Below are 144179 nucleotides of genomic sequence, written 5' to 3'. Positions count from 1 at the left end.
TTTATGTTAGATCCAGGATAGAGGAGCTCTATCAGTCATTTAGCTCAGATACAATATGGGTCAAATGGAATTTTGTGGGAAGAAACTATTAGACATAACACTGCATCGTACCTTTGAGAAAACAGGTTTAGGACCCCAGCTAACATACCTATAAATAAAATTTTATAACAAAACCTGTCTACAAACTAGGAGTTGTTCACCTAACTAAAATAGATGCTGCTTTTCTTGAAGCAAGACAGGACTCTTCTAAACATTTGCCTTATATTTCTGGACTGTTTCAATATGTGTTGTGAAGCATCATAGATACCCTGAAGTATTATGAGAGAGTTATTCTCTCAGGATAATGTGGTTAGTGTGGGTTGCCATTGTGGCAAAATAAATGACACCAGAATGTACTGGAATTAAAACTGCAATAGCAAGGGTTTGCTTTGTAGCTATGATTCAGCCATACTGTACAAAATGAATGTCTATTCATTATAATTTTATTCAAAATGATATTTAAATGACAAAGGAAGACCACTTTCTAATGGTCTTTTCAGATTTAATCTGATGAATTTGAAATATGATTGCAAAGTAGAAGTATGAACTCTCTATTTTATTTGTAAGTTAATTTTGAGGCGGGAAACACTGTCCCATTTCAATCTTTGTTTTTGAGATATAGCATCTTATATTTCAGTAGTACCATGGACTATTTCATGCCATGGGTGTGTTTAAATAAATCTCAGCTCATGAATGATTGATCTTAAAGAATTAGAAAACATCTCAAGTGTGAGCAATTAGATCTCTTTTTATTGTTGAGTTCTGGTTCAACAGGCATGAAATTCTAGGGCATGGATTATGAGTTATAGTACTCCAGGGTCCTTACTCCATTGGCAAGTTCTGATGCTTTCAAAATGAAACACTAGCTTCATATTCACAATTCTCCTTTGTTCAATGATCCTTGTAATGCATTTTGATGTTTCAATCTCTCAAGTGTTGGTTGAGTCCAGGTTTAGAGAAAGCTATCAAAGTCGCCATAAATACTCCAAGAAAAAGATATCCAGTGCATTGAGCAAAGAAAGATGAAGAGGAATAGTTGATGCACAATTAGACACAATTTACATAGATAATCAACTTGCTGTTTTTAGTCAATTCTGAGTGTTATGCACACACTTTTTTTTGTCACTGAGTTTGTATATAGCCATGTGATTTTTTTAAAAAAATTATTTATTTATGAGACAGAGAGAGAAAGACAGAGCATGAGCAGGGGGGGGGGGGGGACAGAGAGAGAGGGAGACACAGAATCTGAAGCAGCCTCCAGGCTCCAAGCTGTCAGCACAGAGCCCCACGTGGGGCTCTAACTCCCAGACTGCGAGATCATGACCTGAACTGAAGTCGGACACTTAACCGACTGAGCCACCCATGCACCCCAGAATGTAATTATTTCTAACCAGTGATGTGGGAGAAGAAGAAATATGTATCACTTCTGGACCAGAGATTTCTTTTATATTTTTTTAAGTTTATTTATTTATTTTCAGAGAGAGAGCATGAGTGGGGGAAGGGCATCTAGAGAGGGAGAGAGAGAATCCAAAGCAGGCTCCACGCTGCCAGCCCAGAGCCCAATGTGGGGCTCGAAACTACAAAGCTGTGACATCATGACCTGAGAGGAAACCAAGAGTCGGGTGCTTCACCAACTGAGCCACCCAGTCGCCCCCAAGGCCAATTTTCTGGCCCTCTCTTCTCATATTACAATAATTGTGAAGCATGTGTCAGAATGAAATCTCTGAACAGCCTGGTTTTGTGGTTTACAACAATGAGCAGAGGCCTCTGCTGTCAACCCACACTAGGCATGTGGGATAATTAAGAAATAAACCTTTTTTGTTGCAGCTACTGAGCCCAGATATTAGGGTAGCAAAATTTAACCTATCCTGGCTAATTGAATGATGGGGATGGATATCTATATTATTATTAGGTAGCTATGATATAGCTATATCATATATAGTAAAATATTTCTCCCTCCAAAAATAAACGAAAAACTCTTTACTGGTTCAAATTTGTCACACCAATATTTTACACTGTCTAAAATTCACTCAACTTTTTCCTGACTGACCTGTAAGTCAGTGCAGTAGGCATTCACATCAGGTTGAGTGTTCATATCAGCTTATAGAAATACCAATAATTAGGTTAGATTCAGAAGAAAGTTTAACCCAAGCTCTTTATTTCACAAAGATTACTCAAGTTAAGTGATTGCCCCAGGTTACCCACAATAATAAAAATATGTGCTAAAAGCCCAAGTTTTCTGAAAACTTAGAAAACATTGGTCACATTACTTAGAGCACGTTTCCTTCATATCACCATCTAGCTGTATATGCGGACAGTGGTCAGGGAACCTTGTACAGGAAAGGGTATGTTGGCAGGTAAGAACTTTTAAAGAATGCATGTGAAGGTAGAAGAGAAAGAGCTATAGAAAAGGGAATGGTAGAACACCTCTATGTCACAACGCTTTGGAGCAATTCCCTGCATTTTTTATATGAAAATTACAGTTATTGTTCCAAAGAGACTCAAAATGGCTGGCTTTACAGTCCAGAAGTCATAGCTGACATGAGTCACAACTTTTTTTTTTTCAATCATTTAGATAGCTATTATAAGTATTAATCATATATCAAACTCAGCAGATAAATGTACACTTCAGAATCTTCAGGCAAAATTCTATTTTTCCCATTGATGGTTTCTGGATGTTTGACTAATCTTTATTTAATTTTTCCCATTCAACATATCTGATGTATAACAATTTTTTTTTTTACTGTGCTTCTGTTTCAGAAGAATGGATACCCTGATTCTTTCAAAACATCCTCAAAATAATGACCTGGGACTCAATTAACATTTCTAAAAGTCACTGAGATTTTTTAGATAAAATTCAATATAAATGCACCCAGTTAAATTTTATTATCACTTACCAGGATTGGATTACACATGGCATGGTATCTGTGCTTTGTTTATCTCTGTTTTAATAGGCATTTCATTGACATTTTGATAGACTCCTCCAGAGCTTGAGGTTATTAAATTCCGTGCTTCAAGTTATTAAAGTCAGAGCAATGCAATTAAAGTCACTTCTTTGATCGTGCATTATTCACTTATTTTTAGCTTTGGATATTACAGGGGAAAATTTTTAAAAGCCAAAGGTTCTAGATAAGTTTAAGGAGATATTTCTGAATAATAATAATAATAATAATAATACATAATAATAATAAAGTCTATAATTATTTCTTTAACACTGCTGTTTAGACATTTTGAAGTGCAATTATCATTGATTGTCACAAAATTATACATATACGGGGCTGCCATTGTTCGTACTTGCCTGTCTTCTTTCTGGAAAGGAGGGCAAAGTATGTGAAAAATATTGTTGAGAAATTCAGAAGTTTTATATCCTCGCAAACCTGGCAAGGATTCAACCTCAAATGAAGTTTATTTCACATTAAATTTGACTTTTATTTCATACGACAAAGATTATAGTTCATTCTGTAACAATGAAATGATGAGCTGACTCAAGTTCATAACTTGTGTTAACAGCAATGATCCTAATACCTTTCATTTATCAAGAGTCTGCTCTATATCAAATTCTGTATTGTGAATTCTCTCTCTCTCTCTCTTTCTCTCTCTCTCTCTCTCTCTCTCTCTGTGTGTGTGTGTGTGTATGTGTGTGTGTGTGTGTGTGAGATGCTTAAACCTAACAAGTTAAGATGCAAGTAAGATCATTTCCCCTCTATAAGTGAGGAGACTAATGCTTAAATTGGCTAAAATCATCCCACTAATAAAATGGCAGGGCCAGAATTCAAATCCAGCTTAAATTTCACTCCAGACATAGGTTATGATACTTTACTACCTTGTCTTATTTTTGCCTGTTTTAAAATTATATTTAAACATTAATAATGATAATAGCTAATATTTCTACAGCTATTACTTTGTGCCAGCCACTGCTTTCACTGATTCAAATGTATTAACTTATTACTTCTCACAGCATCCCTGTGTTATTTTATAGAATATGAATAATATAGAGAGGCTGTACAATTTACTAAGACAGGCAGTAATTGATGGGGCCAGGATTCGAAAACTGATTCCTGAGTACAGGCTCTTAACCATCATATTTACTCTGGTTATCATTTTCATGAATGCAGGTGAGAGGTTCCTTCAAGCATGATAATGTGCTGTATGAATATTCTATTTGTTCACCTTCTATCTTCTTGGTTTTAATCCTTCTAGACTTATTTGATCCACATTTACCCAGCCTCTATGCTTCATCTTGCCTGCTAATTCTTCTAACACAGTGTTGACCTGAGGTCCTGTTTTAAAAACAAAAATGAGGGGCGCCTGGGTGGCGCAGTCGGTTAAGCGTCCGACTTCAGCCAGGTCACGATCTCACGGTCCGTGAGTTCGAGCCCCGCGTCAGGCTCTGGGCTGATGGCTCAGAGCCTGGAGCCTGTTTCCGATTCTGTGTCTCCCTCTCTCTCTGTCCCTCCCCCGTTCATGCTCTGTCTCTCTCTGTCCCACAAATAAATAAAAAAACGTTGGAAAAAAAAAATTTAAAAACAAAAATGATTTTGAGGACATGTGACCCCTCAGTGAGTTAGTAAGAGTGTCATGAGTATGTAGCAATTTCTGCCAAGGATGCAGGAGGGTAGAGTTGTGGTTCAATTGTCACTTAATTCGTCTAACAGATATAAATCATTATCTAAATTTAAACAGAAGTGATTTAAGTAGTTCATATGTTTATCCTTGATAGTATCAGTTTAGCTCTATCTTGGCACTTCAGTTCTAAATTGTAGGCTTCTACCTAGTCTTAAATATCTAGTTGGTTCCACAGTCTTTGTCAGGGTCTGTCTAATCGTCAGCCTCAGAAACTACTGTCCACTCTGAAAACCAATTCCTGTAAGAATGGAACTTTGCCTTCTCTGGACAATTCCACTATCCTTAGCATGAAGACAATTGCCCTTCTCTATGATAACAGCTTTCCACGGTGAGGACTACTTGCTTGATCAATCCTCGATTCATTACTCTGTGTTTCACCACTCCCAAATAACATTCCTGACTTGCCAGGTTGAGTTTCCTCTGACAGCTCTGATTGTGGTCTCAATCTCATTGTTATTACAAGTGCTACTCAGATGACATAGTTTACAGACCTTTCATCAATCTTAGCATAGGTTTTCAGACATCAGTAACTTGTCAGCGTCTGTTTTAAAACTTGCTGCTCAGACAAACTAAAGATCAGTGCAGAGCCCAGTGATAATTTCTCCGTATTTCCTTGAACTTTATATTAGACTTTTATTGCTAAGACAAAAAAAAATGGGATTAGACTTTGTAGCAGCCTATATCATTTATGGCTCATAATGAGTTTGCATTTAAACAAAATACATACAAGATTTGCTGTAGAGGCAAATGTCCTCCCTTATGCATTTAGTTAATTAAGTTTAACACTAGATGCATATTAATACTTTCATAAATATTAAATATTAACAAATAATTATATTTGAATATTTTGATCTCATATAGTTTTTTTTTTTAATGTGAATGTGTGAAATCTGTCAGCCACCGTATATTTGTGTGTTTCTACATTTGTGGGTTTTGCAAACGTATTGAAATTATTTTCCATTGAAATGGACAGGGCCAATTAGAGTTCTTTGGCATGACCAAAGACCCTTCCATCCAGCCTAATATTGTACTATAAATCAGTTATCTTTAAAATTAAAAAAAAATGTTAAAGTTTATGTAGTTATTTTGAGAGAGGCAGAGTCAGCATGAGTGGGGGAGGGGCAGAGAGAAAGGGAGGGAGGGAGAATCCCAAGCAGGCTCTACACTCTCAGCATGGAGCCTAACCTGGGGCTCAAACTCACGAAACAGTGAAATCATGACCGGAGCCAAAACCAGGAGTCGGATTCAATTGATCAAACCTCCCAAATGCCCCTCAATCAGTTATCTTTAAACACTGGTTGTCCACCAGGCCACTGGTTGCTAGTGATGTCATTAATAATAGTGAACAAGTATCCATTGAGTGTTTGCAAAGGTCTCAGTCCATGATCATTCCCTCAGTTTATTTTTATTGACAAATAGGTTGATTTTCTATTCAGTTACACATAATTTTCAATCTCAAGTTTCAAAACAAGAGGTCAATAACGGCCTCTTTCCTGGTTGACATGTAGATTATTTAACCTCATTTTTAACCACAAATGGGACAAAATGTTTTGGGACTTTTCAAAAAACATAATTGTGAGATCATTGATTAATTATATCTATCCAAATATGAAGTGAAGGAGAATGATTCTCTGTGGAATAAATCTTAAATAATTTACAATTCTTACCAGCCCCCATTAAGTAAAAGACACTTGGTGTGTGAACACATGTACAACTTATATGAAATTATATATTACATTATATGAAAATTTATTTGAATATTCATTTTGGAGAATAGTAGCAATTCTTGTAAGATTTTCAAAACCAATGTGTCAAATAACATAACGAAGCTCTGTAAGACTATTCCAAAAAAGCTCTCTGAATTTAGATCTTCCGTTGTTTGCTAAATGCTAACATTCATATGTTATCCCATAGGATTTATTATCCTGACTATTTTCCTGACTGATTGTTGATATCACAGAGGGACATTATATGAAATAGCTTGATGAAATTCATTATTATAATATAGAACTTATGGTAAGACCATGTTTTTATATTTAATACATGTTATTTTTATGAGAAAGCACTAAATAAATATCTGGTAAGTCTTAAAATTTGAGTAACTGTGTTTCTCCTGGGTTAGAATGGGGTACTTGTTCGCTCTTCTTTGGGGAGTTTCCCAAATCCAACCTATTCTTGCCACTTTCTTAAATGGCTGCTAGAAATCACAATTTCTAATTTTACCAATAGAAAATGTTCAGGAAGCATGGATTTCTGTCCAATTACTTCATCTTATATTTCTTCTTATCTTTTTTACAATTACATAGTCTTTCCATCACTTAGTTCAGGTGCTTATTCATATTTTATCTGTGTTACATTAAATTATTTATGGAACAAAGCAGAGTAGAAATAAATAATTAAGTAATTAGGCTAAGAAATAAATAAATGAACAAAGTGCCTATCATAGGCGAAGTATGAATCATGACGTTTGTCTGAATCAGTAATATTCAGCAAAATTTTCAGTGATTATGGAAATGTCGTATACATGGATCCTCGAATATGGTATCCACTAGCTACATAGGACTATTTAAGTACTTGAAATGTTACTACTGCAATTGAGAAACTAAATCTTTAAGTTTTAGTACCTGAAAATTTTTATTTAAATAGCCACATGAAGTCAGAGGCTATCATTTAGGACTTCACAGGAAGTCACGGCACTATTCATTTTACAGGACTTTAAAAATCATTTTTTTGAAGCTTAAGAAAAAAATTTATTTTATTTTAGAGAGAGCATACGAAAGTGTGCATGCACGCGAGCAGGGGAGGGGCAGAGAGTGAGCCAGGGAGCGAATCCCAAGCGGGTCCCACACTCTCAGTGCAGAGCCGAATGCGGGGCTGGATCCCACGACCATTGGATCATGACCTGAGTGGAAATCAGGGGCCGGATGCTCAACCAACTGAACCACCCAGGTGCCCCTACGGAAAAATTTCTAAGTAAACCAGCTTATTATAGTTTTTCAAAATATTGGCCCCCAAAATTAAAGGATTTGGGGGAAAAGTGTGAGTAAAAAATGTGGTGTTTGTTAACTCACCTCTCTAGCAATGGATTATGTTCCTTGTCGGTCAGTTTGGCTGACTCGTTGTTTCGTGTTATTTCAGTTTGGGGTTTGTTTGTTTTAATATTGACGGGAATACCTTCCTTCTCTATTTGTCTTGTGTTTATTCCTTCCTGGGGTTTGGTAAGATTTTCCTTTATTGTGTGGAACAAGCTCTGTCCTTCCTCTTTGTGAGGAGACTGAGACCTGGGGCTTGTCAGGAGCTAAGCATGCGCAAACACTTTTTGCCACATTTTTCCGGCCAACAACACTCTAGCCTAAGCCAGTGGCTCTCAAACTAGAGCATGCATTAGAATCACCTGGAGGGCCTGCTCCACCCCCATTCCCAGAGTTCAGATGTAGTAGGTCGAGGCCTAAATATTAAAATTTCTTTTTTTTTTTAACGTTTATTTATTTTTGAGAGAGAGAGAGAGAGAGATTGTGTGTGTGTGTGTGTGTGTGTGTGTATGTGTGTGTGTGTGAGAGTGGGGCGGTGGGGAGGGCAGAGAGAGAAGAGAGGGAGACACAGAATCTGAAGCAGGCTCCGGGCTGTCAGCACAGAGCCCAACGCAGGGCTCGAACTCCCGGACTGCAAGATCATGGCCTGACCCAAAGTTGGTAGCCTCATCAACGGAGTCACCCAGGTGCCCCTAAATAGTAACGTTTCTAACAAGCTCAGGTGATGCCGATACTGTAAGCTCCACTGCGTTAGCTCCCTGCTTATAGATTTCACTTGCAGGCAGATCTGGCAGCCGGTCACTAATGCCATAAAGTTTTCGAGTACGAGCAGAAAAGCATTATAAACTGTGGGCTACCTGCAATCTGGTCCAAGTCTCTGTTCTGGAATTTGTACATTATTTCTGGGAGGTGTCCCCGTAGAGTAGTATGCTTCCTTTGACTGTGAGGTGTGCCACATGGAATATACAACCAATAGTAGTTACATTACAAAGCTGTGAGTGATTTGCTTGTATTTTTTTTTTTTTTTTTTTAGAATGTGGATTCAGTGATATCACTTAAAGGAAAATCTAATTATAATCATATTTTATTGAACATACTATTGTGTCAGGAGCTGTGCGAAGTCCTCTCTCTACGTCTCTACGTGCATGATCATATTTAATCCCGGCAATATGTTTTCTGGAAACACGTGTTTAGTATTTAGAGTTTGCCCAAGAAAAGAGCGTGAAGAGGCCGTCATTTGTCTATGAGCAACAGCTGGAGGAAGCTGGGATCCAAGCTTTCGAGCCTACTTTCAGCTATGGAGCAGGAGACGGATAAAGGTAAGCTTCCCAAGATCTATATAATCATTGTTGGGGTTTTTTTTTTTTTTTTTGACATATTGAAATATGACATTTAAATGCAGAGTTATTCTGATGGCTCGGAGCCTGGAGCCTGTTTCCGATTCTGTGTCTCCCTCTCTCTCTGCCCCTCCCCCGTTCATGCTCTGTCTTTCTCTGTCCCAAAAATAAATAAAAAAAATAAAATAAAAAAATAAAAAAATTAAATGCAGAGTTATTTGTGTGGACGTTAAAGGTCTATGTTGACGCAGAATCAAAACTTTCCAAATATTTCCCTGAACTAGCCAGCAGTTCTTTCATAAGCAAAGTAGAGAAATACCTTAAATCGTTTCACTCTCTTAATAACTTCTCAATGTTATTAAACTGATATTTGAGTAAAAAAGCTTTTGCTATCAAAAGAAAAATTTTTTAAAAACCCTAGTTTTTCAACTGCTGTGTGCAAACACTCTTGCTCTGCATGGGAATTAAAGAAATATGTAATGTGTTGAAATGTTAATTTTTTGCATCAAAAACTTAATCACAAACATGTCTTGATCCCAATTTTGTCTTTATTTCTTTGGCTCCAACATGGAGAAGATCTCTAAAAAGGAGGTGTTTTTAAATTTCACATGTTTACATTTTATTTTTTTGACTTAAAATTAGCCTTCTTAAGTAAGTTAGTGGAATTTTGCTACAGTATTTCTTAAAACATGTGAAATTATTTATAGTTTTATCCTTTTAATTGATGTTGCGTTACTACAACAAAATACAAAGCAGTTTTCTACATGCATCAGCTTTAAGGTAACCCTATTAAAAGTAAGATTTCATCTACATTTACACAAATATTCTGTATACTAGGTGATGAGATTATCTTCAAGGTGAACTTAGGAATGGAAATGTGGAAAAACACTTAAAGTGGCTAATAATTCAAAATTATCAAATGTGATTTTTCACATGCACTGTGAAGTATAATGCATAACAAATAGTTGAAAGCAATTTCATGTAGGCATATCCTTAAAAAAGTAATTGAAACATTGCTTATAATATCATAAAACTGCAAACTTCGTGATGCCTACCATTGGGAAACACTGGGAGTTGTTAAAATCAACGGTGAGATTTTATCAACTCATTAGGACTATTGAAGTAAATATGACTGTATATGTGATATGCAACATTGCAGTATAGTGCATATCATGTGATCCTTTTTGCAAAAAAAAAAAAAAAGATAGTATTCTGTAAGGTAGGTAGACAAATCTATCGTTTTTAAAATAATAGGCAGAAAATAAATATGTGGTAACCTCCTGAGGAGAGAAATGGGACATGGGGGAAGAAAAAAAACTCCTTCAATTTGCATCTTTATAAATTTTGTCTTATTTCACAGCAATTCAAAATGAATACCATGTCCATAAATACTTGACAAATCTGAGTTTTCCTCAATAAATTCCTATGATTGTAAGTTCTAGGATACAAACAATATTGAGTAAAATATTCCTTAAGTGATGCTATACTGATTAAGCTACCACCAGGAAATACCTCCAAAAGAGAATTTGTCTGCACCCATACAAAAGTTAATGTTCATTTCTTCTATTTGCCGTACGAAAAAATCTCGTATAAATGAATATGTTCATAACTTGTGAAACTTAGGGTGGCTGAACAATTTTTCACATATCTGATTAATTTACAGTTCTTCAGTAATTTATCAATTTTTGAGATTGATTGAAAGAAACAATATGTTCCAAAAAGTTAAGTACTAATTATATTTTGTTCTACTTAACATTTGGGAAAATGTTAACCTTTAAAAAAATTTTTAACGTTTATTTATTTTTGAGAGACAGAAAGAGAGAGAGAGAGAGAGAGCAAGTGAGGGAGGAGCAGAGAGAGAGGGAGGCACAGAATCCAAAGCAGGCTCCAAGCTCTGAGCTGTCAGCACAGAGCTCGATGCGGGACTCAAACCCACGAACTGTGAGATCATGATCTGATCTGAAGTTGGATGCTTAACTGACTAAGCCACCCAGGCATCCCTAAACCTTCTATAATGTAAAGAAGATACCTAAAACTAGGATTCTAAAAATGTATTAGTCAAAGGGATATTAAAAATAATTTACCCAAAATTCTTTGGGTTAAAGATTAGGAAAGTTATGTCCAGATAAGACGTAACAGCTCCTGGTTGTAGAAGTTGCCAACTACAAAATTAACACGAAGGCATGGCATCATGATCCATAATGTTTTGCCTGTACCAAGCTCTGTTTCTAGAATAACCATATTATCAAAAAATCTTAATCTCTAAGTAAATAGATGACAGGCTATATTGTGCATATGTCACCTTGTATTTTATTTTTGGTGCCATGAATGACCATATATATATATCTATCTATATCTATATCTATAGATATAGATATAGATAGATATCTATCTATATATATCTATAGATATAGATATAGATATAGATATATATATATATATAGTGCATATTGCGCAGGTATTACAAAGTGACATTCTCAAATAAATGCTGAGCCTTCCTTTATCCTTTATCTTTCTTTCTTTCTTTTTTTTTAATTAGTAGCTGAGCTGGAAAATGCAAGGTGTCAAATATGTGTTTCTTTTTTAATACTCTAAATAGAATAGCTTCATATTAATTACCTGGTAGCAACCAAGTATATGAACTGCATTTAAAAAAGCAGAACTCAAAATATTCTATATTTATTTTGAGAGACAATGGAAAGAACTAAATGAATCCAGAGTTTAGTTTGTGTATTTGCATGGAAAAGTGATACTGTGTTTTAAAATAATCTAATTTCATCTTAAATTACTGACAAGGTTTCACATTTATTCATACCAATAACAAAAGTCAAGAATATGAAAGGAGAATAAAACCCTGATAAACCAGAAGAAAACATTTTATGTTATTTGAATGGGAAATAATTGCAAGTAAGTTTAATACCCTTGAACTCTGTACTTTACATTTAATCAAGAGAAATAATAGGAACAAACGTAAGCATTTGTGAGGCATCTTATAATATCAGTAGAGAGATTACTTTGGGCTTTCATCCTCTATGAGAAAATAGGTTGAATTACTTACTTGTATCTCACAATAATACAATGAAGGCAAAATTAGAGCCAGAAGGTCTTTGGTCATAACCTTGAATTGGTTCGGTGGGTTTTGCTTTGTTAACTTGGTATCTTCAGTCTTTTTCCTCACATAAAAACAATAGCTCTGTGGCTATATGCGTGTGATAACAAGGAAAAAGACTTTTTAAAAAATTACTGTTAGTAGAATTTATGATACTAAAAGTACTTAATTTTGACAAAGCACAGTGCTGTGAGGCAGATATAATTATTCTCAATTTTTACATGCAGAACATGAGGTTTCAGGAGTTCGTGACTTTCCCTGTCTCAGATACCTGGTATAAACGGAGTCAGTACTTAAATGTAGGTTTTCTCCAAGTGCGTTATGTCAGAGACCTAATGGAAATATTTAGGTTACTTTTTTCTTTGTGAGTGGTAGGAACCCATCTTCCTAGCATATGTTAAAAATTGAGGCTTTTGTTGGCTCATAAATTGTAAGTAATAGATGAAAATTATTAGACTATAAGAAGTGCTAGGATAAATCTGAAAGTGGCTCAAACACTTTTTGCTTCATTCACACACACAGAGACACATAGAAATGTGGTTTCATTCTCTTCCACTAGAAACTTTATATGGTGGAAAAAGGATAACACTGAGGATGTTTGGGGAATGAGCTTTGGTCCCAGATTCTCAAAATCCTTCTTGTTAGTTAACAAATACTTAGGTCTAGACCCACTGCCCAGGGCATAGAAAGCACATCCCTGCCTTTACACACCTTCCTTTTCTGTCTTAGCAGCGCTCAAAACTTAAGCAAAACCATTAAATAAGCATCTAGTTATGTATTAATTGTAAGAACATAAGTTAATATCTGTTCAGCGCCCTCTATGCAATCAATTCTAGGCTAAATGATTTGTATTTATAGTTCTAATTGTCATAAAAACCCTGAAAATGAAGCATTGTATCCTACCTTACAGATAAGAGTGGCAGGGGTTGGGGGGATGGGGAGAGGGGTTGAGATTTGAGCTCAATTCAATGAAAGCCCTAAGCCCATATTTCTTTCTATTTTACCTGCTAAACAGAGATTAGTGTTTACTGGGTTTATGGGTTGCTTCAAATAATTCATTAGGCTAATTTTATTATTAACCGCTTCTCCACAAAGACTTTGAATTTTAAGCTTTTTTTTTTTTTTTTTTTTTTTTTTTTTTTTTTTGAGACAGAGAGAGACAGAGCATGAACAGGGGAGGGGCAGAGAGAGAGGGAGACACAGAATCCGAAGCAGGCTCCAGGCTCTGAGCTGTCAGCACAGAGCCCGACGCGGGGCTCGAACTCACGGACTGTGAGATCATGACCTGAGCCGAAGTCGGACACTTAACCGACTGAGCCACCCAGGTGCCCCTGAATTTTAAGCTTTTGAAAGAAAATGCATTGGTGTGTAATTATTATCAAGCAAGATAATCAAGCTTTGCTGAACTCAAGTTTATGGTATTTTTTTTTTTTTCCTAACAGGTATACAAGTATATCAGAGAAGTTAGGATATTTTGGATTTTAAGATTATTTGAAAACTAAAGCATATCAATATGGTTATAGGAATTTCAGGAGGATATTTTTTTAAATTAACATTTCATGGGGCTCCTGGGTAGCTCAGTCGGGTGAGTGTCCAACTTCAGCTCAGGACATGATCTCATAGGTTGTGAGTTCGAGCCCCACATCAGGCTCTGTGCTGACAGCTCAGAGCCTGGAGCCTGCTTCCAATTCTTTGTCTCCCTCTCTTGCAGTCCCTCTCCCCCTCATGCTCTGTCTCTTTCTCTCAAAAATAAATAAACGTTTAAAAAATTAAAAAGATACTCATGTCAGTAGGCTATATGTTCATTGTATTTTTAGCTACCATTTTTATTAATTATAGAAATATCCTTTCTAAATACAAAGTAAGAAAAATCTGTGGAGGGAAAATACACAGATGTTCAGTAACTCTAAGACAAAACATATAGGATGCAAAGATATGATTACTATCAACATAGTTTTATAACCTCAAACACAATTAAAAAAGGAAATAGTACCTGCTGTGCCAAAAATTGTGATTCACACTTCTCATGCAGAATTTGTAATGAAATAATATTTTGTTTTGGTTGATTTTATGTTGTTGTAGAGGTAGTTTCTCCCCATCTCACCCCGTCTCCCCCATCACCCCCTCTCCCTTTACTTATTGGGTAAATAATCTCAAATGACACTCTTAATTTGGTTAGTGCTTTTGTATTTTCCTAAATGTCTAGACTTAAGGGCAAATCTAATGAAGAGAATATAAATACTCTGTGAAATAGTATGCTTCCAATGTGCTGATGGCTGTCTTCCACATGATGGGTGAACACTCAAGCCACTGGTCTGAGCTTCAGTTTCTGTGAATGAGGATAGCAATAGTTAAATTCTGTCTGGATATTTGTGCCAGGGTCCTAAATTGTGATGAAATTTTACTGGACTATGCTTTGTCTCTCTCACTTAACTCATAACCAGCAATGTTGTAGCTAACACCTATTCCTCCCCAAATGAGCGGTAGATCATGGCAAAGTATGATAAAAAAAAAAGGTGCAAATGGAGAGCTAGACCTTTTACCACTTTCAAACATAAAATGTTGGATTTGTCACCAGTATGAATCCTGACATGTTTAGTTATGGGAAGAGATAGGTTTTGTTTTTTTTGTTTTTTTTTTTTCTGATATATATGAATATCTTACTGAAAATTTTTGGAAAAGGGTATAGGAAGGAAGAAGGCCTCCTACTCCTATTCTGTTTCTAGTTGACTTCTTGTAAAGAAATCCTGTGGTTTTCTTATATTTTATGAGTACACTAGAGGGCTGCACAGTAGGGGCTCATGGGTGCCTTAGTCAGTTGAGTGTCAGATTCTTGATTTCTGCTCAGGTCATCATCCCAGGGTTGGAGGATTGAGCCCCACATGGGGCTCTGCACTGAACGTGGAGTCTGATTGAGATTTTCACTTTCTCTCTCTCCTCCCACACCCATGACTCACTCATTCTCTCTCTTTAAAAAAAATGCTACACACTAATAATAATAAGTAGTAAGTTAAAACTTGAAGTCCTGAATTAAACCACTAAGAAAACCTAGTCATTTGCTCTTTTGGGACAATCTTTTCATGTTTTTTTTTTAAATTCACTAAAAGTACCTAATTGAAACTCAGGATTCTTCACAACCAACACAAACCCCTCAATGTGAGAAGCAGTTTATGACAGGGGACACTGCTGTGCTAATTTATTTAGAAGCATCTTGAGTCATACCCCCCCTTTTCCCCCAGCCTGCACTTTTCATCAAATGGTGGTCGTGAGATAACATATTTTTTCCCTTATTAGCTTATTTTTTGGAGGCAAAGGACTATAATTCATTTTTCCTTGATATAGGTATATATAGCTCTTGGTACACTTTATTTTTCTGCCTTGACCCAGCTAAATTCAAGAAGCATCAAATCATATTTATAATAATCAGCATAACCACAGATACAGATTATGGATTACAATGTTCTTGATATTTGGGGAACTTATGTTCTCACTTAATATTGAATTCAGCTTGATCTTTATGGTCTATTTTTAATCAATGCAGTTTTTAAATTTAATTCATCAGCTTTGTGTCAGATTAATGAATTTCAAAGACTTACAAAGGGTCCATGACTCATAATACTTCTATTAAGTGCTTGCTTCAGGGTGATGATTCATGCTAAACAGTAGCAATTAGATTCTTTTGATTTTTATGGAGTAAAGGTTGGAATTCATTCTCTAATAGCTACTTATATTTATTTACAGCTCTTTACAGCCATGTTTTTTACCAATCCAATTTTACAGATGAAGGATCAGTGAGGTTAAGTGCCTTGCCCAACACCCCCCAGTAGGTGAATTAAAAGCTGAAATTAGAATTTCAAATTTCAGTCTCTCTGTGAGTCACTGAGCCATGCTACCTTGAAAAGCATTAAAGAATTTCTTGGAAAAAAAATTTCAAAACCTTTCAAATTTCATGATAAAATTTAAATATTTATTTTCCAAAGAACTCCTTTATGATAACATTTAAAAGCTATAAATGTACATAATCAAATTCAGTATTAGATGTTTTAATTAACTTATGACAAAATTGGTAGAAAAATATTTATTAGTATAATTCTGACTATTTAGATTATAGAAACTTAATTTGTCTTTGTCTTATAAAGAAAATATGAAAAAAAAGAAAAAAATATGAATTGTTCACAGTAGTCTATGAGGTTGGTAAGACTATAAATGTTCTTTATACCTAACAACTATGTTCAATTTTTATTAAATACATTTACAGTAGATTATATTATGATGAAAAGGATTCTAGGCTTGTAGACTGCTAATTTGGAGCCAATTTCCATCCATAAAATGCTAAGCATTAATAAACTGAGTTATAACCGATGACCTCTAATTAAATATAAATCATATATTATAAAGTACATTTAAAAGCTACTATGAAGTGAACTCATTTTTGTGTGAATAATTATATCCCTTAATGAATGACTTAATAACATGTAATACAAATGGGGGGAGAATTCCTACAGCACAATCATTGACTCAGAGAAGATGAGCTCCAGAAGATATTAATGCCTTTTAATGGAATCTTGATTGTACAGCAGAGATCAAACATTTATTCATTCATTCATTCATTCATTCATTCATTCAAGAGACAAGTTTTTGCCTTGATTGAGGTGGCACATCATTCCTAGATAGACTGCCTCTGTTTTATTGCATTCCACGACCATGCCCAATGTTCATTTGGTCCATTACACACAGAACCATATAATCTGGAACTAAGAGAAGATTTGTTTTCTGTTCTTTGTTTTCAGTGATGAACCAGAATTTCGAAGACATAGTTACCTTCTGTGGTTATACAGTTAGTCTGCAGTTGTGTTATTTTCTGTAATCTGGGTCTATGTTCTGAGTGACTGCAGGAGGCATGATTCTACTAAGAGCTTACTTTTCAACTTTCTGGTCCTGTTTCTTCCAAAGAGGGAACTTTTTTTTTTCCCTTGGAGACTGTATATATGAGAGAGTGGTTTCAAACTTAGCAAGTTAATAAATTTCCAAATACGTAAGTTAGAAGAAAGAATTCCTATTTCATGGTATTGCCATAAGGATTACATGAGATGAGCAATATGAATTATCTTGCCAAAGGCTGGCTTTTTCTTAGCTCAAACTCATTAGAGCTTGGGTTTCCCATATGTTTTGTGTACTGCTGGATTCTCATAATTTACTTTTTATTGTTATTATTAATATTATTATTAATTATTATTGAAAAAGATGATCAGGGTCCTAAATGTCTGAAAAACTGTCAGAGTCACAGAGTTCATGTTGTTGCTTTGCCCACTACCTATAACATATAAAAGGACTGGAGAAATAGCAGAGAATTAGTTCTTTGTTGTCACGAGAGGGTAAAAGTCCTAAATTAAAAGAATAATTAGTACTGTCTTAAAGCCTAAAAAAGATACAGAAGAGAAACAATGTTAGATGGAGGTAAAACATTGGATATGTTTCACAAATAGTGTATTTATTTTTATACAATCAATATCAGCATACTATCAATTTTACTGGAAAGGGGGAGATGTAGTATTGAATATCTTTTGCAATATACTCTAGTTATGATTGATACACGATGCATATTATGCATATACCCATGAAATCCCCACTAAAATCACTTAAGTCAAGAGAATGAACATATTCATCAATCTGAAAAATTGACTCATGCCCTTTTATAATTCCAATCTTCCATTCCTCCTTGTTTCAGGAAATGACTAACCTGTGTTCTCTGTTTTCTGTCTCTATATTATATATATTATTATATATATATAATATGTATAATATAGAGACATAAATATTATATGTAATATAAATATATTTATATTATATATAAATATACTAAATGACTAATCTGTTTTCTGTGAACATTTGTTTGCATTTTCTAGAATTTCATACACATTCAATAATTCTTCATGTATTATTTCATTGAACATGATTATTTTGAGATTCACTGATTGTTCATGTCAGTAGGTCATTCATATTGCTGATTCATGATGGGTATTTGCATTTTCAGTGTAGAATTACTACAATTGTTTTTAATTTATCTTGTAAATAAAGTTGCTATAAACATTTTTATACAGTCATTTTAGTGAACTTGTGTTTTAATTTCTTTGGGATAAATATTAAAAAATGGAAGGACTGAATCATACGTGTATATTACCTTTTGAGGAAACTGTCAAGTAGATTTGCCAGGTAATTGTAGCATTTTTCCTTTCCATGAGCAGGTATAAGAGTTTTAGTTAGTCCACAGCTTCACCAACACTTGGTGTATTGATCTTGTGAATTTTAGCTATACTAACAGTCATGCAGTAGTTCAATATTTCATTATGGCTTAACTTCCATTCCTCTAATGATATTGAGCATCTTTTAATGTGTTCATTTGTTATCCATTTAGTTTCTATGGTGAAGTTTGCTCAAATCATTTGCCTATTTTCTAATGTGTTAGTAATATATTTCAAGAGTTCTCTCTGGAAATATTCTGGATATAAGGTGTTTTTTTTTTTTTTTAAATCAGATAAATGTTTTACAAATAATTTCTCACCATCTGAAGTTTGTCTTTTCTTTCACTTAATCATAGTGTTCCATGAGTAAAACATTAATTTTGATGAAGTCTCTTTTATCATTTTCTTTCTTTTATGGATCATGTTTTTGTCATGTAATGAAACTCGGCATAACACAAGGTTGCAAAGATTGTTTTCTATGTTGTAGAAGCTTTAGGGAATTACATATTGCATTTAGGACTGTGATCTAATATGAGCTAAATTTTGAATATTGTTAGATATTTTTTGGGGGTATATGAATATCCACATGTTCTACACCATTTGTTGAAAACTCTATCCTCTTTCTACTGAATTTTTTGCATATTTGTGAAGACTTACCTGTTCTTATATGTATAGGTCTATTTCTGGGCACTCTATTCTGTTTCATCAATATATTTAGCTCTCTTGTCCTGATAGTTATGTCTTGCAAACAAGTAATGGTTATCCTCCAGCTTTGTCTTTCTGTTTCTGAATTATCTTCGCTATTCTAGGTGAATATGATTTACATTTAAATTTTAGAAATAGCCTGTCCATCTTACTATTAAAGTCATCTGGGGGTACCTGGGTGGCTCAGTCAGTTGAGTATTAGGCTCTTGATTTTTGGGTCAGGTTATGATCCCAGAGTTGTGGGATCCAGCTTTGTATCCGGGTCCACGTTTATTTAGCATGGAGCCCGCTTAAGATTCTCTCTCCCTCTTTCCTTCTCCCCCTTTGCCCCTCTCTCTTTCTGCCCCTCTCCCCAGCTTGTGTTCTCTCTCTCTCTCTAAGATAAAAGAATAATAATAATTAATCATAATAGAAGTCATCCGGTTCTGGAAGGTTTTTTCTTAAGGTGTTCTTAATTACAAATTTAACTCTCTAAGAGATACCAATTTTTCACACTTGCTGTAGAGTGCTATATTAACTGAATTTGATGAATTAACTATATTAACTGATTTTTTGATTATATGTCTAGTGTTTTTCAGAGGCCACTCAATTTATTTTTGATTTCATTGTTTCCAGTAAGGAGTATGCTATTAGTTTTACTTTTTTTCTTCCATATGTAATACACTTCTTTCCTCTGGCTTCTTTTAAGTTGTTTTCTTTATCAGAGGTTCTGGTTTGATATTTTTCTTCTTTTTTTATTTCAGGAATAAATAAATATACTTATTCAGGTGTTCTTTCATTTTTGTCAGCAACATTTTAAACATTTTGGTGTTCAGATGAAAAGATCTTTCACATCATTGTCAAAGTTGTCCCTAACATTTTATATTTTTATGGTATTTTAAATCATATTTTTAAATTTGAATTTATGATTATCGGCTGTTACTACAATAGAAATGCACTTGATTTCGAATATGTATCTTGTATCTTGCAACTTTGCTATACTCGCTTTTAGTTACAGTAGGTTTTTGTAGGCTTAATTTCATTTCCTACATAAATAATCATGTGATCTGAGCATAAAGACAGATTTCATTCGCTCTTTCCAATATGGATGCATTCTTCTTGTCTGCTTTCTTGTTCAATTTAGAACCTCCAGTATGAGTTCTGTAGAAGGGATGAGAGGAGACATCCTTGTCCTGTTCCTAATCGTAGGAAGAAATACTTTAAAATGTTTTCAGTACTTTCAGGACTTTAAACATGTAGGTTTACTATGTGCTATCTGTTGACGTAACTTTTTGGACATGTTTCTTGAGCTTAATAAATATAATTTTAAATTTTTCATCAAATTTGGAAAACGTATGACCATTATTTCTTCAATTTTTTTTTTTTTTGTCTCCACTTTCATGGTTTTCCTTTGGGGGCTCCAATTACACATTTACTTGCCTACTTTAATTTTCCCCAGAGTTCACTAATCTTAAATTTTGTTTCATTTTGAATTGTTTAGATTACTGTAGCTTCAGTTTCTTCTTTTGCAATTTTTAATCTGTTGTTTAATCTGTTGTTAATCCATAGCCACACTATGAAATAATTGAATAAAAATAAAAAAAACTATAATGTGTTATTCCTTTGCCTTTTTCTATGGTTTGAAACCATGCCAAGGAATCTAAGGTTCTGTGTTTCTGCCTTTCAACAAACGCAACCAAGTAATAACATTTAAAATGTTTTTGAAAACTATCAATGAATGTATCTCAAGTAATAGATAAATATTGTTTTGGAGAGAATATAGAAAGAATATAAATTTCTACCTTTTAGTATCCACAGTAAGGTATCAATATTTGGATTATGGTAGGGAAAGATGCCTTCAAGGTTTTCAACCCTGAGTTAAAATATTGTTTATTTTACAGCTCACACAAAAAAGTAAGCTATACGTTCCTATCAAAAATTTACAGTAGAAAGAAGTTTTAGAACTTTCCCAATAGTACAATGAATACTATGCAATTGAAATTTAACAGGACTGAAATTCCCTAGGGAAAATAAGTTAGGGAAAAATAAAGATACTTCATAATAAAAGAGGTGTCGGGTTTGCTTCCATTATATGGAAGCTCAGTGTAGGGACACTAAAGTAAGAAGACAGCTTATTTTTGAGGCACAAAAAAGAAATAAAGATACAAGCCGACCAAGAGTATGTGATGGCTCCATAAAACCTATGAATTTAGTAGTCTTTTTTGTTGTTGTTCTTTTGCTTCTTTTGTTTGTCTGTTTGTTTACTTTTGAGAGAGAAAGGGAGAGAGAAAATCCAAAGCAGGTTCCACATTCTCAGCACAGAGCCAGATGCTGGACATGATCTCACGAACCCTGAGATCATGACCTGAGCCAAAATCAAGAGATTGAGCTACCCAGTCACCCCTATTTTTTTGCTTCTTTTCTCTCTGTTCTGATCTCTGAAATGTGATTCAAAATTGAAGATGACAGATGAAGATTGATTCATCAGTTCTTCATGCTAGGTAATAGGTAGGAAGAAGAGGGGGAAGGAGGAAAAGACCTTTTATGAGATCTCCTAGAAACTGATGCACAGCACGTTCATTTATGTGCCAATGGTGAGAATTTACTAACCAGGCCACACTGCCTGCAAAGAAGGCTAGGATTCGCAGTTACAGCTAAAAAAACAGACATTCTAACACCAGAAAAGAGAACAAATATTGAAGTATGCTATAAACAGCCTCTGCAATAACATTTTTGGGGTAAAACACCATCTACACTATAGCCTTATTGTTTGTTTAGGGCATTTAACCTCAGAGGTCCTAATCCCCGGGATTATTCAAAAGAAATATGTCTTTCATTATATTAGCCTCCCTAGTAAGAGAGCTTTGTCTGCTGTTTAGAGTGATGAACATCAGCCACAGTGAGGAGGCTTATTTCAAGCACGAAATCTAGAACTGTTCTATAAACTCCTTACAGATTTTAAGGATATGCTTTAAAAAACTCAATGCCGTATCAATTATAAGGAAATATATGGTTATGAATAAGCAGTAAACTTTCATGATGAAATTCTACATACACATGTAATTTTCACATATACAGACATACACACAAACTTGCAAAAAAAACAGGATTTTATTTTAAATCTAAGAGTTGGAGAGAGAATATATATTCTGTTTCTCAGCAGAAATAAAGCATCCTAGTGATGGCCATTTATTGACCACCTGTTATACACTAAGCTAAGTGCTTCCCTTACATTTATCAAATTATCGCCTTTAACAACCCTGAGAGGTAATTATGATGTTCATTTTACAAATAAGAGCAGTAAGGTAAAAAGGGATTGAACGTTTTCATAAAATAAAATGGGAATGCTGTGCCTCCAAGTCAGCTGCCTTACCTATGAGAAGAAAGGACATTTTATACCTCCGAATTTTAAATTGAGTGTGTTCTAACACTTAAATATGTATTATTAAAAATAATTTGAGGACTTGACCTCAATTGGTAAAAATGTACTAGTTCCTTCAAACCACGTGAACACTAAAGGCATAGTTTAGAGGAGTTTGTCTTTATTCTAGGAAATCTGAATTATGAAGATATTTCACTGAAATCTAAAAAATATATATTATTCTAGGACTTTTAACTTTCAGAAATTTTATGCTTTTTTTATTGAACTGGAAATAGAGGGGAGAAAATTCATTTACTGAGACTTACGGCAAGGCTATTTCAGAGAATGAATGAGAAGTGTGTTATGAAAATTGAAAATAAAATGCAAATGTAGCAAAAGTATACAATTTAGTTTGATTACAGTATAGGTCAGCTTGGCAGATGAGCTGCTTGAAATAGATGATCAAGATTGTGTGAGTTAATTCTGTGGCATGCTGAGACATAACTGGCACTGTTTCTAATGCCCTGCACCAGGAAGCACATAATTACTGCTGTTATTATGGAGGATGTGAATGTGGTCTCCTAGCAATATGCTAAACACCCTCTCTTTTGAGTACTTAAAGTGCTTCATCTGTTCCAATTGGTAAAGTTTTTACTTTCATCTAGAAAGCAGCAAATAAAATTTAAAAAGTAGTAAGAGTGCTATGGAATTCATATGTGTAATTAATATTTAATTCATATATATATATAATTTAATACTGATTATAAAGATTAATTCCTAGTGATACAGGGGATATTTATCTTATCTTTGGGTAGGGGAGTCTTCTGCTTTGTCAGTGCCTTCTATTGTGGTAGGAGTTCTAGGATATATACTCTTAAGAAAAATGAATATTTTCATCTGGGATGAAAGTAGTCAGGAATATCTTTACATAATAATAATAATAATAAAAGTAATTGTTCCTTGTTTTTCATTTTTAAATATGTCCTACTCAAGAGGCGCCTGGGTGGCTTATAGGGTTAAGCATTAGACTCTTGATGTCGGCTCAGGTCATAAAATCACAGATTGTGAGTTTCCGCATTGTGTGGGCCTTTGCACTGACAGCATGGAACCTGCTTGGGGTTCTCAATCTCTCTCGCTCTTTCTCTCTGCCCTCCTCAGCTCTCGCTCTGTCTCTCTCAAAATAAATAAACATTTATAAGTAGATAAATAGATAAACAATACATACATACGTACATAAATACATAAATATATCCTAGTCAATAACACTCAAGTTAATGTCCAAGGATCCTCTCACTGAGGCTTACTTATATAAATTACTCATGTCCTCCACATGAAAGATAGAGGAATCCCATAAAAGAACCCATGATTTAATGACTGAACTATTGTAATCATTTTAGCCTACTCAGGATTAAAAGCTATTTCTTATTCTAATATAAAAATATTGAAAAATCATTGCCAAGACTTAAGGAGATTTTTTTTCTCTGATTTCTTCCAGTTTTATAGTTTTCAATCTTTTCAGTCTTTAATCCATTTTTTTTTTTATTATTTTGTTTAGAGTGTGTGACTAGGGAAGGGGTGTAGAGGGAGAGAGAGAATCTTAAGTGGGCACCACGCTCAGTGCAGTCAGATGCAGGGCTCCCTGCCACAACCCTGGGATCGTGACCTGAGCTGAAATCAAGTGTTAGATGCTCAAATGAGTGAGACACCCAGGTGCCCCTCTTTAAACCATTTTGTGTTGATTTTTGTAAGTCGTGAAAAATAGGGGTTTAGTTTCATTTTTTTAAATATACTGAATAAAAACTTGTCCCAGTGCCATTAATTGAAGATACCCAGTCTTTTCTCTAATGAATATTATTGGCTTCTTTGTCAAATATTAGTTGACTGTATATGCATGGGCTTATTTCTGCTATCTCTATTCTGTTCTATTGGTCTATGTATCTATTTTTATGTTACTATCATACTGTTTTGATTACTATAGCTTCATAATAGAGTTTGAAATTAGAAAGTGTGATGGTTCCCACTTTGTTCTTTCTCAGGATTGCTTTGACTACTTACAGTTTATTCCATATACATTTCAGTATTTTTTTTCCCATCTCTGTAAAAAATGCCATTGGAACCTTGATAGGGATTGCATAGAATTTATAAATAGATTTTTTTGTACTTTGGATATTTTAATATTCTTCTTATCCATGAATATGGGACATCTTTCCGTTTACATGTGTCTTCTTCAATTTTTTATCATTTTATTTCAGTGTTCAGTTTATAGATCTTTCCATTTCCTTGGTTAAATTTATTCATAAGTTTTTTTGTGTGTGTGTGATGTTCTTGTAAAGGAATTTTTTTATTTCATTTTCAAATAGTTTTTTTTTTTTTGCAGTGTTTAGAAATGCAACAGAGTTTTATATCTTGATTTTGTATATTGCAATATTACTGAGTTCATTCATTAGTTCTAAGAGTTTTGGGGGGGTGTTTTTTAGGATTTTCTATATGTAAGATCATATCTGTAACAGATAATTTTACTTCTTCTTTTCCAATTTTAATGGTTTTCATGTCTTTTCCTTGCCTAATTTCTCTGTATAGAATTTCTAGTAGTATGATAAAAATGTGGTGAGAGAAGACACCCTTGTGATGTTCCTATTATAGCAGGAAAGCTTTCCACCTTTCATGATCAAGTATATTGTTAGTGTGGGCTTGTTATATGGCATTTATTATTTTGATCTGTGTTCCTTCTATGCCCAATTCATTTGAGTTTTTATCAGAAAAGGATGTTGAATTTTGTCAAACTCTGTTTTCTCCATTTATTGAGATGATCATCTAATTATATCTCATTCTGTCAGTGTGGTGTATCACATTTATTGATTTGTGTATAGTCAACTGTCCTTGCATCCCAGTAATAAATCTTGCTTGATCATGAATGCATGATTTTTTTAATGTGCTTTTCAGTTCTGTTTGTTAGTAGAGTGTTGAGAATTTTTGTTTCTATATTCATCAGGGGTATTGACCTGTAGTTTTTGTCTTGTGGTGTCCTTATCTGACTTTTGCGTGAGAATAATGCTGGCCACACAAAATGAATATGGAAGTGTTTTCTCCTCTTCTATTATTTTTTTTACAAGTGCTTAAGAAAGATTGGTACTAATTCCTTGAATGTTTGGTAGTATTTAGCTGCTAAACAATCTGATTCTGGACTTTATTGGGATGTTTTTGATATGTGGATCAACCTCCTACAATATTTGTCTCAACTGTTCAGATTTTCTACTTCCTTATACTTCAGTCTTGGTAGTATATTTCTTGGAGTTTTTCCATTTCTTTTAAGTTATCCAATAAGTTGTCATATATTTTTAGAAGTGTCTTATGAATCTTTGTATTTCTGTGGTACCATTTAAAATGCCTCCTCTCTCATTTCTGATTTTATTTATTTGATTTTTGTCTCTTTTTTAGTCTGGCTAAAGATTTGTTAATTTTGTTGGTCTTTTCAAAAAAAACAGCTCTAAGTTTTGCTGATTTTTTTTTTCTATTGTTTCTCTCATCTTCATTTCATTTATTTCTCCTCTAATCTTTTTTTTTTTTTTTCTGCTGCTAACTTGGGTTTAATTCATTGTTTTTAGCTAGTTCCTTGAAATGTAATGTTACGTTGTTTATTCAACATCTTTTTTTTCTTAAGGTAGGATTTACAGCTAGAAACTTCCATCTTAGAATGCTTTTACAGCATCTCATATATTATGTTGTATTTCCATTTTGTGTGTTTGAAGGTATTTTTACATTTCCAGTTTGATCTCTACTTTGACCCTTTGGTTATTCGAGAGTGTGCTGTTTAGTTTCCCCAGGCTTACGAATTTTCCAGTTTTTATCCTGTTACTGATTTCTAGGTGCATGCCTTGTGGTTGGTAAAAATATTTGGTATGATTTCATTCTTCTGTTTTGTGATCTGAGATATGATTTACTCTGGACAATATTTCATGTGTGCTTGACAAGAATATGTATTCTGCTGCTGTTGGTTGGAATGTTCTGTATATGTCTGTTCTGTCCATTTGATCTAAGTTATAGTTCAAGTTAATGCTTGTTTATTGATTTTTTTTTTATTTGGATGATACATCCATTGTTGAAAATGAGATATTAAAGTCCCCCACTATTATTGCATTTATGTCTATTCCTCCTTTCAGATCTATTATATTTGCTTAATATATTTAGGTGCTCTGACATTTGGTGCATATATAATTAAAATTGTTCTTTTTAAAATTTTTTTTTGACATTTATTTATTTTTGAGCGAGAGAAAGAGAGTATGAGCGAGGGAAGAACAGAGAGAGAGGGAGACACAGAATCCAAAGCAGGCTCCAGGCTGTAAGCCATCCACACAGAGCCCGACATGGGGCTCAAACTCACAAATCATGAGATGACCTGAGCCGAAGTCGGACACTTAACCAACTGAGCCACCCAGGAGCCCTTATAATTGTTATATCTTCTTGATGAGTCAACCCCCATGTCTTTACATAATGAACTTCTTTGCCTTATTACAGTTGTTGACTTTTCTTTCTCTTTCTACCGGTTTGAGTCATATGTGCAAGACATCCGTGGAAACCATCTCCAGAAGACAGTGGAGCCACAAAATAGAAAGAGCTAGAATCCCTAAGTTATTGCTCAGAAGAGAGATCCAACAATACAGAAAATTCATTTTGAACTCTTAGGTACCCAGAAATAAATGCCTATTTTTTGTGAACTGAATTCCTTTTATCACAGCAGAGTTGCCCTGACTAAAGCACGTGTGCTTGTCCTACTCCTTGCCAGAGAGCCTGGGTTAGGGATAGATATGAAAGTCAGGCATAGATCAAGCAGTGAGAGGCATGTTTCTTGGCCACAATAATTAGGAAATTACCTGGCTCAACATGCCCAATTAGAACAATAGAAATTGTCTAAGAATGTGTGATATTTGGAGATAAAGAAGCCTTACAAACCAGATCTTAGTATCAACAGCCAGCCCATCTCTTGCATGAGCAGCCAGCTCACCACTTGATGCAGTAGGAGAGCTGTCCACATGACCATGGTGTCTCTTCCCATTCGTGTCCTGAATAGTGTGCCCTCCGTGTTTCTTAGGGATTTTCCTCTATTGATTATCCTACGTCTTAGGCTCTTCAACATCTTTCCTTTCTCCATCACCATCTGTTAGCATTCAAATATTTTTCAAGTCTATTTTACCCTCCAAAACAACTAAAAAACTGTTTTCAACAATAAGATCTCCTTTGACTCAATTTTCATTTTATGTTACTCACAGAATACTCTCATACCCATTCTGTGCAACAATCCCCATTGTCACCCGTTAAGTATCAGGTTCCTAGAACTGCTTTACGACATGGTCTGTGGCAAGGTAGAGCTTTTATTTTGAAAGCAAAATTTTCATGGAGTTCGCAAGAACAAAGAAAGCCTAGATCTTTCATTCTCCCGTAATACCAGATGGAGGTGTGTTTGGGCCTGTCTTGATCTTTATCACACAAGGGTAAATACTTTGTCAGTTTGGAAATAAACTGCTTGGCAACAGGCGATGTAGATTTGGATACTAGTGTGTTAACAGGGGTTTTGTGGGAATGTATGCTGCTTAGCACCTGGAGCCCTTGAGGGCACATGAGACTTGACCTGCTTTGGCGGAGGGAAAGTTTGTTTCTATGGGAAGCTGTGTTTGGATGCAGATTATTTCCCTAGGACAAAGGTGTGGGAGGGAAGCCTGTGCTCCATTCCAGGTAGCTCTTTATCTAGGCATCACAAAGGGAACCCCCAGGATAGGCAAGCCTATTCCTTGCATTATACTTCCAGAAGGAAGAGCCAGATAACAGTTTCACTTTTTTTTACATTTGCTTTCAGTTCCCCACAACTCCGAAACTCCTTTACCATATCATTCATACTTTGCCGTGGCTAAATCCAAATAACACTAAGTTCACATTAAACGTGTTGTTCGGATATTTTATATTTGTCCATTTAAACCCTCTTGATTTGATATCCTCCACAACCTTTAGCCTTACATATAGTTATATATTAAATATCCATGAGTCAAGTAGTCACAAAAGCATTTCATAAACCTGTCCTGGCAAGAGAAAAGTCTCAGGTCTCTGTCCTCTCAGGTGCTCTGATCACACCTTTATGAGGCAGGCACATACATTCTAGAGCCTGATCCAGACCCACGACTGATCAGTAGCATGTTATCCGAAATGCACACCAGTGCCAGAACACAGGGCAACACAACACTTTCGTGCTGAGACGTTTTAGGATAAAGAACTGTGGGCCACTTATTCTTAATTAATGGTGAGGGAGAGTCTCTACTTAAACATAATGAAGTTTACTAATGCGAGCCCACTTCCCACATTCATCATAATAAGAAATCACTTTTACCACTGTGTTACTTGCTTATTTGTTTTTTGAAACATCTGCTAATCAAGCTAGGGATTTCAGAAAAGTTTGCATCAGCCATCTCTGGAGCGTGACTGTCCCCTATACAAAATCTGATGAGCTCCCTGGAACTTGCTTCTTGGTATCATGACAGCCGAGCGCTCCTGGACTATGCATTCTTGATTATGCAAACAGTTCTCCCTGGAAGTCAAAGATGAAAGTAATTGACACATGCATTCTATTACATCATCGATGCTAAGATATTTAAAGGAAATTGCAGACACAATGTCGTGCCATCCCCTGCCCCTACTTGGTCAGTTACTGAAGTCAGTAGCACACTGATCAGCTTAGCTGCATCAACAAATTCATTAAATTTATTAATGATAAAACCCTTACTTAGAGAAAACCCTGCCCTATTTCTTCTGCCTCATGTTCTACCTTCTTGTATTTCTCTTCATCACCAAGCACTTTCAAAACTATAGTTAATTTTCTTTAAGAAGATGAATACGCAGATTGTCAATACTATATATACATATATACATATATATGTATATATATATATATACATATATATGTATCGTATATATGCTTTTTTTGTTGTGAGTTCTTAGGCAGAGAAATAACATCCTAGTTTTCAACATCCTAATTTTGTCATTAAAAACTCTTCTTTGTGATCTTTGTCCCTTTGACTCCTATTTTCTTCCTTATCAGGTTTAGTAAGTCTGATATATGTCCTTATAATGTATATACCTTTTTGTAATATAAGTGTTGCTTCATTGGTATTTTTAAATTAGTAGACATTATTTTTAGAGCAGTTTTACCTTTACAGAAAAAAACTGAGAAGAGTGTACAGAGTTCACACATACCTACCTCCAGTTTCTCCTGTTACTAACATCTTGCATTAGTGAGGGAGTTTATCATAATCAATAAACCAATTTTAACATGAACTGTAGTTCATTAATTATTCATTAAGTTAACTAACTATTAACTGAAGTCCATAGTTTACATTAGGATTACTTTTTGGGTTGAACAGTTCAATGGGTTTTAAGAAGTATTTAATGTCAGGTATTGTACAGAATAGTTTCACTGCCCTAAAAATCCTCTGTGTTCCTTTCTACTCCTCCTCCTCCAACCGCCCCACCCCCACCCCTTCAACCCCTGGTAACCACTGATCTTTTTACTGTCTTCTATTTTTGCCCTTTTGAGAATGTTATATAGTTTGAATCACAGTTTGGAGCCTTTTCAGGCTACATTTAGTAATTTAGTAATATGCATTTGTTTCCCTCATGTGTTTTAGTGACTTGATAGTTCATTTCTTCTTCTTGCTGAATAGTATTCCATTTTCTGGATGTATCACAGTTAGTGTCTATATCCACCTATGAAAGGACATTTTAGTTGCTTCCAAGCTTTGGCAATTACGAAAAAAATAGCTAAAACATCTACATACAGGTTTTTGTGTGGACATAAGTTTTCAACCCCTTGTGTAAATACCCAGCAGTATGATCACTAGAATGCATGGGAAGAGCATGTTTAGCTTTTTTAAGAGACACCCAGGGGTGCCCGGGTGACTCAGTCAATTGAGCGTCCCACTCTTGGTTTCGGCTCAGGTCATGGTCTCAGGTCTCAGGGTATCTGGGTTAGAGCCCCACGTCAGGCTCTGCGTTGACAGTGTGGAGCCTGCGTGGGATTCTCTCTTTTCCTCTCCCTGCCCCTCCCCTGCTTACATGCACTCTCTCTCAAAATAAATAAATAAACTTGGGGAAAAAAAAAACAAACCTCCAAACTGTCTTTCAGAGTGGCCGTACCAGTCTGCATTCCCAACAGCAATGAACAAGAGTTCCTCTTCCTCTCCATCCTCTCCCGCGTTTGGCATCAATATTCTGAATTTTGGCCATTCTAGCAGGTATGTAGTGATATCTCAAAGTTGTGTTACTTTGCAATTCTCTTGTGACATGTGATGTTAAGCATCTTTTTATATGTTTTATTTTTTTTGCCTTTTCCCTATCTTCTTTGTTGAAGCTTCTCTTCAGAAACTTTGCAATTTAACTTGACTTTTTAATCGCCGCGTGTAAGAGTTATTTGCCTATTTTGGATAATGGTCTTATCCGTACTGGCTCCAATGGAGAGGTTTTGTGCCAGGAAGCTGTAATTCTCAGTATCTGCCCTGCTCTCCAGTTTTGGGGACAGAGCTTTGCCTTCTGAACTGAATTCGGTAATGGATCTAGAAGAATTAGTGGTTTTCAGTTTGTTCAGCTTTTTTCTGGTTTTGAGGATAAGTGACAGTGTCCAGAGTTTGCCTTCTGAACTCAGTTTTGTAATGGATCTAAGAAGAACCGGTGGTTTTCAGTTCAGCTTTTTTCTGGTTTTTGAGGATGTCCGACCTGAAACAGGGAGTCTGGTAGCTTTCATTCAAGTAAGTTTGCTATAAATATTCAAGATTTACTCTTGTCGCTCAAGATCATGAATCCTATCAGTTTCCTAATATTTTGTACTATGTAGAGACACATATCACTTTTTAGTCCCGTGATGATAGATATCTAAGATGCTTCCAATTTCCTGTGCCAACAGTTGCCTGATGGACATGCTCACACATGTTTCTTAGTGCATATTTTCTTTTGTGCTTATAATGTGCTGTGGTTTCCTACATATATTACAACCATAAACTCATCTCATCCTTAAGATAATTTTGAGACAAACACTATTCATATTCCAATTCTTCAAAAGAAGAAACCGGAGCACAGAAAGGTAAATTGCTTAGTTGTAAGTAGATGTGTGAAACAAACCCAAATCATCTGACTTCAAAGGTAACATTTAACCATTATATTATACTTGGTTTTATGCTATTCTATAACTTGGATTACAAAGTTATGGAGTACAATCAAGAGGAATTGTATGGATTATATCTATGTTTTCTAAATGGCAATATGTTTCCTTTTCCACCAGCAGTGGGTGATATGAGTAGCTCTCTCTTCTTCCCATAACAACCTCATTATTGACTATTCTTATTTTTGCACCATGCAGATAGGTAACCAGATTGATAGGTATATACATTATCTTACTGTTGTTTTAATTTAATCTGACTTGATAATTTAGTTTATCTTGTTTAATAAGGTTGAAATAATTTGGGCTAACTCTTCAGTGAAATTTTTAGTCATATTTTTTTTTGCCATTTTAAATCTTGTTTTCATCTTGTCCTTATTAATTTGCAATTTTCTTGTGTATTATCGATATTAGTGGTTTATTAGTTTTAGTAGCTTATATATCTTTTCCCAAAATGTTATCAGGTCTGTTATGTGCATTTATGGTGGCTTTCATAAAATCATAAATCCTGATTTTATGAATATGTCACAGGCCCTGAAGGAAATACCCAGCATTCCTGGTAGGGCCACACAAGGAAGTCAAGGCAGAGTGCCAACAGAAAGAGGCAGGATCTGGAGCATATGCCTTTTTTAGAGTCTGTGGATAGAGTGCTTTGGGGTTGCCAGGCAAAGTTCAGAGTGGTCAATTCAAACCAAAAAGCAGGGATTTGGTAAGCCACAGGAGGGTCTTCTTGAACAGGCCCATAAGGGGAAAACACCAGGAGGCAGGGGAGATCACAGGAGCTTAACATTTGCTTTTGACTGTGCAGGCTGCTATCCTTAGGCATGCACTTAGTGTCATTTTATGGTCCCTGAAATCTGCTTAGCGAAACAAAATGGATGTTAAAGCAACAATACCATGGAGTAGTTTAGCTAAACTTTTAACAAATATAGTCAAGTCAATCAGTGTTTTGTCTTATACTCAGTTCTTTCGACATCCTACTGAGGCCTCCCTTCCTACCTTAACTCACAATGACATTGACCTGAATTTTCCCCTTTGACTTTATGGTTTTACTACTTACATATAGGTCTTTAATTTACCAGAATCTGTATTAGCTAACGATTCAGCTTTTTCCTATCCACTTAACCATCTTTCCCAGCACCATGTACCATTGAGTTATATGGTCACCTTGTATCATATCAAACTTTGTATATGTAGGTCTATTTCTGAAATCTCTCTTCTATTCCAGAGGTCTAGGAATATCTCATAGGGTGCACCTTCTTCTTTAAAATGACTTAACTATTAGTGGATCTTTAGTCTTTGAAAAAATTTTGAAAAGATTATCAGGTTCTTGAAAAAAATTAATTGGTATTTTTTGAATGTGTAGATTGGTGTTTGAAAAACTGCTATCTTCACAATGTTCAATCATTCCATAACTGAAGCAAGCATAGCATGTATTAGCTCTCTTTTTACGCACTTCAAAGGAGGTTATAAAATTTCTGCATTAAAAACTATATTCTTCATTTATCATACAAAGTCCTTTTATATCAATCACTTTAATTATAAGAATAAACTGATCATTTAGACATGACAAAATTATTCTATATATTTTCTTAAAAGAAAGACTTTAGAACATTTAAAGTCTTGACTAAGGATATTTAATTTCTGTTGTACAGTGAGACCTAGAAGCATGTCTTATCAATCCTAGTCAAGAGGTTTTATATTACTCTCTGAAGAGCTGCCCTCTATAAAAAAAGAGAGGGAAATTCATACCATTTGAAAAGCAAAACTTTTGAGCTAGAAGTTTATTGGGAAGATTGTTTCTAAACACCTTAGAGAAACATCTGTTTTATTTGCCTGTCTGCATATCCATGAAGGCACTCTTGTTTGAGGGATATTTTGCTACGTCAGGGATCATTTTTCTTGCTTTGCTTGTTATTAATGGATTCATGGCATTGACATAAGCTGGAGGAATGGACCCAACTGAGATTTTAGGGAACTGTCCTAATTTTCAGCTGATAACTTACGATGACATTTCTTATGGAAAAAAAAAAAAACAAAACAATAACTTTCCTTTGGATATTTTAACATTCAATGTTAATAAATGAGATGTTTTCATGCATAACTCTCACAAACACATCTAAATAAGAACATATGTCTCTCTGACTCCTGTAGTTATGTACGTGAATAAAATTATTTTTTCTTTGCCAGGAAATCTGTTTGGGTACACTAAACGCTGAATCCATGTTTATTTTACATGTTGGATAAGTTTTCTTTTCGAGGGGAATAATTTATTTCATTCAAATTATCTTATTACTGACAGGCGTTAACCAGAAGATGAGTCAGGGCCATCTGGCATTCTTGAGGAGCTTATTTTGACACCTCACTCATTTGTTTAAATAATTCACTGATCCAGTATCAACTAACATACCAGAAGGCAAGGTACTTTCACTTCCAGGCTAACTCAGTATGCATTTACATTTTCATAGGTGCAAATGAATTAAGGCGTAGAACACAACTAAGCCACTCTGGCATGTTGATTCACCAACCCCCAATCCATTCACTTCATCCAAAAACTCTTTTCCTATAATTTGCATGCTATTAGGCTGAACTAGAGACCCGGGTTTGCTGCATAAATGTCACATTGACTGACAGTATGTCAGAATTCTCCAGAAACCAGAGTAGAAGCATTATTCTCCTATTTTAATAATTGACAGATATGTACAAAGTTTTAAACTTTGTTGAATGATACGATGGGGAGATCATATTTCTGACTTTCTACATGGATAGTGACAAACTTAATAGAGGCAATGTAATTTCTACTAAGTGTTGCAATCCCCCATGGACACTTTTTCTTGGTCTCCTGACTAGCTGGTAAAGAGATTCAAAGTTACATTCTGAAAACATGGCGTCTGTTTATTTTAACTGTAATATATAATGTACTAACATCTGCGTTAGAATGCACTCTTTTTTCATTTTGTTTGAATAGAAAAAAAATGCCTAAGCTTCCTTCTCTGTAGTCTTTAGATAAAATAATGTAGGATAGATTTGCTTTGACTATGAACTATTCTACACTTTGTAGAACAGCATAATGTGAAGGCCATGAACATAATTTCCTTCTCAATCATTAGAAATGGCTAGTAAAAGGGAACAAGTTTCAAGAATAATCAGATCTTTTTTTAAATACAAAAAGTACCAAAGGCTTAGTGTTTTCCCTGTTGAAATAAGAGTGAATTTCTAAATAGCTTCAAAACTCATTTTTTTTACTATTGCTCAGGTATATTTATGTTTATTAGATAATACTATTTCTAATTAATAGTTCTAGAAACAATATAATTAGTGTATTGTTGGTACTAAACTCATTTGCAAGGCCTCAAGATGGAACATTTTTAAAAATATTTTGTTTTTTAATTGTGTGACAAATATTTGTTTCATGATTACCTAACGAGGTGACAAGAAAGTACAGATACACATACACACAGACCTACAAACACATAGACATTCCTTCAAAGAGTTTCATAATCTAGTAGAAGACATGCAAAAAATAATTATTATATGTCATGGAAAATACCTATAGCAGATACATCAATACATTGCCCTGATTTCCTTTAAAGCTTACAATTTCCTTGCACGAGAGCCTGATTCCCATAAGCTACCTCTAATTTGTAACTTTCTGGATGCTGGAGACAAGTCCATGTGGGTGAGGGACACGTTCGAAGTGCCAGGGGATTAATAGTTTCCACCCAGGAATTAAGCTTTAATAACCCACAAAGATAACTTGAAAATTAAAATACTTTGACTCCTTTTCTTCCTTGTCTCACTATCCCAGTCTGCTACCAATATTTCCCGGGATCACCTCCCAAGTATACAACCTGCCCTTAAATCCTTGTCTGAATATCTGCTTCTGTGGGAATTCAAATAAGACTATGCAATAATAATAATAATAATAATAATAATAATAATAAAAATAGTCATGCAAGCAGAGATCAAGTATGCCTTCTTCTGGAGATGATCAGGTGAGGCTTTCTGGACAAGATGAATGCTGGGTTGAGTCTCAAGACAAGAATGGGCCTTACTGAGGTAAAAGGTGTAGGAATTTCATTCTAAGAAAAGTAGAGCTCTCGAGAAAACACCAAGGTGAACGATATCTTGGTGGTGTTTCAAAAGAACCAGAGCAATTCTTAAACTTCAGAAAAATGAAATTGGGGGGTGGAGAATGGAAGCTATCTCGTTGAAGAAATGGTAAGACTGGAGGCTGAAATTTTGGCTGATTATATGTGTTGAAGGGTAGAGGTATAAGAGAGTAAAGGATGATTATGATAGAGCAATTTGATAAGTACCCATGGGATCTGAGCTAGTTTGGGATTAAACAGAGATCAGAAGAGACCCCTATACTGGGAGAAAAATGTAATATCATAGGATAAATATCTAAATAGAATTGAAGAATAAGTGGATACGAAACAGTGAAAAATTGGGGTGCCCGGGTGACTCCGTTAAGAGTCTGACTCCAGCTCAAGTCATAATCTCATGGTTTGTGGGTTCTAGCCCCACATCGGGCTCTGTGCTGACAGCTGAGAGCCTGGAGCCTGCTTTGGATTCTGTGTCTCCCTCTCTGTCTGCTTCCCCCCACCCCAGCTCATGCTTAGTCTCTCTCTGTCTCTCAAAAATGAATAAATGCTAAAAAAAAATTTAAAAAAGACAAAATGAAAAATAGAGGAGGTCATGATCAGAGTTCAACACTGGTGATTATAACTGGAGAGATGGATAGGTTCCCAATGATGATGTTGGCCAGGGTGAGGCACAAGTGTAGTGGGTGTGTAGCTGGAGAAAAGACAGAACTGTAGGACTGGTAGTGGATGGCGTGTTGATTCTGAAAGAGGGTGAGCAGTGTTGGGTACAAGGAAAGGTTTCAGTGGATAGAAGGGGATAATAACCATTTGTCATCCCTCTCTTTGTTGGGTCAATGTTTTTTTTTTCTTTACATTGTTTTACTACTCCCTCATTCATAATTACAGATTTCTACCATATTTGAAGGTTTTCAGTGTATGGTTACAGCAAAAATAATTAGTTACAACTAAGTAATTTCAAGAAATTTTAACATCATACATTATCATACATGTTTTAAAGAGTATTTCTACGTGGGTCATTTAACTTAATCATTAATGTACCTCAAAAAATTGTTCCTCAGAGTTATAGAACCTGAAGCTCATATAAGTTATAAGACCTGACCTCTCAAAAACAAGGTGTGATTGCTGGTCTGCCCAAAATAAATTTATAGCCCTATCTTTTCTAAGATATCCGTTCAATTGCTCATGATGTTGTAAACAAACTAACATGAGTTCACTCCCTGCTGAGTCACAAATAGAGACTACACCCTGTGGGGGTACCTGGGTGGCCCAGTCGGTTAAGCATCAGACTTGATTTCAGCTCCGGTCATGATCTCACGATTCATGAGTTTGAGTGCCACCTTGAGCTCTGCACTGACAGTGTGGAGCCTGCTTTGGATTCTTTTCCCGCCCCCCCCCCCCATCCGTCCCCTGCTTGTGCTTTCTTTTTCTCAAAAATAAATAAACATTTAAAAAAATAAAGACTACACTGTGTGGAGTAGTCACACAAAGGAAACTTTATTTGCAGCAAGTAAGGAGGTCATGGGTAATAACTTCCAAAGCTGTGACTTCCCCAGCAAGGTTGAGTGGGTTCCTTTGATTTAGGGTCCATCGTCATATGCAGAGGCAGGTATAAGGTCATGCATACATCTTTTTTTTTTTTAATTTTTTTTTAACGTTTATTTATTTTTGAGACAGAGAGAGACAGAGCATGAACAGGGGAGGGGCAGAGAGAGAGGGAGACACAGAATCCGAAACAGGCTCCAGGCTCTGAGCTGTCAGCACAGAGCCCGACGTGGGGCTCGAACTCATGGACCATGAGATCATGACCTGAGCTGAAGTCGGACGCTCAACCGACCAAGCCACCCAGGCGCCCCGCATACGTCTTAAGGAAACACACCGATACAGTACATACATTGTATGTTATGGAAATGAGGCTTGTGCTCCTCCTTGGACCAAGAGTTTAGTATTCTAATGAGGTAGAGGTAACTGCTGTCACTCCAGGGGTCAATGGTCACTCCATGGTCCATCTGCTCAGGCATGAGTCAGAGGTTGAACCCAAACTTGTCTGGGTGGTTTGGGTCACAGGAGCTTTTTGTCAAGGCAGTATTGCTTGAGGGGGTGGTTTCGGTTTCCATCTTGGGATGCTTTGCCCATCAGTCAGGTCTTTTGCCTGAGTTAAAAGATAAGTCAGAAAGAACTTAAGGAAAATGTGAGACAAAGGTAGGTGGGTACATGCAGTTGGGCGCTAAACGTCAGGCCTTGCTGGTGACAATGTAAGGCCACTACATATGGTCTATCCTATAAAGCTAGGCTTGATTTTTTGCTCTGAGGGGCCCGCGGTAAAGCCCACACTTTGCCTGTCCCCTAAGCCTTCATAACCACCTTGGGAATATACGCATGGATAAACACATGTCTATTGCCGGAAAACGAAGAGTGTCTTAGGGGAAGACGAGTATTTCCATTTTACCCTGTTCATCCTGAACACACATCATAGCATTATTTCTTGCAATCTGCACCTTATCTGTAGGAGAGAATAATACATATTGAAACATCTAAATGAGACTTCATTTTCCCCAAGCGTCACTAAAAAATTGAATTTGCTTCAATTTTCCCAATTACTATACTCACAGGCTTAAACAAAAAAGGAACGCACCTTCATTTTTATTTGCATGTATATTTTTTCCTCTGATGGGAGAGCTTCAAAGTACAGGAATTTTAATATTTCATTAGGATTTCTAAAGCAGTTGCTCTCAGCCACTTGTGAAGGGAATTTTATACTCAGTTAACTTATAAGTATTGTAAACAATATGCCCATGTTTACTTTGCCGAGTGTCTTAGTATTAACACTTTCCTTTTCCTCTCTGTAACAGTACAATGGGTAAATTATAGGGATAGTGTTTTATGAAGTAGAAAAACATACTATGTATTTAATAAGAGACCTTTTGGGGCGCCTGGGTGGCTTGGTCGGTTAATTGTCCGACTTTGGTTCAGGTCATGATCTCACAGTCTGTGAGTTCGAGTCCCATGTCGGGCTCTGTGCTGACAGCTCAGAGCCAGGAGCCTGTTTCAGATTCTGTGTCTCCCTCTCTCTCTGCTCCTCCCCCGTTCATGCTCTGTCTCTCTCTGTCTCAAAAATAAATAAACATTAAAAAAATAATAAAAAAAAAAAAAAAGAAGAGGACTTTTGAAGATACTATTTCAGGACTACTCTATAATTTTGATTTGTGCTGTCCTTAAATATCTAATGTAATTTGAACTTTTTGGAAGTTCATAGACATAAGTCAATCAGCTATAAATTTTATTAAACACGGCTAACATGTTTTGCTGCACCTTTTTAGGAGAAATTGAAAAGAAAATTATTTGTGCTTGCATGAATCCAGAGTGTGATCAATTCTTTTTTGGCACATAGATTAGTTACATTATTGTACAAAATACTTATGTTATATTAAAATAACTCAAGAATAATATGACTTCATTTAAATTTGGATACAAATTATAATACAAATACAATTTTAGTAATTTTCTATATCAGAAATAATATTTAATAGGAAGAAAGATTTTAAGAAAATCATGATGGCAGGGGTCAGAGTGCTAAAATGGGAGTCATGTGATGAAGTATGAATATATTTCCAGGGATATATTTTGCAGCGGATTATGGGAACAGAATAATTAAATGTTTTATGTGATACTGGATTGGGTCCTGGGTCCACAGAATACTTTATTGTAACATTTGGTGAAATCGAATAGGTTGTGGATTTAAAAGTAGTATTGCACAAATGTTAAGTAATTACTGAAATTTGATGCTTATGCATTGATTTTTAATAAATATACACTGAAGTCTTAAGAGATTGAATAGCATTATATCTTCAACTTGTCTTCAAGTGGTTAGAAAAGAGAGAAACTGGTAAAGGAGCAGGGGGAGAAGGAAAAGGTGGAGGGATGTGGAGATAGAAGGTAATGCAAGAATGTGACCATTGGTAAACTTCTCTGTAAGTTTGAAATTACTTCAAAATAAAAAAAAATGTTTAAAATGTGAGGGAAAGATACTAATATATTCTAGATGATTATATACAATAGGCTTAGAAGGGGGTAGAGTCCCCCTGTGAAGCAGAAGACAGACATGTTTCCTGCTCAGTTAAAAAAGATACTTATCGGGGCGCCTGGGTGGCTCAGTCAGATGGGCGGCCGACTTCGGCTCAGGTCATGATCTCGCGGTCCGTGAGTTCGAGCCCCGCGTTGGGCTCTGTGCTGACAGCTCGGAGCCTGGAGCCTGTTTCAGATTCTGTGTCTCCTTCTCTCTGACCCTCCCCCATTCATGCTCTGTCTCTCCCTGTCTCAAAAATAAATAAAACGTTAAAAAAAAAAAAAAAGATACTTATCTTTTTCCTTCAGAACAAAGAGTAGGCAAGTGGAAAGCCCGTTATAAAATACTACTCTGTTCTTAACCCAGAGTTTCTCTTCTATAATGTAACCAACTGTTTATGCATTTGTCATCTGGTCCTCCTCCTGTTACCCTCTGGGAACCAGAGCTCTGGCACAAAGCAACATAAATAATGTAGCAACTGCTATCGTTGTGTGTGATAATATCCTTTGTTTCTGAGCTCAGGATTCTTGTGTCTTCTGCAAGAATATTGAAACTGTGGTAAGCTAATTTGTTAGTTTGCAAGTAGGATAAGGTCTCAGTCTTCATAGTTCTTAACAAATATACTTTTTATTAGTTAAAAATCTTCCTTAGGTCCTTCAGAAATTAAAACCAGTTTCACATGAAATTGAGACTCACCCTGAGTTAAAATTAAATTTCTCTCTCTTCAGTGAGAACTGAGATCTTTATGATACTGAGATTTTATCTCTAAGAACGTAGTATGCCTTCTATTTTATTACATGTCTCGGTGTCTCTTGATGGAATTTAAATTTTTCTTCATAAGGTTTTTGGAAATTCACTTTGAATCCTTTTTATTTTGTATTTAAAATGTGTAGGTGATTGTGTTTAAACAATAAAAAATTGTGTATTCTGTTTAATATGTGACTTTCAGTTAAGTCCTTTTATATTTAAGGCGATTATTCGTATGGTTGGCTATAAAACCCTTGTGAATGCTTGTTTTATACTTAATCTGCTTATTTGTTCTTTCTCTCCCCCTTTCTGCTTCCTTTCCAGGATTCTATATTCTTCAATGTTTCACTTTTTTCTCCCATATTGAATTTTAGCCAAACCTAATGATTGTTCTAGAGGTTACAGAGTTACCCTTAAGTTATCCTGTTTTGTCTCTACATAATATTATGCTCTTTTATAAACCATGTAAGAACTTAGGTGCAATCATCTTGCTAAGGGTCTGAATTCTCCTTAAAGCCTTCCTCAGCAACGTTGGTCTTACTCACTTCTCATTCCTGCGAAAAGTTGTAGACCTCATAACCATCTCTGTTAATTTAGTAGGTACAATAGTTTATTTAGACCATTGCTTATTCCCTTTACATACATATGCCATATCTCCCATCTAGATTATAGAATCACACAGAGAGAGAAATAGTCCTAAATTTTTCATGTCTATAGTAACTTGAATAATGTTATGCAAATAGTCGATCACAATAAATTATCATATGGTTCTTACTTTTTCTGACAGAAAGATAATTTGAAACATTTGGTAAACATTTCTAAATAGTCCTAATAATTAGATGTTACAAGGTTGGCTGATAAAAGTTTAATTTGGAAGAATATTGATAATAACATTAGTAGGTCACTGATTTTTGTAGGCACAGTATTTATATGCTCAATATTATTTTTATTATTTATTCAAAACTCACACTAAATGCTTTCATTTAAATTTTACAGCTGAGAAAACTGAAGCAGAGAAAGTTTAACCATTTAACCATTAACAATTACACCACTAGAAGCCATTCCCCGAGAATATGTGAAAAAGAAAAATCGATTTTCTATGTAGTTCACTTTTACCCAAGCCTCAAAGAATTTGTACAGATTTTTGAGAAATAAATGAACACCTCAGAGTAAAAACATCACAAAAGTTATTAATGAGGTTTTATTTTTAAGTTTTTATTTAAATTCCATTTAGCTAACATACAGTGTAACACTAGTTTGGGTATAAAATACAGTGATTCAACACTGCCACACAGCACCTGGTGCTTATCAAAACATGTATACTCCTTAGTACCCGTCACTTACTTCACCAGTTCCCCCACCCACCTCCCCTCTGGTAACCATCAGTTTGTTTTCTATAGTTAAGAGTCTGTTTCTTGGTTTGCCCCTCTCTTTTTTTCTTTCCCTTTGCTCATTTGTTTTGTGTCTTAAATTCCACATATGAGTGGAATTATATGGTATTTGTCTTTCTCTGACTTATTTCACTTAGCAGAATACTCTATAACTCTGTCTTTGCAAATGGCAAGATTTCATTCTTTTTCATCATCAATTAATATTCCATCATATATATTCCATTATATATATGTGTGTGTGTATCTATGTATATGTATATATGTGTGTGTGTATATGTATATGTATATACACACACATATATACATATATATAGATACACACAAATGTGTGTATGTATGTGTATGTGTGTATGTGTATATATTCACGTTGGTAGGATACTCATAATATTACACACACACACACACACACACACACACACACACACAATCAGTTGATGGGCACTTGGTCTGTTTCCATAATTTGGCTATTGTAGATAATGCTGTTATAAACATAGGGATACATGTATCCCTTTGAATTGGTATTTTTGCATACTTCCGGTAAACACCTAGTAGTGCAATTGCTGGATCCTAAGGTAGTTCTATTTTGAACTTTTTGAGGAACCTCCATACTGTTTTCTATAGTGGCTGCCCCAGTTTGCATTCCCACCAACAGTGAAAAAGGGTTCTCCTTTCTTCACATCCTTACCAGCACCTGTTGTTTCTTGTGGTGCTGATTTAAGCCATTCTGACAAGTGTGAGGTGATATCTCATAGTTTTGATTTGTATTTCCCTGATGACGAGTAATGCTTAACGTCTTTTCTTGTGTCTGTTGACCATCTGTATGTATTATTAGGAAGAAAATGTCTATTCATGTCTTCTGCCCAATTTTAATTGGATTATTTATGTTTTGGGTGTTGAGTTTTATAGGTAATTTAAAAACATTGGATACTAACCCTTTATCAGATATGTCATTTGCAATATCTTCTCCCATTCCAGATGTTGCCTTTATTTTTAGTTTTGAAACAAAACAGATTTCAGAATCAAAGTGAACAATTACTTATGCCAGTAACAACATAAGTTGCCTACTCCCTATTTCCCCCTTTCAGAGTGACATGATGAGATGTAGGTGGTTATTCCTTGAATGTACACCAAGGGAGGTAATAGAGGAAAGGCTCACCAAAATAAGAATCTGGGAGTGTATATAAGATAGCTCCCTCCTTAGCAGCTAAGAAAGGGAGAGAAACAGAATCTTCCTAAAAACAAAAAAACAAATCCTATGGTGTGTTAATGATTAGCTCTGGACTCCCCCTTTTGAATGTAAATGTATGCCTTTGGGCAGGCAAATCTTTCTGGAGGCCTGTATTTATTTAATCATATTTTACTAAGGCAGAGGGTTCAGTTTTCTGTGCTCAGAAAGCCTGTAACTGTGCAGAAGCATAGAATAGTCTTATTACATCCCAAGAAGCCATAGCAAAAACAGGGAGCAGATGTGGATTTGAAAAATCTTTAAATATTCCAATTACCAGAACCAGAATATTATAAAATATATTCTTTTAAAGTATTTCAAAAATACAATAGGGGAATAAAGTATAAAAGAGAGATAGTCAAGAGACAATCTAGGAATTAAGATAGTGAAATGTTTGAAATCAAAAGGTAAAGGAATGAGGTTAAGTAGTAGGCTAGGAAAATAGAACACAAATTTAGTCAAATAGATTTGAAAAAATTATCCAGAAAGAATCACAGGAAGAAAATGGAATGTCTGAGGTGAGTTGAAGAGACTTGAACAATAGACTGACAATATCTAACATATTCTAAACTCCTTATGAAGGAAACTCTTAGATGATTTTACCAGTGTGACCAATAAAATTGTGAAGCAAAATATAATCCCATTGATCTCCCAACTAATTTAGGATGTAGAATAAAGACGAAAATATTTTCCAAAACTCATTTTATGGAGTTTATATCAACTCGACACCCAGATTTGAAAAAGATTACACATGAAAATCAAATCTCATTAATTTATATTAATGCCAAAATACTAAGTATAAAATTAGGGAACCTAGTCCAGCAATATATAAAATGATACTATGTTTTGGCAAAGTTGAGAATGAGTTTATTCTCAGAGATAGAAGTTGTTTTAACATTAGTAAAACCTTCAATAAATTCATTTTATTAATAAAGGCAAAACTTATGTGATCATATCAATAGAAGTAGAAAAAAATGATTAATATTAACAATCCAGATAAAACCACAATTCTTAGCAAATTGGGGGTAGAACAAACTTTTACATCCCCAGAGAGTCCTTACTATTAACACACAATGGTTTCAGAGTACTTGGGTGGCTCAGTCAAGGGTCCAGCTTGATTTCAGCTTGGTCATAATCTCACACTTCCTGAGATCAAGCCCTTATGTCCGGCTCCATGCTGACTGTGCAAAGCCAGCTTTGAAATTCTCTGTGTCCCTCTCTCTCTGCCCCTCTACTGCTCATTCTTTCTCTCAAAATCAATAAATAAACATTAAAAAAACAAAAAACAAGATCCATTAAATTCTGTTCATCCACAGGTTCTCTAAGAGTGAAAGGATGATTTAAAAATTGAAATGAGATAGTTGCAGCATATAAAACCAAATTTCTATAATGCATTATGGTAATCCTTATTGAAATTACACTGTGCCCATTCAACAGACCTGATATCCAGCCAAGAGGCACCTAGATAGAGGGCTTCCCCTACTGTTTACTGTCACTATCAATTTTGATTGTTTGGTGCTCATGCCATTCATTGTTATGCATATGGAGTATTAACCCTGATGTGTAACAAAATAGATGTGTGTTGAAAAAGCTACGAAACAGAAAATAATCTCGAGGAACAACTTACATACATTAAATCCATGTACCAAAACCAACACTACCTAATTTATATAACACACCCATAATCGCTCACCTATCATAACCAGATTAAAGTCCGTACGTATAGAGATGAAGGGAATAGGAATATGATGAATGGGAGAAGAAAAGAAAAATGAAAATAGAACCAAGGCTTTTCTTAGTACAAAGCAATGCAAGTAGTCAAGAAGTGGAGAGTGTGGTTAATTCAGGTCTACATTTGAGTTTTGACATGTATGTGCATCAGTGTGGGTGTATGTGTACTGTCTGAAAACTCTTCCATTCATTAGCAATTTAGCATATCTCATTATCAAGCCAGAGAGAATTTTTTCTTTTTTTTTTTTTTTTTTAAGGCATGGAAAGTTTAATAATGGAAAACCTTCTCAAAAGGAAAAGTCCTGTTTATAAAGACAGTGTGTTGGGGCGCCTGGGTGTCTCAGTTGGTTAAGCATCAACCTTCAGCTCAGATCATGCACAGTTCATGAGTTCAAGCCCCGTGTCGGGATCTGTGCTGACAGCTCAGATCATGGAGTCTGCTTCTGATTCTGTGTCTCCCTCTTTTTCTGCCCCTCCCCCCACTCATGCTCTGTCTCTTTTTCTCTGTCAAAAATACATAAACATTAAAAAAAATGACACAACGGGGTGCCTGGGTGGCTCAGTCGGTTGAGCGTCCGACTTCAGCTCAGGTCGTGATCTCATGGTCTGTGAGTTCAAGCCCCGCATCAGGCTCTGTGCTGACAGCTCGGAGCCTGGAGCCTGTTTCAGATTCTGTGTCTCCCTCTCTCTCTGCCCCTCCCCTGCTCATGCTCTGTCTCAAAAATAAATAAAAATGTTAAAAAAAAATGACACAAATGCTTAGAGCAGCATTGTTCATAATAGCAATTTAAAAAAAAATTATAAAGACTGTGTATTACTATGTACTAAAATATTTTGGGGTACTTGGGTAGCTCAGCAGGTTAAGCATCCAACTCTTCATTTTGGCTCACGTCTTGATCTCATGGTTCCTAGGATCTAGCAAGCCCTGTGTCAGACTCTGCACTGAAAGCATGGAGCCTGGTTGGGATTCTCTCCCCTTCCCCCCCCCCCCCCCCCCCCCCGCTCTCTGTACCTCCCCAGCTCACGTGCATGTGCTCTGTCTCTCCCACTCTCTCAAAATAAATTTTATATATATAGACAACTTTATGCAGGGCAACTTAGAGTTTCCAGTCTTTTAATTGGATCAGTAAATACTTAAGCAGTTCCTAATAGAGAAGACAGACCAATCATTCATTTTGTTACCCTAGTGTGCATTCTTATTTTTCAAAAGCAAACTTCCAAAATAGAGTTGTAAATTTTGAAACCGAATCCCACGATCTTAGCTTCCAACGCTTTAGTTTGCTTGAGTTCACAGAAAGGCAACGGGTGAAGGATTTTTCCACAGGACGATCCTTCTAGTTGTGAATCTTTAGAGAAACCTATCACTTGCTGAGAAGCAGACTTTAAAAATAGAACTCATTGCCATGCATATTAGTGGACAACCTGCTGTCCCAGACAGCCTAAAAGGAGTTATCCTGGCTTAAGCAGTAAATCAAGCCTGCATATGAGAGTGAGTGTCCTCACTTAAATCATTATTATGCTGTAAGCATTATATAAGCCATCTTGGAGCTGTGGGGCCTTGTACAACCCACACTGGGAAGCAGAGAGAATAAGTGCTGACAGCCTGCCATTCTCTTTAGCTTTCATTACCCCATGTACAGTCAGCAACATTTTTATCAGATTGAAGCCTAGCCACACGTCCCAACCGGTCACGTGACTGTGATTAACATAAGAAGGGTTTTCAGTGCTAAATCAATATGCTTTTTTCTGCTGGAAGTTCTTGTCATTTGGAAGCTAGAAATCTGGTTCTCCAGCTGAGCTCTAACTGAAATGAGTGCGTTATGATTTGCTACAAAATTGTTGTAAAATACACTAGTGACCAGAACACTAAGCTCTAATTATATCAGAGACAATTTATACGCAGTCATCTTTGTTTTTCTCAAATCCCATTAATCCTTATCTTAGCTAATTGTAGCTTTGAATTTAACTTGAGTTTGCACATATTTTGGAGGAAAACAGAAATTATTGGGAAATTTAATGGAGACACATCGAAACCCTCTCTGAATAGAGAAAATCTGGAACTGCCAGTGCCTGATACCGCTATGTTACCACCAATCAGCGATGCGAGTTACAATCATCTGATTCCTCTAAACTCGTGCAGATCCAGCCAGATTGCGGTAGAGCCCCTCACCAAGGAAGGTGCCGGAGGTCTTCTCAGGACGGTGGAAGGCAATGTGTGATGTGGCCCAGTCCACTCCTGTATATGTATGCAGAACTCTGACAGGCACCTGAAACTTGGGCTGTGTCCAGCCAGCCTATATGTGTCACCATATATGGGAGACAAAGAAGTAGAAATTGCACAAAAGTCTACACCCCTCTGTGCTCAGGGTTCAGTCTTTTAGGAGTCTTAGTCTGCTTAGCCTGTGCCGGCATGAATCAAGCTGCTTTCTGGAAAGAAGGGCCTCAGTGTCCTCTCTGTGAAAGAATCCTGCTATAATATTTCCAACTGTGATCATGGAAACAAGGCAGTTTTACCAAAAACTATAACTTGGCACTAAAATAATGTATATGCGGTGCACAGGTGTTTTCTTATTATTTTCACGTGCAGGATCTAAGCTATTTAGGTTGTTATCACACTGTTTGAATATCAAATATTCTAGCTAAAATAGTGTATTTGTTGATGTAATAATTACAAGTGTGTTAAATCTATTAGCTGTAGCAGATGACTCTAAATTATACCAGGGGCGCCTGGGTGGCTCAGTAGGTTAAGCGTCCAGCTTCGGTGGAGGTCATGATCTCACGGTTCATGAGTTCGAGCCCGGTGCCTGGCTGTGTGCTGACAGCTCAGAGCCTGGAGCCTGCTTCAGATTCTGTGTCTCCTCCTCTCTCTGCCCCTCCCCTGCTCATGCTCTGTCTCTATCTCTCAAGAATAATAAATAAACTTTAAAAATTAAAAAAAAAAACTAAATTATATCAAGCAGAATCATAGTAAAATAAATTCCATATTCTATTTGTTACTTATAGGATTTAATTATGTGTTGACAACAACTAGAATGTGGTGGTTGGAAAAGCTTCATTGTCTTTTGAATAAAATGATTGACTAAAGGCAAATCATAAAAGTTTCCTTCCTCTAATCCAACAAGAAATGAGCAAAGCCATATATAATATATAATTATTTATTTTTCTAATATATATTTCTAATATATATATTTCTAATATATATTTTCTTTTTTTTTAATTTTTTTTTTACATTCATTTATTTTTGAGACAGAGAGAGAGAGAGCATGAACAGGCGAGGGTCAGAGACAGAGGGAGACACAGAATCTGAAACAGGCTCCAGGCTCTGAGCTGTCAGCACAGAGCCTGATGCAGGGCTCGAACTCATGGACTGCGAGATCATGACCTGAGCCGAAGTCAGGCTCTTAACCGACTGAGCCACCCAGGTGCCCCTCTAATATATATTTTCTAATATATATTTCTCTAGTAATACTTTATCTAATAATACATAATACATAATATATAATTATACATAATACATAATTATATAATATAATAATATATAATATATAATTATACATAATACATAATTATATAATATAATAATATATAATATATAATTATACATAATACATAATTATATAATATAATAATATATAATATATAATTATACATAATACATAATTATATATTTTTCTAATATATATTTCTAATATATATTTTCTAATATATATTTCTCTAATAATACTTTCTCTAATACATAATACTGACAGAAAAGCAACATGTGTGTGTATATATGTACATACATATATATATATACATATATATATATATATATATGGCATGTGTATTCACATTTAGTCATTATTATGCTTCAAGCATTATGTAAGCCATGTGGAGGCATGGGTTCTATACAATACATACTGAGAAGTGCAGGAAAATTGTGTGTATAACACACACACACACACAATATTAATAGAGAAGCAACATGTTTTGTGTGCCTGTGTATATGTTTATATACACACCATAATTCTTAGTAAATTATGAATTGTACACATTATTATATATATATTATAGATACATGTAGGTTTTCTAAATACATAGACAGAGGGAGAGAGAAGCACCAGACAAGGAAAGAGAAAATGCCTAATGACTTGAACTACAAAAAACAGAGCATGATATTATGAGTATCCTACCGACATGAATGCTATTCCTTCATGATTGTTTTTACAAGGTGTTTAATAAAAGTTTGCTAAAGTACCCAAGCTTAGTTTACTAATGAAGTATCAGCTCCACACAACTCCTACTGATCCCTGTCCTCTTCTAATATCTCCTTGAATACTTAGTCTCCGGAAAGTAGATGGTGCACTTTACCCAGCTCCGCAACTGCAAAGTAGAGAGAAAGCCAGCGGGTCTTAGAAAATGAGTGAAGAAGGTCTAGAACAGTTCCCCTGATCTCCAGCAGTACAAACAGAAGTTCTACAATAATCCCCCTCATACGCGTAAGTGAGATGAAATAAGCAAATAATAGGAAACACCAAAACAAAATAACAGAATTCAAACCATACAAAACAATTTCAGAGGAAAGGCAGTGACAAAGGTAATAATGAAAGACCAGAAAGATAGAAAATTCTAAAGAAATGATGACCCAAGAGTATACAGATTTTAATAAGAACAATTCTCTCTTTCACAAAACAAAGCCAATATATTTTGAAAAGTAGTGTATTTTACTTCTGTTCTCTGTATTATTACCCTGAATCCTTTCTTATGCAAATCAGTTCTAATTTTAGAATATTATGTAATATAAAAATCTTACTTGAATTTTTAGTTTATATTTGTACTTATTTAATGTATTTTCATAGCATATTTGTGTATGCCAGCCTTTTCATTTGATTATAAATTCCAAGAGCATAAAGAAAATGTAATACTCTATCATAATTGAAGAAAATTTTGCATAATTATACATTTAATAAATGTCTAATGAGGATATGTTTGCTCAATTTCTCCTAAGCAGTTTAAAGTGTTTTACTCGGGGAATCATCTTATTTTTACTTTGCAATAAAATAAGAGTGTTTGATGGTGAACATTACACTCATTTTAAGTTTTCAAAATATTTATTATTTCCAGAAGCAATTAAGTAAAATAGTTTTTATACTGCTTATGCTGGCTCTCTGCATAGTCCAACCCCCATTAATGACCATGTTATTGTTCCCACTCCCGGGTTTATCTAAACTTAATTGCATCAAATAATGTGTTTTTATAATACTTTCCCCAGAATACTTGCCACAATAATTTTAAGGTGTAGAGTCTAGCAATTAAGCAGTGGTATGAATACTCAAATAATTCATAGGTATAGGTTGTTTCTATTCAGCAGGATATCATGGACACTGAGGACCTGTTTCTCATCCAGTTTCCCCTCCCCGCAATTTACAATCTTAAGAAATGAGATGCCTACGGAAAACAAGTTAAAGTCCAGTTTATAACAGGATATGAGTAAAAAGATCAAAAGTGTTATTTTAGGATTATACAGTCTTTCAGTGGTAGCGAAGGCCAGGAAGAGAGATGTGGAATTGGTCCCTGCACATTATAAATGGAGCCTTAAAAATATGTCAGTGTTTGGAGGTTAGGTGGAATAATTTGGATTTCAAAAGAAACAGCATAAACAGAAGGGAGGAAGATATTCCATCATATCTCTACTTGGTGTGTGTGTGGGGGGGGGACCAAGGAGGGAGAGGCAAATGACTTGTGACTGTGACCAGACATCAGAAGCCCTTGAAAATCAAGTGAAGTGTAGACTTGTACAACCATTGGGAAACACTGTAACGTTAGGGTGAGAGGGATTTTATCCAGAACTGAAAATTTGGAATATAAATGGGACCTAGTTCTCGAAGAAAATATTCTCTTAGAAAAGAAAATAGCTGATATGTAAGTCTTTTTTAGTAATGCACTACAATATACCAGCTTTAGGCATTTATGAATAGTTTCCAAACATGGTAAAATAATCATAATAACGGAAATAGAAATAATTGAAAATAGGACAATACTTAAACCTTGTTAAATGATTAGTTGAGAATTGCTACAGTAATCAATTAGTTAATTCCACTCAGGAAAGGAAAACCAAAGAAATCAAATTCTACAGAGAAGCATTTACAATATGTCTGCTTACAACACCTATTGTGCACATTTTCAGTGTGGAAATGGAAACGCAGGGATTTTTTTTTTACTTATCAAAGACCCCACTTAAAATACTTACTGACAAATCTGTAATATTTATCAGTTGTTTACCTTCTAGAAAATCTTTAATGAAAATATTGTTTAATGAGAGTACAGCAGAAAAGAGGAAAAAGAGGAAAGTATAAACTCCAAAGACCTTAAGACATCAATTGAAAATTACCTCAGAATGTATTTTAGAAATTATCTGAACCATGAAACACCAGGAAAACACTGTAATCAAAAAGTCAAGAACTGTTAAAGCATTGGTGAGTAAGGATATTATTTATTAGATTAATTATAAAAAGAAAAATATTCTCAATTTAGAAGGTAAAATATAATCGATACTCATAAAATGATAGTTTCTCTGAAGTGTTGGAAAAGGTTTTCCTCAGGCTGAAGGATTTTTTTTTTAATTCTTAAGAAAGAAAAAACAGAAAAGGGACTTTCCAACTCTGTTTTCATATACTTTCAAAAACAACCAATCAGGAAATGACCTTGTGATTATAGCTAACAACTTAAATAAATATCATCTCCTAAAGACATTTTTGGGTTTAATACTTTTCCTCAACTATTTTATATTAGTTGAAATTATAATTCTAGCTTGGAAGTAAATACAATTTTTTGAAAAAAATTAAATATTTATTTTTGAGAGAGAGAGAGAGCAAGCGAGCATGAGCAGGGGAGGGGCAGAGAGAGAGAGGGAGATACACAATCCAAAGCAGGCTCCAGGCTCTGAGCTGTCAGCACAGAGCCCAACATGCGGTTCGAACCGATGAGTGGTCAGATCATGACCTGAGCTGAAGTCAGATGCTTAACTGACTGAGCTACCCATGCGCCCCAGTAAATACAAATTTTTAACTCACTGAAGAAAATGCATATGTAAACTCTTTAATACAGGACATGTTACTATTAAATTCATGCACTCATACCTATTTATCTTCCAATTTTATGTGAGAAGATTATTCCTAATTTTAATATATATTCATTCTATATTTATTTTGCTATCTCAGACAGCCATTTTGAACTTTCTAGAGTTTATTAATAAGTCTATCTAATCTACTTTGAGTTTAAGGAGGTAATGATTGGACCAAGGCTATATCTCCAGTTTCTGTGTGGAATGAATAACTTTTGCAGTTATCAAATGGTCACATGAAAATATGTTATTGTCACCAATAGACAATTTGAAATTTAAAACCTTTTGTCATATCATTCATCATTTATCAGTTAGGCAAATAATTTTAAAGAACAATAGCCTAGGGATTGTAATGAAATGTTAATTATATTAAATATAGTCTTGGAAAAAAGAATTAACACATTTTTAAATAATCTCTCAATATGTATAAAATTTGTATTTCACATTGAGCCAGAATTTTCACCTTGGAAGTCTGTCCCATAGAAATACTAATACAAAAGTGAACATATTTAATTAAATGGATGTCAAAATTAAAATGTTTAAGTAGTGAAATGATGCCATTAAAAATCAAATACAACAACAAATATATTCAAAGGCGGAAACTACGGTAGGGTACACACCAAACAGTTAACATTGGTATAATAAAGGGATTAGTTAGAGATGTGAAAGTACTAAATTTCTATTTATTTCTTTATTGTATTTTCATTGACTTCCTACTCTGTCACATTTATCTTTTTAGGCCTGATAATATAGCAGCAAAGAAAACAGAATTATTGTCTATATTGGATTTACATTCTAGTAGAGAAAACAGATGTTATACAGAAAAAATTAAGTATATAATGTCAGATAAATGCTTTGAGTTAAATAGGATTATTTGGAGTGGAAGTACCATTAAAATGGTATATTAGTTTAGAATGAACAGTTATAAGAATATGATAGAGCAGAACAGAGCAGATATCTGAATGGAATGACTCATCTAATGCTCATTTTCATATGCATTTTGTTTTAATTTTAAAATGACCAAATAAATAAAAACAAAATAGATAAAGGATACCACAGATTTGTAACCCAGCCAGATACATTGAAAACAAATGGGACCAAGGCTGTAATAATAGGCAAATTAGTGCAATCTCTTTTCAATTATTAAAAAGAGTATAAAGGATATAAGCATTTTGTAGGCTCCGAGATCACTATTTATATTCGTTATTTGTTTTCAATGCTCTAGAATTGTCACATTAAAAAAGATGAAGTCTCTATTTTGTCTTAAACATAACAATTCCTTTTCTAAAAGCTTCTAGAACTCTTTTTGTGTTCTCTGGGGCCCATTAAAGTAAACAATCAAATTCAAATGCCTACACATATGGTATCTTGTACATACATTCACCTGATGATCTGAAACATGACTAGTCATAGCATCATCTCACATGGAGGCAGGGACATGGATTAAATGACTCACTTTATGTAACTCTACAGAAATAGGACTTTCTGAATGGCTTAAAAAATAAAATTTTCATGTTAATTTATGTTAGCCAAAGCTGTTGCTACTTTTTGATGAAAAGCCATAGGGGGTAGCCTAAAGAAACTTCTTTGAAAATATTTTGAAATCCAATCTTTTATTCTAGCAGAAGGTAGGCTTCTTGGAACATGCTTCCAGTATTCAGGATCTCAGCAAGCCTAATATTGTTAGGCTCAGAATCTGGGTGTGTTACCTAGTAAATTGCACACTTGTAAACCATCTTACCAAACAGGACTGACTTGGAGTTCAAAGGAGATGTTTAGTGGGAATACATGAGGAAGAGTCAGATGTAAATACATGAAGTGTCAGGTATATATCAGATGTTGTCTGATTTGTAAATACATGAGGAAGTGTCATGAGATGTACATGTACATTTACATGAGATGTGTAAATATATGAGGAAGAGTCAGATGTATATATAAATATATAATAGTTATTATATGACTATTTAATTAGAATTTACTTCCTGGATCAAATACTATTATTTTTACACAGTAGAAATTTATTAACACTATTAGAATATTCTTCTTAGAATTCTCTAGATATTGTATATTACTTGAAATAATAGATTGAAAGAAAGATCACAGTCATGACCTCAGTGTACAAAAACAAACATAAAACAAGTTAACTTCCTTCTTTTGTATCTAAGTTTAAGGTTTTCAATGAAAGATGTGATACTAGGAATAGAAATAAAGATCAGTTGTATAATATAACTTCAATTGTATGTTAAATTATGTAACAACTGACAAAATATTTCAGCTTTGAGGACCTTGCAAATATTGTGTTGATGATCTCATTGATTTAAAACAGGAATCAAAGCCTACTTTCTAATTTCCTTCTTAATAATGATAGAATTGTGCAAAATATGAAAAGAAAAACAAAAACGAAACACCTAGTGTTTTCTGTCTTTTCTGGAGAAGATGAAAAAAAATGCCCTTGGAGTTTTACATTAAACAGAACTTTCTGTTTTCAGTATTTTAAGCTGTAGGTCTTAACATTCATCCAGAGCCAGGGGAAATGCCTGGGTGCCCACAGAGGCCAAATAGACTCAACTTAGATGAATATGTTTGGCACAACTAAATAGATCATTGCGATTAGGTATGAATTCAGCTTTTTACGATGCTAAAATAAAAGTATATTTAAGTTTCCCAGAAAAGTTTGTGATTACTTTGCTTTGAGAAAGGGAACAAATACTGAAATAGGTGCTAGGAGGGAATACATACATCTTAAGACTCTAGTGATTAATTCTGAGTGATAATGATTAATAGTGTTTTAAAAACTGAAATATGAGGATAAAAGTCATTGAGGCTCAACCAACATGGCATTCTATTATTTGACTAAGGCGATATCAATGGATGGGATAAAGTGAGATAAAATATAATAAGAACTCTAACTCAAAAATACATGTAATACTAAAGTAAATCCTATTTTTGTTGACTTAAAGTTGCTAATTTACAATAATTGTTATGCTTATTTTAAAAGATGTTTCATTTTTTTTTTTGGATGTAAGACCTAAATATGAGACATGAAACTATTAAAATCCTAGAGAAGAACATAGGTAATAACCTCTTTGACATTGGCCATCGTAATTTCTTACTAGAAATGTCTCCTGAGACAAAGGAAACAAAAGCAAAAATACACTGTTGGGATTTAACATAAAAACTTCTGCATAGCAAAGAAAACAAACAAACAAAAAAGTAAAAGACAGCCTTTAGAATGGAAGAAGGTGTTTGTAAATGACATACCTGATAAAGGGTTAGTATCCACAATCTATAAAGACTTATCAAACTCAACACTCAAAAAACTAACCCAATTAAGAGATGGATAGAACACATGAATAGACATTTTTCCAAAGAAGACATCCAGATGGCTAACAGATACATGAAAAGATGCTCAACATCACTCATCATCAAGGAAGTACAAATCAAAACTACAAAGAGATATCATCTCACACCAGTCAGAATGGCTAAAATTAACAACACAGGAAACAGCAGATACTCGTGAGGATATGGAGAAAGAGGAATCCTCTGACACTGTTGGTGGGAATGCAAACTGGTGCAACCACTCTGGAAAATAGTATGGAAGTTTCTCAGAAACTTAAAAATAGAACTACCCTGTGATCCAGCAATTGTACTAGTAGGTATTCACCCAAAGGATATAAAAATAATGATTCACAGGGATACATGCACCTCGATGTTTATAGCAGCATTATCCGCAATAGCCAAATTATGGAAAGAGCCCAATAGTCCATTGACGAATGGATACAGAAGATGTGGTATATACATAAAATGAAATATTATTACTCAGCCATAAATAAGGAATAAAAGCTTGCCATTTGCAGTGACATGGATGGAGCTAGAGTGTATTTTGATAAGTGAAATAATCGGAGAAAGATAAATACCATATGAGTTCACTCATGTGGAATTTAAGAAACAACACAGATGATCATGGGGGTGGGGAGAAAAAGAAGAGGCAAACCAGACTCGCACTTATACAGAACAGACTCAGGGTTTTGGGAGAGAAGATGGATGAGGGCATGGGTTAAGTGGATGATGGGTATTCAGCAGGGCACTTGTGTTGGTGAGCACTGGTTGTTGTATATAAGTGATGAATTACTAAATTCTACACCAGAAAGTAAAATTACACTCTATGTTAACTAACTGGAATTTAATAAAAACATGAAAAAATGAAAAAAAAAGTTTCATTTTTCTGTTATTTCAGGGAAAGAAGAAAAGTTAATGAATAAAGAGAGTCTTTTTGAAATTGCTCAAGGAATTGGGGCACCTGGGTGGCTCAGTTGGTTGAGCATCCAACTTCGGCTAAGGTCATAATCTTACGGTTCGTGGGTTTGAGCCCTGTGTCGGGCTCTGCGCTGACAGCTCAGAGCCCGGATCCTGCTTTGGATTCTGTGTCTCTCTCCCTCTCTGCTCCCCTCCTCGTGCTCTGTCTCTCTCTCAAAAATCAATAAACATTAAAAAAAAATTTAAAGAAATTACTCAAGGAATTAAAAGAAATTATATAACAAATAGGCTTGCACTTATTTGATAATAATGTGAATTTTAGTTTCAAAACACAAACTGGTAGATGCAGATATAGTAGCATGAATATATATTATGTATCTATAAACACAAAATATATTATGTATCTATAAAACACATGAATATATATTATGTATCTATAATCACAGGCATGCTCAATGCTCAGTAGCTTTCAATGAAAGCTATTGAAAGCTAAGTCATATTGACAGGTAGGTAAAAAATGAAGAATATGCCTAATATTAAAATAAATTCATATGGGAAAGGATGAAGAACTAAATAGTTTGAAAAGAGAATGTAAAAAATCAGACATTAACACCAAAAAGCTGTATTTAAATGCAAGGTGATGTGCATAACTAAAATAACAGATATGCTTAAAGATGATAATTTATAAATATTTTAAATAGGTATATATTAATATAAGCAAATTATGATAGTAAGGCTTTCTATCACTCAAGCAACCTTTTTAATAGTTTTAAATTTTAAATTGTTTTAATGTTTTCTCTATGATATGAAATAGCAGTTCCAAAATCCCTGTGTGTTAAGTCTGTCTGTAACTGAAGAAGAATGATTAAATTTGCCTATTATCTTTCTGCCTGTGGGTAGTAATCCTGTGACCCCACACTGTGGATACTGAATTAAATTCTGACCACACAGATTCATTTAAGTCATGTATAGCCTTCATCATATTTGTTTCCACTAACAGTGTAATTGACTTTTACTTCCCCTTACTGATCTTATATTCTATAAACATTTCAAAATATCATTTGTGGTGGGAGGGAGATACAGAAATTTCTTGTTAAATAGAATATTTGAAATCGCCATTAATCCACTATATTGCCAAAGTGGAAAGGGGCTTCTTGTTATTTATTTCCAGTTTTCTGATTTTAAAGCTAGAGAGGGAAAATCTTAGTAACATCACTAACTTCTTGTTCTCACACCACAAAAAAGAATTCAGCAAGAAGTGCTTCCTAACATATTGCATAGAAATAACATTTTATGTATGATTCATAATTTAGGAGAAACTCAAAATTTGTCACTTTCAAATATTGATGTTTGGCAATTATTGGTAATCACTTTGACAAGTTTTTATTTCAACTTTTAGCCCACATAGCTTTTACTTAAATTTACCTTCAAAATTACAAAGAATTATATTAAAAGCACTCATAAATTCTTGGCTTTGAAATTTAGCTAGTGAGAACAAAATACCTGCACACTTTTGCATACTTAATTTTCTGCATTCTCGTTGTATTCTTAATTATGATTTGTCATGGATATTGTTGTGATTTTGCAGTTTTCCTCCTCAAACATCTAAAATGGGAAAATTAAATTTCACATTTTAATTCATTGTCATATGATAACACTTTTTTTAAAAGACCCCATATTTTGGAGAGAAAACTGGTCTGAAATTTATAAATAAAATTTAAGTGTATTTGTTAGAGGTTATTATTAGTTTAATTCTATTAATGCCAGTAACCAAAACAATTCTCTAGATATATGGGAAAGAAATAAGTGATATAAGAGTGAAAGTGATGATATAAAAGTTATAATTAGAAAACTCAATAATAATAAATTGTAACAATTAATAAAATCAACACTGCTACTAATTAGATTAAATATACACAGTACAAATCAAACTAAAACTATAAGAAATAGAAAATATAATAGAAACTGAAATTTTACATTATCCAGTAACTATATTTAAAGAAAATTGTAAGACTTTCATGGAGAAAAATTTTAATGACAGAATTCCACGAAGACAGGGTCTGAAGATTTAAAGAGTTGTACAGTTTTTATGAATGAAACTACTAAAATTGTAAAAATGTCCTCTATCCCCAAATTAATTTACAAATTAAATACAGTCTTAATATTTGGACAAAATGGTTGTTCTAAAACTTATGGGACAATATAGGCCAATAAAGAAGTCAACTTTGAAGAAAAAATTGAAGAGTACTCACTCAAGACATTGAAACATGCCACAGAAATGCAGAACAGTCCCCATGTGAGAAACAATAGACTATCAGTGAAGAATAGAAAGCTCAGTGATACATCCAAATATAGAGAGTTTGATAAAGCTGAAAAGAAGAAATTAATACCTAATATTAATGTTACATATAAAGTTGAATTTTAGGTATACTAGAGCCCTAAATGTTAAACTTTAAATGATTATTTTATAACTGACTGGAAGTGAGTTTAAGTAAGACTTCTAAAGTAAATTTTTATTTTTTATTTTTATTATTATTATTTTTTTAAGTAAGCTCCAGGCCCAGCATGAGACTTGAATTCAGATCCCTGAGATCAAGACCTGGGCTGAGATCCAGAGTTGGTTGCTTAACCGACTGAGCCACCCAGGCCCCCTGAAGTAAATTTTTAAAAAAGAGCATATCGGGGCATCTGGGTGGCTCAGTCAGTTCAGTGACTGACTTCCGCTCAGGTCATGATTTCACGGTTCGTGGGTTTGAGCCCCATGTTGGGCTCTGTGCTGACAGATTGGAGTGTGGAGCCTACTTTGGATTCTGTGTCTCCCTCTCTCTCTGCCCCTCCCCAACTTGTGTGCATGTTCTCTCTCTCACACAAAAATAAATAAACATTATTTTTTTAAAGAGCATATTACGGCTTCAAAATTAAGGATTTATCTTCAGTAAAGGATACCATAGACATGGATACCAGAGAGATGACAGACCAAGAGAAAATACTTGGTAATTTTTGAACACATAATTTCACAAAGGGAACTCTTGAAAAATCAACAATAACAAAAGCAAAAAGCAAAACATCTAATTAAAAGCAAGTAAACACACAAAGAATTCATAGAAAGCCAAATTGAATGAGTAACGTGTATATGAAGAGATGTTCAAAATTACTAATCAAATGGAAAATGCAGATGACAACAAAGAGATAACACCTTACAAGGAGAAGATAAGCAAGAAATTAAGCAATGATTGTGATAATTGAGATTTCATGTGCTACTGGTGATAGTGTAAAATTACTATATGTTCCTGAAAGCAATCTGGAAATATTTAGTGAAATATTTCAGGCTCTGTGCTGAATGGTCTGGTAACTATAGTCCAGTTGTTCAAGTTTATATATAACCTATATATAAATATATTTTCCTGATGAAATATATACAGTGTGTGTGTGTATGTATACACACACATACATACATACATACATAAATATACATATTTACTAGACAAAGTATTTGTAGATCAGAGAATAATAGACACTGTTGGTGCTCAATCCTAGAGGAAAAATAAAGAATGGTAAATGGATCTATCTACAAAACACTATGTGGAGTTTAAAAGGAAAACATTAGATGCACATATAATAATATTGACAGATCCCCAAAACACAAGTAGATAAATCGAGAAATTCCACCTCTAGCAATGCTTGAGTAGTTCTTATCAACTGACCCTTCCATGGACAACAACTGTAAACTCTAGGGGAAAATACTAGAAAGTGAAAAATAGACCGTAGATATTGCAGGGGTTGACACATGGAAGGAGGAAAGAGCACGGGAAGGCATTCCGATTCTCTGGCTTAAAGGCAGGCAAATGTGGCAAAATTAGGGAGAGGACATCTGTCATTTAACGGGCTTAAAGGACTAGGTAGCTCAACCATAACAACTGAAAAGGGAGGTGGGAAATCCCATCTGGGAGGAAAGCATAGAGAAACAGTCCTATTCTGCTTATAAAGTGCTCAGATCTCCCACTACGAGTGAATGTAGAAAAGTTGAAGGAGCTTGGCTACAGTTGAAAGAACTGAACTAAGATTTAGCGTTTGGAATTAAGCTCAGTCGTGTTAACTTACTACTAAAGCAAAATGACTAATTCTCTAGGGAGGAATGTAACTGAACCAGAACACTGGATCGTTTATAACGTTAAAGATCTAATCCAAAATAACTAGGAATATATAGAAATGAAAAATGTGACTGACAGTCATGATAAAAGGCAGTTGAACCCAACCCTGGGATCATCTTGATGTTAGAATTAGCAGATGATGTTTTTAAAGCAGCTACTACAACTGTGCTCAGGCATGTAAGGCAAATTATGTTCGGAATAAATTTAAAAGACAGGAAACCACTAGAGAAATAAAACTGCAAAATAGATCAAATAAATCATACATTGTGGAATCCTAAGATCCAAAATATGAAAGAAAAAAAATCAAGGGAAGAGCTTAACAGCGGTTTGGAGATTCCAAAATAAAGAGCTAAGGAATTAAAAGATTAATCAGTAGAAGTTGTCAGTTGTGAAAGACAAAACAAAACAAACAAAACAAAACAAGAAAAAACAAAGGCCTGGGGAGGCCTGTGGCATAATGTCAAAGTTTATTGTTAAATGAAAAGTTAAATGACATATAATTAAGTCAGTGAAAGAAATAAGGGATAAAATGAGTCAGGAAAATATTTGAAAGAGTAATGGTTAAAAGTACCTAATATTTTGGGGCGCCTGGGTGGCTCCATTGGTTAAGTAGTCAACTCTTGGTTTCAGCTCAGGTCATGATCTCACAGTTGGTAAGTTCGAGGCCCAAGTCGGGCTCCACACTGACAGTGTGGAGAAAAGCTCTTGAAAGCAGCTAAACAAAAGAATGCATTACATACAAAGGAACATTTATTCAAATAACCAGAAACAATGGCGGGTGGAGTCGAACAACGGCTTTGAAGTGCTGAACGAAATAGAAACAAAGACATTTTCAGAAGAAACCATCTCATCACACAAAAAACTATACTCCTGGAAATGTTGAAGATAAACTTCAGGCTGAATGGAAATAATACGAAGTGGTAAGTCCCATTTTCATAAAAGAATGAGGGTCCTGGGAAATACAAACACGAGAGAAAATACAAAATACATTTTGCACTTTTCAGTATCTTTGCAGTATATGAATTTAAAGTAAACATAGAACATTCTTCAATTATGATGCCTGTCTATTAAAGCTAGGGAGACTGAAGTTAAGAATGAATGTTCATTAACCACTAAATAATCTGTAAACTAAAGCTGAAATAGCAATAGATTAATTAAAATGAAATTCTATAATATGGTCAATCCAAAAGAAGACAGGATAAGAGCAAGAGAAACCAGAGTGGATAAACGGAAACACACAGTTGAGTAAAACAGTTTAAAAAAATACTGATTTTGCAAGTTACTTCTGTCTTTAGTATTTTAACAGATACTTACATATAAAAACTATATTTCAAATACAAGTGAATAACTACAGAGGTACATGATATAGGGACTGAAAGGAAACTAATGAAATAAGAGAGAGAGAGATTGTGAAGACCAATGATTAACTCCACACATTTGAAGTTTAACAGAAAAAAATATATATATGGTTGTATAACTGAGATCTAAATAGAAACTAATTATCATAAAATTAATATAGTAATAGTTATGTAATACAAAGATACCTTAGTACAATTGGGAAAGAGTGAAAGAATGCTGGCTACATATAAAATGTGCATGTCATTTATTACCTATTTTGGTATTTTCATGATGTATAAAACATACCTTCACTATTTGGTTAAAACAGAGTGCCTTCCAAGTTACTAGAATAGCCTAAGTAAAGCAATGCTTATCCCGGTACCAAAAGACAGAAAATAGAGTATCGGTATGAAAACCCAAAGGCAGAGATCATGAAACATTGGTGTAGGGGCACAAGTAACAGTAATAAAAATAAGTTAAGATAAGTTTCATCATTAACATTTGATACGAAAATTTAATAGACTACTTGTGTGAAAGAAAATCAAACAGGAATGCAAAATTACCATTAAAATTAATGGGTGCTGATGTATCAAACAGAAAAAAAAAAGGCACTAATGGAAATATTTCTATTACAAACTGTCTTTAGGCCAGTATCATACCATATTACGCACGTAATATTTTGTTAAGAGGGTAGACCTCGTGTTAAGTGGTTTTTTTTTTTTTCTTTCACAAAATTAGTAACCAAAACAAAGAAAAAACAAAAGGACACTTTTGAAGTTGATGGATAGGCAGTACCCTGATTTTGATGATGGTATCACAGGTGTATGCATCTGCCCAACATAAAATCTGTATGCATTAAGTATGTGCAGTTTTTTTATGATGCTTTATTAAGCTGCTTTTAAAAGAATGTATAGTCTCTCCTTTTCTTTAAATAATCTGAATTTGGTTGCCTGGGTGTCTCAGTCCGTTAAGCGTCCAACTTTGGCTGAGATCATGATCTTGCTCATGAGTTCGAGTCCCACGTTGGGCTCTGTGCTGACAGCTCAGAGCCTGGAGCCTGCTCTGCCTTCTGTGTCTCCCTCTCTGTCTCCCCCTCGCCCAGTCACACTCCATCTCGCTCTCTAATAAATAAATAAACAAACATAAAAAAAGCTGAAATCCATTCGTGGATTAATGCAGGCAATGACAGAGTCAGATACCTGGACTACTTCTCACTGGAGTCTATTGGCTCATTTTGTCAGTATTGCATTTTGGCGGGAACCCATTACCTACACTGAAGGATTCAAAACATGAATGCAATGAGACTGCTGCTGTATTTACTGTAAGAATGGTGTTTTAGGTCGCATTACATGGTTTTGGGTTTTGAGCATACAGGTAAGAAATGTTTAGCCTGGACCCAGTGAAGCTTAAGTGGCTTTTTGTTGTTCTTATGTTTTCATTATTAGAAACCCGGAACCAAATTTGGGGTCCGTGTTTACCAGTTGTATAGAAATGCCTGCATTTTGATGCATTTTGTTTATGCTATTTATTCAACAGTCTACAACACTTTTCAACACCTTTTCCTGTTTGCTTTATTTTTTCTTGTTTTTTGTATTATAAATCAAGTATCTTTTTGAACATCAGCTATGGATCTAGTACTGTTTTATCTTGATATATGGTGTGCATCGTTGTAAGGTATCTTAAGTCTTAAGGAACAGGACAAGCTATAAATAGCCTTTAGTGTGCAACTTTTGAAGAAATACCTGAGTGAAGTAGACGATGTTGTCACCTCCATTTTTCACAAATAAATATTTTTGAGAGAGCATGTGCGTGCACATGCGTGAGCAGGGGAGAGGCGGAGGGAGAGGGAGAAAGAATCTTAAGTAGGCTCTATGCCCAGCACAGAGCCCGGTGCAGGGTTTGATCTCATGACAGTGAGCTCATGACCTAGCCAAAATCAAGAGTTGGATGCTTAACTGACTGAGCCACTCGGGTGCCCCAACAAAAATAAATTGTAAGAAAGTTATGATTGGTAAAATCATACAGTTATGTTTTAATGGAGTGAGTGCTCAAACCAAGTTGCTGTTTCAAAGAATATATTACTATGGCCTATTCCTCATACATGCATTCAATGATGAAAATTAGAAACCAAACAAATTGGCTCAAGAAAAAATACTCCTGGAGTGGCTCAGTCGGTAGAGCATGTGACTCTTAATCTCATGAGCTCAAGCCCCACATTGGTTATAGAGCTTACTTAAAAATTAAAAAAAATAATAAAAATATATTCTATTAGGCAAGTCAACATACTTTAAATCTCTGATGTTACCAAAGGTTTTATAATCTTTTAAGAAAATAAAGAGTTTATGAAGTTAACAATGGCTTATAATTTTGAGAATACCAAGATTTGAGGGTCACAGTTTTACCGGAGATTTTCTCTAATTTATTTTGGACTGTGATTTTTTCTTCAGTTTGTAATGCCACATTTATACAGCTGGTTGTAAGCTATTTCAAAAAGAAAGACATATTCTTTAGATATTATACATATGTGATATACAAAATTCAGATAGTGGAAGCCTTCCCTTTTTCTCCTCTTGGAAAGCTCTTCTCTCTTCACTTTTTCATTACTTTCTGTGTCATTTTGTCCTGTTCAGACCACCTCTTTCCACCTCTCCTGCTATGGTATGGACAAAATCAAAACCAAGTGTCATGCTATAGTCAGATTTCAGTGAGGATAACTGCAGCTCAGCAGAGATGGGAGCAACTTGGTGCAGTGAAATAGGACTCTGACCTCTGTCTCCAGTATTGCATGAGGCTTTGAGAGGTGGGACCAACCCTATATAGATTTTGGTTCTGTTCTACAGTTCCAGTATTCTGCCTGATCCCAATACTTTTTCGGTAAGGACATGTCATAGGTTTCATTTTTATTGTGTATTTTGTTATATTCTGGCGGTTGCTGGGTTTTGTTGTTGTTGTTGTTATTGTCACAATAAAATTAATCTTGCTTGTATGATTTCACAAAGATTTTCTGTTAATGAAACCTCCTAATTTTACATGGCCAAGGTGAAAATTACGAATCTTTGCTCTCCGGTCCTTCTGCTACGATTCCCTGGTGAATTGCAAAAGTTGAAATAATTCAAAGATGGATAAACAAGGGAGTAGGGTATTATCAGAGTCCATAATTGTATTATGTGTCCTCAAATACAAATATTAACACTTGAAGTAAAATATATTTAAGAGGCGAATATAAAATATTCTATATATTTATGTAAAGAATCACACAACACTTCTTCTGGGGAAAACGTGTGTAGAGTACACACACACACACACACACACACACACTCACATTCATACAGATAAGAATAAGAAAAATGAAAGGCCAAAACAAAATACAGTGAAAAAATACAGGGGAAAAAAACCTTAAAAATTTATTTGAGGTCCAAACTAAAGTTTGCCTGGAAAGATGGAGAGACATTCAAGTATAAAGCAATGCAGGATTTTTTCTGGGGGTAATAATCCTGGTACTTTTTGACCACATAGGGCCTTAATCATGTGGAATCAATAAACAGATTCAAAGACCTTTACTAGGATTTCAAATAAAGCTTCAAATCCTTTGCCAAGAGCAGGGAACTTTCTCACAAGATATTTTATTTTTAACCTGGCAAACTGATGGGAACCAAAAATTGCTTCATAAAAAGGATCATTATTTTAAGCTTCAGACCTAGGGGATTTTAACTTGGGATGAGAGGAGGTTTTAATAGTATATATTTCATAATAAATTAAAAACCCATCACCTAATTCATAGTAGCTCCTCAATATTTATTGAAAAAAAATGCACAAAAGAAAGTTAAAGAAAAGTGAAACACACCTCTTTTTATTTCTAAAAACAAAACAAAACACAACTCATTAACAAAAAGACCGTCAAAATGAAATAAATCAACCAAAATTGAGAAGTCATGTTTTATATAGTTAGTACTTGATTTCCCATATATATTGTATGTATATTATCAAATCATTGATTGTCTAGATATTTCATAAGATGGGGAAATTTTTAACAATTACACATATTTCTAGTTGTTGACTGGAATGTATATGTGTAATGATCCTACGTATACAGTAAATAATTATGGAATAATCTTGTCAATTTCAGAGAATATTCAACACTTACTTAATTAGTGTTACCCTTTTCCAAATAGTGTTTTTACTAGAATAAGATTTAGATATCATCGTATCTAACTTTTTTTAGTTTACAGAAGAAGCAGGGTAGATCTGAAAGTTTGTGTCTGGCAACCAAATTCAGATCCCTCTCTTTTATATTTCAGCAATGTAAATTTTGCAGAAAGCCACTTAACCTTTCTGAATATCTCAGGTTATTTACTACTAAAATTGTGACTATTGGAAATAATGTATGATCAATACCTAGCAAAGTTTCTGGAACACATTGTTTGGTTCTCAATAAATGACTGGATTATAAACTGCTTATACTCTAGATAGAAGATAGCAATGTACACAATGAATTTTAGATGATATGCTTCCAAAATCATGAATAAAGAAGTATTTGGTACTTATACAAATAGAATTTCAAATTACCCAATGAAGTCACTTTCCTGGAAGAGGTAACTTCCTGATTACATCAGATGAAGAATTACAGCATTTATTGAACATTTACTGTGTTGATGTCACGATTGCAATTGAAGGCACAAGCAAAAATATTTCTGAATACAGGAATACACTGACATTTGTATTTACTCTCAGAGTTTTCACTGAGTGTATTATTGTTGCTGTTTACATTAAGTTTGAATGGATCAGTTTGTAACTTCCAGTGTCTCTTCACAAAATCTCTATAGTTATAAAATTAAACAAGGTCATGAAAATTGAAAAAAAAATTAATGCAATCTCTTCCTATCTGATTATATATATAATACAAATTGTGTTAGTTGCTTCTGGCTGTATGAGTTATTGATATGAGGAATAAAATATTCATGACAAATATTGCATGATTTAATATAAAGATAAGGCATTTCTGAGTAAAAGTGACTCAGATCGTAGGCAGTTCAGATCTCATTAACATGGACTAAAGCATAAAACTGCCATCCGGTTAGGATGATATCCTTAAAAATGTCACATGATACCCCAAAGACACAGACAGGTGATTGGATTTTCATGTGATCTGTTGGGTGGGGAAATGATATTAAATGATATGTTAACAGTTTTATTGAGATATAATTGACATGAAATATACTGCATATATTTGAAATGTATACTTTAAGTGTTGACATGTATATAGAATTGTAAATCAATACCACAGTCAAACCAAGAAACCTTTATCCATTACCCCCCCACACAAAGTGTCCTCATGCCCCTTTCTAATCCCTCTTTTCTATATATCCTTGCCTCTGTCATCCACAACTAACCACTTACTTGATTTCTGTTGTTATAATTTGTATTTCTCTAGAATTTTAAATAGAAGTACATAGTAAGTACTTTTTTTGAGGGGGAGTTTCTGACTCACTCTGCATAATGATTTTAAGATCTACTCATGTTGTGCATGTCAATAGTTAATTTATTTTCATTGCTGAGCAGTATCCCGTTTTTGTTAATCTTTTATATGTTTTTAGAGATTCGATTCATTTCCTGTTTGAGAGTGTTAAAAATAGAGCTTTCAATATTTGTAAAAGTCTTTGTATAGATACATGCATCATTTCTCTTCAGTAAACTAGGAGTAGAATGGTTAGATCATATGCAAGGTGTATGTTTAACTTTTAAGAAAACTGCCAAATTGTTTTCCAAAGTAGTTGAGCCATGTTGCATTCTTACTAGCAACATAAGAGAGTTTTAGCTCCTTCATATCTTCAACACTCGATATGGTCGGGATTTATGAATTTAGTCATCCTAATAGATTGTATTGGTATTTCAATGTGGGTTTAGTTTGCATTTCCCTGATGCCAAAGTTGTTGACCGGTTTTTCACGTACCGTTTGCTATCCTTATATCTTCTTTGCTGAAGTGTCTGTCCATATTTCATCTTCTGTCCATTTTTAATTGTCTTGTGTCTTTGTTATTGAGTTTTGAGAGCTCTCCATATATTTTTGGATACAAGTTCTTATCAGATACATGAGTTGAAAGTACTATCTCCCAGTCTGTAATTTGTTTGTTTTCTCTTTTATCAGTGTCTTTAGAAGAGTAGAAATAATAAATTACTGCTCACAATCTGAATTTGAAGTGGTAAATTTGTTTTTTAATACAGATATGAAAAACAAATGACCTCTGGAAAGAATATCAAAGTACAGGTACACACTCTACATATATATATATACGTAGAGTGGATTCCAAAAGGCAGAGAAACCTTAATGATGTACAGTGAAAAGAAATATCAAGAGCTGGTGGGAAAATAATTTTATAAGTGATAATGTTTGCCAAATCCGGCTATATTTTAGAATTGTCTATAAAAGAATTCTTCAACATCTATGCTCTGCATCTCACAGTATTGGAAATTTGGTATAAATTTTTCCTTACGAGCAATTGTGTAAATGTGTGTTGTTAAAGCTGCCTGACTAATGACTGGATAGTACTGTTAATGTCTTTCAATCACCCCTAGACTCTGAAACCTAAGTCCCTGTGATCTCTTATTATTTTCCCCAATTCCAGTATCTTCAACCAAAACTTAAGTTAGGGTTTATGTTGGTAAAACTTTTATGAAACAGTACCTCTTTGACAATCAGAGGAGAAGACACCTGTATCAAACTATCTTAAAAGCACTTCATTCATGGATCATGTCTCTGTGGAGTGTTCTGAAGTGTAACTTCCTGGATAGGTGGAATATCATTAATAGAATGCCTTTCATAGTGGATTTTTGAAACTATATGTTTAGGGGCGCCTGGGTGGCTCAGTCGGTTGAGCGTCCGACTTCAGCTCAGGTCATGATCTCACAGACCGTGAGTTCGAGCCCCGCATCAGGCTCTGGGCTGATGGCTCAGAGCCTGGAGCCTGCTTCCAGTTCTGTGTCTCCCTCTCTCTCTGCCCCTCCCCCGTTCATGCTCTGTCTCTCTCTGTCTCAAAAATAAACGTTAAAAAAAAATTAAAAAAAAAAAAAAAAAAAAAAAAAAAAAGAAACTATATGTCTAGCAGAAACGGAATTACATGTTCTATATACCTCTTTACATCTTCCTTTTCCTTTAACCAGGGATCCTTTTTTAAAAAGAAGTACCGTTGACCTATATTTTTATATTAGTATTAGGTGTAAAACAAAGTGATTCAACAATTATAAACATAATGAAATGCTCATCATCATAGTGTAGTTACCATCTATCACCATACAAAGTTATTATAATATTATTGACTGTCTTTCCTTTGCTGAACCGTTAATCCCCATGACATTGATTTTATAACTGGAAGTTTGTACCTCTTAATCCCCTTTACCTATTTCACCCATCCCCCTCCCTTCCTCCCTCCCTCCCCCCTTCTGGCAACCACCAGTTTGTTCTGTGTATTTATGAGCCTGTTTCTGTTTTCGTTTGTCTGTTTGTTTTTAGATTCCACACGTAAGTGAAATCGTATGATATTTGTCTTTTTCTGTCTGACTTACTTCACTTAACATAATTCCCTCAAAGTTCATCCTTATTGTCGAAAATGGCAAGATTTCATCCTTTTTTAAGACTAATATTCCATCGTGTTTATATGTGTATATATGTGAACACTTGAGTTGCTTCCATTTCTATTGTAAATAACCCTGCAATAAACAGAGGGGTGCATATATCTTCGAACTGGTGTTTTTGTTTTCTTTGGGTAAATGACCAGTATGGAATTACTACATCATATAGTATTTCTATTTTTAATTGTTTTAGGAAGCCCCATACTGTTTTTAATAGTGGCTGCAACAGTTTATATTCCCACCAACAGTGCACAAGAGTTCCCTTTTCTTCACATCCTTGCCAATGCTTGTTGTTTCTCGTTGTTTGGATATACCCCATTCTGACAGATGTGAGGTGATACCTCATTGTGGTTTTGATTTTTGTTTCCCTGATGATTAGTGATGTTGAACATCTTTTCATGTGTCTGTTGGCTGTCTAACGTCTTGTTTGGAAAAATGTCGATATTCAGATCCTCTGCACAATTTTAACTTTTTTATTTTTTTTTTAATTTTTTTTTCAACGTTTTTTATTTATTTTTGGGACAGAGAGAGACAGAGCATGAACGGGGGAGGGGCAGAGAGAGAGGGAGACACAGAATCGGAAACAGGCTCCAGGCTCGGAGCCATCAGCCCAGAGCCCGACGCGGGGCTCGAACTCACGGACCGCGAGATCGTGACCTGGCTGAAGTCGGACGCTTAACCGACTGCGCCACCCAGGCGCCCCCAATTTTAACTTTTAAAAAAAAAAATTTTATTGTTTTTTTTCTTTTTTTTTATTTGAGAGACAGAGAGAGACTGAATGTGAGCAGGGGAGGGGCAGAGAGAGAGGGAGACGCAGAATCCAAAGCAAGCTTCAGGCTCTGAGCCATCAACACAGAGCCCGATGCAGTACTCGAACCCATAAACATGAGATCATGACCTGATCTGAAGTCAGAAGCTCAACCTACCGAGCCACCCAGGCCCACAGATCCTCTGCACAATTTTAATTGGATTATGGTTTTCGGTGTTGACTTTTATGAATTCTTTACATATTTTGAATATTAATCCTTATAGGATATGTCATTTGAAAATATTTCCTCCCATTCAGTAAATTGACTTCTTGTTTTGTTGATGGCTTTCACTAAGAATTCTGTTAATAAAGGGTGGAAACTATTGCATTGAATAGGACCACTTTTAGATTTAGAAATATTAGACAAAGTTTAAAATAATCTTTTATTATTTGGCGGAATGAGTAGATTATAAAGTGTGTGTGTGTGTGTGTGTGTGTGTGTGTGTGTACGCGTGCACCCATGTGGGTGTGTGTGAATGCCATTCCACAAGAAGGAGCAATTTAAGTTATAACTAGTTTGTGAGCCTTTTACTCTACAGTTTGAAATTTTAAATAGAGGCCGTGTGGTCTAATGACTAGAGACACAAAGCATTTATATCTTATTTATTTGTTTATTCATGTTCAGTTCAGGTTGTGGAAAGAGAGAAGCACAGAATTCATCTTTAGTGGGAAGCAAGAGTGTTTTCTATCATCTCACGTTTTGTAGCCTGCCTTAATTTTTTGCTTCCAAGTAGTAATAATAACAGTGATTGAATATAAGTAATACTGGTTACAATGAATAAGAAATGGACATTTGAGTATCCTTCGAATCATTAAAATAAAACAAATCTCCAATGGCTTACAATCAAAAGACCAAGTATCCTGTTTTGTCTAGAATAGTCCCAGTTTGCACCTTTTCTTCTGGCATAGAATTTAGTTGAGTATTTGCCATGGATTTTTTTTTTTTTGTTTTCTTAATGAAGTAATGTTATTACTAGTTATAATGAAATAAGCCAGGATGAGGTTACTGAATCTTCCCATTAAATCTCAATTGTCTGCCATAGTTTCAAGTAGTAAATTGTTAGACACAATCAAGGGGAATGAATATAATTCCAGATATAATACATTATTAAATCTGAGAGACAGCCTGGAGAGCCTTTTTCTCTTTTCTCTGACACATCTGAGAATTTGCAAAAGTGAGAAATAAACTTGCTGTGTTAAGCTGCTTACATATCAGGGTTTTTACTGTAGCAAATCTCATCCTATCTTACTAGTAAAATTATGTTTGAAAATCTTCATAATGAGGGTCTTTATGCAAATTTAACTACTAGAAAAGACAACAATGGACAAGTATTTATCAACTGTTACATTAATGAACCCAGATTTTGTGGTAGCAATTTCTTTTCCCTGCTTTGTGATATGACTTTGACTCCCTGCTTCAAACTGATCTTATCCACCTTCAATATTTAATGGAAAATTTTCAAAATTTCTGATACATTTGTATGCTAATACACTGGGTACAGTGCCTCTTTTTGTATTGTAATATTATAAATATCTTGTTTTTAATATTCACCGCTATACTCTCTTAAGAGTTCAATGTAGAGTGGAGAGGCTCAGCATCATCGTGCTGTCAGCACAATCAGTCGATACTTAGGAATCTGTGTCTATTGCAAATTTACATATATGCATGACAACTTTCATCTTAGAGATTTGGTAAACCAGTAAAGAATTAAATTTGAAGTTTTTGCATAACTCAGAGATGAAGTACTCAGAAGCAATTAGCAGAAGAACTGGGATCTAAGAGTTCCGAAACTCTTCGTATAGTTTTCTCTGGGAGAATCAATTAGCCTTCCTGGACAATATTTCCTCTTCTGGACTATCTTTAAGGTTTTATTTGACATTAATATTTGATGTGCCTATGATACTAGTCTAACTTCAAGCTATGTCAAAAATAAGACATATTACTGGCACCATAAATTTCACTGTTTTATTTTCACAGAAGTGAAATAATAGGTGTTTTCCACCTTAAAATCAGAATGCAGTAATTTGTGCCAAATTCAGGATGAAAATTTAAAGTCTGTGATCTGGGGCGCCTGGTTGGCTCAGTCGGTTAAGCGTCCAACTTTGGCTCAGGTCATGATCTCACGGTCCTTGAGTTTGAGCCCCGCGTGGGGCTCTGTGCTGACACGTCAGAGTCTGGAGCCTGTTTCAGATTCTATGTCTCCCTCTCTCTCTGACCCTCCCCCATTCATGCTCTGCCTCTCTCTGTCTCAAAAATAAATAAACATTAAAAAAAATTTAAAGTCTGTGATCCGAGTTGCTGTGCTGTATTAGAGAGTCAAGGTTTCTATTTTTCCCCCTTTTCTGTTTAGGAATCTAAATGAAATGAGAATCAGTGTTAATACAAATGACAGTTGGAGATAACACTTTCAATCTAAGGAATTTGCAATGTGCAGATACCTGTTTGGTGTTTTCACTCTATGCTCTCTTAAGGTCCCAGGGAGTTTCATAAGGCCAGTTCAGCTGCACCTCAGGTGGAGAATTGCCTGAAAGTTCACTTCGGGCTGTGGGGACTCGTGAGGTTTTAGGAAGAGCTGTTCTCTTGAAATTTAATAATACCTTTGCATCTTAATTAACATAAGGAGAACTGGGAGTCAATTAACACTTGTTATATAGTTTTGTGGGCGTTGATTATGTGCTGTTCCACTTGAGGCTCCATTTAATTTGAAACACAAGGATATTTGCATACTGAGTTTAGATCATGAGGTAACAAGGGATAAATAGGACTCTTCTTTCTCATATCCTGAACACTTCTCTACTTACAGCCTGGGCCATGGGCCAGCAGCAAAGGCATCTGAGAATTAGAAATGCAGAATCTCAGGTCCCACCGAATTAGAAAATGCATCTTAACAAGATCTGTAGGTGATTGATTTGAGTGTGTACTCAAATTCAGATCTGAGAAGCATTCCTCTAAGAGCGGCTCTGAGGAGAGAATTTCACTGAATGACGATGTCCTAATATCATTATACTATCATTCTATTCTATTTACATAATTATTTGCTATCGTTTTAATTTCTTACCTTTAGTATTATCCTTTACTATTTAGGATTATAGTATTTAGTATCATTCTGTAGAATTTAAATCTATCATGATGGTTTCACAATTTTAATGGTGATTTCATCAAACTAGTTTTGTTTTTGTTTTATCTTTAAAGTATGAATTTTGCTAAGACAATGTTTAATTTGGGTTCCTGTATAGTTTTAAATAAGGATCTGACATTATGTCCAAGGTCTCTTAAGTTAAATATTTATCCTTAAATTTCATCACTATATTATTTCCTTGTTGAGGCCTTCAAATATAAGCAAGCTTAATTTTATTGGAGTAGCCATAATGGCTTAGCCATTTGGCTGAGCTACTTATTATGGTTCATCTTAATAAATAAAATCATAATAATAATTGATTTTAAGTGCCTTTCTGCTGATAAATAGCTAATCAAAGCAATTCTTGGGCACAAGAGGGAAAATAATCAATTTATAATTATTTTTATTCATTTGGAAAGATATTTTAAAAACAAAGTAGATTTATTTCAACCTTCTCTGCACACTTTTCAAAATCAACATTTATATTTTGTTACCAGTTAGGTTTTTTTAGATAGATGCCATTAAAATTTGTGCCATTATTAATCATATTGTCAGGGTCTCTATTTCCATAATACTCTTGATTTAGGGCTGTTACTATTACTATTCTGTTTTCATATTTAGGATGACAGGGTCAGTGCAAACAATATATTGATTACGGTTTTACACAATTTGCATTATCAGTTGTGAAGGGAAATGGAAAATATTGACATGATAGCTTTAAAAGAAACATTTTTTTTATAGAAAAAGATGTTTGAGAAGCAACATGAGACTGTATAATCATTTAACTACAGTTAAAGGCAGTGGGTCTTCTTTTTCCTATTTGAGATGTAATCCAAGTTAATTCTTGATCCAAATAAACTACATTTACTTTGTCTAGCTAATCATTAACTACCTATCAACCACGTGGATGTGTATAGCAGTATTCTAAGTTTATATATCCTCCCCAGCAGAATGAAAGCAGGCCAATATTGCAGGCTAATTCAGGCCAGTGGTACTTTTCGATATAGGTATAGATGAGTGTGCTTTGAATACTTAACTTATTTTTTAAACAGTGTTTTAGTTCTCTGTGACTGCTGTAAGCAACAACCAGAAACTCTGTGGCTTAAAAAACAGAAATTTATTCTCATAGTTCTCAGGGCCAAAAGTCTGAAATCAATACCATTAAGCCCCAAATCAACGTAATTTCTGGGCTGCACTCTCTCCAGAGATTCTGGAGGAAAATCCTTTCTTTGCCTCTTCCATCTTCTAGTGGCTGCCTTGCCAGCATTCCTTGGCTTCTGGCCACATCACTCTCATCTTTAAGGCCAGCATCTTCAAATCTCTTTGCCCTATATTCACATAGCCTTTGTGTGTGTGTGTGTGTGTGTGTGTGTGTGTGTGTGTGTGTGTGTCTGCGTGTGACATCTTCTGCCTCCCTATGATAAGGATATTTATGATTGAGTTTAAAAGCTGTCTGGATAGCCCAGGATAATCTCCCCTGTCTTAATCCATTTGGGTTACTGTAACAAAATACCACAGACTAGCTGGCTTATAAAGAACACAACTTCATTTCTCACAATTCTGGAAGCTGGAAAATCCAAGATCATGGCGCCAGCAGATTTGGTGTGGTAGCCAGTGAGGACTCATTTCTGGTTCACATATGGCACCTTCTCACTGTGCCTTCACATGGTGAAAGAAGCTAGGGACCTCTGTGGGATCTATTTTACCAGAATACTATTCCTATTCATGAGGGCTCCACTCTCATGACCTAAACACTGGCCAAAGGCCTCACCTCCTAATTTCATCACATTGGACATTAGGATTTCAGCATTTAAATTGGAGGGACACAAAATTTAGGCCAATAGCATCCCCATTTTCAAGATACTTTATCACATCTGCACAGACTTTGCCTTATACACAAATTCCAGGGATTAGGACATGAATAAAAAGGGGGACCATTTTTCAGGCAACCACAAATAGTGATGAAGGAAATTCTTAGAATTTCTGACTCTTTCAACTTAGACTATTACTAAACAAATGTGTTAACTTTATGATTCTGGAAAATATTGAGGATTTTTTTTTATTCTTAATGCTAGCACTCAACATAATGTCAAGATATTTCTGTAGGCTAAAAATCTTTACGTGTTAAGATATCTCAATGTCTGATTCCCTAAATATGAATTTGAAGAAAAATCCAGTCACGTAGTTCTTTCCAATAAGCAATTTGAGTTTCATAGACAGCTGGAACATTTCTAAATTTGTCCATCTTCAGAACAGAAACACTGTAACTGTTAGGTTATAAAAATTGCATCAGATTTAGAGGAAATCTCTGAGAATTATCTAACTTCAAAAATGTTGAAAATATAGCAATGTATTCTCAAATACATGTTACATAAACAACTCTACTAGAGCTGAAAGACAAATGATAAAAACACTCACCACAAAGTTCGTTCTTATTTTTATTTTTTGTAAACTCCATTGACTTTTCAATGGAGGTAACTAGAAAGTCAGTATATGCTTCGCTGGCTCACAAAAAATGTTTTGGTGTCATACTACGAAAATATTTAAATGTCTTTAATATACAAGATTTAATTCATACACCTTATATTTTAATCTTGCATATAAAAAAATTGATGACTGTTTATGTGTTAGAGGAGAAAGATGAAGAGAGAAAACTAATATGTGTGTCATTTTGGCTGTTCATTTTTTATCTTTTGTGAGAGTCTAAGATAAGATTTTGGTTCAGTTCCTTTACCAAATCCCACAGGATTTCTTTTGTGTGTGTGTGTGTGTGTGTGTGTGTGTGTGTGCGCTCCAGTATTTTCATTTTTTTTAATTTATTTTCTTAATTTACATCCAATTTAGTTAACTTACAGTGCAACAATTATTTCAGGAGTAGATTCCTTAATGCCCCTTACCGATTTAGCCCATCCCCCCCACAACCCCTCCAGTAATCCTGTGCTCTCCATATTTGAGTCTCTTCTGTTTTGTCCCCCTCCCTGTTTTTATATTATTTTTGCTTCCCTTCCTTTATGTTCATCTGTTTTGTATCTTAAATTCCTCATATGAGTGAAGTCAAATGATAGTTGTCTTTCTCTGACTAATTTCACTTAGCATAATACCCTCTAGTTCCATCCACATAGTTGCAACGGCAAGATTTCATTTTTTTTGATTGCCAAGTAATACTCCATTGTGTATATATATACCTCACCTCCTTTATCCATTGATGGACGTTTGGGCTCTTTCCATACTTTGGCCATTGTCACCTGCACTGCTATAAACAGTGGGGAGCATGTGCCCCTTCAAAAGAGCATACTTGTATCCCTTGAATAAATACCTAATAGTGCAATCGCTGGGTCATGGGTTAGTTCTATTTTAATTTTAAAACCTCCATACTGTTTTCCAGAGTGGCCACACCAGCTTGCATTGCCACCAACAATGCAAAAGAGATCCTCTTTCTCCTCATCCTTGCCAAGATCTTTTGTTGCCTGAGTTGTTAATGTTAGCCATTCTGACAGGTATGAGGTGGTATCTCATTGTGGTTTTGATTTGTATTTCCCTGATGATGAGTGATGTGGAGCATTTTTTCATGTGTCGGTTGGCCATCTGTATATCTTCCTTGGAGAAGTGTCTATTCATGTCTTTTGCCCATTTCTTCACTGGATTATTTATGTTTTGGGTGTTGAGTTTGATGAGTTCTTTATAGATTTTGGATACTATCCCTTTATCTGGTATGTCATTTGCAAATATCTTCTCCCATTCCGTCGGTTGCCTTTTAGTTTTGCTGATTGTTTCCTTCACTGTTCAGAAGATTTTTATTTTGATGAGATCCCAATAGTTCATTTTTGCTTTTGTTTCCCTTGCCTCTGGAGACATGTTGTGTAAGAAGTTGCTGCGGCCAAGGTCAAAGCAGTTTTTGCCTGCTTTCTCCTCAAGGATTTTGAGGGCTACCTGTCTTACATTTAGGTCTTTTATCCATTTTGAGTTTATTTTTGTGTATTGTGTAAGAAAGTACATCAGGTTCATTTTTCTGCATATTGCTGTCCAGTTTTCCCAGCACCACTTGCTGAAGAGACTGTTTTTATTCCATTCGATATTCTTTCCTGCTTTGTCAAAGATGAGTTGGCCATGCATTTGTGGATCCATTTCTGGCTTCTCTATTCTGTTCCACTGATCTGTCTGTTCTTGTGCCAGTACCATACTGTCTTGATGATTACAGCTTTGTAGTATAGCTTAAAGTCCGGGATTGTGATGCCTCCTGCTTTGGTTTTCTTTTTCAAGATTGCTTTGGCTATTTGGGGTCTTTTCTGGTTCCATACAAATTTTAGGATCATTTATTCTAGCTCTGTGAAGAATGCTGGTGTTATTTTGATAGATATTGCATTGAAAATGTAGATTGTTTTGGGTAGTATTGACATTTTAGCAATACTTGTTCTTCCTATCCAGGAACATGGATTATTTTTCCATTTTTTGTATCTTCTTCAATTTCTTTCATAAGCTTTTTATAGTTTTCAGTGTATAGATTTTTATCCTCTTTGGTTAGATTTATTCCTAGGTATTTTATGGGTTTTGGTGCAATTGTAAATGGGATCAATTCCTTGATTTTTCTTTTTGTTACTTCATTATTGGTGTATTGGTGATTTCTGTGCATTGATTTTTGAATCCCACATGATTTCTGGCTTTATGGAATAGTATTCTAGTGGACAATCACCTAATAAAATTAGCAGCAGTGTGTTCCTTGCTATATTTAAATGCTTTTATAGTACCTATTTTTTAATATGTCTTGTCTTGACCCCTCCATGTTTTTAATGCATGAAACATAACACATGTGGGCACAACAGTTCCCATTCAGACAGATAAGGGCACCAAACACAATTTCTCTCTGTCCTGGCAGTATTCTTACCTTCACAAAGTTTGTAAACTGGAAATGCTATAAAAATTAAACATGATGCTATATGCAAATCACTTGGCTGCATTGTGTCTTACATATTGCAGATGTCAGTAAACGTTAATGTCTTTCTTGTGTTCCTCTCCTTTAAGTTTTTTAAATAATGAATTACGTGGTTTTTAAAATCACCCTTGTCTTCAGTTTCTGATGGGAAACTGAAAGAATGAAAAATATCAGTGGACAATCATACAAAAAGAAACAAATCAGGTGAGCTACCTGTTGTCATAGCTTTTTTTTTCCTGAACCCATCAGAAAGATGAGCTAACTGAAATTTGGGAGAGACAGGTGCCAGCAGTGGGGGAGACATGCAAATGCTTGCTAATTTGAGATAATGCAGCTGGACTAGGCAGCCTTGGATTAGAGTAATCAAAGTGGTGGAGGCTGAGGGCAGTCTGTGCAGAGAGTGTGAAAGGAAGCACGCTTTTCTGCAAACTTTTTTTTTTCCCCTAGCTGGTTGTGTTCAGGGGAGACTAAACTCACGAAAAATTATCCACCAAGTGAAGGACCGAGGGAAGGACAGAAAATTCTTCCCTGTCCCTTCCCCCATAATCTCTCTGAAGCAAAAATGTATCAGTATTTTGGGAAAATGGCAACAAAAGTTGTGGCTTTAGGGAAACTGGGAGAAAGGAACGTACCAAAAAAAATTTTTTTAAAGCCATAATCCTTTGGGAGGAGGCAGGAATACCCACCAGGTCAAGAAATAGAACTGAAGGAGGGACGGGGGCGCTTGACAAAGCCACACTCGCATTAACACAGTCGTGTGTGTTTAAGTGGCTGCTTAAAACCCAGGCTTAGTCAGAAAATCAGAGAATACCTCTCTGGCTTCCCCCACCAGGCAGGCAAACATCAAGCAAAAGTAACGTTACAATCTGCTGTGGTAGCTGCAGCAGGACTCTGAGGCATAGCACAAAGGAAAGACACAATGCTAAGGATAGAATGGACATTGAGAAAAACCCTTGGGAAACCAGTCACCACCCTAAACCCAAGGTACTGCTCGAGGACTTTGAAGCCTGTGGTGTAGTCAAGGTAAGGATAGCAGTAAAAACCTCAAAGTCAGTGCCACTCCTTCGGAGAATAATGCAGCCCCCACACTACAGGGATAGCAGAAGAAAAGATGTCATTTCTGAGTATAAAACTAGTCATCTCAGTTTCTACTGCCTTAAACAAAATGTTCAGTTTTCAACAAAATATTATGAGGCTTATACAAAGGCCAAAAAAAAAAAAAAAAAAGAAAGAAAGAAAGAAAGAAAGAAAAAAAGCAAAACGTACTCCCCAAAGACAATTTAATCAACAGAATCATATTCACATATTACACAGATGTTTGAACTGATACAGCATATAACATGATAGAGTATGTAAGATTAATAAAATTAATAAATGTGTTAAAGGCTCCAATGAAAAAGGTAGACAGCACATAGCAGGTGGGTAATGTCAGCACAGAGACACTGTAGGAAAGAATTAAATGGAAACACTGAGACCGAAAACACAGTTAACTCAGTACAAGGTGGCTTCGTTGATGTCTTCAAACCGTTAACCATATAATGTGGAGTCGTAGAATAGGTAAAAATAAAATGTAGGATAAGAATGATCACATGAAGATGAGGAAAAGGCACTATACTAATTATAAGATCTCGGCACTCAAAGAAGCAGTATAATATTTTTTAAAGGTAGTGTTGTTTAAAGGTAGTATTATGGTGAATGCTAACTTCAAAATTATTATGGATATACAGATAAAAATAGAGAAGGAATAAGTGAAGAACAAAAAAAGAACATATGGAACAAATAGAAAACAGCTAACAGGGTGGTAGCGTTCAATCCAAATATAGCTATAATCACATTAAATATGAAAGATTTAAGGACACAGTGTAAAAAACATAGATTGTCAGAATGGACCCCCCCCCCCACCATCCCGCCAGGAAGAAAGAGAAGAAAAAGTAAAGCAAGTTCAGCTACATACTTTCTACAAGGAACCCAATTTAATTATCAAGCCATAGATTGGTTGAAAGCAAAAGGGTAGAAAAAAAATATAGCATGCAACATGAACCAAAAAAGAAGTTGGAGTAGCTATATTGATACAAAATAGATTTCAGAACAAGGAAATGTTACATGAGAGAAACATGACAAAATAATAAAGGGGCTCAATTTTCCAAGAAAAACAATTTTTTAACAAATATATACCTAAGAGCAGATCTGCAAATCCACGAAACAATAACTGATAAACAGCAGGGAAATAAATCCATAATTATATTTGGAGTCTTTGACATTGCTATCTTTGTAAAAGCTATATATTAAATGACTTCATTTATGATATTCTGGGAAACAAAACTTTAGGATGAAAAACTAAACAGTCATTCCTAGGAGAGCGGTAGGGGAAAAGGTTGACCACACAGAAGTAGCACAGCACAATTGGGGGATTGATTAAAATGTTTTCTTTCATGACTGTTGAGGTAGATACATGACTATGTTTTTCAAAATTCATAGAGCTCATTAGAATTCATAGATAAACATCACAAAGAGTGAATCTCAGTGCATGCGAGTTAAAAAAAAAAAACATGGGGGAATGAAAACAGAATTGCAGCCAATTAGAATAAATGACCCTAATTAATTGTATTAGAAATGGATAATTTATGAAGATCATGGGATAAAAGAGCTCACTTAAATTACTTTGGAAGTTGAATTTTGACCCAAACAAAATGAACTGTACTTGATTTGTAGGTTTATTTCCATAGGGTTACCAATTCTGAAGCTAGTTTATTTATATACTATAGTTTTAAAAACAATTATATTATAGACGGGAGCCATATTTCTTATTGTCAGTAACGCAGTTACAAATAAGGGAAGAAAGGTTAGAAGAAACGCAGTGTTCCTGGAAGGAAGAATAGTTGTTCATGTAACCATTAGAGTTGGCTTCAAGTAATCACTAGCCATGAGTTAGCAATGTCTTTTTGTAATTTTAAGACAATCCTTTGGCTGCCAAAGGTAATAGAATTTTAATATTTAGCTCTGGCCTAAGAAAGGAAAGTTTTTTCCTTTTTAATTTTTCAATAATGAACGAATGGAACTTAGTATGATATACTTAATAATGCCACAAGCAAATTGATTTTTTCAGCCTTAGGTTGGACAGAAACACAGGAAAAAAGTGTCACACTGTTATCAAAACAGTCAAACTAAAGAGATAGTACTGATTTTTTTCAGACTGATATTTTAAGATTTGTGTGGTGAGAAGGTAGTTTTGAAGTTGTTGATTTTCATCAAAGATCCTAATACATTGTTAACTAAGATGATATATTTTCAAATGCTTTATAATTTTTGCTTTCTCTTGTTGCCAAAGAAATAAAAAGGATCTGAACATTTGCGTTGGGAGTTATATTTTGGTTCCATGGTTCTGTGTCCATTTCCAATAAATATTCTTTTTTAACATATTTCTTAAAACTGAATTGGTGTTAAACTTAATGATTTGTGTTACAGTATAAGAAATTAAAGAGTTTATAAGTTACAAACACGTTATTTAATTTCCCACTATTTAAACTCTTAAGAAAGTCCACATACTCACTTTCTCATATATAAAGTGATAAATTCATAACATAAAAAAGCCTTTGGATCAATTGTTCATTGTTCACTAGTAATTGCTTTATCTGATAGATATAATTTAACATCAATCAACAGTTGTAGCATTTGCATTTGAATGTAATCCTTGAAGCGATAAATATATCCTAATCAGGGTTAATGTAATACAATTATAAAATAAATGTTTGATTAGTACATCTAAATTTCAGTGTAATAAATAACTACCAAATTAATTAGTAAGGAAAGTGCATTTGATACACGTCTTTAGTTGAGGCAGTTTCATATTACATAGGAGAATGAGACTCATGCTGGGGGATGCTTTTTATTTAGTTCTTTGAAGAACTCTAAAAATGGTATTAATACTTGAAAATTTGAAAGTGAATTATATGACCAAGTTACCTTGGAGAAATACTGCTTTTTTTTCTTTCCAAACATGGGATTTCCAATGCAGACAAGACAAAATCTGATGATGATCTTTCAGAAAGGGTATATATAAAAATTAGAAGAGACAACTGTGTTCATAATACTAATAGGATGCTATTAGCTGACTTAAGAGAGGGTAGCATCTGACAGTCCAGTTTAGCAAATATAAATGGTGCATAAGCATAAAGGCACAGTGGACAATGAGCAGGGGGATAAAAGGGGAATTCTGAGAAAGTTTTCTGTTATGTGTATCAAGCTGCTGGTTTTCAGGAAACAAACTTCAACTTTTTGATTGAAATCTGACAACTCATAAGCAATAAAGGCTGTTAACAGAATCTATGAATACCAGATGGGGTAACATCGAAATGAGATTTTTTTGTATTCTGCAAATACATACGTTCTCCAGCTACCACGCTACCTCGGTCAATATAAAGAAATTAATTTTAATACAAGTCTTTAGTGGAGGCATTTTAATCATTACATGGAAAAGCCGAAATCCTGCAGAAATTTTACATTCTCAAAAAATATGAATGATTGTTTAATAATTTGAATTAAAAAGAAAATGCGTAGGCAATACCTTGGGGGAGTATTTTCCCCCTATCCAAATTTAGAATTTGTTAATGTAGAATAAATAATGAAACCCAATGAAACATGAAAATGTGGACCCCTTATTGAAAAACATTTAATACTTTTTTTTTTAATGTTTGTTATTTCTGAGAGAGAGAGAGAGAGAGAGAGAGAGAGCGCACCCACATGAGTAGGGAGAGGAAGAGAGAGACAGAGGATCCAAAGCATTCTCTGAGGTGTCAGCACAGAGCCGGATGCAGATCTAGAACTCATGAACCATGAGATCATGACGGAGCCAAAAGGAGACTTAACCCACTGAGCCACCCAGGTGCCCCCATTTAGGAATTTTAAGATGGCTGAAGGACAGCGTTATCTCAAGCTCAGGGGCACAGTGCATCTGCACAAGTGCACACGTTCATGAACCTGGCATTAGAGCCTGGGGCTTAAAATGGTGGGTAGTATAGCTTTCTTAGGGATTCCAACTATGAAGAGCATGGGGCTCCAAATGAATCATTCAAAAATTATTTTCACAATTATTTGCTTGTACAAAAATCATTCAGGGAAGTAGGGAAAGCACTTCTGAAGAAATAGTGACTGAACTGATGCAAGAAAAGTATTATTAAGTATGTGAGAAAGTTAGGAATTTCCAGGAATGCGCAATAGCCTTCATAAGGGCCCCAACACAGGAGGATACGCAATGGGCTAAAGCAACTGAGATAGGCCACTGTGGCTGAAACACAAAGAACATGAGGAAAGGAAGGCGTTGGGGATCCGAGCTGGAACCAGATGTGCAGGCCTTTGTTGGCTGTGAGGAGGATTTTTCTCTTTTTCCAAGTGACAATAGAAAGCAGGTTTCCTGAATTGTGCTGAGGTAAGTAAGGTGGCTATACACACTGAGATGTATTCTTAGGAGAGGATAAGGTTTGAGGTAATGTTTGAGAACGTACTAGGTGTTTAATGCTGTGTCACCAATTAACACGGACCTAACATAAAACCACCGTATTTATTGCCTCACTGTTTCCTTGGGTCAGAAATCTGGGAACAGCCTAATTGGATTCTGTGCTCAGTGTCTCACTAGATTAACGTCCAGGTGTTGGCTTGGCTGCATTTTTATCTGGAGGCCCTCTTAGAATCCATTATCAGACATATTCAGATTGGTGGCAGAATTTGTTTCCTTCTGACTGTAAGGTTGAGTGAGGGCCCTGTTCTTTGTAGTCTGCCCACTGAAGAGCCCCTAGAGGCCATGTGTACAGCTCCTTGCCATGTATGTATATTGTCTGCAACTTCCTCCACATCACAGCTTACTTCATCAAGCCAACGAGGAGAGTCTCTTGCCTTGGAATAGCCTAGTCCCCCTTTTAAGAGGGCTTTCATCTAATGATGCCAGGCCCATCCAGGATAATTTACCTTTTGATTTCCCTCAAACTCATCTGATTTGGATTCTATTTTCCCTTTATAACTTTTTTTTAACTTTATTTATTTTGAGAGAGAGAGAGAGAGAGAGAGAGAGAGAGCGCCCAAGTGAGCATGAGTGGGGGAGGGGCAGAGAGAGAAGGAGACAGAGAATCCCAAGCAGGCTCCGTGCCTTCAGTGCAGAGCCCAACACAAGCTCAAACTCACCAACCGTGAGTACATGACCTGAACTGAAACCGAGTTGAATGCTTCACTTACTGAGCCATCCAGGCTCCCCCTTTGTTACATTTTCAAAAGCCCTTCAGCCTTGTCATGCCCCGTTGGCTAGAAACAAATCACAGGTCTGCCCACAGTGAAAAGGAGAGGGTTACACAAGAGGTGAACGCCAGGAGCAGGACTCATTGGGACCACTCTAGGGTCCTTTTGCTATGGTGAATTTGCAGTTGATATCTTAAAAGTAAGGTATCTTTCAGGATTGAAGAAGGAAACTTCTTTCTTATACAACTAAAACTCAGAAAAAAAGAGTTTGAGCTAGAAATAGAAATTAAAGGCCATCTGTGAATTTTAAAAATATATGTGTACATTTCCTAGGAAAAAAAATAAGGACTGAAAAGATGAGAGACCTTAGAACTGAGCCTTACAATACTCAGCATTGAATGGCTGGGGAGGAAAGAGATTGAAAATGAGGCCAAGAAGGAAGAGCTCAAGAAGAGAGAAGAAAGTCAAGGCAGTGCTTTAGCGTCAAGCTCTGTCCCATAGGAGCATGTTTCAAGGAAAGCAAGAGGTCTGTCGTATTAGTGCTGTGGAGAGGTCAGTAACATTAGGACTAAAATTCCTATCTCATATTGATCATTGATGACACAGTATCAAGTTATTTTAGTAGAATTATGGGGCCAGATTAGAACTGGAATGTGTTTGGGAGAAGATAGGAGGTGAGGACATAGAGAGTCCTGCTGGCCAACTCTGGCTGTCAAATAAAGAGAGATCATATGATAGGTGGACAAGGATAGGGGGTTAAGGATTTCTTTTTTCCTCTTGTTTTTTTTAAGAATTTTTTTCATTTTAAGAGAGAGAGAGAGAGCAGGGGAAGGACAGAGAGAGAGGGAGAGAGAATCCCAAGTAGCTCCGCATTGTTAGCGCAAAGCCAGACATAGGGTTTGAACTCACGAACCACTGCAGGATCATGACCTGAGCCGAAATCAAAAATTGGAGGCTTAAGTTACTGAGCCACCCAGGCACCCTTTTTTTCTCTCTTGTCTTAATGACAGTGTTGAGTGTGTCTAAAAGGCTCCTGTTGAGAAAAGGTTGTACAGTTGGCCATTCACAACAAGGGTTTAAAATATTCAGGTCCACTTATACAAATATTTGTTTTGATAAATACAACACAGAATTATCAATGTATTTTCTCTTCTTCATTATTTTCCTAATAACATTTTCTGCTCTCTACCTTACTTTATTGTAAAAATACAGCATATAATACATATAACATGCAGAATAAGTGTTAACTGACTATTTGACTGGAAAGGCTTCCAGTCAACAGGCTATTAGAAGTTACGTTTTAGGGGAGTCAAAAGTTGTACTGGATCGTCAATGAGTCAATGCCCTAACCCTCACATTGTTCAAGGGTCAGCTGTATATATAAGAGAGAAAAGGGATAGCTAGAATAAGATGGTTCTAGAAATGCCAGATGAATTGGGATTTTAAGCACAGGCAGGAGGACTGATATTACATATCAGGAGGGCCATGTCCTCTTTTGTATCTATGAAGTATGACAAGGAAGGGTACAGATGTAGGATTTTTGGATATTTTGTAGTTGGGACACCTCGAAGTTCTTATCTGATGGTTTCTTTCTTTCTTACGTCATTCTAAATTTATTCTGTGAACAAAAAAAACAAGGTATTTCTTGGCAGGAAAGAAGCTGAGAAATTTGGGGAGAGTCAATACTGTTTGAAAATGTGATTGCAGAGGACAAGAATGAGAATAAACATACCAAGAGCCAGCATAGGGATCCCTTTTGAAACTGTTTCTGCTGGGACTATTATGGAACCATAATATTGGTCTACTAGGAAGGCTTCTTCCATGGTGCTCACCTTGGTATATCGGTACATATACAAAATTATTTAGATTTTTGAGAATAACTTATCAAAATGTAAAAATGAATGTGAGTGTTTCATTATTCCTGGGATTCGGTTAAGTGCTCCGTATGCTTCTGGCAACATTTGCTTCAGATAACTGGATGCATCTCAGCTTGTTGAGTAATGGCCGCCTTGACAGTAAATTCTGAATTTCTACCTTTGATCTACAAGGCTTTGGACAACTTGTTTTGCGTTAATGCCCCCATCCTCATTCTCCTCTCATCTCTATGTCAGCTTTACTCCAGCATCATGCCTTTCCATTCTATCCATTTGTCAAGCTTCTTGCCTCAGGAACTTTGGATAGGTTATTATTCCCTTTTCCAACCTACTCTTCACTCTCCCTGGCTCTTCATAAGCATGTATCCTTCGAATCTTGAGATATCAGTATAATGCTCCTCAGAAACCCCTTCTGTGACTGCATTATTTAAAGTAATCATGTCTACTCCATCCTTTCAGCTGTTCTCTGTCACATCACTTTGCCTGTTTCTTTCAGAATACTCACCAAAATTGTACTTATTTATTGGATTTTGTGTGAATGTTAAATTTTTTCCACCAAAATTTAATCCCCCAGGAGGGCAATTATCTCCTTGTTTACTATTTATTTTTCCCTATCTTGCTCTTACTCTAAATAAATTTTTTTCCATACATATTTGTGTGTAGTTTCATAGGTATGATTTGTGTGGATTAGGTTCTAAAATATGCAGAAAGAATGGCGCCTGGGTGGCTCAGTCGGTTAAGCATCTGACTTTGTCTCAGGTCTTGATCTCATGGTTCCTGAGTTCAGGCCTCGTGTCAGGCTTTGTGCTCACAGCTCAGAGCCTGGAGCCTGCTTCAGATTTTGTGTCTCCCTCTCTCTGCCCATCCCCCACTCGTGCTCTGTCTCTCTCTCTCAGAAAAAAAAAAATAAACATTAAAATTTTTTTAAAGTAAAATATGCAGAAAGATGGACATTACATAGTGTCGACAATAGTATTCCATTTTCCTTAAAATTGCTTGGGTCAGAGACTAACACCCTCTCTCTCAAAATCTCAACACAGCCAATTTTCCTTCAGAAAAGCATTGGATCAAATCATTGTTTCTTTATTTGAATGCAAAATAAACTATGGCTTGGGCGTAAAAAGAAATTAGTGTGAGAGAAATGCCTTAATATACCAAAAATACACTGAACGAACATTCAGGACTGAAGTAAGATGCTTACACTATGAGAAGCACATGGAAATTAAAACAGGAAATAGCAGATTCACGAGTTCCATCTCACATGTTCCATCTTCCTTAGGGGAACAGAATCATGGATTAAAAGGTGGCAGAAATTTTGAAACTAAGTTTGTTGTTCTCTTGTATATTTTACGTTTCTGCTTTTAAAGCACACATAAAGCTATGTAAAAATGTTCATTCTCCATTCCCCAGGGCATTACATGATTATCCAATTAAACAGGTAAATAAAAGCGGCTTTAGGTACCTTTGTAGAAGGATTAATTTCTGCCATACACACTTAACTTTCCTTATGGGAACTTGGACATCTCTTGCAGTCACTATTCTCTGAGAATTGGCTCCAGTTTGTGGACTGAGCACAGGATTGTGAGTTTCATTGGAAAAGTTGACTGTGCCTTCTGCTCAGTGATTTTTCATCTCATTTGAGTATAGACATTAAGCAACAGCCCTGTTGCTTTATCCCCAGTGGACACTAGCCACCTTCTTAGATTCCTTGAAGATCAGGTCACCCTGGACTTCATGCTGATCTTGCTGTTTTTATGGTAATGACTTCTACTCTACTTTTGATGCTTAAGTACTGCCAATTTGATAGGGAAATTAAGGCACTCTGAAGGGGAATTAGATCATTTTGCAGAGTCAAGGAAACTTCATGTTATTTGAGACTTAGAGGGTGAAGAGATTATCAAGTCTTGGAAGTTTAATCAACAAGTTTCTCTGGAATAGAAACAGGTTGGTAGAGGTCACTCAAATCTTTACTAATCTTTACTGAACTTAACACCCTGTGCTTTTCATGCAAAAAAAAATGTTCATTGTATATTCTTGTTCATTACCATGTTTTATTCTTCTCTTAAGTATTTGCATTATATTATTAACCACAAACACTTATCTATTTATCTAGAGATAAATAAACTAGTATTTCTAGTTTCTGTGTTTAATGAATTATGTTATATTCGAATACAGGAGAAAATATCTGCCATTATTAAGTTTATTTTATAGAGATTGCAATTTTTAAATCTTTAAATAGGTGAATGTTTATACTTATGTGAAAATGATACACCAGTTGTGTGAATGTTGTGTATTTTTATTATGTTAGTCTTTAAAAGTCAAATGTAAGGGGAATATTTTAGCAGCAGGTCATGTCTGCCACAATATTTGCATTTTTTTATTATGTAGCTTTCTGAAATTTCAAGTATCAGATTGTCACTATTCAAATGTTTTCTCCATGCAAAAAAAGTCCTTATTTTTCTCTTTTATATTGCTGTTTTTTTCACTCCAGAGATAAAATTTCAATAGGCAGAATAAGTCTGCCAACTCAAACTTATACTAGATGTGAATCTGCATTTTAAAATATGTGTGAGTTGTTAACCAAAAGCCTATTAGATCTCTGTGGCAGTAGAAAAAAGGGGGAAAGGAATAAGAAGGAATAAATATATACAGAGTCAAGCTTAGTCGAATAATTCATTTCTTCAGCCTAGAACTTTTTAAATATATGCCTGCCAATCTATTGAAAAACATGCATATAGTTGGTGCAGAATATTCTTAGAGTTAAGCTATTCTTTCTCACGGTGTTTTTAGAGAGTAAATGGTAGCAAATGCATGTAAAATATATTGCACATAGCATCATATACACATGTATGCATATATGATAGTCCCTTATTAAACATAAGCTTCATTTAAATTCAAATTTGACAATTTACTGTGATTTATGGTCTAGATTTCTGAGCAATTAAATATGTATTGTTATTCATAAAATGCGCACGTACTAATAAAAAGGAAACTAAGTCTTGGAAGAAAGATAAACAGCGATTGCTAACATGGCATTTAAATTCATGAAGTGGAGAAATGGAGAAATGATTATGATTGATGATAAACTCTAAAAGCAAAAATATTATTAAACCCCAGGACTTTAATTCAAAAATTATGCAGGCGTAGTAAAGGGGAAAAAGATTTTCAAGGTTACAGTATTCCAGAGTTTTATTAAAGAAAAATGTAGTGGATTATATTACCAAAAATTATTTTTTAGATATTAAATTCGATTGAAATGACTTCATACATATTTATTTTATAGTCAAATTTAAGTAGGTCATTCATAGAAAGTAGTCCTATATCTGCTGAAAAGCTAGGAAAAATCAAGTGTTGCAATCTGTCAGGTCTATCAAAGAGCTAACAGAACCAGAAATTTCCAACAAGGGTGACCTACTGAGATTCTCTATGAAGAGAAAATCAAGATGGTTCTATTCTTTACATTTAATTTGTGCTTAAGGCCTCACATCATTTGGAAATCACTCTCACTGGTGGTGATGTCTTCTCTCTGGAAAGAATATGTTCCCTCATGTGTGGGAGGGTGTTACCTTCTATGAGGGAGAAAAACAAACTCTTAAGTAACAGACTCTGAGGCTCAAAAGTAGGTTTACTTCATGAATAGAGGTGAGACATCCCTCACCACAGGAAACTGGTTAAGAATAGAAGAAGAGGGCAAGGGGCTTAGGAAGAAAGCTTATTCCACAAAAGAATTCCATCATTGGACATAAAAAAAAAAATGTTAATGTAGTCTTGTTACGAGTGGATTTTTCCAACTGCATTTTTGGGGGGTGATTTTCAGAAGAGCAACAGTAATAATAGCATTTTACCTCTGTGCTTATTTTCAAAAATTAGGCCAGTAATATTGACTATCAACCATTTGCATATCAACTTCAACATTTTTCCTTACATACTATGCCTTAATACTCCTTAATGGTGTTTTAAAGTGGATTTTAAAATGACTGGCTTGTTTGCAAGTGTGGGGACTAATAAATGGGTAAGTTATAAAAAGTGTAAGAATTATTCTTACACTGCTAAAGAGATTTCTGTGTCACTAATTGGGATGTACTCGTTGGGGCACTGCCCCTTATAATTGTCTCCATTAGTCCTTGCCAGACTTCAGTCTGAGTGGTTTACAGAGAAGTAACGAAACCCATCACAAACTCTATATTCAAAAGAAGCCAAGAACCAAAGTATCTTGAGTTTCGTGCAATTCCCTCCTGACCACACAAGTGTTTCACTGAGCAGTTCCCTTATCACATAATACTAACATCTGACCCAAGGAAACAAAAATAAAATAAATGTGCCCAGGTAAGGGAGCAGTAAAGGACTTTGTTTCTGTAGTATCTTCTGAAGGAATACCTGCGTGGCCTCTCCCATTTCTGTAATTAAGATGTTAAGAATGTTTAGGTTCTGATAAAACCTGGACACCTTGACAAAGTGAAAGGGCACCACATTTAAATTGTCTTTTTAGGGAGGGTCATTTGATTTCCATTCGTCTTTCAAAACTTTGTAGTTTAAGTCTTTTTACTAGTAGATATCAGCTAATTGATATAAACCGTTCAACTCCTTTATTAAACCCTCCCTTGAACATAGTTTCTCTAGATTTTGGTATTCCAGTTTCCTCCAGTAAAGCTCCACTTTCTTACAAGTCTGGTGGTAACTTTATGTCAGCTTCTGGGTAAGTCTATTAGAGACCTTGGGCTTTTTTGACTTTTTAGTATTTACTTTCAATTCCAGTGCTTGTTGGATGCTCCCAACAGCAGAAAAGCTTTCCTACTGCAGATATTGATCTAAATTTTTAAACATTTATTGAATGTCTTGTGTTTATTCTGTTGCTGTTGAGGTTATAAACAGAGTTATTAAAATACTAACGATTTCTTCCTGTTAAAAAGGTTAATTTTTCACAATTGTTTCCAAGAAAAGCAATCTTAAGTAAAAGCTTTTATATTTAGGAGACGTTCTATGGATAGCTATCCCTCTATTAAGAAAACAGAATTCATAGCTCTCCATTGTCTTCTCCATATCTATGTGTCTGAGTCATGGGCTGCTGAAAATTGCCTTGTCATTTAAGGAAGAAGGAAGGTTATACATTTGAAACCAAAATGAGAACCAAAACTTTTGTGTCAAGGCCATTTAGATAAGATTGTAGACCACGTGGGTCAACCTCATTGAGTTGTTTTTTTCCAAAAAATCTTTGCCAGAGAAAGACAGAATTATCTGTCTTTAATTTTTAATGAATAATTTCGCTGGTTTAAAAATTTCTTACAGATAAATTTCTGTGAGACAAAAATTTACTCAATAGGGCCAATGGTGTGTTCATTACACAATAATTTACTTCCCGAGACTCACAATCAAGACCCTCATATCTCTGTTTCAACCAATTCTAAGCCATTATACCAGGAACCTTGCCTTCTGTCATACTGTTTCCTAGATATTGCTAAGACTGTCTCAAAGTGGTATTCTCCTTATTCCCGGAACTTCTTTAGATATGGTTTGTTAACAGGTTGTCTGATAGTATTTGGGGGAATGCAAACAAACCAATACCAAATCTAAAAAGCAAAACTGTGTTTAAGTTCTAGCTTACTGTTATGGACTGAATGTATTCCCTCAAATTCATATACATTGAAGCCATAACCCCAAATGTGACTGTATTTACAGGTAGGGTCTTACTCATGGTAGTAATTGAGATTAAATGACGTCAGAGGGGCTAGGGACCTGATCTGGAAAGATTAGCATTCTTACAAGAATAGCCACCAGAGAGCTCTCTCTCTCCCTTCACACAGGAAGGTGACCATCTGCAAGCTAGAGAGAGAGATCTCACCAGACCCCAATGATGCTGGTACCCTGATTTCACACTTCTAGCCTCTAGAACTGTGAGGAAATACATTTCTGTTGTTTAAGCCACACTAGTTTGTAGTACTTTGTAATGGTAGCCCATGCTGACTGGGGCATTTCTTAAGTAGCTAAACAGATAATCATTGGCAGTTTGTTTAATCTCTTAAATCACAGCTTCTTCATTTATAATTTATAGATGAGTCAACTGCATATTCTCCAAAAATCGAGTGGGCATTAAGTGGCAACGTATTTTAAAAAGCTTGTCAGAAAGGATTGCACTTTGTAAGTGTTACTGGTTACGGTGTTCCTCATTGTTTTTCATTCAGGTTGTGATTGTAGCTATCAGAATGGACTAATCTGGTTTCCGCGTTTAGTAGAAAAATAATTGTCTCTTTTTCCTTTGTTTTGGAAAATTCGGTTTGCTCAAAGGCAAATTAAGAAAGAGGAAAACACAATGTTGGGAGACAGCTCTTCATGAATATGTTCATATTCCTGCAGGGTTAAGGCCTTGTGAGCACAGAACACTGGCAGCGTTGGTTAAAGAGATGGACAGGTGATAAACACGCATTGGAAGCTAGAGTTGGGGCATGCCTTAGAGCTTTCCCACCCCCAAGAGTTTTTTTGCTTTACATCCTAGCAGAGAAGCTAGAGACCTTCCTTGCTCCTCCCCAGAGGAGAGTTGTTTACATTCCAGAGTCAAACTCTCTCTCTCCAGAGGGGACTAAGAGTGAATAGGCTCCACCTCTCATAATTTGCATATACAGTGTAACACCAGGCTCTTACCACATGTCACTCCGGGGACTCGGCCCAAGGAACTGCCAACCGGGAAGCTCTGGAAGTCGGTGTTACACATGGGTCTGTGATCCAGGGGTTCTTATCTGAATACACATACACAAACACACATACATAAAAACACACAGTTGCTGCTTTGCACCATGATTTAGATATACACAAATTTCATTTTACTAGTTTTATTAAATAACACCAGTCTCCCAACAACATGGTTCAAGTTGCAGTTAGTATGGAATAGTAACTATGAATATTTTTACACAGTCATTCCCTGCTGGCTCTTCATTTCACAAATCAGTATGTAAATTAGTTTCCTGTCATCATTAGTGACCGATCACTTCCCTTCGTTCAAAGTCTGCCAGGAATTGGTCGCTGTGTATCTGCTACTCAGCTCACAAACAGACAGCAAAGCACGTAGTTACCTACGTTGCCTCCTACATATTAGTGATAGAATCATGTGATGTTTTACAAAAATAATCAGAAGAAGGAATCAGCTTACTCAAGTTCAGCAAGGAAATGAAAAGTGCTGATGTTAGATGTGAAAGTCTAATTGGATAAAGATGGAGTTACAGGAGAAACAGCTAACCGTGGGGATAATATTAGATCCACAGCCAGAAGAGCCAGAGAAGAAAAATGGCCCAGACGAAGAGACACTGGTGGAGAAGACAACAAAAAACCTTTACATCAAAGGAACTCTAAGAAATATTTCATGACATTAAAAAATACTAAGGATAAAGTACGAGAATCTGATCCCAAGTGAGAAAGGAGTATGACAATTTGTCAAGGCATAGAAAAGTTGCGCATTTCATACCGTATGTTACAGGACTGCTTACAGTCCCACACTACAATGCAAAGCGAAGACTGCCTATGTAAGAATGTAACAGATGAAATCCTATAAACAAGGTGCATGAAACATAAGACTGCTTCTACGCTGAGAGTCACAATTTAGAACTCTCCCGTCATGTAATGTTCCAAGTGGGAACTGAGATTTGTTTCACTGTCACAATTTATAACTCAGTATTTTTTTTTTCTGCACTATAAGAGCTTATAAGATCTTATAAGAGCTAAACTTCCACTGTTCTCATGCTCTTTCAAAAATCTCAAGAATCCCCTAGTTGACTTTCTAAGCAATTACTAACCCTGGGTTCTAGGTTTATTTCTTTTTCAGACAGGAACACATAGAACCCAAATATCTCATTTATATCTCTCATTGCTAGAGGATTGCAAAATTTCCCTTGCATAATTTCAACAATAAGGTTTACACTGCCCACTTACCTTTAATATTTAGTAAATACAACATGCATATTTTAGGGGGTGTTTTTCATTCAGATATTGAACTTGCCTGTTATTTTAAGTGCTTTTTGGATTTTGAGGATTCTGCGTATTTGATAGCTTGTATTGGCTATTTTAAGATAACTGTGTTTCTGAAAAATAGTTCTGAGGCAAAATGAGTTATTGCAGAGCTAAAAGGTATACCCCTAGTTACTGTATTTCAGATTGGGCCACAACTTCGCACTATGCTCTCTTTTAAGAAATCCCTTATAATTTCTTCTTGCACTGTAAACTGTCAAGCTGTCGTGATTCTTCTGTAAGTGGCTGAAGGAGCCACTGGAGAATATAAAAAAAAAAGAGGAAATAAAGTATGTCATGGTCACGGGAAGCCATTGTGTTGTGGCTTCTGTTTATCTGGAGTTAGCCAAGGACTTCAGTCATAATCTCCTACTGACTTGATTCGTGACCCTGTCGAAGTCTCCTAATATGTCTGGGAATAGCTTCCTCTTATGTAAAAATGAAGGTGTTCAACTGAATGGCCTCAAATTCATGTATAGCATTATAAGCATCATAACCACTACAAGGGTATAGCAAACACATGAGAAGGCTTCTGAAGTCGAAAAGAAAAGAAAATTCAAAATGCTGGCATTATAGAAAAACTTCCTTGTTATTTTTCAAAAAGTGAAGTGCAGTACTTATTTGCTTAACATGTTGACAGCTCCTCAAATATTTGAACAAACGAGACTGCATACCTTCCCTGGCCCTACAAACTAAATGGTGCCACAGGTTATCCGGGGTCAAGGTAACATCTTTGCTTGCTTAATCTTTCTTTGTGCACAGGACCTGGACTAGAACCACGCATACTTTATCAGCTTGCATGCCGTTCTTAACAGATTTTTCTGTGCTTGTTCACTAGATAAATTAATAAGTACAGATTGTGCCCTGGGCTCTTTCTTTTCTTTTCTTTTCTTCCTTGTTTGGATGTATCTCCACCACATCTTGCCCAGGGCTATAAATAATTTGATAAATCAAGTCCAATCATACCACTAGCCCCTCCCCCACAGAAATATATATGAAGTTTTACTTCTGTGAGCTTGTCAGTTATTCTCATTGCCTAGAATTATAAACTGTTTCCATTCAAATACTGCCCATCCTTGAAGACTCAATGCAGAACCATGTGATTTAAGATATACTTGTTTGCATGCACATACACATCCCTTCACTGCATTAATATTCTACTACACTCTCAAAATTACAAACATTTTTTTCTAGTCTGATATAAAGTGATGTCTCATTTGTTCTAACTTGCATCATTTTTTTCACCCAAGTTTTCCATCAATAAACTTCCTAATTCATAGTATTTGTTAAATTTATAATGGATTTCGTTACCTTTTCCTAATTGGTTTGAAAGAATTATTTTTTTTTTTCTTTTATATTCTTGTCAGTTGTATACATTACAAATATTACTACACATTTATCTTTGAACACTTAATTAAGTGTACTTAATTAAACAGACATCCTTTAATTATATATTCATATATATATGAATATATAATTATATATATATATGTCTGTTTTTTCCTACCTATATATAACACAAACATTGTTCTCTTTTACATTGATAATTTTATCTTTGATCTTTAACCATGGCCCTATGTGAAATTTTTATATGCAGGCATAAATTGATAGTCATTTTTATTTTTCATATGACAAATCAGTTTTCTGCGCACTATTTTCCAAATAATTCAGCTTTTCCAGTGATTTTCTGGTTGTTGCTAAATCTTTATTATCAAATTTCTAAACAAAGAATACCACGGTAGATTTTTTTGTACCCATCACTTAGCTTCAACAATTATCAATATGTGGACAATCATTTATATATACCGCCCTCAATTACTCAAAGGCCTCATATTACACAATGCCTCATATTCTCCAGATCTAAGGGTAAATCCTAGACCTTATGTCATGTTTTCAAAAGCATTTTTTCTTAACATTTATTTGTTTTTGAGAGAGAGAGAGAAAGTGTGAGCGGGGGAGGAGGGGCAGAGAGAAAGGCAGACACAGAATCTGTCAGCACAGAGCCCAACGTGGGGCTCAAACTCACGAACCTGGAGATCATGACCTGAGCCGAAGTCGGATGCTTAACCAACTGAGCAACTCCAACTGAGCAACTGAGCCACTGAGCCACCCAGGCGCCCCTAGACCTTATGTCATTTTATCCATAGTAAGTTAGTGTTTATAAATACATACCTTTAGGAGATAAGTTTAAAAATCTCATTATAATACCATTATTATATCCAGTATTAACTCCTATTAAGGCATTATTCATATTTTTTCAAATGTCTCACACATTTTTTTTGTAATTTACACTTAGTTTGTTTAAACCAAGATTTGAAAAAAGTCCCCGCATCTTACATTTTGTTGATATTTTGTTTAACTCCTTTAATAGCTATAGCATATTTTCTGAAGAAATCAAGTCATTGACTCGGTAGATTTTCCTTATTCTGGATCTTGCTTTATGTATCACCATTTAATGTGTCCATCTCTTCCTTGTATTTTCTATAAGCTAGTAGTTAAAATTGAAAGCTTTGTTATATATAGGTTCAGTTTGGGCAAGAATATTGTCTGTGCTGTGATGTATATCTCCTATTGAATATCACCAGCAGGCAAAATATGCCTTTTTATAATGTCAAGATCAATCACTGTGGTGACCCTGTTCCATGCATTATGAAATTCTTTATTTTAACATTTTTCTTTAATGGAACAGTGAAAATAGAATCAAAGTGTGGCTTTTTCACACCCAGTGAGGATACGCGTAAGAGGTAGAAAGAAAGAGAAGGCAATGAAGAAAGATGAGGAGAAAAGATTTTAAAAATCGATTAACAATATAATCAATAGATATGATCAGGCTAACAAGAAAAAGTAACAAAAATGATGATTAAGTATGCAGCACTAACTGGGTTGCCTAATCATATTGATACACACTTACATAAGATTGATAATTTTCAGTATCAATGATTATGCACGAATCAGACACTGGGTAGAAGAGCGAAACCTGCAAGAAGTTTTCTGTTATGATATTGAAATCTCTATCTTAAAAACAATCATGCTAATTCAAATTATAACAATGGTTATATTAATGAAATAAGTAATAATACTTGTTTCATTGCTAATTCTTTACCAGAAATCGTGCCGAGAATGTTCCCTTTATTATTAAATTCTCTAGTATATTTATTGTTGTCACACCTGAAAAATAATTGGACTAAATATGTATAATAGAATCTCCTTTATTAAACCAGAGCCAACCCAAGTATGGATGCTTCTAAATGCTTAGTTAAGTGACTAGAAGGATTTATTCTCAACTGCTAACAATGAGGCATTTTGGTGATAGGTGGGGGGATTGGGTGAGTTAAAAGGGTGTTATTGCTTACTTCTTTACAAACTTCTGTATCACTTTGATTTTTGAGTATGTGTTACTTTTAAGATAGAGATGCTATGACAAGATAAATACGATTTTCACAATATAAGTTAAGGTTTCTATAATGTAAGTCATTAACTCTAAAATAAGGAGACAACTTTATTTACTTCCATTTCTTTTAAGAGCTGGCTAATATCAAGGATTCATAGAAATGTGACAAAAGATTAGTAACTGTTTGAAAGCTGAGAGGAGGAGCAGTTGAGGAGAAGTTAATTGATTTTGTAGGACATCATGGACATTCATATTGTGTGGGAACCTCGGGTGGGGGGCTGGTATGAGGATATATACTTTGGGTCTTGCCAGTTTACTTATAGGAAGGGAAGCAAAAATAAGATGAAAACAGAGAGGGAGGCAAACCATAAGAGACTGTTAAATACAGAGAACAGACTGAGGGTTGCTTGAGGGATATTGGATGGGGGCATGGGCTAAATGGGTGACGGACATTGGGGAAGGCACTTGGGATGCGTACTGAGTATTGTGTGAAGGTGATGGATCACTGAATTCTATTCCTGAAATTATTATTGCACGGCATGTTAACTAACTTGGATTTAAATTTAAAAATACAAAAAAAAATAAATTTAATGAAAAAAAAAGATTAGGAGTTAGTGCATCATAATAAATTAAATTTTTAGACTTAAAGAATGATTTTAGTAACATAGTGTTAACAAAATTAAAGAATAAATATTCACCTATTATTGAATACTTACTATATACAAAGCAGTTTTTAAAGAATTTTGTATTAGTACCTCTCAAACCATTTTAGGCGAAGGGGTTCTTTTTTTGTTTTTGTTCTTGTTAACGTGGAATACATCATAGGCCAATACTTTAATAAAATGCAGAAAATGAATTACTAGAAAGTGGGGGAACAAAAGACCAAATACAAGCACTACAGTTTGCAGACAAGCACTACGGGTAGTACAGTTACGCAGAGCACGCTCTGGGTCATCCAGGTTCATTTTCTTAAACCGTCGAGTCCTTACATTGTGTCAGTGAGGTAGTCTATAATTATGTCTGCATCACAGCGGAGAAACTAAAATACAGTGAGGTGTGAAGTAGCCTGTACAAATCACACAACTCTCAAGTGGCACAGAATAGGGACGCAAACTGGAGTAGCCTGGTGTAAGAGTCTGTACTTTCACCGCTAGGACGCAGTAAAACCTTGGTTTGCGAGCATCATTGATTCCAGAACCATGCTTGTAATCTAAGACACTCGTACATCAAAGCGGATCTCATAAACCATTGACTCAATTGTGACCATGTGATGTTAGGCGTTACGGTACTACTCACATTGCAAGACATTGCTCATTATTCAGTTAAAATTTATTAGAAATCGTTGCTGGCCTGGCAGGACATTTGCAGAACAAGTTACTCGCAATCCAGGGTTTACTGTCTGCTGCTAATGCCAGAAGAACCCAGAGATATGCTTTTATTAGAGTTTTTTTTTTAATGCCATTTTACTCTGTTTGCCATACATATTTACATAGTATCTCATATCCTTACATTTTGCTTAGGAAAAAATAGCAATGTTGACCACATAATTTTCAAAATCATTCTGCAGAATAGGAATCAACTTCAACAGCACTTGCAAAAACTCTCCCTACCTCTTCAATTGATCTTATCTGCATAGCTTATTCCTCAGACTGATGATTTAAAACACCACGAAGAAAACTGGTCTCGGGCCAAGATGCTCACACTGTTCCCATAAACATGAAGGTTTTAATTCAAACTGAAAAGTAATTTGAAAAGTAGAATCTCATTTCTTAGTTGTACCCAGAAATAAGCCAAATCACACATTTGTAACAAACTGACAAAAGTGAAGCAGTTTATATTAATGGCAAAAGCCACAAAGATTGCAAAATTCTCGAATCAAAAACATAGTGGTAATAGCAGTTTTTTACATATCTATGTAGATGATAACTAATCCATCTAAAACTTTTGATAAACATTACAGAGTCTTTGCTTCCTTAATTCTTGTTATTTTTCCCACAACCCACATCAAATTTCTTTAAATCTAAGGGGTCATAAACTTTCCAGTATAAACAATAGTGCTTGTATTCATTGAAATATCAGAATACTTAATAATTAACATACTAGATTATAATAATTTATGATTTGGTCATTATTGTTATTTGATTTGAAACAAGTCCTAGATTTCAAATTAGTAAATCATTCATCCATGGATAAAGTGGCTGCCAATTTTGCTTGTCACACAGTTGTTGAAAAGAAAACTAACACACAGGGCTCCAGGACTAGGGCAGAGTAAAGATTTTCATTGCCAGTAGATACATTGTGAGAAATTGTGTGTGTGTGTGTGTGTATACATACATATATATATACATACATACATATACATATATGTATGTATGTATATATATATATATGACTTGATATTTCACTGCTGAAAAAATGTATTTGATCCTCCACTAAAAAAGTTTTGTTTTTCTTATTCACTTCAAAAGAATTCAGTGACCAACTTTCCCTTTTAGACTTGCTTAAAGATACATTCTGAACTTCCTAATTTATAATAACATAATATTAATCACTCATAATCACAGGGTTTGTTTTATGTGTCAAATCAGTTTTTTTAATTCAAAACATTTTTATTGAGAGCAACGTCCTTATCATGGACTTGTTTTCCAGGTTTCTTTCAGATTTCGGTCAGATTAATAGGGGTGCCTGGGTGGCTCAGTTGGTTAGGTGTCCTACTCTTGGTTTCAGCTCAGGTCATGATCTCATGGTTTATGAGTTTGAGCCCAGCCTGCTTAGGATTCTCTCTCTATCCTTCTTTCTCTGCCCCTCCCAGCTCACTCGCTCTCTCACAAATAGATAAATAAACTTAAAAAAAAAAAAAGAATTTGGTCAGATAAATACTGTTTTGCACTTAGGCACAGGCTAAACTCCCTCCCCTCACTCTCTGCCAAAATTGCCTTGTAGTCATCAGGGAGCAGGCTTCAAGGGGGACAGTAACATTTGAAATCTGTGCTTAGACTATGCAATTGGAGAGTGTTACAACTATTTTCCAGTGAAAAACTAACCATGTATAATTTTTTTGAGATTTTTCCCTCTTATTGACACCATGGGTTGTCCTGTTACAAAGCTGATATTTTTTAAATAATTATATTACTTGAACCTCTTCTCTCTCCTTAAAAAAATAACGAATACAGTAACTGAAGCTGTAATATAATTTCTACTTGCCTAAATAGAAAAGCTCTTTTGTGACCACTTTAAAAGAACACATATAGCAATATATTTTAGTGACTATCAGATTAAATTAATGCACATTCAGATTCTACTGGTAAGAATACAGGTACAACATTTTATCTTCCTTTGGCGTTATTTGTTGTTTACCTCTAATTCCTACTCTATTTTATAGTATAGAGTATATAGCTAAAGATCTGAAGGCTGAATTCAGCAGAGGACGATGTATCCTATTTCCCTCAAGAAAAATAACAATTCATATTGCCTTTAAAAATATGTGGGACTATATTTAACTCTTTAAATGAAGAGAATAATTTCTCTATAGAAACACGAGTAAACCAAAATTAACAGGAAAAGCATAGAATACCTACAAAGCAATAACAATAACAGAAATCCTTTTGCTCTTTAAATCACCCCAGAATGTACAGATAGAAGAGACTCCCTCTATGTTTCTTCAATTAAGCACATATTTTAACTTTTCATCTTGAAATAATCATGGGTTTACATCATCACTTTACAAGTCAAGTCCAATTTTGTAGTCATGTGTTTTTGAAGATGAATTTTGAAACCTTTTTTTTACATTATATATGAGAAAATGAGATAAAGATAAGTCCCCTTTTTATCTAAAGATATACATTACATATATATGTGTGTGTGATGAGAGAGGAAGGGGGAAAGGGATTCACTTTCTTAATTAGTAAAAAATCCAGAAAACATGATTTATGTAATACTGTTTCTCCCTGAACTGACAAAAGAAGAGATTTTAATCTTAGCAGAGGTTGTATTGAGTTGCTGACAATATTCTTGCCTATATTTGATAATACTGAAAACCTCAGAATGGTCTCACTCAATATCAGTTGGCAGTGTATACATTTCCTATTCCTTTTACAGCCTTCTTTGTTAATCAAGTGAAGTAAATAGGATTTAAAGCAAAAGAAAGCACATTTGAAAACCTCAGAAGATAAGCTGACCAAGTCCCCAAAGTTGTGTGTTATTTTTGCATTCCGGCTACCGCTAGTTCTAGAATGCAGAACATTTGATTTGTGTGCACTTAGTCAAGAAAATCCGCTCTTAAATTTATTTTTGCTGACTTCTTGTCAAATGTGGGATCTTGCTTTTTTTTTTTTTTGTATAATAAAACAGCTGCTTGCTGACTATTTAAGAAAAGAAACATACATAAAAACATCAAACACATACTTCAATTCTTCTATCCGCTTTAGTTTTAGGTTTGCTGATTCTCTGAGCTGCAATCAGTACCATTTATTGTTTTCATTGTATTCTCCTCAGTGCCTGCCAGGTTGGCTAAATTGGTTCTACTGGTATTGCTATCAACTTCTTTAAAAGGATTTATAAGATTCTGTGAATAAGAGATTATACTTTCCAATTCCAAATTGTAATTGAAAACCCCATCTGCTCCCTTGCTTTTGTTTTGCTTTTTTACCAACGTTGTCATCTTATTATTTCCTCCTGATTGGATGAACACAGAGCTCATTAACCAGTATGTGATGTGCTAAGCAAAACATTTAAAAGTAGGTACCTGCCTCTCCTTCATCCCCCCCCCCACCCCAACCCTCCCCATCTCTTGGCTATCATCTCCCAGACAGCAGTTCCCAAGGTTTTGTGGGACCTATTTCCTTTAAGTATCAGTACACCCAATTTCACATACATATTTAGATACAAAATTGGAAGACATCTCTTTAGAGTGAGAGCAAGAATAATAACAACTTAATAATTTACAAAAGCTGGCCCATTGCACAATCATTATATTGAGAAGACTTTTCCAGGGTCTCTTGCAGTCTTGGAAAGGGCTCTAGAGTGAGAGCTCTTGAAGCTTCAGTTTTGCATGACTTTCACACTCAGCCTCTGCTCTCACCAGGCCTCCCAGCTCACCCTGGGCTAGAGCTGCTCTGGCTCTTTGGTGTTCCTGGAGGTGTCCAGAAACATGCGAGCCTCAGTGTCTTGCAGCTGTCACTCCCTTTCCTTGGGGAATGCTCCTCAGGGTCTCCCTCCCTCTTCCTCTCTACTTTTTCACTTCTTTGTTCTGGCATCACCTTCTCCAGGAGGACTTCCCCAGATACCACATTCAGAATTACAGCCACATCACCTGCTAGCATTCTCTAGCTTTTCTCTATTTTCCTTCCTAGCATTCATCCCACCTTAAATAGACGTTGCACTGAAGTATTGGCCTGTTGTTTGTTTCTCCTCATTAAGATATAAAATTCCATGATGGAAGACATTTTTGCCCTTTTTCTTGAAGTATCTGTCGGTCCCCAGTGCCTGAAAACAGAACCTCGTATATATTATGTCCAATGAACATGTGTTGAATAAACGGAAGTGCCAGAGGAGGTTCAAATTTGTCTGACAAAGTGCACTATAATCAAAATACAATTAACAAATATAGTTTGGCCACGTGGAGAAGCCGAGAGAGGAGAAAAAGCATAAATACATGATTTAAAAAGAAAATTAGCATCAGTAACCTATGATTAAAAAATAAAAGACTGGGAAGACTTGACTCAACCTTCTTGGTATTCTTGGTTTCTAAGAGTCAGCACTTGAAATGTTACTTAATTTGTTGCTTTGGTCTTATGTAAAGATAGTTTATAGAGAAGAAAAAAAAACCTCCCCTTGTGGGGAGCACTTAGCTTAAACACGAGGGCAAATAGATGCTTGAAAGTAAAATAGGTTTCAATAGCAATTTAAGGAATTTAACTTTGGGTTAATGATTATTGTACTTGAAATATGATTTGTAGAAGAGCAAGAGATGCCCTTTTTACAATATTGATAAGACAACACTTGTGTGCACTTTATTAAAATCTTGAGTGAGACCTGACTTATGAAACCGTGAACTTTTTTACAGTTCCGTTTCTCCTATTACAATATTTTGGGAGATTTTCAAGAAGAAACCACTAAACACAATTCACAAAAGTTACATTACAGTTACATTTATTTATAAACACTCCATGTGTATTCATGATGCATGTGTTAAATACGCATTGCACTGTTCCTTTGAAAAGTAAAGGGCAAAGAGATAATAGTGATGTATATTTAATTTTAATCTTTTTCCTGCCTACAATATTAGTTTTCTATTGATATGCCAACAATTGACCACAAAGGTAGTGGCTTGAAATAATGTAAATTTATTGTCTTATAGTTGTGTAGTTGAGTCGCCTGACATGGGAGTCACTGGGATAAAATCACAGTGTCGCAAGCCTGTGTTACTTCTAGGAGACACTAGAGGGAAAATCGCCCACTTTGCCCTCTCCACCTGTCCTCTGAAGGCCTTGCACATTCCCTGGCTCGTGGCCCCCTTCCTCCAGCTGCTGGTTACTTTTAAGGTTTTTCCTGTGATTAGATTGAACCTTCTTAATTATCTCTGAAAAGCCTCCTTTGCTGTTTATGGTAGCATATTTACTGGTTCTCGTCTTAATTCAAACTATTTTTAGGCAAGAGTATTTAAAGTCAACATCAGTACCCAGTGTATCTCATGCTATTAAAATCTGGATACATTAAAACCCACACATACACAAAAACATCCTTTTATCCCTAAGAAATTATAATTAACCTATTAGCATTTCTTACTCTGACCTGAGTAATTTGAGTATGTAAAAATTTATCAAATAGGATTCATTCTCACATGATAGATATAAATATTTTCAAAGATTAAATTATCATTTTGAGCACATAAAATAATCCTTTAATCTGCCACTTTTAAATCAGTTTATATACAGTTGAGGTAGAAATAGAGCAACTCTGGAAAAGAAAGAAGATAACATTGAACAAATAAGATAATGTGCAAATTCCCCTGGGAAAATAAGGAAAGAAATAATGATTTAGATGGTTGTGTTCTTCTATTATTTTATTTCAGTATTGCAACTATAATACTTAATTTGTAATCAACTTCTTATAAAATTATAAGACCACTACTTTAATGTGAACTTTGCACGGCATCATCTTTTAACAGTTATTGGGAATAGCACAAGTGGTTAATCTTCTCTAATCATATATTAAAAAGTATCCTAATTTGAAAAATCTGCACATGCAAGATTTTTTAAATCCTATATAATTATAATAATTGTGGAATCCTATATATCAGTTGTTCTAAACTTGTGCTCAAATAGCAGCCGCCTGGGGAGTTTTTGCCAGGCCCCTAAATTGATTAAATTTGATTAAATCAGAATGTCTAAGGTTGGAGCCCCAACATCAGTATTTTAAACACATTTCCAGATGAACGTAGCGAACCAATGCATATACGACTCATAACAATTTAAGAATACTATTTTCACTTCAAAGTAATTCTGGTTACCTGCTGGTATATTCTACAAGCTTTGTAACTTGGTTCTGATTTATAAAGGTAATGGGGGTTATTTGTGCAACGTGTCAAAAAAGTCTAGAGTTTAATACTTAAGTTACTGCTACTACACAATGTCACATTTTAAAAATTTCCTTGCAAACAATGTTTAGCAAAGTATTAAAAAGAATGTATAGATAGCGTATTAAATAGAATGAATTTACATGGAAATCTTACTCCATTTTAGTTATCAAGGTATTTTTCTTACAGATGTTCTGCCTCTGGCCGTATTAAATGCGTTGTAGCCTAACAGGTTTAAATTGATTACGTGAATTCAACCCCATAATATTATACAGGGTATTTACTTCTCTTTTAACGAAAAGCAGGTGATCTTATTTCTTGTCTTAAAATTGTACAGTGTCGCCCCGTTACTTATAAAATAAAGATGAGGCTTCCCATCTTAGGGAGCTCTTACTTCTCCCAACTTCTCTGCCACTCCAATATTGATTCTGTGCACAAATAAGTCATCCTAAATGTTCAATTTTCGTTTATTCCTCTATGAGAACTGGCCTGTCTTCTCTGAATCTTCTTGGCACAATAGGGTTTCACCACTCGTTGTAGGTACCTACATTCATTTGAGATAAAATAATGAACTAAATGGTCAAAACGGACTGACACAAATCAGGGATCTTACCTAGAATCAAACTTTACTAAATAATCCAAGTGACTTGGGGCACCTGGGTGGCTCAGTTGGTGAAGCACCAACTTTAGCTCAGGTCATGATCTCACAGTCTGTGGGTTCAAGTCCTGCGTCAGGCTCTGTGCTGAAAGTTCAGAGTCTGAAGCCCGTTTCATATTCTGTGTCTGTGTCGCTCTCTGCCCCTGTCTCTGTCTCTCTCTCTCAATTTGTGCTCTGTCTCTCTCTCTCTCAAAAATAAATGAACATTATTTTTTTTTTTAATGATCCAAATGATTCAATTGACTTTAAGACAGAAGAAGGAACGAAAGAAAGAAAGAAAGAGAAAAGAAAAGGTCCTCCCTTGCCATATTGTTACCACAATGTGCCTGGACCAAGATTTCACGTGTGTGGTTCTCTGTAACATAAGTGGTCTCCCTTACACTGTACTCATGAAACAGCTTCATTCTAACACAAACTTACCCAGGTGACACTAATGTTTTCCAGTGGGCCATGTTCCATAAGTCCATGATACCAGATTCATTACGTTCGGTAAAGAAGACACAGCAGTTACCTTCTTTTCCTCTAACTCCTCCCCCTTCTTCAGCACTCGTGAGAAGTTCAAACTACATGCAGGAATCTTCCCCCTGGCCTTACCGCTTCACCACCATAAAAGTGACAAGCCAGTCTCTTTTTACTGCTCTCTCAAGCCATTTTCAGACCTGCTTGAGAACCACGCTGTTCTGCCAGAACGCCTCATTATGTGAGCAATAAAACTTGCCATGCCCTCTTGGCATGTATATATGGTGTCATCACTGTCAACATCCAAACCAAATTTTGCATGGGAATCCAGCCTGCTTTTATGGGTGGCCCCAATGATGCTCCTACCTGTTGTCCCCTCCAAACTTGTATGTCCCCCTCCATTTAAAGCAAAAATGGCATTCTTAAAGAGTTAATATCCTTAAAGACTTAAGACTACTTTAATTGGATGTCCTCATTCCCTATCTTAAAATGAAATGCCCAACCATAGTCTAAAAGCCCTGCGTGACACAAGCCTTTGTCTCTTTTCTGATCTCACATGGCAGTCTATTCTCACAGAAATACCAAGCTCTGGATATTATAATTTTTTTTTGAGTTTCTCGAATATTACATTTTCTTTTAATTTACCGCAAGACCTTTGAGCATTCTCTTATCTCTGGTTGGATGCTCTTCCTTTTCCTTGTTCTCTTCACCTTTGAATGGTAAATCCTTTTTATTTTTTTTAAATTTTAGCTTAAATGATGCTTCTTTAGAGAGGTGTCTAGTATCTACTCTGCCTGCCTAAAGAAGGAACAGTTGTCCAGTTTCAATCCCAGTCTATAAGTTGATTCCTTCAAAGTTTCACAAAAGCACGGATTATTTTTTTGTTTACTTTTTATAACTAAAGCCCAGTAGAATATCTACCATATGATAAATATTAAATTAATGAATATTGCTGACTCACTGACCAAGTGATTCAGAAATTAAGCCCTTAATTTCTGATAAAGACATAAGAAAGGTGATTTCAACAACTGTCAAGATGAAACTCACCCAACTGCGTAACATGGAAATAGTCAAACACAAACAAGCAAGCAATAGACAAAAACTGCCAGCTTGGGATAAATAGAATGCTAAAAACCATAAGCATTTTCTCCCTATTTATGCTAACTAGAAAACAAACAGATGGATCTAAAAATTCAAAAAGAATTTTTATTCCTCCCTAAGGTTGGGAAGGTAGAAATGCAGTGAGTATGATGAAGGCAGCTGTTTCATTTCTCAGAAGGATAATGAAAATAGAGAAACAGATTATCTCTTTTATGAAAGTGAAAGCCACAGCATATTCCTACTTCGTTTCTCCAGAATGCAAACACTCCTTTCATTGGAGCATTATATATTAACATTCTTTACTTAATGTATTAACATATTTTACTTAATATAGACAAGTTATCAGCAAAAGAATGAGTATATCAAATGAACAACAAAAACTTGTATGGCTATATTTATTGATTTTATATACACTTGTATATAAATATTAAACTTGAGGAAGTCTTTTTTTTTTTTTTTTCACTCCTGGGCAGGAAAGCAGGACATTTATCTATTGAATCTGACTCACATGCAATTAAGAAATTATTACTAACACTCCTAATAAGATAAGAAGTTAATAATGGAGTTAAACAATACTGTTGTTAAATAAAACAAGGTCTTGGATAGGCATTAATAAAACTAAGTGAAAAAGCAATTCATAGAGTTAATAAGTGTTTTAGAACAGTCTCATCCCAAAGAAGCTATGACAGATGTAAAAAAAGAAATTGGAAAGAAAAGGAAACATCAATAAAAACAAATTGTTCTGGTTAGTGAGTTTTTGCTTAGAATGTGAAGTAAATGTAGAGATAAATTTGACATGACTTGAAATAGCCACAAAAATTGAAATGTTTTATATATAATTATTGCAAGTGATAATATTCCTCAATCCTCTAATTATTCAAATATATAATTCTTTATAAATCTAGCTTGATTTTTGAGCTTTTTCTTGTTTCCCCTGCATAACTTTTTCTTCTATTTTGCCAAATCTCAAAGAAAAATATTTATATTTAAGAAAATACGTTCCCCTTTCACAAACCAGTAGAATATTTTAATCAACATAGCAAGTAAAAAAAGTCATTATTTCTATTATAAATAATAATAGTGAATGTTAATTACCTTTGTTCCATTCTATTACTTATGATAAACATAAAAGGATTGTAAAGTTCTTTTATGGCATGGAAACCAAATTTAGAAACATATAATTTTGAGTATATTACTTTTTTCTTTAAAATACATATAATAGAGTTAAAGGAGATTTGAGTGATTAAAAATAAAGAATGATGCAGAGTCCTTCATAATAAAATAAAAAAGAATGTTTATTATGAAACATAACAAAATGTTTAGTTTATTATGAAGGGAATCAATATGCTTTTTTTTAACTTTAATGTTTATTTATTTTTGAGAGAGAGAGAGAGAGAGAGAGAGAGCGAGAGAGCACAAGCATGGGAGGAGCAGATAAAGAGGGAGACACAGAATCTGAAGCAGGTTCCAGGCTCTGAGCTGTCAGCACTGAGACTGACACGGGGCTCAAACCCACAAACCGTGAGATCATGATATGAGCCGAAGTTGGACACTTAACCAACTGAGCCACCCAGGAGCCTCCACTATGCTTTCTTATAAACTGGTTCAGTGTCTTCTCTGCACACGGTAGCCTGTTGGGCATGGTGGTCCAGCCATAATCCTGATATTTTTTATATGAGTAAATTTTATGAGTTATAGACATCAATTTTCTTGAAAACTTCTTTCACACTTTTAAGTAACCTTGGTTTTGATTTTTAACTTAAATATGTTTAATAATTTACATCTCATCTATGTTCACCCAAATGTGCAATTTATCATACCATGCCAACTATTTCCTTATAATTCATTGATTAAACCTCATTAATATTTGTGTACCAGTGAGACTTGAAGATTAGTCGATTTGTAGTGTCTCTATGTCTGCTGTGTTCAATTATTTTTGAGATGTTTTGTGCACAAGCCAGTAGATCTGAGTAGTAAAGTGTTTCCCTGTGGCCATTAAGAGAGAAAATCATTGGAGCCTGTATTTGGCTTTGCTGAACCTTTGTTGTGAGTACCTTTGGCTGCTGTGAATATCTTTTCTTTATTGCCCTTGCTCTATATTGTATCTTTTTATTTCACTAAACCATGGAATCGTAAGTATTGACATTTTGAGTCCTGCAAATCTTCTTTATCGTATGAACCTTGTTTGACTACCACCATTATCACCATTCTCCAGTCAGTTACCTTGAGTTTTCTACCAACTCAGGCATATAATCTCCAAAATCAATTTTATTAACCCATCTTTACAGTTTTTATATTTCTGAAATCTTTATTTTTCTGATGTATAGTGGTCAGCACATTTTGAAAAAATATTAAGCATATACATCCTAATTTAGTGAGAATGTATCCAATATTTTCTTAGTATTTTGTGAATATTTAAAAATTAATATTGCTTGAGTTGATCTATATATATTTCCTGTTTTGCAAACTTTGGATATTTTTAAATAAAAATAAGTAAAAAAAATTCTCTTCTTTTAAATATATTCTGGATATTTTTAAGCAGAATTTTCCTTTTCTGTATTTTAAAAATTTAGTTTTGGTAGAATTCCTTTATAGAGTCATCTGGGTTCATTGTTTCTAGGGGGAGTAGTGCTTTTGGCAAAATTCTATATTCCTTCTATAGTAATAACTTTCTCTTGTCTTTATAATTTGGGAGAATGATATTTTAATAAAATAGTCAAGGAGTCTAGTTTTTCCTTTCCCCATTTTAACTGCATGGAATTGAGCAAATTTTAAGTCAAATTTTAATTTCTGTCATATGTATGTAGTAAAATTCTAATTTTAAGCATTTTTTAAATTTTTTTGACATTTATTTATTTTTGAGAGAAGCAGAGAGAGGGAGACACAGAACCCAAAGCAGGCTCCAGGCTCTACGCTATCAGCACAGAGCCCAATACAGGGCTCAAACTCACAAACAACAAGATCATGACGGGAGATGAAGTCGGATGCTTAACTCGCTGAGCTACCTAGGCACCCCAGTAAAATTGTAATTTTAAATTGTCCTTTTTTTCTACCATAATGTTTTCTGATAATCGTTAAATAACGCTAGAAATTTATTACAAAATAGGAAAAAAATGTACAGTCTTGATATTGAATAAATAAGAAATCACACTAACCTAGGAAAAGGAAACATCAAAATCAAATTACAAAGTAGTTCACAAATTCTCATGATATACATTAATACCTATTGAATGCATCATGAAACAGTGTCTAGAGAAAAGTTTGGACGTCATTGCATCATTAAATCATGTAGTTAAAAAATAACCTTTAAACTTTGAACAATAAATGGTTTAAGAAATAAAATAAGGCTAAATGCAGAAATGGTTCTTAATTAGTAATTTCAAAGAAATTTAAAAAATTAGAACTAAATAAATTCAAAAGCTAGATCCAAATAGTAGTGAACTAAGGAAGCAACTAGCCAGAGGAATAATTTTAAGTCAGATATATCAGAAAAATCCCTGAGGGACGCCTGGGTGGCTCTGTCGGTTAAGGCATCTGACCTCGTTTCAGGTCATGATCTCGTGGTTTGTTGTTTGAACCTCGTCAGGCTCCATGCTGAGAGCTCAGAGCCTGGAGCCTGCTTCAGATGCTGTGTCTCCCTCTTTCTGCCCCACCCCTGCTTGACCGCTCTCTCTGTCTCTGTCTCTGTCTCTCTCTCTCTCCCAAAAATAAATAAATGTCAAAAAAAATTTAATTTCTAAAAAAATAAAAGAAAAATCCCTGAAAGAGCAATAATAAAAAGGCAAACAATATTCATAAATGCCAATGACTGTGAAGGCCTGATACATTTCATTAGCAATCAGCCACCTACTAAAAGTCACAAATTACCATCTTCTTTCCCTCAGATTTGCAAACAGTAATGAAAAGCATATGTCAAGCTGTTTGATCACATGATATTTGACAAATGAGATCACAGTCAGTTTGGTGAGAGCTTTGAATGGGGATTTTATGTTTCTGTTTGTGTTTAGTTTTTTTAAGCAGGCAGATATGCATTGTTTAATAACACCAAATTTCATTGCAACTGGAGACAAAGAAGTACTATTGTAGTCACAGATAATAGGTTGGATCTTTGACAACTCTACATTCCTGAACTTACATAGAGCAAAATCAGCAGCCCTGATCTGCAGTGGGAAGTCAGAGAGGCTGTGTGGTTGGCATGTTTTCTTCCCCTGGGGGGCATTGCTGCTCAGTGGGGTCACTGGCTGACAAAGCTCCACTAAGGATCATGCCATTTCACTTGAGGAAATTGGCCACATTCCTGTTTGTTCTGAACTGAGATAATCCTTCTTCCTTCCTTTCATCCTGCACTAGCCGATTTCTGAGATTTCGACACCTGAAGCATGAGGGAGAACAGGAGGTTAATTCAGCAATTCTGTAAATAGTTCAGTACCAGAAGTGTTTGCCAGAGAACAAAGCTGCTGCTTCCCCCAGGGATACAGAAGTGAAGACATTATTTTTTAGAAGCATGAAGTGCAGTGTGACGAGGATGGTGTTGGCATCTGGCCAACCGTGAGCTTCACAAAGACCATGGGGCTAGGGCTGCTTGTGGCTTTCTTTATGGCTCTAGTTCTCTAGAATAAATCGTATCAGGCCATCACCTCAAGAGTCTTAAGCGTGTCCCTGTCTTTCAGTCCTGTGGTCCTTTTTCTGGAGAGCTAGCTTAGGAAACAAATGACAGTCATCAGCCTATAACTAAAAGTGAGTTTCAGCAGGACAGCCACAGTAGTTAGTTCAGGGCGAAAGAGTAAAAGTTGACACATCACCAGCTAACCTGGCTCCTGGAACATCTCTGGAAATCCAGAACAAACCAAACAAGGCCACGGTGAGTGAAATGACAGACTGGAGAGACTGATGGGTACAGACTCGGGTGTGCCATCTGCAACCCCAGAGAAGCAGCTGTGTGGCAATGCACCAGATTGAAGAAGTCTGCAACGCCTCCTAGTGAGAGCCTCGGTGAAAAGTCAACCTCTCAAAAAACTGGGATGCTTTTTCTCGAAAAGGGAGAAGGTTGGTGGCTATAGGCTCATTTAGGGCTCTGATCTTGCTTACCAGAGCAGCCAAAAGGCTGTGAAGCCTTGATGCCCCTGTGAAGCTGGGCCAACCAGGATTTGGGACCACTGGTACACTGCTGAGTGCCTAAAACTCTCAAGAGGACAGCCACTGCTACAGCATGGGGCTATGAAAGGGACAAGAGTCACTAGAATCATAATTAGAATATTCTCCAGAGATGTTTCAAAGATTGCCATCATGGAAGCCAGAGAAATGTTGCTATTAGGCATGTCTTACTTTGAGGTTTTGTATGTGGGCTCAGGTTATATATAACTGGGATTCTTATGCCGAGCTTATAACTGCCCACAATAAGCCAGGAAAAACGACTTTGTCTTCTAATTTCCAGTCAGAATGATGATATGCCTACCATCTGCTAATGCATTTTAAAATATGGTTTGCCCAAGTAGGCTTTACCTTTTTTTTTTGTATGTCCCCTTGAAGAATAATAAAAAAAACAGTATACCCTCTCTTGTTTATTATAGATGTTATTAGTATATAATAATATCAGCATGTATACCATATATTACATAATTTTAGAAATAATCATAGAAACATATTAAAATTAAAAAGAAATTAAATGTTTTTGGAAATCTCTTAATGAGCTGAATAGAGTTAAGGTTTTTAAAAATAATAATTCATTCATCTGCATACACATAAATAAAATGTATTCCTAGAATGAGACAGAAGTAAGCATTATTTCTAGTCCTGCATTTTTGTTCTTATAGTTGTAAATTCTAAGTAAATATGAAGATGGAAATGAAAGAGTTTAGTGATAGCAACATCATACGGCATCTCTCAATTTTATTGAAGTTATTTTCCAAAAGTATCTAGTGACCTATAAAAGTTATTTTCAAGGGCAAAAGCAAAATGAAAGAATGGAAAAAAAAAAACACCTGTCTTGTAATGATGTGTTACTCATTCGCTTTGACAATTTTGGAGACTTATCAAATGAATATAAATAATTTCTGCTTTTTTTTCCCTTCAATTTGAGGTACAATGTTTACCATTGTACTCAGAAAGAGTTTAAAAGGAAATATTAATTTAAATCCATTCACCAAGAAACTATTTTCCTCAGGTTTACTTAGGTGAATTGACAACTAAAATGTATATATTTAGTATGCACCAAGTAATATTTCCATGGACGGTTACATTGTGAAAATATTACCACAATGAAGCTAATTAACATATTCGTTATCTCACATTGTTACCATTTGTGCCTGTGTGTGTGTGTGTGTGTGTGGTTAGAACACAAGTTTTCTCTCAGCAAATTTCCAGTACACAGTAGTGTATTATTATAAGTCACCGTGCTGTATATTAGATCTTCAGAGATGATTTATCTTGCACAACTGAAACTTTGTGCCCTTTCACCAAATCTCCTCATTTCCCTCACCCATCATCCCCTGGCAACTACCATGCAGCTCTGTGTTTTTATGATTTTGACTTTTTTAGAATCCACATAGAAGTAAGATCATGCAGTATTTGTTCTTCTGTGTATGATTTCTTTCATTTAACATAATTTCCTCAGGTTCGTCCATGTTGTTTTAAATGGAAGACTTTCCTTCTTCTGTAAGGCTGAATGATACTCCACTGTGTGTATATGCCACACTTTATGAATCCATTCATCCACAGATGGACACTTAATGAGATTTCTATATCTTGGTTTTTGTGAATAATGCTGCAATGAACATGGGAGTGCAGATACCTCTTTAATATACTGATTTCATTTCCTTTGTACATACACCCAAAAATGAGATTGCTAGATCATATGGTAGTTCTATTTTTAATTTTTTGAGGAAACTCTATCCAGTTTTCCACAGTGGCTGTAATAATTTACATTCTCACCAGCAATGCACAAGTGTTCCCTTTTCTCCATATTCTCTCCAACGTTTGTTATCTTTTTTTTTTTTTTTGAAATAATAGTCATTCTAAGTGGTGTGAAGGGATATCTCATTATAGTTTTGATTTTTATTTCTTTGATGAGTAGTGATATTGAGCATCTTCATATACCTGTTAGTACTTGTATGTCTTCTTTGTTTTTTGGCTGTTGACTTGTAGGAGTCCCTTATTATTTAGGATATTAGCCCCTGATTTAGTATATGGTTTGCAAACATCTTCTCCCATTCCATAGTTGTCTCATGATTCTGTTGACTGTTTCCTTTGCTGTGCAGGAATTTTTTAGTTTGATGAAATCTCATTTGTCTATTTTTGCTTTTGTTGTGTGTGTTTTGGGGTCACAGCCAGAAAATAAATGCTGAGACCAATGTCAAGAGACTTCTTCCCTATGCATTTTTCTAGCAGTTTTACAGTTTTAGATATAATGTTTATGTCTCTGAATCATTTTGATTTTATTTCTGTATATCGTATACCTAGTAAGGTCCCATTTTCTGTGAATATCCACTATTTCCATTACCATTTGTTAAAGAGACTATTCTTTCCCTACAGTGTTTTCTTGGCATCCTTGTGAAAGATGAGTTAACCATGCATGAGTGGATATATTTTTGAGTTTTCTACTGTTTTTCATTGGTTTATATGTCTTTATGCCAGTCCATAATGGTTTAATTACTACGGCTTTGTAATATATTTTGAAATTAAAAAGTATTATGTAACTTCCAGATTTGTTCTTTCTCAAGAATACTTTGACTATTTGGGGTCCTTTGTGGTTCCCTGTGAATTTTAGGACTATTTTTCTTGGGTAAAAAATGCCATCAGAATTTTGGTAAGGATTATATTGAAACTACAAAGTTGATTTGAGTGGTATGGGCATTTTAATATGAATTTTCCAATCCATGAACAAAGGATGAACTTCCATTTATTTTGTCCTTAATTTCCTTCATCAATATTTTATAGTTTCAGTTTACAGATCTTTCACCTCCTTGATTTAATTTATTCCTAAGTATTTTATTTTATTTGCTGTGATTGTAAATGGGATTGTATTCTAATTTCTTTCTTTTTTTTTTTTTTTTTTTTTGATAACTCATTAGAGAATAAAGGGCAACTGATTTTTGTTTTTTTGTTTTTGTGCGTGCGTGTGTGTGTGTGTGTGTTTGGAGTTCATTTCCTTATTTTGAGAGAGAGAGAGAAAGAGAGAGAAAGACAGCAGGGGAGGGGCAAAGAGAGAGGGGGAGAAAGAATCCTAGCAGGCTCTGTGCTGACAATGCAGAGCCCAACTTGAGGCTCAATCTCACAAACTGTGACAACATGACCTGAGCAAAACCAAGAGTCAGATGCTTAACCCAGGTGCCACCCAGGTGCCCTGCAACTGATTTTTGTATGTTGATTTTGCTTTTTTATTTATTTTTATTTATTTTTATTTTTTTTAACGTTTATTTATTTATGAGACAGAGAGAGACAGAGCATGAACAGGGGAGGGTCAGAGAGAGGGAGGGAAACACAGAATCGGAAACAGGCTCCAGGCTCTGAGCCGTCAGCACAGAGCCCGACACGGGGCTCGAACTCACGAACCGCGAGATCATGACCTGAGCCGAAGTCGGACGCTTAACCGACTGAGCCACCCAGGCACCCCAGATTTTGCTTTTTGATTTACCATTCCCACAAAGGTCCTCTCATCTCTGTGGAATTGTCAAAATCAGTGTTTCAGTGAGTGCTGGAAACTCCTTTTCACTATCTTACTCATGTCACTCTCTATCAATAAACTATTTTTAACAATTTTTTTTATCATGTTTTTACAAGCCCAATAAAATCAGATTTTATTTAAAACTATTTTAAAACAAATGGTTAAGTCAAAGTTATTTTCTGTCATATAAATTCCAGCTTTAGTTTTTCATTCAAATAAATATGTATTTTGAGAAATACTATTAATAAAACACTGAGCAATGGACATTTAAAGCAACATATAAGAAATACCACTAAATTCAAATATTATAATTATATAAACTTAATATTATAAATATTGTTATAAAAATAATGCATCTCTGTATTATTTCTTTTTTATATACTTTTATTTATGTATTTGCCAATGACATTATTTATTATTTTAATTTTAATTCCAGTGTAGTTAGGATACAGTGTTATATTAGTGCCAGGGTACCCTAGTGATTCAACTAGTGATTCAATAATTCTGTGCACTTTTCAGTGTTCATCTTGATAAGAGTACTCTTAATCCCTTTCACATATTTCACTCATCCCCCCACCCACCTCCCCTCTGGTAACCATCAGTTTGTTCTCAGTAGTTAAGAGTCTGTTATTTCGTTTATCTTTTTGTTTGTTCATTTTTTTTTAATTCCACACATGAATGACCTCAAATGGTATTTGTCTTTCTCTGGCTGACTTAGTTTCTTTAGCATTACAGTCTCTCTCTGGCTCCATATGTGTTGTTGCAAATATGAATATTTCATTCTTTTTTATGGCTGAGTAATACTCCATTGTGTGTGTGTGTGTGTGTGTGTGTGTGTGTGTGTGTGTACACACACACATGGCATCTTCTTTATCCATTCATCTATTGATGGACACTTGGGCTTCCATAATTTGGCTATTATAAATAATGCTGTTATGAACATGAAGGCAGAATATCTTTTTAATATAGTGTTTTCACTTTTTTAAGGTAAATATCCACTATTAGAATTATCGGATCATATGGTATTCTATCTTTACTTTCTGAGGAACTTCCATACTCTTCCACAGTGGCTTTACCAGTCAACATTCCAACCAACAGTCCATGGGAGTTCCTTCTCCATGTCCTCACCAACACTTGTTTCTTGTCTTTTTGATTTTAGCTATTCTGAAGAGATATCTCATCATGATTTTTGATTTGCATTTCCTTATTATTAGTGATATTGAGCATCTTTACATGTGTCTGTTGATCATCTGTATGTCTTCTTTGAAGAAATATCTGTTCATGCTTTCACCCATTTTTAAACTGGATTATTTATTTTTTTGGTGTTGACTTATACAAGTTACTTATATATGTTGGATACTAACACTTTATAGGGTATTGTCATTTGCATTTCTCCAATTCAGTAGGTTGTTTTTAGTTCTGTTGATAGTTTTATTTGCTGTGCAAAAAGTTTTTAATTTAATGTAATCTCAATAGTTTATTTTTGCATCTTCTCTTGCCTTAGACCACATATCTAGAAAAGTGTTGTTATGGCTAACATCAGAGAAATTACTGCCTCTGCTCACTTCTAGGATTTTTGAGTTTATTATTGTTTATTGTGTAATAAATTGGTCCAGTTTTATTCTTTTGTATGTTGCTGTCCAATATTCCCAACACCATTTGTTGAAGAGACTGTCATCTCTTTCCCATAGCATATTTTTGCCTGTTTTATCAAAGATTAGTTGACCACATAATCTTGGGTTTATTTCTGGGATCTCTATTTTGTTCTATTAATCTACGAATCCATTTTGGTGCCAGTACCATACTGGGTTGATTACTACAACTTTGTAGCATATCTTGAAATCTTGAAATGTGATACCTTCAATTTTATTTCAACATTTTCAAAATTGCTTTGGCTACTTGGGGTCTTTTGTGGTTCCATAAAAATTTTAGGATTATTCTTTAAAAATTCTGTTGGTATTTTGATAAGGATTACATTAAATCTGTAGACTGCATTGGGTAGTATGGACATTTTAACAATATTTGTTCTCCAAATCCGTGAGCATGGAATATCTTTCCATGTGTTTGTGTTGTCTTCAATTTCTTTCATCAATGTTTTATAATTTTCAGAGTACAGGTATTATACCTTAATGGATAAATTTGGTCATAAGAATTTTATTATTTTTGGTGAAGCTGTAAATGGGAATGTTTTCTGAATTTCTCTTTCTGCCACTTCATTATTAGTGCATAAAAATGCAATAGATTTTTGTATATGGTTTGTGTGCTGAGGCCTTAGTGAATTCATTTTTCAGTTCTAGTAATTTATTGGTAGAGACAGTAAGGTTTTTTATTTCTATATATAGTTCCATGTCATCAGCAAATAAAGTTTTTATTTCTTCCTTACTGATTTAGATGCATTTTATTTCTTCTTGTTGGATTGCTGTGGCTAAGACTCACAATACTATCTTGAATAAAAGTCGCGAGAGTGAACATGCTTGTCTTGTTCTTGATCTTAGGAGGGAAGCTCTTAGTTTTTCCTCATTAAGTATGGCATTAGCCGTGGACTATTCATATAACGCCTTTATTATGTTGAGATATGTTCCTTTAAGCCTATTGTGTTGAGGGTTTTTATCATGAATGGAAATTGTACTTTGTCAAATGCTTTTTCTGCATTTGTTGAAATGATCTTACAGTTTTTATTCTTTCTCTTATTGATGTAATGTATTATATTGATTGATTTGCAAATGTTGGATCACCCTTTCATCTCAGGAATAAATCCTGCTTGATTGTGGTGAATGATTTTTTTAAGTATTGTTGAATTTGGTTTGCTAATATTTTTTTTGAGGATCTTTGCATCTATGTTCATAAGAGATATTGACCTGTAATGTGTGTGTGTGTGTGTGTGTTGTTTTGTTTTGTTTTGTTTTGTTTTGTTTTTGTAGTGTCTTTATCTGGCTTTGGTATCAGAGTGGCACTGGCCTCATAAAATGAATTTGAAAGCTTTCCTTCCTGTTCTCTTTTATGGAACGTTTGAGAAGAATATGTATTACCTTTTCTTTATGATTCTATACTGTCCTTTTTTGTTTCTTGTTACAGCCTGTGTTTTAATATCTGTTTTGTCTGATATAAGTATCAGTACCCCAGCTTTCTTTTCACTTCCATTTGTGTGATTAATGTTTTTCTATTCCTTTACTTTCAATCTGTATGTGTCTTTAGGACTGAAATGAGTTTCTTCTAGGCGGCAAAGAAATTATTGATGGGTAAGTACTTATTGCCATTTTGTTACTTGTTTTATGGTTGCTTTTATAGTTTTTGTCTGTTCCTTTCTTCTCTTACTCTCTTCTCTCAAGGTTTACTGGCTTTCTTTACTTATGTACATGGGTTCCTTTCCCTTTATTTTTTGCATATCTATTACTGGGATTTGTAGTGATCATTAGGTTTATATAAAACATCTGACAAACTATATTTAGTTGATGGTTACTTAAGGTTGAACCCATTCTAAAATCACCAAATTTTTATTCCATCCCCTTCCTCACATTTTAGGTTTAATGTCATAGTTTACATCCTTTTATTTTGTGAATCCCTTGACTTACTCTTATAGATTTACTTCATTTTACTCCTTTTGTGCTTCCTGATTTTCTTACACCTACTTATGCTGTTTACTTTCCACTTAAAAAATCCCCTTTAATGTTTCTTGTAGAGCTAGTGTAATGATCATGAATTCCTTTAATTTTTGTTGGTTTGAGGTACTCTTTATTTATCCCTCTATTCTGAATGATAGCCTTGCTGGATAAGGTATTCTTGGTTGCAGGTACTTCCCCTGCCCCTACCTCAGTATCTTGAATGTATCCTGCCACTCCTTTCTGGCCTGAAGAGTTTTTGTTGAAAAATCAGCTGATAGACTGATTTTTCTACGTCATATCTGTTGCCTTTTGCTGCTTTTAAAATCTCTTTTTATCACTACTTTTTTTGCCATCTTAATTACTATGAGTCTTGGTGTGGACCTTCTTGGGTTGATTTTGTTGGGGGACTCTCTGCCTCTCTTTTCTTCCCCAGAATTGAGAATTTTTCAGCTATTATTTCTTCAAATTTCCTACCCATTTTTCTCTATCTTCTCCTTCTGGGATCTCTATAATGTGAATGTTGTTATGCTTGATCGTGTCACTGAAATCTATCATTTTTAATTTTTATTTTGTATTCATTTATTTCTCCTATTTAGGTTTGATTGCTTTCCATGGTCTCTGATCTATTCTTCTGCTTCCTCTAGTCTACTATTTATTCCATCTAGTGTACTTTTAATTTCATTTATTGAGTTCTTTATCACTCAATGGTTCTTTTTTATGTTTTATATATCTTTGTTGAGGGTTTCACTGAGGTCATTCACTCTTAAATCCAGTGATTTATGACCATTATGTTAAAGTCTCACTTACCTCACTTACTGTGATTTTGTCCTGTTCTTTCATATGGGATATATTTCTGTGTCTCCTCATTTTGTCTAACTCTTTCTGTATGTTTCTATGTGTTAGGAAAGTCAGCCCATCTCCTGCTCTCATAAGTAGTGGCCTTATGAAGAAAAGATCCTGTAGTGCCCTGCAGTGCCAAGTCCCCTGTTCGCCAGAAGCTGGATCTTCTGGGATGACTTCTATGGGTGTTGCATGTGCCCTATGTTGTGGCTGAGCTGCTTTTGCCTTCAGTCCAGTCGTCTGCAATGGCTCTTTTCCTGTTGTGGACAGGGTTTGTGTTTTAGTGTGCTGGCTGGGGCCACCTTGGCTTGAGTTGAGTCAGACAGGGTGGTTGCCAGAGATGTGTTCGCACCAAACTGCTGGGTACTTGCCTTGTGTTGTACCTTGAGAAGCTTTTTCAGTGGATGAGGACTGCAGTCAGAGCAGATGTCTGCCCCCAGCTTACTGCTGGGACTGCAGTTGGACTAGTGTGTGTCGTTATTTTCCCTTCTCCCTGGGACAAAAGTAATTTTGAAATGCTGGTTTATGTTTGGGCCGCCTGAACACTGCCAGGCTTTTGGCACCACTTTGGATGGGCTCTAGCCACAGGCTTGCAGTGGTCCTGGGAACAAAGCTGGCCATATTGAAGGGGGGTAGATCTGCTGAAGAGCATGGAGGTGAGGGACTTGGTGTTGGCAGAGTTTGCACAGATCTTCTGTGGGAAGAGACCTGAAGCTGAGGCCTTGCTGGAAGGGCTGTGTCCACAGGAAAATGTGGGGGTGGAACATGCTGTTAGCAAGCTAAGTGGAAAGTGTGAGTGCTGTGTTGGTTCCTGCACATGACCCTGTGCCAGGCTGGAAGGTGGAGGAGGGAAATAGCACCCATGGGCTCCTTGGTTCCTCGAAAAGTCTTGTAAAGATCCATACCCTCAGTACACACTCTGAGATTAGTAAATAAATCTTCTATAGCCTAGGTATTTTTCAAACTGATGCTTTTGTGCTGTATCCACATGGGATTATTTGTTTTACTGTCTCTCTAAGGAGGGGAACTCTGCCTTCATGGCTCTCCCAGAGCCAAAACTAATATGGTTAAGGTTTTATTTAAATTCCAGTTAGTTAACATAAAGCATAATATTAGTTTCAGGTATACAATATCGTGATTCAACATTTCCACAATTAGCACACTTCCTTGTGCTAAGTTTGATGTGGTAAGCCCCAGTGAGTGTTAGACCCCTCTGGTTTTCAAAGCCAAATGTTAAAGGGATTTGTCTTCCCCATGTGGGTTTTCTGTGCCTGGGATGCCTGGAGTGGGGTCTGGTCCTCTCCCCTCTTCACACCATAGTGTCCTTCCCTTCCACAGACGATCCAATGGGTTGTTTGGCTCCTGACCACATTCCTGCCCTTCTTACCCTCTTTGATGTGGCCTCTCCTCTACAGTTAGCTGTGGAGAGTCTGTTCTGCCAGTCTTTGGGCCATTTTCTGAGTTATTTACACTGATGTGGATGTTATCAAGTTGTATCTGTGGGATGAGGTGAACTTAGGATCTTCCTACTCTGCCATCTTTTTCTGTTATTTCTTAATTTGTATTAATACAATACAATATATACTATCATGAGTTTCATATGAAATGACAAGTGTAATAAAATATATGGTGTTCCTTTTTTTAGGAAATATATGTGTATCAGTATATTAGGATTTTGCATTCAGCTTTTGAGGATAATTAAATGAAAAGTATCCGTAAATTTAATAATTTGCATACTGTTGATTTCCTTAGATATTATGGCCAAATTCTCCCAATGTTTTAATAAAAGAAGGTGTATTCTGATAAAATTAACCTAAACAGCACCTAGGCTAAGCATTTCACTGTTTTAAAAGGGTTGGAAAAATTATTAAAAATATATAGGATAGGGATGCCTGGGTGGCTCAGTCAGTTAAGCATCTGGCTCTTGATTTAGGCTCAGGTCATGATCTTGCAGTTTGTGAGATCAAGCCCCACTCTGGCTCTGTGTTGATAGCATTAAGCCTGCTTGGGATTCTCTCTCTCCCTCTCTCTCCCTGCCCCTCCCGCACCTACATGTGTGCACACTCTCTCTCAAAATAAACAAATAAACTTAAAAATATTTTTTAAATGGGGCGCTTGGGTGACTCGGTTGAGTGTCCAACTTTGGCTCAGGTCGTGATCTTGTGGTTCACGGATTCGAGCCCCACATCAGCTCTGTGCTAATAGCTCAGAGCCTGGAGTCTGCTTAGATTCTGTGTCTTCCTCTGCCTCTGCCCCTTCCTTGCTCACTTACTTCTCTCTCTCTTTTTCTCTCTCTCTCAAAAATAATAAATAAACATTAATTTTTTAAAAAAAATTTAAAACGTATAGAATGAACTAATATGAGATTATAATTTCATAAAATATAACTTAGGGACATTTAGATGTCCACCTAATCTAAAAATGTCACATACCATTTTACAATGAATTTTACCATTATAACATACAAATACTGCTAATTTCAGAAAACATTCCAGTTTCACCTGTAGAATCAACATGATTTCTTCTGATTAAAGGTGCTTTGCTTTCCAGCTAATGATAAGTCCTAATGAATTTTTTAAGAGTTGATACGGATTACTTACATTTTAACACAGGGGAAAACCAGACTTAAAATCTCTCTTATGAATCTTTTAGCAAAGTCTCCCTTGCCAGCCTGTCCCTCAAGAGTTGTACTTTCTTGGGTGACTCTGTCAGTTAAGTGTCCAATTTTGGCTCAGGTCACAATCTCACGGCTCGTGGGTTTGGGCCCTGTGTTGGGCTCTGTGCTGACAGCTCAGAGCCTGGAGACAGCTTCAGATTCTATGCCTCCCTCGTTCTCTCTACCCCTCCCCTGCTCATGCCCTGTCTTTCTCTGTCTCGCAAAACAAAACAAAACAAAACAAAATAGAATAAAAACATTAATTTTTTTAAATAAAAGAGTTGTACTTTCTTTCACACTAGTCAAGAAACAGAAGCGAGGTGTTTCAAATAAAATTGCTACTTGTCCCAATCCCTTTATTCTACGATGTATTTCATTTAAGTCCTTCCCCAGTATTTGCTAAAATGTCCATTCTTGTGACGTGTTTCAAGCTTATCATGTCTATTTAATAACATAGAAGACCAGAGGTTTTGTGTTGTATTACAGTGCTCTGATTACTCACCAAAGGAGTGTTCACCCATCCCAATAGTTTATCCAGAGGGAGGAGTCACCCAAAGGGGCATGTAATATTGTAAGATTTGGGGGGAACCTAGGAGGCTCAGTTGGATAACCAGCTCTTGGTTTCCTCTCAAGTCATGATTTCACGGTTTGTGAGATTAAGCCCCTCGTCAGGCTCTGCACCAGTGCAAGCCTGCTTGAGATTCTCTCTCTCCCTTCCTCTGTGCCCTTCCCTTGCTTGCTCTCTCTTTCTCTCTCTCTCAAAATAAATAAATAAATAAATAAATAAATAAATAAATAAATAAACAAATAAATAAATAAATATTTAAAACCTATATTGTAAGATTTACGATGAAAGAGCTATTCTTTCTGTCTGTAAAGTTAAAGAGGGTTGGCGTGAAAGGGAAAATGGGAAAAGAGAAAAAAAATAATCTTAGGAGAGAGTCCATAGAGAAGCAGAAGATCTGTCCATGTGTTCCCCTAAAACTGACAGTATCCAGTGCTTTCTGGAAAGTAGCCCAGTTAAATCACACTTGATGTAGGGGTTCAGAAATTGGTGACAACTAGACTCTTGTAGTGATAATATAAATTAAAAATAGAAAATTATTCTAAAAGCCAATGAAAAGTCTGCAGGTATTGAATTTTGTGGTTGCAGAAGTAAAAGGAGGAAATTTTGTTGATCAAAAATAAAAAAAAGTTTACTGTGTAACTCACAACTAAGATTCTGGGGTGGTTTTGACAAACTATAAATGTTAATGTGATTAAACATAGCCCAAGACTTGTGGACCTTGCAGAAAGCAATGAAAAGAGCTCTGGTCTCCATTCCAGGGATCATCTGCAGTAGCAGTTTTCAATCCAGATTGCATATTTGAATGAGATTCTTCTCCAGGGCTTTAAAAACTACCAGTGCTTAAGACTCACCCAAGACCAATTCAGTTAGAATCTTTGTGGTTGGAATCTAAAAATCGAGGTACTTGAAAAATTCCCCAGGTATTCCAGTGTTGAGCATAGATGGAGAGCCAGTGTGTTTGTTTGTTTGTTTGTGTTTTAAGATAAATTTGATCTAGAATTGTGCAGTTAAACAAGATTTGACAAAATAGAAAAAAAAATAGAGACTGCTGGTGATTTAGAGGTGCTAGAAAATGGGAATTATAATAACCATTGTCATGGACAAGACTGATTCTTGCCTTCCCCTCCTTCGTAAAATTTGAGAGAGAAATTAGTAAAGATTAGATTTTCTTTTGTGGTTATGTTTCTAGAGCAAGAAATGGACTCAAGAGTAGGGCAGGAGTCATATTTTCTATAAAGGTTATTTCAAAAATGTAGGCAAATACTTATGCTAAAAATGTTTATAAAAAAATTATAATAGAAAAATATGTGCTACAACACAACAATGGTTGCAATGTCACTTCCATATAATGGCATATAATGCTGTTATTAAAATAATTTCATACGATATTCAATGTGTTCCCTGAAACATGAATGATTTTAAGGCACTAGGTAATACTATACATAACACATTTGTGTGTATGTATGTGCATGCATTATACAAATAAGTGTGTGTTGTATATATGTGTGAAATTTTCTAAACACTAACAGAAGCTATTGATTGGGTTATTTTGTTTCCTTACTGTGTTATTTCTTCATTTTTCTTTTTAAAGAAGACAAGAAGAATATATTATGTTTAACATCTAAGTGTTTAACGTTTTTCAAAGACTGTATAGGCGTGACATTAGTCACATTCTGGTGACTCATTAAGTGATATAGGCTTGGAATATTTTACAATAAATCTGCCAAGATAAAGACTGCTCAAATGCTAAAATGTATGCAATTCTCCTAAACACACATATCTCTTCCTAAGATAATATGCCTTGAAAGCAATGTGTGCATGTGTGTAATAATTTTAATAGACATTTATTGGGTTCATACCTGTACTAGCTTTTATGACTCAAATTTTGCTGATTGTTTTCTAAGAATATTGTAACTTAAGCATGTGTAATTCCTGAGAGAAGTATTTTAGGGTGCAATGTATCATTTTTATTTAAATACTATTTGACCATTATTAGTCATTTTTAAATTTAGGTAACAGAAGTGTGATAGAAAAATTTAGAAGACTTATAGAAGAGTTTTTAAAAAGCTGAAATGACAAAGAGATAACTCCTTTTTTGTATATTTCTTATAATTCATTCTAGAAATTTTATTAAAGTATAGTTTACATAAATAAAATTCACCAAATATGTGTAGGGTTTATAAGATATAAAAAGTGTATACAATTGAGAGGAAGATGGTGTTGGAGTAGGAGGCTCATCTTGTCCCAAAACACAACTCGGTAACTATCAAATTATCCTAAATACTCCACAAATCAACCTGAAAACTGACAGAACAAACATCACAACCAAAGGGAGAGATGAAACCAAAATGAAGAAGGTAGGAAGTGAAGAGATGTTGTTTAGAGGAGAAAGAGATTATAGGTTTTATCGAGGGGAGAGAGCTGTGGTTATGGAGAAGAGAAGGAATACACAGGGGACTGCACAAGGAGAATGTTTCCTTAAATCCATTGGCTTAGAAAATGAGAGGGGCTGAATTTCTTGAGCTCTTGCAACCAGTGGGGCCTTACAACTTGGAGTTTCAAAGGTCAGTGGGCTTGGCCGGGGTAGAGTCCAGATGGCGCTCCTGGAGAGAAGGCAGGCAAACAACCAGGGGCAGACAGTGCAGAAATGGTGATCTGAAGAATGCCTGGGACACACAATGGGGATTATTTGTTCTTTTTAGAGCATGTCCCTGAGAGGTAACTTTCCCAGAAAGGTATCTCTGGGAACAAAGGGGCTGAATGACACCTCAGAAGAAGCACAGAGAGTCACCTGTAGGAAGCAGTGCAGTACCAACACTGGCTGCCTAACTTGCTTACACCAAGTCCCACAAACCTACATTGTGGCAGGACTACCCTTCTCAGTCAAGTTTGCCTTAATCCCAACATAGTAGGCTCCTTCCCCAGAAGACAGTAGAACCCCCCCCTCCACCACCACCACCACCACCACCACACCATGTCTCCCAAACAGAAAGTTCTTCAGGACTTTGGTTCTGGTAGAGGTGGTGTTAGGTCTCATTTCACAAGCAGATCAGAGCACATCTCATTAAAACTTGCCACATTTAGGTGTAGGACCAAACACTGCCTACAGTAGACAAGGAGAACCTCTGCAGATGACCTCTATGCTTGAAGAATAGAACAGCCAAAAACACAATAGGAGAGTACACACAAGAGCAGAGCAGTGCCAAGCCCTGGGCAATACATAGCCTCTTCTTTTGGCCATTACTTTCAGGAGCATAAGACATAACTGGCTTTTCTGATACAGAGAGGAAGGCAGAGACTTAGACAAAATGCAAAGACAGAGAAATTTATCCCAAATGAAAGAACAAGATAAGGCCATGGCCAGAAATCTAAGCAAAACAGATATAAGTAACATACCTGATGGAGAATTTAAAGTAACAATCATAAGGATACTCACTGGGCTTGAGAAAATAAGAGATCAGTGAGAACCTTACCACAGAGATAAAAGAATTAAAAAATAATCAGAGATGAAGAATGTGACAAGATTGGAAAGGTTGTATGCAATGAAGAGCAGGCTGGAAGAAGCAGAAGAATGAATTAGTGATCTAGAAGACAAAATAATAGAAAATATCAAAGCTGAAAAAAATAAAGAACTATGCAAGACAAGAATAGATTTAGGTATTTCACTGGCTCCAACAAACATAATAGCATTCACATTATAGGAGTCCCAGAAGAGAGAGAGAGAGAAAAGGGGGCAGAAATTTTATGTGAAGAAATAATAAATGAAAACTTCCCTAATCTAGGGAAGGAAAGAGACCAGGGGACACAGAGAACTCCCATAAAAATAACAAAAGCAGACCAACACCAACACATATTGTAATTAAGTTTACAAAATATAGTGATAAATATTCTTAAAAGCATCAACACAAAAGAAGTCCTTAATGTAAAAAGGAAAATGCATAGGGCTAGCTGCAGAAGAAGGAAGGAAATAATGAAAAATTAGAGCAGAAATAAATATATAAACTAAAAAAAAAAAGAACAGGTCAATGAAACATGGAGCTGTTTCTTTAAAAAAATAAAATTTATCAATGTCTAGTCAGAATTATCACGAAGAGAAATACCCATATAAATAAAATCACAAGAGAGGAGAAGTAACAGCCAACACCACAGGAATTCAAAAAATTATAAGAGAATATTATGAAAAACTGTATGCCAACAAATCAGACAACCGAGGAAATGGATAAATTCTCAGAAACAAACTACCAAAACTGAAACAGGAAGAAATAGAAAATGTGAACAGACTGATAACCAGCAATGAAATTGGATCAGTAATCACAAAACTCCTAATAAGCAGAAGTCCAGGACCAGATGGCTCCACAGGTGAATTCTACCAAACATTTAAAGAAAAATTAATACCCATTTCTTTCAAAGTATTCCAAAAAATAGAAAAGGAAATAAGACTTCAAAATTCATTCTATGATCTTAGCATTACACTGATACCAAAACTAGATAAATACTGAAAGAGAATGGCAGGCCAACAACCCAGATGAATACGGAAAAATTCTTGGTAAAATACTAGCAAAACAAATCTTATGATAAATTTAAAAAGTCATTCATCACGATCCAGTGGGGTATTCCTAGGTTGCAAGGGTGGTTCAATGTTCACATATCAATCAATGCGATATGCCACAATAATAAATGAAAGGGACAAAACCATATGATCATTTCAATAGATGCAGAAAAAGCATTTGACAAATTAGAACATCCATTCATGGTGACAACCCTCAACAAAGAAGGTTTAGAGGAAACATACCTCAATATAATAAAGGTCACATATGGAAAACCTACGGCTAATCTCATCTTCAGTGGGAAAAATTGAGAGCTTTGCCTCTGTAGTCAGGAAGAAGACAGGGATGTCCATACTCACCACGGCTATTTAACACGATACTGTAAATCCTAGCCATAGCAATCAGACAACAAAAATAAATAAAAGGCATCCAACTCAGCAAGAAAGAAGTGAAACTTTAACTCTTTGCCGATGACAGAATCCTTTATGTAGAAAATCTGGAAGATTCCACCAAAAACTGTTAGAACTGATACAGGAAAGTAAAGTCACAGGATAAAAAATCAATTATCAAGAAATCTGTTGCATTTCTGTACACCGATAGTGAAGTAGCAAAAAAAAAAAAAAAAAAGGAAATTAAGGATCAATCCATGTTACTATTTCACCAAAACTAAATACCTAGACCTAAACCTTACTAAAGAGGGGAAAGAACTATACTCTGAAACCTATAAAACACTAATGAAAGAAGCTGTAGATGACACAAACTAACAGAAAGGCACTCCATGCTCATGTATTGGAAGAACACATGTTTTGTACATGTGTGTAAATCTACACATGTAACACAATCCCTATCAAAATACCACCAGCATTTTCCACAGCGCTGTAACAAACAATCCTGGAATTTGTATGGATACACAAAAGACCCCGAATAGCCAATGCAACCTTGAAAAAAAAAAAAGAAAAGAAAAGCTTGAGACATCACAATTCTGGACCTACAGTTATATTTCAAAGCTCTAGTGATCAAAATACTATGGTACTGGCACAATAGTAGACACACAGATCAATAGAATAGAAAACTCAGAAACGAACCCACAACAACATGGTCAATCAATCTTTGACAAATCAGGAAAGAATATCCAAGGGGAAAAAGACAGTCTCTTCAACAAATGGCTTTGGGAAAACTGGACAGCCACATGCAAAAGAATGAAGCTGTACCACTTTCTTCTACCATGTACAAAAATAAACTCAAAATGGAATAAAGACATAGATGTAAGACCTGAACCATAAAAATCATGGAGCAGAACACAGGCAGTATCCTCTTTGACATCAGTATCATCAACTTCTTTCTAGAAAGGTATCCTGAGGCAAGAGAATCAAAAGCAAAAAATAAACTATTGAGATTTCCTCAAAATAAAAAGCTTCTTCACAGCAAAGAAAACAATCAACAAAACTAAAAGACAACATACAGAATGGGAAAAGATATTTTCAAATGATATATCTGGTAAATATATAAAGAACTTACAACTCACGACCCCCCCAATATAATTCAATTAAAAATGGGCAGAAGACATAAATAGACATTTTCCCAAAGGAGACATACAGACGGCTAACAGACACATGAAAAGATGCTCAACATCACTGATCATCAGGGAAATACAAATCACAACTGTGATGATATCACCTCACACCTCTCAGATGGGGTGAAATCAACAACACAAGAGAAAACAGCTGTTAGTGAGGATGTGGAATGGGGAAACCCTCTTGCACTATTGGTGGGAATGCAAATTGGTGAAGCTGCTCTGCAAAACATTACGGAGGTTCCTCAGAAAGTTAAAAATAGAGCTACCCTATAATCTAGCAATTACCCTAATAGGTATTTACCCAAAGAATACAAAAATACTAATTCAAAGGTACATATGAACCCTGATGTTTACAGCAATATTATGTATAATAGCCAAATTATGGAAACAGCCCGTGTCCATTGACTGATGAATGCCTATAGAAGTGAAATTTATCTGTGTGTGTGTGTGTGTGTGTGTGTGTATAATATATATAACAATATATCTATAATATTCCATTTTACTAGATATAGTTTTTGCAAATATTTAATCCCAGTCAGTGACATGTCTTTTAATTTTTTTACAGTGTCTTTGAAAAACATGTTTAAAATGTGATGAAGTTTAAGTTATTGAATTATCAATTTGTATTGTTCAGTGTTTTATGTTCTAAGAAATATTTTCTTGTCCTCAGTTAAAAGGATTTCCCATGTTTTCTTCAAGAACTTTTGTACTGTAGCTTTTATTTTTTTTTAAGCCATGCACAATTTTTTTAAGTTTTAAGTTTTTTAAGATTTTGCAAGATGGAGATTGACAAGTTTCAAAGCTTAAGACAGTTGAGAGATTTCTGGAAAACTGATCGATACTCCATTTCATTTTGAAGAAACTAACAAGGAATATATTGGCATTATTTTATACAAGTTACTTGCACTTGGAGGACAGGCAGCCCCACTAGACAGAGTTTTTATATCAATCTGTTTGCTTAGTGTGACAGCAATGGAGTGGGCTCATGATGGCTCACAAGACCTGATAGTTAAATTTTCAGGGATTCTTCAAGTCAGTGATTAAATAGTCATTATTAAAAGTTAAATTATGTGAACTCATACTTTAAATAATTATAGTAAATTAAGGCTAATAAATACAACCCATCACTATCAATGTCTAATTATTTTACTGTATTTACTATTACCTCTAATCCTTGATTTATTTATCTCCATTGTATCTGTAACATTTAAAAATTATTTAATTGTTTCTTGCTGCATATGTCTTCCCAACTCTGCATTCAGTAATATTACATTAAGAGCTTTAAAATTGACCTTGGTCAATCCCAAGTATCTATCCCACAGTAATTGTCAAATTTTATAAATTAAGACTTTCCTTATTATTTTATTGATTTTCTAGACCTATAAAAGTGATAGAAAATCATTAATGAAGTAGATTAAAGATCAAACTTTATTGTATCTGTGGCCATTAAAATGGGAACTCAACAATTTATAAAAAAATGTGTTGTATTAAATACTTTTTAATTTTTTAATCTTCTAAAGATATATTTATTTAAAGAGATATATAAGAGGTGGTTATTAGACATCTACCAACACACTGCTGGGTGTGTGGATAATAAAAGTTGGGCCAGATGGTGACTATTGGAATGCTGATCATTGCTTCTAATACTGGAACAATTTTTAATTTGCTCCTCTGGCTTTGTGGAGACTGCTGTCTTCAACTGTGTGAGCCTTTTGTGCTGCATTTGGGGTCTGCGCTCTGAGGCTCTCTCTGTCTGCAAGCTGGATAGTTACTGCAATTCCCTCCAGGTCTTGATATATGGTACCAAGCAGCAGTTTTACTTGGAGCTCATAGTGACTAAAATATTTTACTGTGAACAAAAGGCGGAAAAAGGCAAAAAGTGCTCTGGAAAAAAAATATTCTTTTATTTTTTTCTTACAGGGAGACAGGATTTTACTGGCTTGCCAAAAATGCCCCTCTTGAGAGGCAAAATGTATTCAGGAAGAATCTTAGGGTCTCTGGTGATGCAGATATGGCATGGTCCATGAGAGTTAATGCTTGTTAAGCCATAACTCTAATGATTCACCCGGAACATTTGCATGATCTGAACAAAGACCTTAGAACCAAAGTCACATCAAAACAACTAGAGCCTCTCCCTCTTTTTAAAGCTTGATTCCTTGCTCGCTTGCTCACCTACTATATGTCTGTATGTATGCTTGCATGCATACATGTATGTATTTGAAGTATAATTAGCATACAGTGTTATATTAGTTTCTGGTGTACAATAGAGTGATTCAAAAATTCTGTAAATTACTCATTGCTCATGTTGATGGATGTAATCTTAATCTCCTTCCCCTATTTCATTCATTCCCCACACACTGCATCCTCAGTGGCAACCACTAGTTTGTTTTCTGTAATTAGGAGTCTGTTTCTTGGTTTGTTGGCTTGTCTCTTTTTTTGTCTTTGTTCATTTGTTTTGTTTCTTACATTTCACATATGTGTAAAATCATGGCATTTATCTTTCTCTGACATTTAATTTAACATGTCCTCTACATCCATCTATGTTGTTGTAAAGGGCAATGTATCACTCTTCTTATGGCAGAGTGATATTCCCTTGTATATATGTACTACATCTTTTTATTCATTCATCCATCGATGGATAGTTGGGTTGTTTCCATAACTGCCTATTGTAAATAATTCTGCAACAAACATAGGGGTAGGTATATCTTTTCCAATTAGTGTTTTCGTATTCTTCAGGTAAATATGCAATAGTGAATTACTGGATCACAGAATAATTCTATCTTTAATGTTTTGGGGAACTTCCATACTGTTTTCTGCAGTACTGGTACCAGCTTGAATTCCCACAGCATTACGTGAAGGTTGCTTCTTTTCCTCATCCCCACCAGCATTTGTTGTTTCCTGCGTTTTTGATTTTAGACATTCTGATAGGTGTTAAGTGACATCTCATTGTGGTTTTGACTTGCATTTCCCTGATGATTAGTGATTTTATCATCTTTTCATGTGTTTGTTGGCCATCTGTATATCTTCTTTGGCAAAATGCCTATTCAGGTCCTCTGCCCACTTTTAATTATATTATGTACTTTTGTAGTGTTGAGTTGTATACTTTAAATATTGAGTTGTATTCTTTAAATATTTAGGTATTAACTCCTTATTGGATATGTTATTTGCAAATGTCTTCTCCAATTGGTGAGTTGTCATTTGGTTTTATGATGTTTTCCTTTGCTGTGCCAAGATTTTTATTTTGGTGTAGTCCCTATAGTTAAATTTTGCTTTTCTTTCCCTTACCTCAGTAGACATATCTAGAAAAAACAAACAAAAAAAAAAAAAAAAAAAAAAAAACCTTTTCTACAGCCGATGTCAAAACAATTACTGCCTCTGTTTTCCTCTAGAAATTTTATGGTTTCAGGTCTCACATCTGGGTTTTAATCCATTTTGAGTTTACTTTTGTGTATGGTGTAAGTTTCATTCTTTTATGTAACTATCTGGTTTTCTCAGCACCATTTGTTGAAGATATCATCTTCTCCCATTGTATATTTTTGTCTTCTTTCTCATAGATTAATTGACCATATAATCATGGGTTTATTTCTGGGTTCTCTATTTTGTTCTCCTGATCTACATGTGTCTGTTTTTGTGCCAGTGCCATACTATATCTTTGCAGTATATTTTGAAATCTAGAATTATGATACCCTCTGATTTTATTCTTTTTCAAGATTGCTTTGTCTACTTGAGGTCTTGATATTCCTTAAAAATTTTAGGATTACTTATTCTAGTTATGTGAAAAATGCTGTTGGTATATTGATAGGGATTGCATTAAATGTGTAGATTGCTTTGTGTAGCATTTTAACAATATTGGTTCTCCTAGTCCCTGAGTATGGCATGTCTTTCATTTCTTTGTGTCATCTTCAATTTCTTTCATCAGTGTTCTAGTTTTCAGAGTAAAGGTATTTCAACTCTTTGATTAAGTTTATTCCTAGGTATTTTATTCTATTAGGTGCAATTGTCATAGTATTTTTTTTCTTAATTTTTTTCCTGCGATTTCATTATTAGTGTATGGAAATGACCCCAATTTCTGTATGTTGGTTTTGTATCCTGTGACTTTACTGAATTCATTTATTAGTTCAAATACATTTTTGGTGGAATCTTTAGGTTTTTTATATATAGTATCATGTTATCTGCAAATAGTGAAAATGTTACCTGTTTGTTACCAGTTTTGATGCCTGTCTGATTATTGTGGCTAAGACTTTCAGTACTATATTGAATTAAAGTGGTGAGAGTGGATACATCCTTTTATTGTTCCTGATCTTATGGGAAAAGCTCTTAGTTTTTTCACCATTGAATATGAGGTTAGCTGTGGGTTTTTCATATATTGGCTTACAATATTGAGTTATGCCCCCTCTAAGCCTACTTTGTTTAGAGCTTTTGTCATGAATGCATAGTATACTTTGTCAAATGCTTTTTCTGTATCTATTGAAATGATAAGATGGTTTTTACCCTTTCTCTTGCTGATGTGATGTATCACATTGCTTGATTTGTGACTGTCAAACCACACTTTCATCCCAGAACTCAATCCTGCTTGATGTGGTGAATGAATTTTTTTAATGTGTTGTTGGATTTGGTTTGCTAATATTTTGTTTAGGATCTTTGCATTTGTGTTCCTCAGAGACATTACCCTGTGGTGCTCTTTGTTTTCAGTGTCTTTACCTGGTTTTGGTATCAAAGTCATGCTGGCTTCATAAAATGAATTTGGAAGCCCTTCTTTCTTCTTTCCTCCTTCTCTTCCTCTTCTTCTTCCTCTTCTTCTTCTTCTCTTCTTGATCTTCCTCTTTTTGATCTTCTTCCTCTTCCTCGCTGTCTCCTTCTAGGAATAGTTTGAGAAGAACGGGTGTTAATTTTTAAAATGTTTGGTAGAATTCACCTGTGAAGCCATCTGGTCCTGGACTTTTTTTTTGTTGGAAGTTTTTTTGTTTGTTTGGTTGGTTGGTTTTTGTTTTGTTATTTTAATTGATTCACTTTCATTGCTGGTAATTGGCGTTTTCAAATTTTCTGTTTCTCCCTGATTCATTTTTGGGAGGTTATGTGTTTCTAGAAATTTACCCAATTTTTCTAGGCTGTCCAATTTGTTGGCACGGCATTTTTCAAAATATTCTCATAATCGTTTGCATTTCTGTGCTGTTGGTTGTTATTTCTCCTCTTTCATTTCTGGGTTTCATTTCAGTCTTCTATCTCTCTGTCTGTTTCTGTGTCTGTCTGTCTCTCTCTCTCTCTTTGGCTGTTGTTTGATGAGTGGAGCTAAGGTTTATCCATTTTGTTGATCTTTTCAAAGAACCAGCTCATGGCTTCATTGATCTGTTTGGTTATTATTATTTTTTGTATTTTTTAGTGTCTATTTCATTTATTTATGTTTAATCTTAATTATGTACTTCTACTGGTTTTAGGTTTTGTTTATTCTTCTTTTTCTAGCTTCTTTAGGTGTAAGATGAGGATGTTTCTTTGGGATTTTTCTTACTTGTTAAGGCAGGCCTGCATTGCTATAGACTTCCGTTGTAGAACAGTTTTTGTTTCATCCTAAAGATTTGGGTCCATTGTGTTTTTTTTTGTTTGTTTCTGTGTGTTTTTTGGTTTCCTCTTTGATTTGTTCATTCACCCATTCATTGTTCAGTACCATGTTTTTTGACCTCCATGTATATGTATTCTCTCTAGATTTTTATTGTGGTTGATTTCTAGTTTCATGACATTGTTATTGAAAATATCATTGGCATGATGTTCTTTTTGAATTTGTTGAAACTTCTTTTGTAGCCTAATATGTGACCTATTCTGGAGAATGTTCCATGGCACTTGAAATGAATGTACATTCTGTTTCAGGATGGAATGATCTGAATATATCTGTTAGATCCATCTAGTCAAATGTGTCATTCAAAGCCACTGTTTCCTTGTTGATTTTCTGTTTGGATGATCTATCCATTGATGTAAATGAGGTGTGTTACAGTCCCCTACTATTATTGTATTATTGTCAGTTTCCTTCTTGCTATCTGTTAATAGTACCTTAATGTATTTGGTGCTGCCATTTGGTTGCATACATATTTTCAGTTGATATATCTTCTTGTTGGAATGTTTCCCTTATTATTATAATTGTCCTTTTTTTGTTTCTTGTTTCAGTCTTTCTTTTAAAGTCTATTATGTCCAAAGTTAAGTATTGCCACCCCAGCTTTCTTTTTGTTTCAATTTTCATGACAAATGATTTTCCATCCCTTCACTCTCAATCTACAGGTGACTTTAGGTCTGAAATGAGTGTTTTATAAGTAGTATGTAGATGACTCTTGCCTTTTATTCTATTCAGTTATTTTTTACCTTGATTGTAGCATTTATTCCATTTATATTCAAAATAACTGTTGATAGATATGTGCTTATTGTCAATTTGTTATTTGTTTTACAGCTGTTTTTGTAGTTCTTCTCTGTTCCTTTCTTCCTTTCTTCACTTGTGGTTTGATGGCCTTCTTTAGTGATATACTTGGATTCCTTTATTTATTTTGCATGTCTATTCTAGGGTTTTTGACTTGTGATTAGGTTTGTAATACAGCAGTATATATTAAGTTGATGATTGCTTAATTTTGAACTCACTCTAAAAGCACTACATTTTTATTCCCCTTACTCCAAGATTTTGTATGTGATGCCGCATTTTACATCATTTTATTTTGTGAATCCCTTGACTGATTTTTTTAGATAAAATGTATTTACTGTTTATGTGCTTCAGCCTCTATACTGGGTTCATAAGTGATTAATCTTCTACTTTTATTATGTTTGTATGTCCATGTGAATTTTTCTTTTTCTTAATTTTCTTCCTCCTGATAATGGCTTGTTTTGTTGTTGTTGTTTTGTTTTGTTTTGGGTTTTTTGTTTTGTTTTTGTTTTTGTTTTACCACTCAGAGAATTCCTTTAACATGTCTTGTGAGGCTAGTTTAGTGGTGATGAATTCCTTCAACTTTTGTTTGTCTCGATAACTCTCTAACTTTCCTTCCGTTCTGAAAGATAGCCTTGCTGTATAGAACAGTTTTGACGTCATTTTTTTAATTTAAGTTCTTTGAATATATCATGCCACTCCCTTTTAGCTTGCAAAGTTTCTGCTGAAAAATCAGCTAATGGCATTATGAGGTTTTCCTTGTATGGTACTGTTTTCTCTTTCTGTTTTTAAAATCTCTATCACTATTTTGTGCCATTTTAACTATTATATATCTTGATGTAGACCCCCTTGGATTAATTTTGGGGGGCTGTGTCTTCTGTATCTGGATTTTTCTTCCTGAGATTAAGGAAGTATTCAGCTATTATTTCTTCTATTTTTCCCTCTCTTCTTCTTCTAGGTTTCCTGTAATGTGAATGTTAACATCTTTGATAGTGTCACTGAGTTCCTTTAAAAAATCATTGTTTATTGTTTTTCTTGTTCTTCTTCAGCTTGAATGCTTTTAATTACTCTTTCAACTCACTGATCTAATCTTCTGCTTCCTCTAGTATTTATTTCATCTAGTATATTTTTAGCTTCTGCTGTTGAGTTCTTCATCTCCAATTTGTTTTATATTTTTTTCTACTGAAAGTCTCCCTGAGATCCCCAACTTTTTCTCAAGTTCATAAGTATGTTTATGACCATTCATTTGAGTTGTATATCAGCCTATTGCTTACCTCCATTTCATTTAGAACTTTTGCTGTGATTTTGTCCTGCTCTTTCATTTGGGGCATATTTCTCTGTCTCCTCATTTTGTCTAACACTCTGTTTCCATGTGTTAGAAAAGTCAACTATGTCTCTTGCTCTTTAAAGTGGTGTCCTTATGAAAAATTCATCCTGTAGTGCCCATCAGTGCAGTGTCCCCTATTCACCAGGACCTGGTGCTTCACAGGTGTCTCCTATGTGTGTGGTGTGTGTCCATTGTTGTGGTTGGACCATTTTTGTCTTCTTTCTAGTTGTCTGCCTTGGCTCACTTTGCGTGTTGAGGGCAGGGTTAGGTTCATGTGCTGTTTAAGTAGTCAGTTTGGGGCTGCCATGATATTGAGTTGGATCAGACCATATGCCTTCCATCAGCCCATTCACTGGGGATGTGTTTGCACATATCTGTAGGTTGTTCCCCCTGCATTGTCCCTGGGAAGGCTTTTGTTGATGGGCAAGGCCTACAATCAGACCAATATCTGCCCCCATTCTGTTGGGGTTGCAGGGAACCTGAACTGCTAGGTTTTCTCATTGTGCTGCCTAGTATGAGGTTTTTTTGTTGGTAGAGAGACTAGCAGTCAATTCAGATATCTTTCCCCAACCTACTTTTGGGTCTGCATTCCAACTGGTATGTGTGTGGTATGCTTCTCCTCTTCCCAGAGCGTGAGACACTTTGTAGTAGCACTGGCTACTGCTGGAGCCTCTTGCAGAATGAGAAGTGTCTAGGGAAGCTTTGGATGAACTCCTACGGAGTGGGGTGGATTGGATGAGCCAGTCAGTGAAAGAATATAGGGGTGGGGTATACGGTGTTAGCAAAGCTAGGTGGCAAGTGATTGTGCTGTTTCCTACAGGTATCTAGGTATCTGTGATGGGCTGTGGCAGAGAGAAATGGTGACTGCCAGCCCTTTTTTGGAGAAGTCTCCAAATATTCCTGCCCTTCCAGTGCATGTTCTGAGATTAGTACACCCCAGGAGCTATTCATACTACTGCAACTACTGTTGCAACTACGGCAACTACTGAATCTGGGCAGAGTTATTTGTTATGCTGCCTCTTTAAGGGTAAGGACTGTTTCCTATCACCCTCTGGTTCTCCCAGAGCCAAGCTTACTGATTTTTAAAAGTCCTTGTTTTTAGACTTATAGACCAATTGAATAGAGTAGATAACACAGAATTGGACCCACAAACGTATGGCCAACTAATCTTTGACAAAGCAGGAAAGAGTATCCAATGGCATAAAGACAGTCTCTTTAGCAAATAGTGCTGAGAGAACCGGACAACAACATGCAGAAGAATGAAGCTGGACCACTTTCTTACACCATACACAAAAGTAAACTCAAAATGGATGAAAGACCTAACTGTGAGACAGGAAACCATTCAGCACCCTAGAGGAGAAAAACAGGCAACAACTTCTTTGACCTCAGCCACAACACTTTTTACTCAACATGTTTCTGAAGGCAAGAGCAATGAAAGCAAAAAGGAACTATTGGGCCCTCATCAAGATAAAAAGCTTCTGCACAGCAAGGGAAACAATCAATAAAACTCAAATGCAACAGACAGAATATGATAAGACATTTATAAATGACATATTGGATAAAGCGTTAGTATCCAAAATCTATAAACAATTGCCAAACTCAACATCTGAAAAACAAATAATCCAGTGAAGAAATGGGCAGAAGACATGAATAGACACTTTTCCAAAGATGACATCCAAATGGCTGACAGACACATGAAAAGATGCTCAATATCACTCATCATCAGGGAAATACAAATCAAAACCAAACTGAGATACCACCTCACACCTGCCAGAGTGGCTAAAATTAAAAACTCAGGAATCAACAGATGTTGGCCAGGATGTAGAGAAACGGGAACTCTCTTGCACTGTTGGTGGGAATGCAAACTGGTGCGGCCACTCAAAAAATTGTTGAGGTTCCTCAAAAAATTAAAAATAAAATTACCCTATGACCCAGCAGTACACTACTAGGAATTTATCCAAAGGATGCAGGGGTGCTGATTCATAGGGGCACAGGTACCCCAATGTTTATAGCAGTGCTATCAACAGTAGCCAAATTATGGAAAGACCCCAAATGTCCATCAATTGATGAATAGATAAAGAAGATGTGGGGTGTGTGTGTGTGTGTACACACACAAAATAGAATACTACTTGGCAATGAGAAAGATTGAAATCTTGCCATTTGCAGCAATGTGGATGAAATTGGAGAGTATTATGCTAAGTGAAATAAGTCAGTCATAGAAAGATACATGTTTTCACTCACATGTGGAATTTGAGAAACATAAGACCATGGGGGAAGGGAAGGGGAAAAAATAGTTTTGAACAGAGAGGGAGAATAAACATAAGAGACCCTTAAATACAGATGACAAACTGAGAGTTGAGGGCATCGAGGAGAGCACTTGTTGGGATGAGCACTGGGTGTTGTATGTAAGCGATAAATCATGGGAATTTACTCCTGAAGTTAAGAGCATGCTGTATGCACTGTATGTTAGCTAACTTGACAGCAAAATATATTTAAAAATACTTTAAAAATTAAAAAATAGTTCCCGCTTTTAATCCCCACTGATTGTAAAAACTCATGAAGTTTAAAGCTCACTGTCTTTCACAGCCAAATATTATGGGTACTCATCTTCCTAGTGCAGGTCCCCCATGCCAGGGTTCTGTTTTGGGGTCTTTTCCTCTCCCTTCATGCTTGAAGTGTCCCTCCTGTTTGTGGTTCATCTCAAAGGGTAGTTTGGTTGCCCACTGTGCCTCTGCCCTCCCTCCCTTTTTTGATGAGGCCTCTTCTCAATGAATACCTGTAGTAAGTCAGCTCTGCCAGTCTTTCTGGGTTAGTTAAACTGATGTGGGTGTTATCTTAGTGTATCCCTGAAACGGGGTAAGCTTAGGATCTTCCTTCTCTGCTTTCTTCTTCAGAAGTCTCCATAATAACTATGGTTTCTTTATTTGCGTGTCTAGAACATTATGAGAAGTCACAAAATATCACAATACCTCTTAATATCTCTGTAACATTTTCTATCTCATACCTTTAAACTTTGAACATGGCTTTTGACCATCTGTACTCTCAAGGTCACAGAAATATCCTTCTTTTTAAACTCATCCCTTCTCCACCAATTATTGCTCATTAAGCTTCCTGTCTAGGGGCCTCTGGGTGATTCAGGTGGTTGGGAGTCTGACTCTTGATTTCTGTTTAGGTCATGATATCACAGTTCATGAGATCAAGCCCCAAGTCTGGCTGATTGGTGCAGGCAGACAGAGCCTACTTTGGATTCTCTCTCTCCCTCTCTCTCTCCCTCTCATGTGCTAGCTCTCTCAAAATAAATAAACAAACTTAAAAAAAAAGGATTCCTGTCTAAAGGAAGAGAATGTAGAGTATAAATGAAAAACTGTGGCCTAGAAAGCGACTGCCCATGTTAAAATCCTGATTCTTTCCCTTGGTAGTTTTGTGACAGACCTGTGGTTTCCTCATTTTTAAACCAGGGTGATAATGGCAAATGACAAGAGTTTGTAATAATTAATAAAAAGGGCTAAATCAGAGTTTTACATACAATAAGGACTAAAGAAGTATCAGCATTATGTACCTTTTCTTCTTTCCTTCTGATTGGTGAACAAGTTCTGGCAAGCAGATGGAGAGGGAAGCAAGATTTAAAAAGACCTAACATTGGGAAACTATGTAACATATTCCTATTAATATCTTCACAAAATATAGAATAGGAGCATATGTGGGGAAAATGGGTGAATTTCAAAAGGGAAAAGTCTAGAAAGAAAGAGAACCCCCTCTTCAGTGATATTTATGTTCTGGGATTAGTCACTATTTTCTAGGAGAGAACATTATTTTAAAACTCTTCAACACCTGGACATCTGGGTGGCTCAGTCAGTTGAATGTCCAACTCTTGAGTTCAGCTCAGGTCATGATTCCAGGGTTGTGGGATCGAGCCCTGCTTGGAGCTCGGTGCTAAGTCAGGAACCTATTTCAGATTCTCTCTCTCTCTTCCTCTGCCCCTCTCCCCCACTTGCATGGGTGCTCTCTCTCTCCAAACAACAACAAAACCCTTCATCACCATGAACGTGTCAAATACCTCATTGTTTTGTTAATACTTATATCACTTTGTGAAATACCATATTGGATTGTAAGTAAAACATGCATAATGCTTCAGTCTTTTGCCTCAGGTAGTGTTTGTGTAATATACAGTTCTCTACACCCCCATCAAACGTAGCCTACTCACACACTGTGAAGGAATCTCTGACCCCAAAATTATATAACTTTATTACAGCACAAAGTAATGTCTTTAAAATCACATGTGTCTCGGTACAAGGGTTAATATACTTGTGTTCAAATTCAAATGCTCTCATATTTAGTTTTGAAGTTATGCATTAATACCTTGAATAGAGAGATTTTTAGTTTCTGCTTCCAATTTGCACAAATAATTGATGGCTCATTAACAACTCTGTGGGAAGACTGCAAAACACACACATGCATGAGAAAAACAACCAGTTGTGACAGGGAGAATAAAATCCGTGTCAATCATATTGAAATCCTCTATTACATTCCAAATAAGAAGTTAGAAAACACATTGAGTAATACATTAGCATAAATAAAAAGAATCTCATAAATTATGCTTGCTAATGACATTCACAATTTTGCAAAATCATATAATACACAGATGTTTCCTTTTTTTTCTTATGCTCTTTCCAAATTGTTTTTTCTGAGAAAATAAACTTGTTCAAATGCTGTTGCCAATTGGATTGGGGGTATGTTATTTAACCATGATTTTAGAATATTAGACAGTGTTATGAAAAGTAATGATAAATATAATATGTACTTATCTTTTCCCATATTTGGGAAGTAAGCTTGAACCATTTTGGTAAATTTGTTTCAACAAAGCTTAAGAATATATTGCAGTACATTTTTTTGAGAAATCAATTTTTAAAAGAAATTGCATATGTAGATTGTGATTGTGACACTGTCTAGAATTTGACTTGAAAAGTGTTAGGAAGCCACCAATGCTATGGTCACACTCATTCACACAATTATGCATGTGAACAAATTACTTTCTGCTTTCAGGATTTCCAATTACTAGGCAGGGGTGACACCAGGTACAGCATGTTACGACAACAGAATTTAAAATTTGGGAGGGCAAGCAGTATGTTAGCATTTATTCAATGAAAAACAAACTGGCATCTTGTTCCCTGACACATTGCTTTTTTAACTCCTTCTGGGATAGCAGTATTTTTAAGTGGTAAAATTCAGGATAGCAAGTAAAATATCCTTTAAGATGTGGAAGAAAAATAGGCTTTTATTGTTTGGTTATTTGAGTGTGAGATTGTGACTTATTCCTTAGTTCATCTGAATACTGGAAAGAAATCTGTAGGGCTTATTTGAGACGTTCTGATATTCACATTTACATAGGAAATTCTGTGTTGTCCAGGAACAAGCTGGATAAAGTGAAAACAGAGGTTAAAACTTGGTTTTAAGGTTTTCTCTTGGTTGGCACTCTCCCCATCGCTTATTCCCTCAACACTTCCCTTCCACACATCCATGATACGACCATGCTTACATAAATTACACTACTCACGTGGCCTCACTGCCTGGATTATTGTCAGTCTGATACTTAGTCTTCCCCTGATTTACTCCAAACCATCATGCCAGACTCAGCTCGGGTATTGTACCCTCCAGGAAATAGTATCATGGACCATGCCTGCCCTTACAGGAGGTAAATTATCCTCAGTGATTTAGCCTTCTGATTTAGCACGTATCACTCCATGTTATAATTGTCTGTCTAGTCATATATTTCTCCCATGAGATGGAAGTCTGTGAGGGGATTATGTTTTACATCTTCATATCCCCTTTAAAACCCATAAATAGGAGCATGATACACGACTTCCCTCCTCTCCTCTCACTTTGACAGTTTCATTTACTTCCATGACTTCAGCATCCACTTGCTTACTGAAAATTCTGTTATCTATCCCAGCCACAGTTCTCTCCTGAATTGTAGGATTGTGTAACCGAAGTTTACACTGGAAATCTCCATTCAGCTATATCACAGGCTCTTCAAAATCCGCAAGTCCAAAACAGAACTCTTTTTTTCTGAAATCCAGATTGGATACTTCCCCAACATCTCCTTCTCAGCAAATATCACAGCCATCTAGGCAAAAGAGCAAAATGATTAATGGTTGGACTCGGAGGGAGCCATGTGTTAAGCGCCACCATTTATACTGTGTACTCTTGAACAGCCTCTATGCTTCACACTCATTCTTTGTAAAATAAGGATAATAATACTCTGTCAAATGATTGTTGTGACTATTAAATTAGTACATGTAAGTCACTTAGAATACTACACGGCAAACAGAATGCGGTCAGTGAGTATTAACATTATTTCAGTTTGTCCATTTACTCAAGCTAAAATCCTGAGTCATCATCTCTGGATACTTTTCCTCTTCCCCTACCTACCTTATATACATACATATATACACATACATACACACATATATATGTATATACATATGTATACATATACATGTATATGTAT

Source organism: Panthera pardus, unplaced genomic scaffold, assembly GCF_024362965.1.
Source record: "Panthera pardus isolate Hobbes unplaced genomic scaffold, ASM2436296v1 HiC_scaffold_16, whole genome shotgun sequence".
NCBI classification, from domain to species: domain Eukaryota; kingdom Metazoa; phylum Chordata; class Mammalia; order Carnivora; family Felidae; genus Panthera; species Panthera pardus.
The sequence above is the reverse complement of the archived record's forward strand: the minus strand, read 5'-3'. Positions refer to the sequence as shown.